The 137769-nt window shown below is 52.4% G+C and overlaps 7 protein-coding genes across 26 annotated transcripts; 1 reads left to right on the top strand and 6 right to left on the bottom strand.

Moving 5' to 3' along the window:
* Positions 1-6702: 6702 nt before the first annotated feature.
* LIF (LIF interleukin 6 family cytokine) lies at positions 6703-13108 on the bottom strand. Its single transcript, XM_042911187.1, has 3 exons — positions 12998-13108; positions 11013-11191; positions 6703-10300 (listed from the first exon to the last, which is right to left on the bottom strand). The coding sequence occupies exons 1-3, from the start codon at positions 13014-13016 to the stop codon at positions 9890-9892; spliced, it is 609 nt and encodes a 202-aa protein (XP_042767121.1). The 5' UTR covers positions 13017-13108; the 3' UTR covers positions 6703-9889.
* Positions 13109-28462: 15354 nt separating this feature from the next.
* OSM (oncostatin M) lies at positions 28463-33631 on the bottom strand. 3 transcript variants are annotated; one of them, XM_042910249.1, is made up of 4 exons: positions 31419-33631; positions 30372-30442; positions 29755-29888; positions 28463-29111 (listed from the first exon to the last, which is right to left on the bottom strand). In XM_042910249.1, the coding sequence occupies exons 1-4, from the start codon at positions 31610-31612 to the stop codon at positions 28563-28565; spliced, it is 948 nt and encodes a 315-aa protein (XP_042766183.1). In that variant the 5' UTR covers positions 31613-33631; the 3' UTR covers positions 28463-28562. The 3 variants fall into 3 exon arrangements, with proteins under 3 accessions (XP_042766183.1, XP_042766184.1, XP_042766182.1); XM_042910250.1 differs by lacking the exon at positions 30372-30442 and having other exon boundaries at positions 31419-31528; XM_042910248.1 differs by having other exon boundaries at positions 30372-31501.
* A 10979-nt stretch (positions 33632-44610) lies between these two features.
* Positions 44611-49547, bottom strand: CASTOR1 (cytosolic arginine sensor for mTORC1 subunit 1). 5 transcript variants are annotated; one of them, XM_042909886.1, is made up of 9 exons: positions 49166-49547; positions 48463-48533; positions 47093-47280; positions 46874-47006; positions 46490-46616; positions 45965-46078; positions 45709-45791; positions 45511-45605; positions 44611-45380 (listed from the first exon to the last, which is right to left on the bottom strand). In XM_042909886.1, exons 1-9 carry the CDS (start codon positions 49276-49278, stop codon positions 45312-45314), a joined length of 993 nt encoding a protein of 330 aa, XP_042765820.1. In that variant the 5' UTR covers positions 49279-49547; the 3' UTR covers positions 44611-45311. The 5 variants fall into 5 exon arrangements, with proteins under 5 accessions (XP_042765820.1, XP_042765821.1, XP_042765818.1 ...); XM_042909887.1 differs by having other exon boundaries at positions 46490-46613; positions 49166-49414; XM_042909884.1 differs by lacking the exon at positions 49166-49547 and adding an exon at positions 48752-48953.
* Positions 49548-49633: 86 nt separating this feature from the next.
* Positions 49634-82874, bottom strand: TBC1D10A (TBC1 domain family member 10A). Of its 3 annotated transcripts, XM_042909883.1 has the most exons (10): positions 81675-82128; positions 80858-80954; positions 63046-63145; positions 58911-59018; positions 55312-55418; positions 54501-54615; positions 54356-54421; positions 53476-53665; positions 53216-53370; positions 49634-52618 (listed from the first exon to the last, which is right to left on the bottom strand). In XM_042909883.1, the coding sequence occupies exons 2-10, from the start codon at positions 80905-80907 to the stop codon at positions 52112-52114; spliced, it is 1398 nt and encodes a 465-aa protein (XP_042765817.1). In that variant the 5' UTR covers positions 80908-80954; positions 81675-82128; the 3' UTR covers positions 49634-52111. The 3 variants fall into 3 exon arrangements, with proteins under 3 accessions (XP_042765817.1, XP_042765815.1, XP_042765816.1); XM_042909881.1 differs by lacking the exons at positions 80858-80954; positions 81675-82128 and adding an exon at positions 82397-82874; XM_042909882.1 differs by having other exon boundaries at positions 80858-82128.
* A 6293-nt stretch (positions 82875-89167) lies between these two features.
* SF3A1 (splicing factor 3a subunit 1) lies at positions 89168-109169 on the bottom strand. The gene is made up of 16 exons (XM_042909827.1): positions 109011-109169; positions 106271-106392; positions 101573-101780; positions 100188-100445; positions 97599-97673; positions 96506-96656; positions 95957-96150; positions 94953-95070; positions 94471-94656; positions 93709-93830; positions 93360-93605; positions 92599-92806; positions 91933-92087; positions 90615-90716; positions 90430-90501; positions 89168-89653 (listed from the first exon to the last, which is right to left on the bottom strand). Exons 1-16 carry the CDS (start codon positions 109071-109073, stop codon positions 89552-89554), a joined length of 2382 nt encoding a protein of 793 aa, XP_042765761.1. The 5' UTR covers positions 109074-109169; the 3' UTR covers positions 89168-89551.
* Positions 109170-109272: 103 nt separating this feature from the next.
* CCDC157 (coiled-coil domain containing 157) lies at positions 109273-123716 on the top strand. 12 transcript variants are annotated; one of them, XM_042909832.1, is made up of 15 exons: positions 109273-109491; positions 110243-110345; positions 111041-111109; positions 112001-112114; positions 112268-112420; positions 114841-115099; positions 116853-117024; positions 117785-118430; positions 119142-119219; positions 119594-119784; positions 121091-121267; positions 121434-121602; positions 122658-122797; positions 123210-123298; positions 123386-123716. In XM_042909832.1, the coding sequence occupies exons 6-15, from the start codon at positions 114852-114854 to the stop codon at positions 123633-123635; spliced, it is 2160 nt and encodes a 719-aa protein (XP_042765766.1). In that variant the 5' UTR covers positions 109273-109491; positions 110243-110345; positions 111041-111109; positions 112001-112114; positions 112268-112420; positions 114841-114851; the 3' UTR covers positions 123636-123716. The 12 variants fall into 12 exon arrangements, with proteins under 12 accessions (XP_042765766.1, XP_042765762.1, XP_042765763.1 ...); XM_042909828.1 differs by lacking the exon at positions 112001-112114; XM_042909829.1 differs by lacking the exon at positions 112001-112114 and having other exon boundaries at positions 114838-115099.
* A 1650-nt stretch (positions 123717-125366) lies between these two features.
* Positions 125367-132368, bottom strand: RNF215 (ring finger protein 215). The gene is made up of 9 exons (XM_042911132.1): positions 132084-132368; positions 131706-131849; positions 131158-131229; positions 130992-131077; positions 130377-130533; positions 126849-126968; positions 126626-126769; positions 126276-126378; positions 125367-126187 (listed from the first exon to the last, which is right to left on the bottom strand). The coding sequence occupies exons 1-9, from the start codon at positions 132366-132368 to the stop codon at positions 126165-126167; spliced, it is 1134 nt and encodes a 377-aa protein (XP_042767066.1). The 3' UTR covers positions 125367-126164.
* Positions 132369-137769: the final 5401 nt, after the last annotated feature.

The following is a 137769-nucleotide window of genomic DNA, read 5'->3' as shown; positions in this document are numbered from 1 at the left end:
GGCCCGGGAGCAGGGGACAGACCTCCCCCGTGGCTGGCACCCACTCAGCGGCCTCTTCCCAGCCACGGCGGGGAAAGTGAGAGGGGCTGACGTGGGGCTGACCTCACGATCGGCTCCTCATCCTCTAGCACCTCCCTCGGGGGTTCACTGCTGCTGGGAAGCAGGACCTCCCTGGGGTCACTGGGCGGGGGGGGGGGGAAGAAATTAGAGGATGCCCCAGGTTGAAGTGGGGGAGGAGGTGTTGGGTCTGGGTCCCTAGCAAGGGCCAGGGGTTGGGGGGGGAGACAAAAGGTCCCCTTGCATCCCAATACCTCTTCTGTTGCCTACAGGAGATCTGAGGTTTCCCTTAGGAGATTCACCATGGTAGAGGGGCTTTCAAATTTCTAGAAAAAGAGGCTCCTGGGTGGCTCATTCCTTTAAGCCACGGACTCTGACTCTTGGTTTTGGCTCAGGTCATGATCTCACAGTTCATGGGATGGAACCCCAAGTGGGGCTTGGTGCTGACAGCATGGAGCCTGCTTGAGATTCAATCTCTCTCTCTCTCTCCCCCTCCCCCACTCATGTTCTCTCTCTTTCTCTCAAAATAAATAAATGAGCATTTTTAAAAAAGTTCTAGAAATGGATCAAAAATGGACAGCTCTTGGGGACACCTGGGTGGCTCAGTTGGTTAAGCATCCAACTCTTGATTTCAGCTCAGGGCTTGAACTCATGTTTGTGAGTTCAAGCCCTGAGTCAGGCTCTGCACTTACAAAGTGCAATGGGATTATCTCTCCCTCTCCCTCTCTCTCTGTCTCTCTCTCTCTCTCGAAATAAATAAGCACACAAAAAATGGACAGCCCTCGCGGACACCATAGGAAGAGGCAGAGGGGACGTGAATATTCATATGATACCTGGTCACTTAGCCTACATGCCAGATGTTATGGCATCTACTCCTCTCAATGGCTGTAGAAGGGCCATGTGACAGACAAGGAAACCGAGGTGCAGAGAATTTAACAAGCTTGGCTGAGCTCCCACAGCTGGAAAGATGAGAGACCCAGCCCCCTGCTGGGTGCTTACTGTAGGTCAGCAAATGAACAGAATCCCCTGGGAACCACCCTGAAATGCAGATTTCAGTTTGACCTGTCTCAGGTAGGGCTGAGATTTTAAATTTCTCAGCTCCCGGGGATGTGGAAGAAGCTGATCTGTGCTCTGCTCATTTTACATAAGCTAACACTGTTAAGTGCCTGGCACGGGCTTTCAATAAACGGAAGCTAATATTTCTATTACCTGTGTAAAGTACCTACAACATGCATAGTAGGTGCTCCATAAACAGCAGGTGTCATTGTCCTTGTGAAACAGGATCACATAAAGAAGAGCTAGGTGAATTCTAGAGCCCCATGCAAACATATAATTGGAGCTAAAATGGACTTAAGACAGTCAAACTGAAGGAGTCAAGGAAGACTTCATGGAAGAGGTCCATTTGAGCAGGCCCTTGAAGGACCAGAAAGAATTTTCTACTCAGAGAAGGAGGAGGGGCAAGGGTGTGTAGAAGTAAAAGGGTATGGAAATTTACCAGATCACCTCATGGCCAGAGGGAGGGTGGGAGGGAGTGAGGTGAGCCCAGAAGGTTAAGTTGGGCAGGATGAGCCATGTGATTCCCAAAATGAAAATGCAGGGTCCCTTGAAGGAGGTTGGATGGGTATATTCGTGTCCTCCAGCTGCTGTAACACGTCACCACAAACTGGGCGGCTTAAAACAGCCATCTATTCTCTCACAGCTCTGGAGGCCAGAAATCTGAAATCCAGGGATTGGCAAAACTAATCTCCTTCCCAAGGCTCTAGGGAAGGAAACTTCCTTGCCTCTTCCGGAGTCTGGTGGCCCCAGGCATTCTTTGGTTCCTGGCTGCATCCCTCCAGTCTCTGCCTCCGCCTTCACATGGCTTCCTCCTCTTCTTTCCTCTGTGTGTCTCTTATAAGGACACTTGTCCTTGGATTTAAGGTTCACTTGGATAATTTGGGATGATCTCACCTGGAGGTCCTCAACTTAATTACATCTCAAAGATTCTTTTTCCAAATAAGGACACATTCACAGGTTCCAGGGACTAGGACTTGGATGTAGTTTTTCAGGGGCCACCGTTCAACCCACTGGAGTGGGCTATGTCCCTCTCCAAGATGGGACCAGAAAAGCAGGCAGAGGAAGAAGCTAAGAATTCTCCCCGTAGGCTGCCCGCGTCTGGCCTTTGCCTGTGACACGCTCTTCTTCCAAGAGCCAACCGTCCTTCTGGGGAACTGGGAGGGTTCCAGCTGGCCTGCCAGGGTGGAGGGGTGGTGCCTTGGTGAACAGAGCCAGGAGAAAGCCTGCTGACAGGTAGAGCCATTCCTGGCTTTGATTCATTGACCGTCGGGGCAAAAGCTGGACTGAGCTTCTTGGAATTACAAAAATGCCTCACACATATTTTCCTCCCAGCCGGTGGTTTTGTTCTCAGCCAGTGGAGAAGGCCTGTCTGCTCCGTTAACCCCCGCTCAGCCTCCCATTCCCTCGCCCGTCTGAGTCTGCGGCTCCCTCATTCCCGCCCCGCACCTCTCCCCCTAGAGACACCCTCTCTTCACCACCAGTCATTGAGGCTGGAGTGGGCAGGGCTTGACCACGTCCTCATAATTGAAATATTTGGCTCTTCTAGTGAGGCCAAAGCAGGGCGGTGCTTCCCCCAAGTCAAAGGGACAGATTCAAGCTGGGCTCTGCTTCAGGCAGGAGGGGGCGTGGGAAGTGTACTGGACACTGTAGCCAGTGGCCAGCAAAAGACTTTCTTCTCAGCCCCAGAGGATCCAAGTGGCCTTGGAGCAAGGCAGGGGCAGAGACTCAAGGTCCAAATCCCTGCCTTTGTCATGGTACCATCCTCCTCACCCCTCCCCTCATGGACCACCTGGCATAACTCCAGGCTCACAGAATCCTCCAGGAGGGAGGAAGTCATCTGAAGTCCATTTTGTAGGAATATTGTACATCAGTAAAAAACGTTCTTCAAAATCCTAGGGACAGAGGAATCTTCTGAGGCACAGTCAGCCCCTGCTGCACCCTCAGGACTCAGAAGCCCACTCTTGGGTTGGGCCAAAGCCCCAGTTTGCACCTGTGTCATCCTAGGCTCTTGTAGAATTCTCTTCTTTGGGCTGCATTGGATGCCGGGCATCAGGTTTTGCCAAGACCACTACAGAAACAACCCCTGGGAATCCACTCACTGCAAGACCCATCATACGACTATTACCACCCCCCATGGGTCTCAAGGGAGAAATCACCTTTAGAACCAGTCCCAGGATAGGCTCTGTTTTCCCTGAGCCTCAAGAAAGCCTCCTCCTTTCTGACTTAGAGAATTGCACAACAGACTACATTTCCCTTTTTCCTTTAGCTGCCAGGAATCTCAGAGCCAACTTTGAAGCTCAATCAGGGTAATTATGTGGCCCCTTGTGATCTGAAACACTTATTTTTCTTTCTGTGATCTTAGTTTTCTCACTCTGCTTTTATATTCTCTGATGCTGATTCTCTTGATCCATTTTATCAATGTTTTCATTAGGTGCCTTATGTTGTAAGCTGCTTTGCATGCTGTTTAGGACAAAGAGGACTATAAATAAATAAATACATCGTGGTTCCATTTCAACATTAATTGTATTGCTAAAAATATGGTAGTTTAGCACGATAAGTGAATTCTCCTACTGCATTGTCTAAATTTAGGGCAGAGGTGACCCAGAAATTATTTTTCTTCTATCACTAATTCTTGAGGTCCTTGGGTGTGAAGCCTGGCACATAAAGGCCCTTACTGGTCTTGACCAGGTGAGTGTACAGATGATGAAAATAAAGATGAGCAAACTCGTGGGGCGCCTGAGCGGCTCAGTAGGTTGAGCGTTCGACTTGCTCTGGTCATGATCTCGCGGTTCAGGAGTTGGAGCCCTGCGTCAGGCTCTCTGCTGTCAGCGTGGAGCCTGCTCTGGATCTTCTATCTACCTCTCTCTGCCCCTTCTCCACCTCACACATGCTCTTTCTCTCTCAAAAATAAATAAATGTTTAAAAAATGTTAAAAAAAAAAAAGATGAGCAAACACGAAGAGCATCTCTCATAAGCTGAGTGATGTCAGGGTAGTCCTTTAGTGTTCTGGGGCTTCTGTTTCCTTATCTAGAAAACGGAAACAGTAATGTAGTCCCACCTTCAAAATGGTTGGGAAGATGTAGTGACGAGTAAGAAAACACTTTGTAAACTGTAAACTGTAGGACCATCATGGAGCCTGTGAGCTGGTGTGTCCAGGGGGATAGCTGTTGGTGATCGTCCTGTTGGGATGGGAGTTCCCCTGTTCTGTTGACCCCCTGAAAGCCAGGATGGAAGAAGGCTCAGCTGGGTATCTGGGCTGCCCCTGGCTCCAGTGCATCCCTGGGGTCAGAGGCCCCTGTGTGCCGGTCTCCTCCAAGCCTGGGGCTTAGGCCACCGTCAGAGGACCCATCAGCTGGAAGGTTGTCCACTTGGCTTGCCTCCTTTCCCATCAGCCCGGCCTCTGGCCGCCTGGCCTCCGAGCTGTCAGATTCTGCCTTCTGCATTCATGGGGGAAAGGACCCCTTCCCCTTCAGAGAGAGCGCCTGTGCCTAATTCATTCTGCTTCCTCCAACTCCACCTAGCCGGTCCTGATTCCCACAGTGTTTCCATCTCCCTGCTCATGGGATCCCTTTGGCAGCCCTTCGAAGCAGACAGAACAGCATTCATCACCGATTCCTCTTGCAGTTTCACTGACTGATAAGAGAGCTGAGCTCACCCGGGAGGGTCACAGGACTGCACGTGGCAGAGCCGCTGAGGACCCAGGCCTCAAGGGCAGGGCTTTCCAGGCCGAACAAAGGCCTCCCTTCCTCCCACCAACTGATTGTTTTCACCTCTTATTGGGACAGTAATCCAATAACCAATCAACAGTCCTTTGTTCTGTCTGGTCAGGGCAGGGCAAAGCACAGAACACCTGTCCTCTCCTCAGGGACCCAGAGTTCCGAACTCCCCTGCCTCAGAGGTGAGGGAAATACCTAGGGGCCCAGGCACCTGGCTGGCCCCACAGCACAGCAGACAGGATGTGACATCCCTGTACTTCCCTCATTTCTGTGCCTTGGTGCTTGTTTTGTTTTCCTCTTGTTTCCTAGTAAAGATTTCTTTTGAAAAGCTACAACCTTGTCTCCCAGGAGAGAAGGGGAAGGAGGGCAGTGCTGGTGGGGAGTAGCCTGACCATGGGATCCAGCCTGCTGGGAGGGGCCATCACCGGCTGGACTTGGGGAGGAAGAGACCCAAATAGCTGCGGGTCAGGCCCCAGGGACCAGGCAGACTCCCCCTCCCGAGCCACTGCCTGTGCCGCCCTTGACGATTTACACTTGGCATCTTCATAGACTCAGGAGGAGTGAGAAAAGGAAGGACTGCAAGGTGGCCTTTCTCAGACTTGGATAGCCACACAAATCCCCTGGGATCTTGTTAAAAGGCAGATTCCTATTCAGCAGGTCTGGGGTGGGGGTGGAAGCAAGATTCTGCGTTCCTGATCAGCTCTCAGGTGAGGCCAACGTAGCCCAGTGTCGTGGGTCAAGGCCCTTCATTGCACAGACAGCAGGGAGGACCACCGACTGAGCCCCCTGCTGACACCCAGTGCAGTGAGTGCTCTCTCCACCTTGGCCTCTGGCACCTTCTATGTGCCTCTTTCATCACTCACATCCTCCCGGATGTGCTCAGTCATTGTCCCCACTGGCCCTTGAGCTTCAAGAAGGCCTGGACTGTATCCTATTCACCTTTGGAACCCAACACAGGACCTGACGCTTATAAACGCTCATGAAAGAGCAAGCAGGTGACTCTCAGAAAAACTGCCCGGATCCTCAAATGAATCTCAGCTGGGGGAGCCCCAAGACCCAAACCCCAGAGCCTCTATGTCTATGGCTATCTGGTCCCAACCTCCCTTATTCCCCAAGGAAGGAGTTCCAGGAGGCTAGGAAGAAGGTTGCAGTGGAAGGAGGTCCCCACATGTGAAACAGACAGAGGGACAGGACAGCAGCGTTCATTATGGGAGGGCTGCTTAGGCCTAGAAGAGCCGGACAGAAAACCCCCGTCCCGGCCCCAGCATCCTGCACAATTCTGGACAGGACCCTTTCTTAGATTTCCTGCTCCAAAGTCATTCATGCCTACGCCCTTTAGCTCCCCTTGGACGGTCACTGGGCCATTCCTTGAGGACAGCAGCTGGAATTTTCTAGATCCCTGAAGTTCCATGTAGCAGAAAGAGCATGAGATTTGGAGCTCAGGGGTGGTGCTAAACACTCTGCCAATAGGACCCCTGGCAAGTGGCTTTATCTGTCTGAGCCTCAGTTTCTCCCTCTGTTAAATGGCTCTTAGAGACTCATGGGGCTACAGTGAGAGGGCTGGGGCCTTTCTGGGCAACACTTCAGGGTCTGGAACCCACCCACCTTGTTCCACCTGTGCCTGTTCTGCCCACCACCCCCATGCACCCATGCCAGCACCCTTGCCCGGTGGAAGTGCCCCCCTCTTCCCAACCGCCTGCCCTTTGTCGAGCAGAACTCCACTCAGTTGGGTGGAGAGACAGTCTCGGCCCCTCCAGCCCCATCTTCCCACATCAATACAGTCTGGAGAGCTTGCCAAGAGCAGATTCTTTATTAATTTCTCTTTTTTCTTAAAAAAAAAAAAGTATTCCTTCAGTATAAAAAATAAATATTTTAAATATGACATTGAATAAATAAAAATAATCTGTCAGTATGAAACATTCCCACAGGGTACATTCATCAAAGAGGAATTTGTCCCGCAAGGCCAAGTCCTGTCCAGTAGAAAGGAAGGAGGGAAACACGGAGGGACAAACGGAGCCAGCAGTGCGAATGGGAGAGATGTCCAGGTACTGGAATGGAGGTGGGGGGGTGGGGGTGATCTAAAAGGACCTCTGTACCATCTGAAGGGAAATTCTCACTTGATTCCAGCCTCCAACCCCACATGCTGTGTCTATTCTGGAAAGTCAGCAAGGTGGGGTGGGATTGCTTCAGGAGGAAGGAGTTGGGGGAGTCCCCAAAGAGGGGCAAGGAGAGGAAGAGGAGAGACAAATAAACCAGCGGTGCTCTTTTTGTTTAAAATGTTTTTAAATAAATAAAGTCCCCAATATTCCTTTGTCCATAAATTACAAAATGACTGTCCTACCCCCTCCTCTGCTGACAGCCTCTCCCTTCTCCTCTTGACCCAGGATGCAGGTGTGGGTCCACACCAGCAGATGAAAAACGAGGAAAAGGGCAGCTTCCTGCCCTGCAAAGCTTTTTCCACACAGAAGCTCCATAATTCCAGGATGCTGTGCAAAGTGGTCTTCTGGATTGGTTCTAGAAAGAGAGCTGAGGATGGGGGCTGAGGGGCAGGGCAGGAAATAGGGGCAGGAAGGGCAGAGGCAGGAAGAGGGAGGCAGAGGGTCCGTGTTGGGCTCAGGGAAGGAGGTCCCCTTGGTCCCTGGGCCTCAGAGGCTGCCCAGGTGGGCTCAGCACTGGGAGTCGGTGTACTCAAGGTGATGGGATGATTAAGGACTCAGCTGGCCCCAAGCCTTCTGAGCCGTGTTCACCAAAGAGCAGGGAGGGCAGCAGGCTCAGACACTGGATGAGGGTGAGTGTGACCCAGATGAAGACAGCCTCAGAAAGAGGTTCGTGGTCTCCTCTGCCACCCGCCACAAAATAGCCTTGCCAATGGGACGGACAACTCCCAACTCTGCACCCCTGCCTTGCCCCCTGCCCCAGGAGTCAGGACCCGCCTGCTGCCTCACCACCTGCCACCTGGTGTGCATGGGTAAAGTGCTCAGAGAAGACAGAGAGGTGCAAAGTGAGTGCAAAGTACCATAATCACATTGGCTGAACCACTAGGACCGCCACCAGCTTAGGGTTTGAGAAGAAGCCAGAATGCTGCTTTTAGCAGCTGCCCCAGCTCTGCACCCCCTCCCTTGCTCCCAGACTGGAGGGCGTTTCTCCACTAGCCTGGCCCCAGCACAAAGGAAAGGATCGGATTCCCTGCCTGGGAGCCCAGACATGGGTGGGGGCGTGGGGGGAGGTGGGGCAGCAGGGACCACAGCTTCCTGGTCCTCGGCCCAGGGCCTCCCTGTTCTCCTCTCTGGAGCAGGGAGCTCCTCCCTGCACCACCCCAGCTTCCCAAGGTCCAGCCAGGCCCTCTCGTCCTTTGTGGATGTTTGGGCCACCCGAGAAGGAGCTTCCCCACTGTGTGCAAGCATGCTGGGCACTGCATGTGGATGTTCCAGAGCCCCTCAACTGCTGGCTTAGAGGCAGCTTGGAGACAAGGAAAGAGCAGCAGAGCAGGCCACCAGGAATGCCTTACCCAGTGCTCTAGGAGCACCATTTCAACGACGAATGTTGCCCCCGATCACAATTCCAGGAGGTGCCAGAAAACACAGTGTTGAATGAGCCCCCTGGAGCCAACCAACATGGCAGCCCTGTGGAAGGCCCCTGGCCACTCCACAAACTGGCCCGGCCTGCCTTGCAGCCAGGACCCTGATACCCCCAGAGCAAGTCACATTTGGGATGGGGTATGGAGCTGGGTGCCCTGCTCCCCTCCCCCACCAAGGCTGACCAGTTTTCTCAGATCCTGACCCTCCTCTGAGCTTCACCCGTAAGGCTCATTCCACTTGTAACATCCTTGACTTCTGGACCAGTCCCTGCTAAGGCCTGGCCCTGGCTCCTATAGGAGCCATCATATTATTTCTGTTGGGTAGGAAGCAGGGAAAGGGGAATTAACTTTGCCATTTAAAGCACCAATAAGTTAATATAAATAGGACATCATAATAAATAGACAATCATGCTGGGTCAGACACACAGCACTCTTGGCTCTCAGGCTTCTCTGAGACCCTGACCTCAGGTTTTGCTGTTCCCTTGCCCTAGGAACCAGAGATGACCTCTGGGCCCCCTCAAGTACCTTTGTGTGACCTCACAGGGCCTCCCTGGGTCCCAGATGTGAGCTGCCACTCTTAACTACCTAGTCCTTCCCATCCCTTATAGACCATTGCCCAGAAGGAAGAATCTGGGTCCCCTCAGAACCTCCTCAGCTGACTTTGCCACCTGCCCACCTCCACAAACCCTACCTCCAGGTCCAGCCACCAGACCCTGGCCATCCCAGGCTTCAGGAAAGCCTGCGGGCAAGAGGGAGAGCTTGTCAAAGCTTTCCGGACCTCTCTTCCTTCCCAGGCCCGAAGGTGGCCTCTCTGCCTCCCTAGGAGCCTGAATGCCAGCGAGCTCATTCTGGAACTTTCTGCCTCATAGTCCAGTCCCTAGGCCTGAGCTCTCCAATCATGCTCAAGAGAAGGAGCATCTCAAACCAGAAATCCCTTCTCTAACTTCCTCTCGCTATACTTGTAGGGGCCAAGGAGTCCTCAGGACCCCAGTTCCTCTGGCCTGCCCAAGCCCAGTCAAACCTTCCAAAACCTACATTAAGGGGCAGCAAAGGCACCAATGGCGGTCATTCTGCGGGGCTGGGAGAGTCCCCTGACCCCTGCTGTCTTGCCCCATGGTCAGGGTCACCATGGACAACTTGTACAGTTTTCTCACAAAGTCCCTGGCCAAGGGGACAAGTGGGGACAGAGGTCCAGCCCATAATCCCCTGACCAGCCCGACACCCTAGTGCCTGGCTGCAGTCTCCCAGAGGAAGGGGTGCCTTCTTCTAATTGGCGCTGTAGATAGGCCCTGCCTTTGGGTGTTTTGATTCTGCTCGGCTTCATCACAGCCCACCTAGAGGGGAATGGACTGGCCAGAAACCCCTCGGGGTCTGCCAGCAGTCCCCACTTGGGTCTGGTGATGCTCTGGGCCCTGGGCACAGTTTGAGAGCTGCCTGAGCCTAAGATCTCAGGTCACTCACTGCATGCTTCAAGACCTCCTGTCTAGAAGGCCTGGGCCACCACAGCAATGACCTGTTTATACTTCCCCAGGAGCTGACAGCCCAGCTTCTTCTTCTGAAAGACGTCCTTGCCTGAGGTGTCAGGGCCATAGGCCACGTCCACGTGGGCCACATGATACTTGTTACACAGGCGGCAGAGCACGTTGCTGAGGAGGCCCCGCATGATGTCTGCAGTGGCGTTCAGCTTGCTGTGGAGGCTGAGGGCATTGGGATTGAGGACCTTCTGGTCCCGGGTGATGTTGCCCAGGGAGGCACCAAGGTAAGCGATGATGCGGTACAGCTCCACTAACCGGGTCTTCTCTGTGCCGTTGGCATGGAATGGCGGGAAGTCCGTCACGTTGGGGCCGCACAGTTTGTCCAGGTTGTTGGGGAACGGCTCCCCCTGGGCCGTGTACTGAGGAGCAGAGAGGGAGAGGGGAGGTGATGTGGGGGTCAGGGACGCGTATTTCAGCCTGGCCACCAAGCCTCTGGGTGAGCTCTTGGGTCTCAGTTTCCCACCTCTGGCACAGAGAGCTGACTACTTGCCCCGTAGGCATCTTGGGATTGTTATGAGAGCCCAGAATAATCGTGGTGTGAACACACTTGGTAAAGAATCAAGGGCCACACCAACAGCAAGAGCATCAGGGGACTGAAGGGAAACACCACGTCCCACTTCTTGTGGGCACACCACGCACACTTGCTCTTTCAACCCACCGTCCTCCTCTTCTTCCTCGGCGGCTTTGCGCCTCCAGACACCCGCAGCCCACTTTCCCAAAAGCATCTCTCTGGCCCCCCTACTTCCTCTCTGTCTCTCATCGGCCTTCTGCTCCATGTGGGGGAGGAGTCCCTAGACCATCAGTGCCCGACCTTTCCCTTCTCCCCCGGCTCTGCCCAGGATGAACTGGGCACCTTGGGAAAGTGGCTTCCAGTCTCAGAGCCTGGGTTGAGGGAGGGGTGGGGGGCTCAGAAGCTGTGGGAGTCCATATGTGGTTGAACCAAGCCCTTTCCCCATTCTCTCCTTCCAGCTCCAAAAGCTCTCTTCCCTGACCAGCCCCGACAGCCCAGGTCAGTGCAGCGGCCCTCCCCCCTCCCTCCCTCCTCTCTCAGGACCTGGAAGGGGGACTTACATAGAGAATAAAGAGGGCATTGGCACTGCCATTGAGCTGCGCCAGTTGGTTCCTGATCTGGTTCATGAGGTTGCTGTGACATGGGTGGCGTGTGGCACAGGTGGCGTTGACAGGGGTGATAGGAAGGGGGCTCCCCGCCCCATGTTTCCAGTGCAGAACCAGCAGCAGGGGCACGACTCCTGGGAATAGGCAGGAAGGAGCCATGAGCAGGGGGTAGGGGGCGGGCAAGGGGGCTCATGGCAGAAGATGCGCCTCATCTCCCCAGGGACACCAGTGCCCTGGCTCCCCCTCCGGCTCTATCTGCCCCTGGTTGCTTCTGGTTTTCATGAGGTCACTGCATCTGTTTCTATGTCTCTCTCTCTCTAGCTCTGCTTCCCTCCACTTTCCCAGTTTTCCCTTCTCTTGCCTGAGAGGACACGAGCTGTTCCCACCAGCGGGGAGCTGGGTTCAGGGTGACACCAACCACCCAGCCCTTTCCCCTGAGGCCTCCTGCCCCTCTGGGTGGAAGGGACCATGCCCCAGGCCCAGCGAGTCTCAAGAAAAAGAGAGGCCCCTATCTTCCCACCTCGAAGGATGGTCCAGATTCCTGCACATTGTTTCATGCTCACTGACCCACTGCGGGCCACGTCTCCCAGATGGGGACCCCTTGGGACCCTGGTGGGGGAGGGGGTGGATTTTCTGTTGACACTCTTCTATCCTTTAAACCTGTCATTTGATTCTGACTTCCAGGGTCATTTGTCCCCTAATTTTGCCTGCCACCCTCCCCCATCTCTTCTATAGCTTTCCTTCTCCAAATGTGGCCACTCGCCTATCTAGGACCTTCAACCCCACCCCAATTCTGCAATTCTGCCCCCTCTCCAACCCCGAATCATCATTCAGAATTTCTTGTCCCCCCCCCCCCCCCCCCCCACACACAACCCCGGCACCTGCTCTGCACAGCTCCTGCCTCCATGCCATCCCCTCTTGTCCCAGGCCCTGGGTTAGGACAAGGAAAATCCTGGGGTCCCACAGGCCCTCAGAGCCTTAGGGAGGCAAAGGAAATGGTGCAACCAGAAAAGAGAAAAGGGAAAAGGTCACAGGCAGCCAGGTTGGCGGGGGAGGAAGGAAAGTGAAAGGTGACAGGAGAGCTGGGAGCTGTCCGGGCCTGTCCTGGGTCGCCCCTCCCTCCCAAGGCGCCTGCTTCCCCTATTTACTCTCAGGTCCCTTCCGAGGGGCTTCTCCTGGTGGCCCACCAGCAGGAGCTGGGGGTCTGCAGACCAGTGAGGCTGGAGAACCGGTGAGGCTGGGGTGAAGGGGGGTGCTGGAGCGCCTCAGGGATCTCCCCTGCTGGGACAGTGGCAGCCTCAAGTTCACTTCTCCTGGGTCCCCTGTTCCTCCCAACATCCCCAGGCAGCTCTGAGGCCCCCGGGATGGTCGGGGGCCCCCCACACCCCCGGCTCACCTAGCAAAGACCACAGCTTTCCAGGCACTAGCAGATGGAGGCGGCACCTGCTTCCGTCCCCGCCGGAGTTTGCAAGCTGCTCGGCGGCCGGTGCCCCTCCCTGGGAGCAGCCCGGGACGCGGTTGGAAAAGAGAAAGCGGAAAGACAGAAAGAAAGAAAGAGGGAGGGTGAATCGGGAGAAAGCGGAGCGGGAAGAGCAGCAAGGGAGAGTGGCAGGAACAAGGAGGAGGAGGAGGAGGAGGAGGAGGAGGAGGAGGAAGCGGAGGAGGTGGAGGAGGAGCAGGAGGAAGGCTTCGGCAGCCCCCTCCGTTGCCCGCCAACCTGCTGGCCCCCGGGCAGGCTGGGCGCGCGGTGCCGGGACCATGTGTCTGCGCTCGCTCCCGGCCGCCACCCAGCGCCTCCGGCAGCCCAGGCCGGTTGCACGGGTGCCCCGAGCCCGTGTGTCTGAGGCGGGTGGGTGTCCCGTTCGCGATCGCCAAGTGCCCCAAGCTGCCGCAGCACCGGCAGTGGGGCGCGGAAGCCGGTGCGGGGCGGGTGGATTTACCTGCCGCCAAGACCTTCATTATGGGCTGGACTCCAGAGGGCCTTGGAGGAGACCTTAGATGCCGGCAGTTTTCAGAGATTCATGCTCAACGGGGAATTTGCCTGATTTATATACTGGAGCCTGTGTTGTAAGACAGAGAGAGAAACAGCTATATTTAGCAGGGATCCCCGTCCAGGAAGTTGTTTGAGGTGCATCATAGGAAATTATGAATGGAAGAAAGTGAGAGTTGAGGGGGGGGGAGTGAAGGGGGAGGGTGGAGAGAGCAGACTTTTTCCCTCTTCTAAGAATTTGATTGATAAAATTATAATGATAATGAACTCTTCTACAAAACAGCCTGTGGTTTTCCTGAATGGCTCGCCCTAGGAGTTGTTTGAAGTTGGAGAGGGCAAGGAGGGTTCCCAGGCCGAGTCATCGGGGTCCCCGTGGCTGTAGGTGCTCCAGACAGCCCTGACTCACCTGGGTTTGGGGAGGTGGCTTGACCATAGGCAAGCAGATGGAGGCTGGCACCTGTGGCCCCCTGATCAAGGGATTTTGGGGGCAGTGGGGAGGAGGCAGGCTGGGGCTTGGCTGAGAAGGAGGCTCCAGGAAGAGGGGCTGGGGCCCTGCTTGGACTTTAGACAGTAATAAAGCAGAACTGAACGTGGGCACCTCAGAGGTAGCCTCCTCCAACCTGCCCATTGCCACTGGGCAAAATGGGGCTCCAAAGGCAACAGGTTGCCCAGAGTTCCACAGGGTAGGACCTCCTGACCACCATCAGCAAGCCTGCATTGCTGACCGCAGGTGCCTGTGAGGCTGGGCAGGGGCTGGGAAGATGGGGAGGGGAGAGGTTGCTGTGACTTAGTAGTTCCTTGGGGACAGCCTGAGAAACTTCTGGGAAGGTGTTGTGTGTCCGGGGTTTACCTAAACTCTGCAACCCCAGCTTGCCCTTCAGGGGAAGGTGGTCCAGTGTTTCCATTCTGGAGGGACACCTGAAGCAGAGACCCAGGTTTCTTCCTCAGGATGCTGAGGGCTGGCCGGGGACGAGAGAAATAGCTTGCCCCTCAAAACCTGCCTTGGAAGCCCCTTGGGGCTCAGCCTCAGAGAATAATGGTGGCCCTCAAAAGGTGCCTCTAAGGTGTCTGTAAGGCAGGGTCACAAATTCTGGTGTCTATCATGGCCAGTTAGATTTGTAAATGAGTGAGGAGAGGCAGGAAGGAATGGTGGGGACCAGGGTAAAATGAGCACATGGACAGCTCCCCGCAAAAAGCATTTCCAAAAAATGATATGAGTGAATGCTGGCCAGAGAACACATATCTGGCACCACACTGTCCCCCCAAGTTGTCAGGGGCACCCTTTGTCCCAGGAGATGTCTCATTCCCCTAGGGCCGGCCTGACCCCAACCAGAAAACAACGTGGGAGAGTTGGTTTTCCAAGACCAGGGAGACGCACAGCTTTTCCCTGACCCCCAACACCCTGTACTCACCCCCTCACCCATCCCCCATGCATGCCCCCAGCTCCTGCCTCTTGCCACATCCCGGACCTGCCCAGCCACGCGTTCCTCCCTCATCAAGCCAGGACGAGCCCTCGTGCCTGCTGCGGTCGGTCCCCCTGCCCCCACACACACCCTGCCCTCTCCAGGCTCACTTCCCTCATGCTCTCCCAGCAGGACCTGGGATGTGGGGTGATAAAACTGCCCATCCCAGCTGGCACTTCCCAGCAGGAAGGAGGCTGGTAGAGTCCAGACTGGCTCTCCTTCCTCTTCCCTACCTTCCCCCTGGTCTCTTCCTTGGAGGGCCATAGAAGACCCCACCTGGCACTTGCTCCTCCCATGCACCTACTGTGGGGTGGGCATAGGCCCCCAGGAGGCCCACCTACCCCAGCCTAGCTCGGACGACCCCAACGGCACTCCTCTACTCTCCCGCATGAGGGCCTGACATGAACACAGAGCACATCAACATGAACGCTGCATCAGCCTCCAGTCCTAAAGCCACATCTCCTGGACCCCTGTCACCTGACTCAGCCTGGTGCTTCTGATGTGGACCCCAAATCCATTTGACCAAGGCCCCACCGTGGCCCCATCTATGGATCCCCTTGTTCCCCTACCTGAGACTCTCACTAGGTGCCCTGATTTTCCTAGAGGCTGCGACCCTGTGCTGCCACTCTCCTGCCCCTGTCTCTTCCCTGCATCCTTCTGAGTGTCCGGGTCCTCGTACTGTCTTCTGGCTCCCCAGGTCCCGCGCCAGCCCGACAATCCACCCCCAGTCACCATGTAATCTCAGCCCCACCCCACAGGAAACAGGAAGTGGGGGCAGAGTCTAGAAGATATTTAACTCCCTCCCCAACCGGCTCCCTTCCCATGCCTCAGTTTCCCCTCTCACGGTACCTGACTTGGTCCATGCTCCCCAAGAGCTGTGGGCCCCTTGGCACCCCAGGCCCAGCCTCCCTTTCCTGTCCATGTCCAGGCACCACCTGCACCGGCCTCTGGGGGGAAGCTTGGGCAGGGTCTTGGAGACGCCAGGCTGTGAGCTGCCTGCAACGTGGCCTCGGTCCCCAGGAATCGGCCGCCCAGACCGCGCTCCAGGCCAGCTTTGGTCTCCTGGAGTTTGTTTTCTTCCCTCCCTCTCTACACTGTGTGTGTGTGTGTGTGTGTGTGTGTGTGTGTTTTCCCCTCGGCTTCCTCACGGAAGGCATCCTCCCTTCTTGGCTGCATGCTCCCAGGGTCGTGACCCCAGGCCCCACCCTGGAGTGGCAGCCCCAGCTCAGCCCCTTCCAGCTGTGACTTCATCCCCAGCCTGTCCTGCTCCTGCACCCTGGCCTGCTGGGGATTTGACCTGCCTCAGAGTGAGGGGGACAGGAAGGGTCCACATGGGACCCCTTCTCCGCCTGGGCAGGGCACTGCCAGGTCAAGGCCCCAGGGTGCTGTCTCCAGGTGGCTGTGCCAGCCACTTGCTCATCTCCTCTCCAGGAAGTAAGCCCATGTGTCTACCTTCCCTGGGCCCCTCAGGTCTCTTTCTGTCCAACACAGTCTGCTGCATGTGGCCATCCAGGCCTCCTTTTCTGCTGATTCTTACCCTCCATCCATAAGCCTCTCCTAGAAAGTCACAAGTGTTTTATTTTTCAGATGGGGAAACTGAGGCTTGGAGAAGTCAAGGCACTTGCCCAGGGCCATGCAGAGACAATACAGCAGGGTCTGGAACCCAGGTCTCTGGCTTGCAGGCCACGGTGATGCCAGAAGCACCTCCCACTCTGAGGAAAGCAAAGGTTGATGAGGAACACATAGGCCACTTCTTCCAGGATGTCTCCCCTGCACACGGCCCAGACCGGCTCGAGTCTGCCTCATCCTGCCTGCTCTCCTTTCAAGTGGAGACAAGTCTTATTCCTTGCTCTTCGAGGGCTTGGATGGGGTCTGGTACTCATTTGTACTCTTGACAGCATCTGGCTTAGGGTTACACCAGAATAGATGCTAAGTAGCTTTTAAATGCATTTCACAATTTCCAAAAGCTCTCTGTGCCAAATGTCTCGTGGAGAGACGTTGTGGAGCTTCGTGGTTTGAAGCATGGACTTTGGCCTCAGTCAGAGCCAGGTTGGAGGTTTGGCTTTGCCAGTTATGAGCTGGGTGACTTTGGAGAAGTGAGCACCCTGGGGCCTCAGTTTCTCCATCAATAAAATGGGAATAATGGTACCTATGCTGTGGGTTCGCCGTGAGGTGTCAGGGCTCAGCACAGTTCTGGGCACCCAGCAAGCCCTCTATACGTCAGCATTGATTCCTACCAGGTGAGGATCCTTACCTCACCCATGAGGTAGGGGGTTTTGTCCCCATTTTACAAATGAGGAAAATGGGCACACTCCAGGGCTGAGGGAGAAAAGCTGAGAGGATAATGGAGGCAGGACACCCTTACAGACCCTTGAGGGACACCCCGGGGAGATCAGACAGCTTACATGGGGGGGGATGGCATGGCAGTCCGCTCACTCCCCCCTTGTCCCCTCCTGGCCCCTGACCACCCCCACCCCAGGCCTGAGCTGAGGACAGCAGCTGACCCCGGGCTCACCGCCCCCAGGAACTGATTCACCCCCAGGCCCCATCTGAGAAGGAAGGAGACATAGCTCAGCTCAGAGGGGCTTGAATCACCAGCCGCCCCCTGCGGAGCCCCAGGGGGGGATGCGGGGGCGGGGGCCAGCCCCCTGCCTGTCTGTCTGTCTCTTTCCTGGGCCTCGGGGCACTCAGGGGAGAGGGCAGTGTGGCAGTGGCCATCGGCAGGGGGGTGGCTGGGAGGTACCCTCACAGTCAGGCATCCTGTGTGGGCAGCCAGTAGCGGTTACTCACCAGGTAAGCAGCTCTCTGGGCATCGGGGAATTCCCCAAGACCAGTGACCCAGAAACAGTGCTCCGGGCAACCCCCACTGCCCAGGCCAGCCCCCTCCTTCCTTCACCATCCCCTCCCCTGTGCCCAGCTAAGATCTCAGTTCTCTGAAAAACCAACCAGCAGCTGCTCTTAGCCACCAGCTTTGCCCAGCCCCGTGCCTTGATGTTCCCATTTGGGAAATGAGCTCAGGGGAGTCAGATGGGCCCCGGGGAGGAAGGTGGGGGTCAGAGGCTGTGGTCCAGGACTAGGGCAAGTGAGGGGCAGCCAGAGTAGACAGGAGCAGCTCAGGAATTCCTGGCACAGCGCTGGAAGTTGGGTGTCCTGTCCAAAAAGGGAAAAGCACCTCATTATTCAACACTTGAGAAGTGAAAGTGTAGCTACACCTGTGGCCCCAGCCGGCAGCCCGCAGTACCACGAAACCATCCACATGCCCTTGTGGACTTTCCTGTGGCCCAGGGCTCCGTCTTGCAAGTCAAGCTCGGGACAGCCAGGACTACGCTGGTGGTGGTGCCCATGGGTAAAGGTGTGGCTTAGAGCCAGGCGAACCTGGGTTCAAATCCTACCCACACCACCTACCAGCTGTGTGACCTGGGGCAACCGGCTTCCTTTCTCTGAGCCGTGATTTTCCCTCTGGAAGTAGGGAATCCTATAATGCTGTCATGAGGATGTTAAGTGGGAAACACAGATAAAGTGCCTAACACGTGACGGTCATTCTAACCAGAGATCTGAGTGGTCACAGGAGGGGCTCAAACCCCAGCTTGAGTCAGGGGTTTGGGTCAGAGAGTTAGGCCAGAGAAGGCCCCTGGGTCAGTACACAGAGCATGGCATGGGTCCTGGGGGGACAGGCAGCTTTCCAGAACCTCAGCAGGGGAATAAGTAATACTTCCCACCTCAGCATTCTAGAGAGCCCAGCTGTTGTTAGGACTCTTGAGGCCCAGGCTCTGGGCATATAGTCTGCTCTTTCTCACCCTCACCCCATCACATCTCTGGCAGGGACCAACTATACCCCTCAGGGCCAAGCACAGGCCCGAAGGCATCCTGGCCTGCTTCCAACTGCCCCCATCATCATCCGGACATTTCCCGACTGGTTCTGCGTCAGGAATCACCCCCCTGGAGGTGAATCAGAGTGACTGCATTTTTTCTTCAATTCTGATAAAAGTTGCAAGGGAAGCAGCAGCCCACAGAGCCCTGATCCCATCACCAGCAGGGTCAGGAGCCTGCCTCCAAGGCCCATGTTGTTGCAGGAAGTCTGGTTCCACTCCGGGGTCTGCCCTCAGCATCTCCATCTTTAGAATGGGTTGCTCACCTCTCTCTTCATTCTTCAGCATACCCTCTGTAAACACTTTGCCCTCCTCCAGGCTCTCCCTGAGTCTGCAACTAGCTCGAGACTGTAGCAGGAACATGTCGAGAGCAATACTTTCTATCATGCTATAGGTTTCAGTGGCCTCTTAGCAGCCCATGGATTCAATTTGGAAGGCTTGCCACAGCGCTTTCAAAACGGAAATGGAATGGCAAAATCACCGGGCATCGCCCTGAGCGAGGGCAAGCACCGTTCCACAAAACTTTTTTTCCCCGTTTTCTGTATGTGTCAGCGTGCGCATCATCTTCTGGTTGCAAGGTGCAATGTGTTTGTAACTGTGGGTCGCGGTCAACAACGTTTGTAAGCCACTGGTATCGATGATGAAAGCCAGGCCCTGAGGGGCTGAGGAGTGACTTGCTCAAGGTCGCTCAGCGGTTGGCAGCATGGGACTCATGACTTCTATGTCATCCGCCATCCCTTCCAGCTCAGGAATGGACGGGAAGCGCTGCAGGTGGGGCGGGGCGGGGTGGGGCGGGTGCTCCTGGTGTGGGGTGGAGGCCTGTCATCACCTTGTGTGGGACAAAGGCCCTCCTGGGCCCCAACCTCCCACTGTCCACTCCCTTCTGTAGCCTCAGACCCCCAGCTCCCCACCCCAACCTGCCCCACCTGGGTGGGGTGAGGACAGTCATGGGCCTTTCCTCACTCATCCACAGGAGCCCTTCATCCTCACCAAAGGCGGTGGCTGGAGCAGGGTAGCCTACAACCCAGAGGCTAAATCCGTGTCTGGGAGTGCCTGCCGGGCATCCCATGGGTCTGTCTGTCTGGGTCTGAATGGGCTCTCCAACGTGAGTGTAGCAAGGGCCTTTGTGTGTCTGCACATCTGTGTTCAGCCATGTCTGACCCTATAAATGTGCATGCGTGTGCCTGTGCTGGTCTGTTTGCTTGTGGGAGAGAGCTGAAGCATGCACATCTCCAGCTGACCTTGTGAGTCCTCTGTGTAACTGTGTGGATGTGTAAGTGACTGTGTGCGTGAATCCTGTACACGTATGCATCTGACCTTGTGTCTGTGTGAGTCTGTGCGTGGCAGGGGGTCTCTGTCACAAGCAGGGAGGCATGACCATGTGTGTGTGTGTGTGTGTGTGTGTGTGTGTCCTGAGTGTGTCTCCAAAATCCCTACCCCTCACCCTCCAGCTCCCGCCCCTGGGAACCGTGTGGCAGCCTCACGTCACGGGGGCCACCAGCAGCTGGTTTCCTCCCCACCCTGCCCCAGGCCCCCCCTGCCCTGGCCACCCTGACTCTTGGCACAGGGACAAAGCTGATGTCAGAGTAGAGCTGACAGCTTCCTTCTCCCACTGGATTTTCCAAAAGAGAGAGACCACAGCTCGGCTCCTATTAAATAATCATAGGGCCGGGGGTGGGGGGGGGGGTGGGGGAGGGGGGGGGGAGGAGGATGTTTCACTCAATGATTTCCTGAACTCAGAGGCAATAAACAGAACAGGAAGCAGCCCTGTGGACCCATTCAGCCTGAAACTGGCCAGCCAGAGGTGGGGCCCAGGCTCCCTCCCGAGTCAAGCTCACTGGAGCCACCCAACCCGACCCCAGAGATGATGTCAGGGAGGCAGTCAGGCCCTCTCTCCAAACTGTCCCTCAGTGCCTGCAGGGATTGAGGAAATGTTCTGAGGATGGTGGGTGGGAGGTGATAAGATGGAAAGAGCAGAGTGGCCCCCTCCCAGTGGGTGGGGATGATGGATGGAACGAGGCCCAGTCAGGGTTGGACCATTCTCTTCCCTGGGAAGAGAAGAAAAGATGAGTTCCCTGAAGTCAGGGGAGGGACAGGACCAGGTAGGGGAGCAGCTCCTGGGGAGCAAGGAGAAGGCCAGGCCTCCCCCTGCCTCCCTCAGGCAATCTGGATATGATGCCTGTCTCCCACAAACCCTGCACCTGTGGGCCACTCCAGCCCTGCTTCCCACCCTTTCTGGGGCACATGGCTGGCACACTTCAAACCCCAAAGGCCACCGTGGGCCTCTGTCCCAATTAACATCCCCCAAAGCAAGCATTACAAAGTGCTTCCTAAAGCCCCCTATTAACTTCAGTCCTAGTCGGCACCTCCAAAGGAGGCATTTTAATCCTGTTTCACAGACATGGAAACTGAGGCTCAGAGAGCTGAATGTTTGCCCAAGGCCACACAGAGTGTGATGGAGCCGGTTCTCCCCCACATCCCCACAGCCTCCCCACAACAGGACCCAGGATGGCAGGTGTGGCCCGCAAGCCGGGCAGGGCCCACTGGCCACAGGGGCCATGGGGGTCCCTGGGATGTGTCGTCTCGAGGGAGCCCCTCCTTCTGCTTGGGCCGGTCACTCAGCTGCTTATCAGCCACAGGACTCCATGACACAATCCTGCTCTGATCTCCTGCCCAGCAGGGCCCCTTCCACCCCAGCCCCACCCCAGGACCCTGTTTCCGTTTCCTCCCTTTCTGGGTGGGACCAGGCCTGCCCCGGGATCAGAGTGGGCAGTTGGGAGAGCCAGTATCCCTGCCAGCCCCTCCGCAGCCAGGAGTTTCCACGTGCACTCCGGCCAGCAGGTGGCCAGCAGGGGACCCTCACAGAAGGAGGATGGTGGCCTATAGTTCCCCATCCTTAGACTCTCTTCTGAAAGCCCACTTCTCCCAAGAGGTCTGAGGAGGAGGAGGGAACTTAGAGACCATCATGGCCTCTCTTGGCCTCGGTGTCCCCACTTGTAAAGGGAAAAGTTTGGGAAGATGAGACCGAGGGGTGGGGGAGAACTAGGTGGGCTCAGCAACTGGCCAGACCTCAGGTCCAGTCATAGCTTTGACACTTAAGACCTGTGGCCCTCAGACAGGGGCCCTCATCTCTCAGACCTCCAACATCTACAAAATGGGACGGAACATCGTCAACCGGTGAGGGTAGCAACACCCTCTGGAAGGTGGGCCTAAGTTACAGATACTAACCTAGCTGTTAAAATTCCACAGGTGGGACCCAGAGAAGGGAAGTCACTCTTCCAAGGCCACAGGCCACATAGCAAATTAGTGGCACATCCCCCAACAGCATGTGTGTGGTTTGCCTCACTTGGACTCTCAGACAGAGTTGGGAACCCTGAGTTTTAGTCCCCTTCGGTTGTGAGAATTCCAGAAGGAAGCTTCTTGGAGTCTCAGCTTCCTCAGCTGTAAAACAGTTCTAGAGAAGGCCATCAGTCTCAAAGGATCCAGAAACGGCTTTTCAAGATGTGGACTTTGGGGTCTGGTGGTGGAGGACAGAGAAAGTCTTCCAGGTGCCCTGGAAAGCTGGGCCCTGCAAGGTTGAGAGCTAGGTCCCTGACTCGGAGCCCTGCGTTCTCCTCCGCCCAGCCACTTAGGTCCGCTCCAAGCCGCGGGCTGCAGCGCCCCCCACTGCCCAGTCAGCAGCAGCCGCCTTGGCAAAGCCCCGGGATGGCGTTTCTCGCGCCGGTGCCTCCCCCAGGGCTGGGCAGGGCGGTAATTGGGAGGGGGGATTGAGGAAGTGGGCGGAGATGCCTGAGGCACCGAATGGAGGGTAAGCAGAGGCCCTTGGCCAAGACCGGGGAAGAGGACACACGCTTGTGGGTCCTGGGCGAACCTTGGCCTGGCCCAGCACCTACGTGGGGAAGAGAAGAGGAGAGCCCCGAGTACCGGCCGCAAGGGGGCGCCAATGACCACACTCAGTGGGCTGGGGTGGGGCGGAGGGCCTGGATCCAGCTGGAGATCTGGAAGGAGGGAGTTGGGGACACCACCGCCCCTTCCCACCCACCTCGGGCCCCAGAACCACCTAGTTCACGTAGGACAGGCTCTGGGGACAATGTCCCCGCCATCCCGGAAGCTTCTCCACAGTCAGGAACTGCTGATGGCAAGATTGGGGTCCAGCCCTTTCTCAGGTTATTTGTGCCAAGGTGCCCTCTCCTCTGGTGCAGAGCTCTGCACAGACTTCAGTTGTGTTTTTCCTTTTTCCTCACCAAGCTGGTGCTTCCACAATTAGGCCCATCTTACAGAGTGAACAAAGCAGAGTGGTCGAGCCCTGTGCTTGACAAGGTCAAAAGTGTAGGAGCCGTGACCTTGACTGACACACCCCAGAGCCTCCAGTGAGGGACTTCGCTTTGCCCTTCTCCCCAACGCATAGGCAGGCAGGATCCACCCCATGACCCACCACAGCCCCTTCTAAAGAGACAGGGACCCTCTGCCTGCCACATCTCCATCTGAGGAAAAACCAGGCTGCCATGGCCTCAGAACCCTCTACTTCTTTGGGGTAAAGGGAACTTGAGGGTCCCTTGGGAATCCAGGAATCAATACCCTGAAGAGAGGTGACCCTCTGGGATCACATAAAACCAGGATTCTGGCCTCCCCATCCAGTTGTCTCTCCTCCACTCTTCCGTGATCTTTAACCTTTAGTGACCCATAACACTTTTGAATCTAGCATCCGATCTATCCACTTTACCTCAACATCTTTGGTGAGATGGGCAGGGAATGTCTTCCCACGCCTGTTACACAGCTGGGAAGACTGAGGCTCGGAGAACTGTGCGGGACACCAGGTACCCCCCCCCCAAACACTGGAGGATTTGCTGGTGCTGAGGATAGATTTGGGTGCTGGCATCTAACCACCCCCACCCCCCCCCCTCCCCCGGTCCCAGCCCTGCCCTGTGAGGGAAGCCTACCGTGGTCTGTTCTTGCGCAGGACCCTCTGGAGTCTCACAGGTGTTTTCCAGGTCTTCAATGGGACACCATCGACTTCAGGGCCAGGCCTCCTCTGCTTCCCTCTCTTGCTGAATCTTCTCTGGAGACAGCTCCTCACACTGCCCCCCACTTGACTTCCCGTCAAGTGCCGCGTGGCCCTGAGGCTCCCCCCACTTCCACCCCACCCCCTGGCTGAAGGGCTGGGTGCAACAGGGGCAGAGAACCCCAGGCCCCTGGCCAGACTGTGCCTAACAGGGGCAGGATCTTCAGGGTGGCCAAGGGGGAAAAGTGGGGCTGCGGCTGGGGCTGGGGAGGGGGCGACCCTGTGCCCAATGCCCCTACCCAGTGCTGCGTGGCAAGGCCGCTGGGACCTGAGTCACAACTGACTGGGCCGCACCCAGCCTGCCTGGGTGACCCAGGCCAGCATAAGGCGATGACTGAGCAGCCCTCCGCATGACCGGCCGGGGTCGGCCTTAGGTGTTTTGACTCAGACCTGCCACAAGCCGTGTGCACCAGGGCCATGCCCCTTGTCCCTGTCCCCAGAAGAGTCACAGGGCCGCAGCTGTCCCCCTGGACACAGTGCCCCCCCCCCAAGCCACCACACGCTTTCCGGACACCCACCTCAGAACCCCAGAGTCACCTGGCCCGTCTGGTTGGCCCTCCTCCACAGGCTCCAGGGCCCCACCTGCCCAACCCACCTCCCTGGGAGACCTTCGCCCCTCCCAGAGCCAGGGAGCAGAGCCCAGCCCTTGGGGCCGCCCCAGGAAGCAGGGAGTGGGGCTGGCCAAGTGGAAGGCCTCTCCAACGCTGACCATGGACTGTGAGCCTTGCCTCAGCATGGAAAAGGTGGTCTGTGTGCACTCTGGGTCCCAGGCCTGGTGTGGAGGGTGGGGGGTGCAGGGGGACAGGGGCACAGAGAGAAAAGCCATGAAGAGAGCAATAAGGAAAAAGGGAGAATGAGAGAGAGAAAATACAGAGAACGTTGCTTGTGCACCTGCTCAGTAACCGCTTACGATAATGCCGAAATAGTGCAGTATTTGTGTGGTCTCCTGGGAAATCTGTCACAGCCAGGGCGGTGGGCCAGTTCAGCCCATTGTACAAAGGGGAAAGCTGAGGCTCAACCCAGGAGGTCACACGGCTTTGAGGGCAGGGTGGCTGGGGGTTGAACTCATTTTATTTAACTCTCAAGTATTTTCTCATCCTTCGAGAAAGAGGAGGAAAAAAATCGCATTAGTAGTGGTGGACAGTGAAGGCCATGGAGGCGAAAAACCCGGCTCTGCCGTTTGCAAGCTGTGTTTGTTTTGTGGGTAGGTAGTAAGTGCACCCCATCCCCACCTTTTTCCAGCAGTGTCCCTGCCCTCTGGGACCCCTGTCCTGGGGAACTTTCCATCCTGTGTGTTACATGTAGTTGACTGAAGGTCTGTCACTTTGAAAACCTTGAAAAAGAAGAAGAAAATCTGGCTTCAAGCTGATGCCTGCAGCAAGGCCAGGACCCCTTTATCTTCCTGAGCCTTTGTCCCTTCACATAACCACTGGAGACGAAGCATACACTGTGGGCCCACAGGGTATCACCACTCCAGGAAAATGTGCCTGTATAGGATCAGCTCCTTCTGTGGCACAAAAGCATCATTTGGGCCCCCACCCCACTGCCTGTCACAACAATGATTGTGGGAACCCCAGTCTCACCATCAGAGAAAGCTTATTCTGACTTGAGATGCAGATTCTAGAAATGTCACCCTGCAGGCTCTCTGTAGGCCACCTGTGGCCCCCAGGGAAGCCCCATAAACCCTTCTGGATGGGGGAATCAAGGAGGAGGGGGAATTCGAACTGGGGCTCAGGGCAGAAGGGTAGGAGGCTGAGGCTGGGAATGGAGGGGGGAAGTCCAGGCTTCAGGGAGGTCAGGATGCCTATATGGGTTAGGGAGACAGCAAAGCATGGCTCGAACACAGACATGAGTGGGCAAAGCTGGCCTGGCATGAGAACAGGGGCCTGGCATGTTACGATGAGGGGTTTGGAATTGGTACCACAGCAGTAGGACAGGAAGGAGTCTCTGAAGGTTTGGGAGCAGAAGATATGGTGGCAGTGACATTTTTGACCGTGTCCAGGGAGCCGGGACCTGGCTGGCTGTTGGGAGAGCAGGAGGCATGTGCCAGAGATGGGATGTGGGAGAGATCGAGGGACCTTGTGATCAACGGACAGGGGAGAAGCTGAGAGAGGTGACGGTGAGGACTGGGGCTCTGGAACCTCTGTGGGGGCAAATAGGAAGCAGAAATCAGGTGTGGGGTGGAGGTGACTTTGGCCCTGAGGCCTTTGGCACAGGGCTCCTGGCAGAGGTTCCTAGAAGTTGAGTCTGTAGGCTTGGGAGAGCACCAGACTGGAGATGGCAGTTTGGGGGCACCTGCAGCTGTGGTCTCATCAGGGTATGACATAGAGGTGACAAGTCCTCAAAGGTGGGACCCCTGAAACTCCCTCCCCAGATTCTGGAGCTCCCTGATCTGCTTCCTACGGAGTGGGTGCTGTTCCAGCTCTAAGTCAGACACCTCTCCTTAGGCTTATCCACAGAGTAAGGGGTTGGCAAGGGGCCCAGGCAGGGGTAGGGGGCAGCCACCCTGGGCTTCCCAGCTCTTCCTCCACAGACCAACCTCTGCTCACTCCGTGGGCAACCGCACGCCTGCCGCAGCGCCAGCTCCCCTTCCTCTCCGAGAACCTGAGCATGCCTGGCTTTCGGCGTCTGCCACCTCCCACCCACAGCTTCCCAGCAACTCAGCCTGAGGAAAGCGCCCCCCCCCCCACACCCCTATGCCGGGCAGGGCACAAAAGAGAGAGGCCCGGCCCCCTGCCGTTGGTGGCACCGGGATGGTACCACCCAAGCCAGCCTCTCTGGCATGCTGCTCACTGAGCTCCTACTGGGTGCAGGCCCTGTGCCAGGTGCTGAGGCGGAGCAAAGGGAAGCAGCTGCTGTCTCCACATCCTTGGCAGCTCTAGGCTAGTGTGGGAGGGAGATGGTAAAGCACCACAGCAGGCAAGAGCCTCCCAAGAGGACAGCTTTACAAGGACAAATAACCAAGTTGCTGGACCCAGACCATGCGTGGTAGGGAAGAATAGCTGAAGATGCACTGAGCAAAATGACAGGGAACGGTGTTCCAGACAGAGGGAACAGCATAAGCAGAGGCCTCATGGTAGGACGGAGCCCTGGGCATATCAAGAGCCAAAAGGTGGCCTGTGTGGCAGATCCTCAAGAGCAAGGGAGAGCCCAGTGGGAGACGGTGGAAAGCTCTTATTAGGGACTTGGTAGGTCACCTGGAACACACTGGGCATTGCTGGGAAGACTGTTGGTTGGGAGTCAGGGTCCGGAGTTCTGTGCTGGAGTTCCCTCTGTGATCTTGAGCAAGATGCTTCCCTTTTCCAGGCCTTTTTGATATAAACCAGTGACGCCCCTGGCTCACTATATGCTGATCCTGGAATGCTTGGAGCCTTTGCCCTAGCTGTTTCTGCCACCTGGGGGCCCACCCTGTCTCCTGTGGCATTCAGATTTCAGAGTGGATGGAGAGGCTTCACCTCTCCCAGGGCCATGCCTGTTGCCTGAGGTTCTCACTCTATTACATCACCCGATTTCATTTTGCAGAGCTCATACCCCAATTCCTGAGTTGGTTCTTCTGCATGTCTGTTGCCTGTCTGCCCCCTAGCCTGGGAGCTCTGTGCCCTTAGGGACTCATGACATTGCTGGCCAAGTTACAGAGGTTGAAGAGTAACAGAAGATGCTCTGGCATCTAACAGACCTGAATTCAGCATGTGTCCGCCCTCCCAGAAAACGTGTTCTGAGGACATGGGCAGGTAACTCAGTCTCCCTGAGACTCAGTCTTCTTATCTGCAAAGTGGATCTTATCTATTGCAGAGAGTCCTGCCGGAAGCCCTTCAAGAAACAGGTTCAAGCGCACAGCAGGTCACAGGCCATGTCTGAGGCAGGGTCTGTTACTATCTTGTCTATTTCACGTAACACGCATAAGCACACGTACCCCCCAGTCACTCACCTACAGGGGCCCACACATTCCAGCTTTCCTCCCTCCTCTCTTGCTCCCAAACCCTCTAGTCCCTAGCATCTCAAGGGAGTCACATTCAGACACAATAAATGCCCTGTTTGAGACACCCCCATGGTAAGGGCCCCCCCCCTTCCTCCAAGAGGCTAGATTCCCTCAAATTCTTTCCCACAAGGCAACAGAGAGACACAGGGACTTTAGAAACCAGGCAAGTTTTAAATATATGTTGGCACAATATTAACATTAAATACATATCATAAATAAGCCTTATAAATAGGAAACAGATAAAAACTGATAAAAATCGATAAATTAATCATATCCCTGCAAAGAATTGGCCCAGCAGCTTCTGGGACTCCCTCGCTTCAGCATGAGAAAATTTCATGATGCACCACCAGGGGGAGGAGCCAGCAGCCAGGACCCAATACTGGGTACTTCCAGACACTAGGTCTTTACTCCATGTCCATTTGCACTGCATTTGATATCCACTGTATGTCATAGAATCCCAGCTACTGGCAAGCAGAGAGGGCTTTACACGGTCCCAACCCTCTTGAATCACAAAAAGAAAACTGAAGTCCAGAGAGGTAAGGTGGTCTTCCCGAGGCTACACAGTGAGAGGGCACTTGAGCCCCACTTTTAGACACCCTACCCCGATCAGCACTTCTTCTAGGACACTCTGCCTGTGTCACAGCTGCCTAAAATGAGGTCACCCAGATGTCCAGGTGTCTGGCCTGAGACTGGCAATGAGGCATAAGAGGCCAGCTCAGGCCCTGACCTCCCCCTCGGAACCATGCCTCCATGGAAAGGAGGAAGTCTGGGGTCAACAGCCCTGCAAGTCATGAGAGGGAAGGGCCGACAGGCCTCTGGGGAGCAGAGCAGGGGGGGCAGTCAGTCTGGCCATGAGTCAGCCTGTGTCATCAGACCCCTGAATCAATGGAAAGTTAGCCCCGCGTGGCCTGACCTGGCCATCCCACCGAGACTGGGGAACTCAGGGCTGGGGGTTCAATGGCCTGACCCTCCCCTCCCCGCCTGGAGGAGGTAGAGGGGCCTGCTTGGCTCCCACCCCTTAAAGTGCGCTTCTGACGGTGGGGGGGGGGGGGGACAGAGGAGAGCAGGTTTGGAGGCCAGCGGGGATGGGCCATCCTACAGAATACCTGTGAGTCTTTTATCTGCCAGGGGTACCCCTAAGGCTACCGGGGCAGCCACCCTCTGGGCATGAGTCTTTTGTTCCTGCTGGAGAGATGCGTCCTGTGGGTCCCCTTCCGCAGGCCCCGGCGGGGGCTGTGTCTCCGGCTCCGACTCGGGCTCTGCCCCCACTCTCGGAATACCTGACCCACTGAGTGCATGAAGCGGTGGTAGCCATGCAGGAACCTGCAGCCCTCCAGCCTGCGCTGAAAGGCATCTGAGATGGGGGTGGGTGATGGAGAAGCCCCTGGGCCTGTCGGAGTGGGCTCAGTCTTCTCCAAGGAGCCTGGAAGCAGCTGGGCCATGCAGTGGATATTGTTCTTGAACCCGCGAATGTTTAACTTTGCTATATTTAGCTTCTCTAAGTCCTGGGCTTTGGGGATGTCCTTCTGTAAAGTTCTCAGTCTGTGCAGAACGTGGCCCAGTGTGTTGTTAAGGATCTGCAGAAATTCCTGCCTGCTGAGCCGCTGCAGGGCATCTTTGCTGGGGAAGACCCCGGGGCGCTCCTGACAGTGCTCCTTCAGACCATCCTTGTCCAGGCCTTGGATGCTGATCTGGAGGGAAAGGAGAATCAGAGGGTGAGTGCTAGAGCCCCCACCACACACACACACACACACACACACACACACACAATTCTGCTCTGGTCAGCCTTGAAATGCTCAACCTCATGTATCCCATCCAATCCTCCCATCGTACAGATCAGAAACTGAGGCGAGGGAGGAGCAAGGACTCTCCCATCACTGCAGACAGGACATAAGGATGTTGGGGGGCTGGCGGGTTGAGGTGACTGCACAGGCGGTGATTGTGGTGTGCAGAGTTTGAGTGGGGGTGGGTGGGTAACCTTGAGCTTTTTTAGGAGGATGGAACCCTGTTTTGTTCACTGTTACATCTCTGAGGCCTAGAGCAGGGCACATGGGTAGGTATACAATGGAGCTGAGGTTTTCACTCCGGCCCACTGAGCTGGGAAAGCTGTAATGTCTCCTTGGCATTTCAGAGGAGTGAAGTGCCAAGGAGTGGAACACTCCAAGGCCTGGAGTGTTCGATGTGTCCCCGGAATGACACAGGGACTTGGTTTCCCCACCTGCCCCATATCGAGTAGGGGTGAATGGGAGTCGGGTCTCATCTTCTCTGGGCTCACTGCTGCCCTAGGCCTACTATTCTCTGAAACTCAGATGCCACCAGGGGCCAGGCGCTCACATAGTGGTCCAGGAGCATGCTGGTGTGCTGCATGAAGTCCGCCTGCTTCTGGAGCTGCCCAAGGAGCTCTTGGTAGTTGTCCAAACAGCTGCCCATGGCCAGCGTACTCAGGAACAGGAGTCCGAGGACCAGACCTGGGGCAGAGAAGGGGGGTGTCACCTGACTTGGGGAGGCGGGCGGCTTTCAGAGGGGAGGGAACCTAAGAGGGCCTTAGAGGGCACAGCCCATCGTCTCAGGCTTCGTGCCATCACGGGTGGGGCTAGGCACCGTGTGTGCACAGGAGCACCTGCTGGGGCCACCACCACCTCCCCCATGAGGCACTGCCCAGCATCCAAAACAGGGCTGCACTTCACCATGCAGGCCTTTGAGAGGAGGTTTTGGGACCCAGTTGGACCTCCTGCACTTGCCAATCTTCCCAACCCCAGGATCTGACACACAGCAGCCCAGGTGGGGCTGCTGCCTACAAGACCTCCGGATCCCCCCATAACAGAGCCTGGCCCTCCTTGCAGGTGGGCTTAGCCTGGCAGCAGCCTGGTGCCCTGAGCTATGTCTGTACAAACAAGAGAGCCCCCATTTTACTGACAGGAAAATCAAGGCACTGAAGGAGAAGGGCTCACCCAGGTCACACAAGGCCAGCATTGTCCTCGACCTCTTGCACCTTCCTCTTCTCTCCCTTCGTGTCCCACATCTGTCAGGCCCACCAGATACGCCATGAGCCAGAATGTTCAGGGTGGGAAGAGCATAGTTACTGCCGGCCAACCTCCCCACACCCACCCCCCAGGCACCGGCAGCCATGTGGTCGGAAGGGGCCTGTGGCGCAATGGCCCGGAAGGCAGTGACACCATGTTCCCTTCCTAAGAACCGTTCAGCTGCTGGGGAAGGACGAGGGGCTGGCCACCCAGGCATGGCGACCACAGGGCACTCCTCGCCACCTCCTCAGGTATCTGCTGCTGGGCTTGGGCGGGGGAGTCCGCGTGAGCACCACATGCACGTGGGACTAGGGTGTCTTCATGGGCATGTGTCCAGGTCTGTGTGAGGTGAAAGGAAGGAGCTGGCCACGAACAAGCGTTGTGCCCTGTCCACCATGGGGGCCCAGGCTGCATGTGGGGGTTCCCAAGTTGGTGAGATTGAGGGCTCTGAATGACATCACACGGCTCTGTGTGTGCGTCACCCTGTGGGTGTGGCTATGTGTGCTGTGTGATTGTGTGGGTTCCAGGGTCCCTGGGCCTGGCTGGATGTGTGTATCCATTCCAGACCCTGCGAATCAGGGCAAGAAGGAGGCCTCACCACCCCGCCAGACATCATACTGTTTTCCTCTTGGCTTCTGCAGCTTCCTCCTCTATCCAGCACGTCTCTCACCTCCCCCCTGCTTCTCTGGCTTCTCCCCTCAATCTATCCCCTTCCCTCACTCTCTTGTTCCCAGAGCTGCCTCTACATCACCTCCCCCTTAGAAGCCTTCTGGGGATAGTCCTTCTCTACCTTGTAAAGATGCTGTGTTCTCAGTGGACCACTTGCTTTGCCTGACCTCCCAGCTCTCCCCCCTTCTCAGCATCCTTCTGGTGCCCAGCCTTTCCAGCTCCCAAAGGACAGAAGGTTCCTCTGCTCCCCGCTGGTGCCCAGGGGCACAGCAAGTGGGTACTGGTGGAGAGGAAGGAAGTACTTACTGAGCAGCGTCCTCCGCATAAGCTGTGCCCGCATGCTGGGTGCCCGAGCTCCGGCCGGCGCCTGCTGGGGGTGACACCTCCTGGCTGGGAGCCCTGCGGGCTAGCAGCCACTTTATGCCCGCCAGGGCGATTGGCCAACACCTCGTGAGGTGGGTGGGGAGTGGGGGGGGGAGGGGCAGGCCTTCTGGGAACATGACCCCAAAAACCAAAGTTTCCACGGGCGGCCAATGGGCGCTGGGTGCGGTGGCATGCCTGCTCCTCCTCCTGTTTTCTTCGAATTCGTTCTTCGAGGTCAGCCCCACGCCCAAGGATGATGCAAACCGCAGCCCCAGCCTTCCTGGGGCGAGTAGGGAACATGGGGGTCCGAGCCATGTGCAGGGAGCTGTGCCCAGGATAGAGGGGAGAGTGTGCCAACTGGGGCCTCAGAGGGCCCGCAGGCCAGGCTCGGCCCAGGAGCCATCAGCCTCACCAGCCACTGTGGTTTGGGACTGAGGGGAGCGAGACATCTTCCTTCTTGAGTGCCCTTCCCGCCCTCCTGCTGAGGCTGTTGGGACATCTGTGAGCGGAAACCACCGGGCTCTGGGCACAGAGCCAGACCTAGGCTGGCAGCCCCGAGATTGTGGTTCTGGCCCCAGGACCTGCATCCCCCAGTGGGGCTCCCAGCCATCTCCTTTCTCCCATCATGCAAACCCCTTGCAACCAACCTTGTTTATCCCAGGCCCATTGCCCACACCTAGGCTCTTTCTTTACAGACAGGGTCTTCGGTGGGAAAACAGGTGCTTAAAGCAAGAGAAACAGGAGGTTAGGGCTCAAGGGGGCTGACATACTGTGTGACCAGAGGCAAGTCATTTAACCTCTCTGGGCCTCAGAGGCCCCACCTGTAAAAGGAGGGTTCAAACAGTATTTCCTGGCTCAGGCTCACAGAGCTGCTGCTGTCATGGACATAAAAGGCAAAAGTCCTTTGAAGGAAAAAAGAAAGCTGAAAGTCTAATTCCAAGTACTAGCTGTTGAGGGATGGTGTGGGGGGCGGAGGAGATGGGGAAGCTGTGAGCTCAGAGGGGAAGCCAGGGTGGGGGAGTCGCCGTGGTGACGGTTGGGGACCAGGTTTCACTTTCTCTGAAAGATAGTGATTGTGGGTTGGTCCTCAGCTTCTCGCAGACCTCTGGACGTCAGAGTGAAGGAACCCTGGAGACCACGCCTCTCTAGTCTACCTGTTACTTTGCCTAGGGTGAAGGAGGCCTGGGCTAGGGCAGACAAGGGGGCGGAAAGGCTGGCTCAGGCCTGCAGGTCATGCCTGGCACCCGCAGCATATCTACCAGGCCTGGAAGGGGGTCTGTGGCCTGCACCCTCAGGAGCCCGGTGGGGAGGGGGGCCTCAGAAGGCTGGGAACCAGGGTGGGGCCTCTGGAATCTGCCAGGGAGACCTGGGCTGCTCCAGCTGGGGAGAGCATTGGGCCCGTGGAGCCTGAACAAGGAGAGCTGAGGTGGCCAGGAAGGAAGAGGGTCAGACAACCTCCTGTCCATCCATGTCCCCAGCACCCATCATGACCACCAAGGCTATTCCTACCTGCTCTCTCCTCTGTATATACACTTAACATCACTCGTTTATTCATTCAAAAAACTTTTATTTGGCCCTTCTCTGAGCCAGCCATTCCCAAGTGCTAAGGATCCAGTAGTGGGTAAAACCAGACACACCTCCATGCCCAGGAGGCTGTTTGTCACCCCCCACCCACTCCCTGGCACCCCAGCATGGTGTTTACCACACCCACCAGCGCCACCCCCAAAGGCCAGTTCTGGATTTTCCTCCTTTTAACATCGCTTCTGCTAAATTCCTCATCTCTGTGCCCACCCCCGCAAGACTATTTCCTGGGGCCCAAGCCAAGCTGGGATCCTTCTTCATTTCACATCCCTGATCTCATCTTGCAACAGCTCTGAGAGGGAGAGCACCCAGGCAAGGATGCTTTGGCTCCTTTTAATGAGGAAACCGAGAAGCTCGGGGCCTGGCTCCAAGCAGGAAAGCCACATCCAGCAGGAGAGCCTCTTGCCCCTCTCAGCTACTGCGGACCAACCTCCACACTCGGGGGAGAGCTACATGCCTTTACTTTCCCGTCCCCGCGTCACCCTGTGTGGGAATAGTTAAAAGGAGGGGACATTCAGCAGCGCCTGGGTGGCTCAGTCAGTTAAGCGTCCAACTTCGGTTCAGGTCATGATCCTGCAGTTTGTGGGCTCGAGCCCTGCCTCAGGCTCTCACTGACAGCTGAGTTGGCTTCGGATTCTCTCTCTCTCTCTCTCTGCCCCTCCTCAACTTGCTCACGTGTGCTCTCCCTCTCTCTCTCTCTCTAAAAAAATAAATAAATAAACTTAAAAAAAAAAAAAGAAAAAAGAGGAGGGGGCATTCAAACCAGGGCTGTCAAGTCTAAAAGACGACGCTCTGAGCACGTAGCTAACCGAGGTTCAGTGTGCAGGCCCCAGGGACAAAGGCCACCAAAGGCAAAGAGGGCTTCTATATTAGTTTGCGCGGACTGCTGTAACAAAGGAGCACAGATGGCAGGACATAAACAATAGGAAGGCATGTTGGTGCCGTCCTAAGTCTTGAGACCCAGGTGTCAGCAGGGTGGATTTCATCTGGCAGCCTCTCTCCTTGACTTGTAGATGGTTGCCTTCTCATCTCCTCACATGGTGGCCCTCTGTCTGTCTATCCTAATCTCCTCTTCTTATACGGACACCGGTCATATTGTATTAGCCCCACCCTCCCACAATGACCTCATTATAACTTACCTCTTTGAAGGTCCTATCTCCAAATACAGCCACATTCTGAGGTACAGTGGGGTTAGGTCTTTAACATATAAACTTAAGGGATAAAATTCAGCCTATAACAGCTCGCAAGTGGAGGGCATGGTTGGAGGGCTGCAGGGAGTGGGGACGATGGGGGAGTGTCCAGAGCTTGGTGGGAGGGGACAGTGATGTGTAGGAGGACAGGGAGTGGCCCCAAGGTGAGGAGACCCGGCTGGTCAACAGAGCAAAGCATGAGGGGAAGATGCGTCAGCGTTTCTGGTGAGGTCAGCACCCAGTGACGTCCCTCTCGCCAGCAGGAAAAGCTTGCAACATGGCCCAGCCAGTATAAATAGGCTCCCCGACCACAGGCCCGGGCTGTCCCCTCTTCCCGGGCCACGTCAGCTAGGTCCGCGTGATTTGAAGGGGGAAAGAGGACCAGCTTTGTTCCTTAGAACTGCTGTTTCCATGTCTTTCCGGCCCACCCTCTGGCTGTGGGGCTCTACTGCTTTAAATGCAATAAAAAGACCTGGGGTGACCTTTGTGAGTGGGTCAAAATGGAAGGCAGGAGGCCATTCATCTGGGAAGAGAGACAGTGATCTCTGACCTGTTAGGGTGGGAGGTGGAGATCCATCCAGTTACCGGTCTCAATTTGCTTATGAGCTCAGTGTGCTTGGCCCTTTCTGAGCCTTGGTTTCCCCTGTGGACTGCAGTGCCACAATTTAACAATCAAGAGACAACCCAATTTTAAAATGGGCAAAGGAGAAATGAATAGGTATTTCTTCAAAACAGACAAACGGCCAATAAGTACATAAAAAGCTGCTCATCATCGTTAGCCATCAGGAAAATGCAAAATCAAACCCGCAATGAGACACCTCTTCATACCCACTAGGTGGCTACAATCAAAGACAGACAATAACAAGTATTGGAGAGGACACGGAGAAACCCAAAACCCTCACAGGCTGCTGGTGGGAATGCAAAATGGTGCAGCCGCTTCAGAAGGCTGTCTGGCAGAACTTCAAACTGTTAAACATTAAGAGGTGTCATACACCGAACTATTTCATGCCTACATACACACCCCAGAGACTTGAAAGCATACAGAACTTGCACACAAATATTTATAGCAGCGTTTATTCACAATAGCCCCAAAGTGGAAGCAATCCAAATGTCCATCAGCAGAAACAGATTTTTAAGCTGTGGTATATCCATACAATGGAATATTATTCAGCCACAAAAGGAATGAAGTACAGACACATGCTACAATGTGGATGAGCCTCAAAAACCTTATACTAAGTAAAAGAAACCAGTCACAAAAGGTTGCTGGATGATTCCATTTATATGAAATGTCCAGAATAGGTTAATTCATAGAGACAGAAAGCACCTGAGTGCTTCCCAGTGCCTGGAGAGATCTAAGGATAAGGAGTGACAGCTAATGGGTATGGGGTTTCTTTTGGGGTGATGAAATGTTTTTGAATTAAATAGTGGTGATGGTTGTACAATCTTCTGAATATACTAAAACCCACCGAATTATAGACTTTAAAATGGTAAAGTTGATAATATACATATCTTGTGTCTCTATTTTTTAAAAAATGCAGTGGTAAGTGCTATCTCAAGAGGACAGTGAGGGTAATTTGGTGGATAATGCATGCAAATGCCTAGCTCATAGCAAGTGCTCGATAAATACCCGCCAGCCACTGGGGCAGACAGAGGCGTACATTTGCTTATGTCATAGCATGGCTTTGAGGACGATTGGGAAAGACGACATTACATAAACCCTGGGGTGAGCAAGTATCTACCAGGGCCCTCCCCATGAGGCCAGCGAGGTCACCCTGGGCTGGAGGATCCTTTGGCTTGAGATGTACCACAGAATTCTTCTGGGACCTGGTGTGTCCACAGTGTGGGAAGCCTCTGTGTGTCCAGTGGCTCCCCCAAATTGGGTAACTGAGCCCCCTTCCAGAGGCCTGAACCTTCAGAGAAATGCAGCATAGAGATAGGGATAGAAGGAACTCACTTCTGTTCAGGAGGCTCACTGTCTTCGGCAGTGGGGAGGGGGGCAGGGGACAAGCATCTACTCTGAGGTGGGATGACCAGGAGATAAGAGCGCTGCCCTGCTATCTTCTCTCTGGCTGGCCTAGAACAACCACCCCCCTCACCATCCCCTCTGAGCCCAGGGTCCTCTCTGAGAGATGAGGGGATGGGCGAGATGAACACAGAGGGCCTAGAACCCTACAGGCTCTAAACACTGAGATATCACTGTAAATAAAAATAACCTTAACCATCAAACAAGGATCACGAAGTCCAATGGAGTCCTGACTTTTCTCATGCTGGGAACATACAATGCCTATTTTGAAACATCACATTCTTGCCAAAAATGTTTTGGTGCCCAGGTACGTGCCATTTGCCCAGTGGTAATAATCAGACGTTTCTGGAGCTCTTCTGTGGGCTGCACCCAGTTCTGAGCACTTCCTCCTACAGGCTGGCTCTGTGAATTCTCCCAACCATCCTCACAGAGATCATTGTGTCTATCCTGTAGATGGGGAAACTGAGGCCTGAGAGATGAGATATTTGACGGGAGGTCACACAGGTGGGAGGGAGCAAAGGCAAGTTGGGCTCCAGGCAGCTGTCCTAGGTCCACACGATTGGCCAGCACACCATACACGCAGTGGCTTGCCCAGAACTCATGCAGCCACATGGCTCAACAAACTTGAAAACAAATGGTTTTCACAGAGGGAAGATGGATATCCACTTGGTCAAGGACCAGCCAGGGAGTGATTGGGTGAGGAGGTCGGTATTTCTACAGGTCTGGGGTGGAGGAGGGGGGCGGGGAATGCCAGTTTAACTGGCAAAAATGCAGGAGAGAGATGCTACAAATTCCACATGGACAGGACTGCATGAGGTGATATGCAAGCAAGACTGCATAGGTCTGGTTTAGAGAAAAGCAGGTGTGGCTGGAAGTCTTAACAGAGAGGGAGGAAAGTCAGGAGGGACGAAATGGATCCATCCACCAAATGGCTTTACTGCCATTGCAGTCCCTCCAGGGGACTTGTACAATACAGCCTGGTGCCACCCTCTTGTTTAAAACACTCCCCTGGATTCATGCGGACGTTTGGTGAGGCCAAAGTTATTACCACAGCCACCAGGCCCTGCCCACCCCCCAGCCTCACCCATACCTTTCTAGCCCGCTGCCTTCTCTGACTTTCCTCAGTCCCTCAGGGGAGCAGAGCACTCACCTCATGAACTTTGCATATGCTGTTCCCACTGCCTGAACCTCCTCCTACTGAATGAACTGTCATCCAGACATCAAGGTCCAGTCCAAGCTTCACCTCTTCAGGGAAGCCCCCCCTGAACTTCCTCCACCCCAGGCTGGTCCCTGCCCACCCCTGACAAAATTCCAAGAGGGTGTGTGCTGTGGTTGTGGCTCCTCGTTGCCTTTCCAGAGCACAGCACAGTCCATGTCATATAGTAGGTGCTCAATAAATCTTTAGTGAATGGATGAATGCATGACCACAGATGTGGCCATCTGCAGAATCCCCAGGAAAGGTCACCTGTGGCTCCCAGGGTACAGGATCCAGATGTGTCCCTCCCATATCTAGTGCACCTGCAGCCAGGCCTCTGGAAGTTCAGGCCAACCTCACTGCTGGGCAGGAACAGGTTTTCTTGAAGCCTTTCTCATGCCTTCTCTTGGTCATCTTTCCCCAAGGAAATCAGAATTATATCACTCACAATACACCAAAGCACGTGATCCTTTTTTTAGGAAGCCTGGATTTTAAAGACGCTGACTTTTTCCTTTATGATATTTTTTTAAGTGAATTCAAAATATATTCTTTCACCCACTGCAGATTTCAACACTTTCCTGGAAAACGAACTGAAAAAGAAAAAGACAAGGCATTTCTCCTACTTCCTTTAAAGAATTCACTTCAGAATGAATTCCACATAAGCAGTACCTGACAGCCTGATAGAAAGGGGCCAGTCTTCACTAGAGGGCACAATCCTACATTTTCCAAAAAGAGACAAATCATGGTGGCTTTTCAGTCCCTCACTCAACCTATATTTAAGTAATTCACTGTATGTATCAGGCACCAGGCTAGGTATGGGGTAGAGATCAGCAAGAAAGACTAGGCTTATAGGTAAGTGAATTTGTTGTGAATGTCTTTTTATGTCCAGGTTTTGAAGGGTGAATAAACATACAAGCCAACATCCAGCATGAGGAAGGATCTGGAAGACCCATCATCTGTCAGCCTGCTCATTTCTCACCCCAGGCCACAGGAGGGAGCACCCAACCCTGCCTGGCCCTTCGTGGTACCTTGGAATCCAGCACTACACCTATGTACCGAGCAGAACCAGTCACAATCCTTTCCCAAGACTGATGTCAGACTCAGGGGACACGCCTCCCTTGCATGGCCAGGGTTTCTGAGCTGGGATGTCACTGGTCTGATGCCAAGAAAGGTCACTTTCCCAACTCCATGGGGTGGGGTGGGGTCCCATCAAGTGGGTGACAACATGGCTGGCACAGCCAGGGAGGCCAAGCGACTTCCTTGAGTCCCTGGTCTCTGCCTGAAGCCAGGACCAACCCCTTGGCTAGTTCCAGCTACACGGGACAATGATGTCAATCCATTTTCTGCTAGTTGAACTGGTTTCCTGGCACTTGCAGTGGGGAGTCCTTTGTCCTGCCCCAGTATGAGGATGGAGGCAGGAGGGGTGGAGGCTACAGAGGAAGTGGGATGGGCTTGGAGCCTTCTCTTGGTGCCAGCTGCTGTGAAAGCTCAGAACCTCTGCTCAACAGAGAAAGCAACTGGAGAAAGATGGGTACAACCAGCCAGGGTCCCCATGGGAATGTCTATGATAGTCCTGGTGCCAAGGGGAAGTCCAGGACAGAGGTGGGACTCACTAGCAGGGATGCCTGGAGGAAATGACCTGGGAAAGGTGCTGTGGAAGACTTGCCTTCTTCTTCCTCTTGTTCTTGGGGAGATGCCAAGGAAACTCTGGGGGTTTATCTTTTTTTTTTAATGTTTATTTTTGATAAAAATAAAGTATGAGCAGGGGAGGGCAGAGGGGGGGCAGAGGATCCGAAGTGGGCTCCGCACTGACAGCAGTGAGCCCAATGTGGGGCTCAAACCCACAAACTGCAAGATCATGACTTGAGCCGAAGTCAAACACTCAACCAACTGAGCCCACCCAGGTGTCTCTGGGTGCTTATCTTGATAAGAAAAAAAAAACAGATCCTGCAGCTCCAAGGGGAGAAAAGGCCATCAAAGCTTGCTCTGTCCAAAGGCCTACTGGTGGACAGTAGGGTGGGCACCCATTCCATGGGTGATGGGAGTGTGGCCAGCTGGGGCCAGGACACGTTGTCCACAGAACAAGCATGTGAGGAAGAGAAGCGGAACAGTATGGCAGTAAACACAAATGTTGGGCGCCCTCCCCTAGTCAAGAAGGCAGAGGTTAACAGCCAAAAGGTGGGAACCCAAATGTCCGCCAGCAGATAACAAATTTTTAAAAAGTGGTGTGTCCATACAATAGGATGTCATTCAGCCACAAAATGGAATGAAGTACTAATACATGCCACCACCTGGATGTACCCTGAAAACATCAAGCTGAGTCAAACAAGCTAGAGGCCAAAAGTCACTTATTACAGAATTCTTTGTGATATGTCCAGAATAGGGAAATCCAGAGATAGACTGTAGATTGGCGGCTGCCAGAGGCTGGTAGGAAGAAGAATGAGTGACTATTGATGGGTATGGGTTTCCTTTTGGGATGACGAAAATGTTCTAGAACTATACAGGTGGTGGTTGCACAATACTATGAATGTGCTAAATGCCACTGAGGTATTCACTCTAAAATGGTCTGTTACGTACTATGTGACTTTCACCTCAATTAAAAAAATTTGGGGGGGGGGCACCTGGGTGGCTCAGTTAGTTAGGTGTCTGACTCTTGGTTTCGGCTCAGGTCATGATCTCATGGTCTTGAGATTGAGCCCTGAGTCAGGCCCTGCGCTGACAGTGGGGAGGTTGCTTGGGATTCTCTCTCTCCCTCTCTCTGCCCCTCCACTGCACGTGTGCGTGCACTCTCTCTCTCCCAAAATAAATAAACATTATTTTTTTTTTTAAGGCAGAGCTTAAAAGTTCTGGCAACTCCAGAAAAACCAAGGGGCTGGAAAGCAGTGAGTCAGCGGCAAGGGAGCAGGAGAGAGTCAGAGGCCTCCCACGGCCCCTCCTGTTGCAGCCTGGTTAGCACTTGTCCCAGAGCTCTTGTTCGTTGACTTAGAGAAGGCTCACCTCAGCTTAAAAGGCCGGGGCATGCCTGCTCAGGACAGGGCCTGACAGCTGCCCCAGGGAGAGGATCCCAGTTTTGGGGAAGAACAAGTCTAGGGTGAGGCACTGGAGGTCAGAGCAAGCAGAAGAGCTGATACGGCCAGGAGGTCTCAAAGGCACACCTCCCGAGCAAGGGTCTACCCAAGGCTGGCGATCAGGGAGGGAGGGGACACACTAAGATTTTGTTGGGGAAAATGTACTTGTGCAGCCAGATGACAGGGAGACCTGTAGGAAGTCTGGGGAAGCGCAGGTGAGGACAACTGTGGGCTGAATCAGGGCCCTGGCAAGTGGGGAGGGCCAGGCTGTGGAGGACACTGGAGCTGGGAAGCCAGGGGTGGGGGGGAAAGGGGTCGATTCCTCTGTGTCCTGGTGGAGGGCCCACGTTGAGGGGCAGAAAGGCAGGCCAAGCTTGACTTCAGGCTGCAGATGGAAGAGGAGGGACAGAGGAGGAATGGGCAGAGAGGTAAGAGGGAGACCAGGGAGGCTGAGGCAGCTGGGGCAGAGGGTGAAAGTAGAAGGGTAGGATCGGGGGGCACCCAGCACAGCCCATCAGTCCCCTGGTGACTGCAGGAAGCTGGGCCTCCTGAGATTAGGGAGAGGCAGGGAGGCCTGAGAAGATGTGGGTCCGGGGAAGGAAAGTGGACAGGAAGGCACACACGGACACACACCTGAACATGAAAACACAAGATGCAGATATGTGCACAGGCACATGCAGACATAAAAAGCTGCCATTCCACAGACAAAAGCAGACATATAGAAACCAGTACCACAAGTGGTCACACGTGCACATACAGTCACAGATGCACACTCCAGCCACACCTACGTGGGGCACACGCAGAAATGGAGCCAGGCACGCAGCTGATGTTCATATGTAATTGGATGTACGTTTGGCCATAGACAGAGGCACAGGTACACACTGGAATACACTGACATGGACACAAGTGTGGACAGACAGACACACTTTCTGGCAAAAACAGGCTTATCTGTAGAGACGCACACAGAGGTCTGCACTGACCGCAAGTACAGCCCTGTACATGCACACCCACACAGAAGACACCCATGCAGCACACACATCTACACGGCATCATGACCAACCATTCTACACAAAAGAAGCTCTGTGCACCCCTATTCAAGGCACCCGTGGCTCACCCCGGCACCAGGGCCCGCCTGGGAAAGTGAGACACAAACCGCGGCCATTGCCCAACACACCTACTGGGCCCAGCTCAAGGTCAGGGAGGAGCCAGGGCCAGTCCTCTTGTGCCTGCCCACGCACTCACTGCCATCGGCGGCAGACACCAGCCACCGACAACGGCCAGCCACCGACGTAGACAGCTGGGATTGCAAGGGATCTTGCAAAATCATCCCCATCCCTCAGGGTTCAGCTAAAGTGTCCCTTCCCCCACGGAACCTCTCCAGGCTGTGGCCACTGTTAGCCTTTTTGAATTCTGGTTTTTGCCACGCCCAGCTCTGTGACCTTGGGCAAGTCACTCCACCTCTTGGTGCTTTGTTTCCCCCTACGTAGAGCGGACGGTAATGAGAACATGTGTTGAGTACATGAGCACATCCCTTCCCACCTCTTGCACAGATGGGAGAAGCAGCTTCCCAGTACTCACAGTCAGCTGGCTGTAGAGGGGGCTGCCCTCCTGCCTCCTGCTTGGTTCCTTCCCACCAGATGGGATCTTGGGGCCAGGTGGAACATCGAGAGGGTGTGGGTGTATTCTCCTTTCTACACAAAACCAAGAAGCCAGCTTTGGAGCAACTTGGCAATAAGCACGGGACCATACAGCCCTGCCTGGCAGGGGTAGGGACGACTTTAAACCCTGAGTTTCTGCTCAAATAACTTCAAAGAGGACTTACAAGATCATTTCCTCTGCATGGGCATGCAAAATCAGAAAGGGTGGAAATGAGCCACTGACTCTCCCCGCCTGAGGTTTCCTCATCTCCCGTCCCCACCCACTCAAGAGCCCCCACCTAGGTTCACATCCTCCCAGCAGATGCCAGACACTGGGCTGACAGTCAGAGGGCTAAGAGCACCTTCCTACTCTCCAGGGGGCTGTGGGTACGGTTTTCCCCAGACACAGGCTACCACCTTTATGAGGATGTGCACTCAGGCTCTGCAGTCTGGGGCCTTGACCCTTGAGCTCAGGAAGGCTATGCTGATGTGGACAGGTGGACTGGGGCTCCCAGGGTTGGAAGGACAAGGATGTGGACTGTGTGCCAGTGAGCACCCCCCAACCTCAGTTCTGAATGACCCAAGCTGAGCTCAACTCCAGGCCTGGGTTGACCATACTGACTTCCTTTGTTCTAGAACTCTTCAGGGGCCTGGGTGGGACCAAGAGGTGATTCTGGGAGCCCCCCACCTCAGCTTGGGACAGCTTAAGGCCTGTCTATCTGATGGTACCCAGAGCATCAGCCACATGTGAGGTCCAGAGTCATGTTCCTTCTCAGCTGAGTGTGCCCCAGTCACCTCCCAAGCCCTGTGCCCTGACCCCAGGTGGGTCCTGGTCTTCCTGGCAATCTCAGAGCAGATCTCCCCATTTGTAACCTGCTGAAGGCCAAGCTGACTCAGTGAGCCCCAAGGACTCTAATGCCCTGGGAGCTAAGCCCCTCCACACAGACTCACACACATGTGGCAAAGAGACACACGTAAGCTCTAGGCCTGGGTCCAAGTCAGACTAGCCCACTGGGGCATGCCGGTGGCCCCCCTACCTGTGGGCAGCACGCCAAGAACTAACCAATGCCAGGTTAAGACCTGGTCTGAGGGACTGGGCAAAGCCTGATGCCACCTGGAAAGCCGGGATGACAGAAACATCCAAATCAGTCCATGACTCACAGGGACTCATAAGCAGACAGATGGACAGAGTCCCCAGAGCTGAACATGGGGCCCAGGAGCTCTCTACCTGCAGGTCAGGAGCCCTAAGGATTCTGGTGTTAAAGCCCCCACTCAGCCCAAGACATCCCTTGAACCAGGGCCCAGGATGGGCCCTCCAGAGAGAAGCCAGAACTCCCCAATTTCCCCCCAAGTCAAACTACAAAGCAATGCCACCTTCCCAGGGCCAAGAAGAATAGGGATCCTGAAGGAGCTGCCTCCTAGATCTTGATACACATGAGGAAACAGATGCTGAGGGGAAGGAGATGGTCTAGGGTCCCGACCGCTCACTCACCAGGCTGGGCTGTGCTTTCTGCTCCTTGATCTGTAGCCCCTGGGTCCCAGGGGTAGGGTGGGCACACTGCCAGAGGCCTGGCCCCCGCTCTGGCTTTTCTGGGGAGCCACTGCAACCTCTGAATACGCCGAAGTCACACCCTTCTTCCTTTCCTGAATGTGGGCGGGTCTGGGCTGAGGGTACCTGATAACCTCCCCAGCACATCTGTAGGGCCCCATCTGGCCACAGTGGAATCCCAGTCTTGTGGAGCAGGGAGGCAGCCCCTCTGTGACAGGAAACCCAGGCCCACATGTGCTGAGCCTCTGGCCCAGGAAGGCAGCCTTTGAAGGCACATTGGGTTCCAGGTGGCCTCCAGGCCCCAATCCTCTCCTTCTGGCCAGGGGAAGCCCAGTGTGTGGACTCCCAGGTCCCCACTCTGGCTGGCCCCCCTCCTACCACTACTCCAGGAGAGCCCTGGTGACAAGAACTAACTGATTTTTTGGCCAACAGGGACTCCTGTGTGGGACCTCCAGGACTCAGGCATGGTCTAAAAGCAAGCAGGCAGCAGTCTAGAAGAAAGGTGCTTTTGGGCCCACCTTGGGGTGGCAGGGAAGGCTGGAGGACTTCCAGGTGGGATGGTCTGGGAATCTCTAACCATGTTCAGAACCTTCTGGACTATTGCAAAACAGCAAGAAAGGAAGAAAGATCGGGGCGCCTGGGTGGCTCAGTTGGTTAAGCGTCCGACTTAGCTCAGGTCATGATCTCACACTCTGTGAGTTTGAGCCCCACGTTGGACTCTGTGCTGACAGCTCAGAGCCTGGAGCCTGCTTCAGATTCTGTGTCTCCCCCTCTCTGCCCCTCCCCTGCTCATGCTCTGTCTCTCTCTGTCTCAAAAATAAATAAAAACATTAAGAAAGAAAGAAAGAAAGAAAGAAAGAAAGAAAGAAAGAAAGAAAGGAAGGAAGGAAAGAAGAGGCTGGGCTTCAGAGGCAGGTAGCCTTGGATGGGAATCAGGTGACCTTGGCTAAGTCACATCACCTCTCAAGGCTTCAATTCTCCCCGAGGTGAGAACTGAGTCAGGTGAGCCCAGCCAGAGCCAGCTACACAGGGACAAACCAGGACCTCAGGCAGAGGGGCTGGAAGGAGCAGCAGAGTAGCCATGGCTGAGCTCAAACAACCCCCATGGACCACAGCCCAACCCTTTATAACTATAAGCCTTTATTAATAAGTCAATAAAAAAGGGAGAAAGATGTAAAAATACTTTTCTTGGAGGCCCCGGGAGGGGCAGGCACTGTCAGAACTCACCTGGCCAGGGAAGGTGACCCAGCCAGAAGCAGAATGGAGACCAGGGCCCTGTCCAAGGGAGCAGCTGGCTCAGGGCACTGAGAGGGGGGATGTCTTGGGCCTCAGGCAGGGAATGTGCAAACACTGAGGCCGAGCAGGGAGTGAGGGGTGAGGGCTTCCTGGAGGAAGCCCAGAGCACCGTGTTCCCCTGCGTGGGCAGACACGCATGTCCACGTGAGAGCCGGTGCCTGCACGCAGCTTACATACAGAGAGCAGAAGGAGGGGTCCCCCAGCAGGAATGGGGGTGGGGAGGACTCATCCCAGTGCTTGAGGAAATAGCTTAGAGAAGTCTCTGGAAGCCTGGGGTGAGGGGACAGCATGGAGGCCTCAGGAGCCCTGGCCGTCCTGCCGTCGTTGGAGGACCTCAATGGCGCTGCCGATGCCATCCTCAGGCACCTGCGGGCAGGTGGACGGAGAGAGGGGTCAGGGCCATGCTGACTTCCTGGCCCAGATGGACTACATCCTGTACCCTCCCCACTCTCCTGGGCCTCAGTGTCTTTCCAGGAGCCCAACCCATGGTGCTTACCAGGGCATGGTCAAAGTTGAAGGTGCTGATGTAGTAGGCAGAGATGTCGGCCGCAGCCAGGGGGCCTGCGATCTGAGCCACGATTCCACACTCATCTGAGGGTTATGGTGGGGGGGGAGGGGGGGTGCATGTGGATCATCCTGGTTGCCCCCCCCCAGGTTCCCCCCAAGTCCCCAGGCCACAAGGAGCAGCCCTTACCAAAGCCCAGGGGCTGTCCACCGATGCGCACCATCCTCCACAGCTCCCCCGAGGAGCTGGTCAGCAGGAGGTCACTGGGGAACCTGGAGAGGCAGGCAGGCAGTGGGCAGGGCACCCACCTGTCCCCTCCCTGCCCCAATGTGAGCCCCTGGGAGCAGGTTGACCTGGTGACCTCAGAGTCTGATGCTCCACCTCCTCCTCCCTCCCTAGGACTGGCTTAGGATCTATGGTCCACTAGGGGTCAGGAGTCACATACTTTTTCTGCGTCTCAGCATCCATGACGATGGAGATGTAGCCCTCGATGAGGGAGAAGGCAAAGAATGTAATAGAGCTGGGTCCAGGACCACCAGAGGCTGCCTCCTTGGGGGCACTGGGAAGGGACAGAAGGCTCAAGTGCTCTTCAGGGCACCCGGCCCACTGCATCTCCTCCTATCTCTGGGCCACTCTCCTCCTCTGTCCAAGGGCCCTGATCTCCTGATGGTGTCAGGTGGAGGTGGGGGAGGACAATAAATCTCGCCTGTTCCAAAGACACTGGACCCCAGGGCTGGCAAAGGACCAGACCAAGGCATGGCTCGGGGTTGTCTGTTCACAATACAGGAAAGGGCTGCAGCTGTGGCATCGAGATCTTCCCTGAACATCAGTGAGGGGCACACGGGTATCACAGGCTGCCAGGAACCCAAGACATAGAACAGGGCACAGAGCTGCAGAGCTGAGGGACAAGCGGAAGGTAGTGGAACACAGGATGGTGTGAAAACAGAAACAAAGTGCAAACAAGGCCCACCTGTATGAGTAGAAGAGAACATCGATGAGGGTGGTAGCAATGGCTGGCAGTGTCTCAGGGTCCAGCGTAAGGACACAGAAGCGGTTCTGTGGGCTCTGGATGGGATGCACAGTGGGGCTGGGCCCTGCTAGGAGGGACCAGGCAGCAGCCGGTGTTAAGGAGACTGTGGGTTGGGGTGCCCCCTGGTGGCCAGATAGGGCCATCTGGGTGGGGTGTAGGGTCATGCTCTACAGGAACCCACCTCTTTTCTCCACATTTCCCTGTCTTGTGAGGCAGTCAGTATCAGCTGGTATCCCCATGCCCGCAGACCAATCCTCACAAGGGAAGGGTCCCGGTGGGAAGAGGAGGCCCTGCCTAGGTCTGGGTGTCAGAGGGTAACCTCACCATGCTGAGAACGGGGAAAGCCATTGCTGGAATCATCCCTGGCAACAGGCACAGGCTCCCCGCCCACTTCTCGGTAAATGTTGAACTCCTGGGATAGCGTGTGGATCACCACAGACAGGTCCTGTTCCCGCACCTGGACCACAGGGAGATGATATATCACATGAGCCCCCAGGCACCCATACCCACCCTGCCCTGCACTGGAGCTTGCAGAAAACTCACCAGGATGAAGTCCGTCTGGTAAGTAGACAGCATCAGCACAGACACATGGTGCTCGGCCAGTGGTGCAATGACTGAGCGCGCGATTTTGGTGACCCCAGCAGCCTGCACTGCTGCGCCACTGTGGGATGACACGTTCAGCACCAGCCATGTGGCCTCAGCCACTTGAAGGAACTCAGATGGGGGTAGTTCTGTGAGCAGAAAGTATACACCATGTCAGGACCTACTGGGCTGTCCCCTGCCGCTCAGTTTCCCTGTCTATGCCTTGGCAGGGGTGGAGAGGGGGGAGGTGGGGCGTGCTCTACCAAGGTAGGAGCAGGTCTGGAGACTGGGGCTGTCTCCCTCTCCTAAGTTCTGCTCCTGAGAATTGCATGTATGTAAGGACTGAGAAGTTCTTCAGGTGCTGGCCTGCCAGGGATCCAAACTTTCCAGTTAAGACTGGAACTCCAGATTTAGACAGACCTGGGTTTAAATACCAGCTTCACCATTTACTTGCTGTTGACCTGGGGCAAATGATTTAACTTCTCTGAATCTCAGTTTCCTCATCTGTAAAATGGGATGACAGCATTATATCTCATGATGGCATTCTTTGGGTGAACAGAGGTTTTATACCACCTGGCACCACCAGGGGGCGCAAGCAGATCAGGTTGGCAGAGAGATGCCCTTCTCCCTTAGCAGACACAGACTTTCCCGCATTACAAACAGGGAAACTAAGGCCTGGAAGGGCCCAGCGGATGGGCCAAGCCACAGTTTCATGGCCTGAGACTCCAGACCTGTGAGGACGGGTCAGGCTGGCAGGAGTAGGAGCCAGATATCAGCTCCAGGGACCAGGGAGGGAGGAACCAGGCTGGAGTCCAGTCTGGAGCAGAAGCTGGGGCCAAGGTGTCTGCTAATCTCCCAACCGCAGCCAGGAGGACCCCCAGGACCCTGCCCTGGACTGGCTGCCTGCTCCTGCATTCCTTTCCCAGCCCTCAGACTCCTGGAGTTCCCAGACCAGTCAGGGAGGGGATGATCCGCACCAGGGAGATAAGTCTAGCGTGAAATAATGGCCAGGGGGATATAAATGCCTCAGGAACACCCCAATTCTTGCTCTGAACTGTAACTGAAGCCCTGCTACTGGCCTGAGGCTGCCAAGTGCCTTTCAAACCCCTGTCTATAAAGTTCTCATGGGATTCTATTAGGCAAGAACCATAACTATACCCATTTTACATAAGAGGAAACAAACAGCTCAGAGAGAGGAAGTGACTTGCTCAAGGGCACACAGCCAGTGAGTGGCGGAGTCAAATTCGCATCCAGATCTTGGGACTCTGGATTCCAGCATCTAGTGAGAATCCCACAAAGAGGGGAGCACAACATCCTTCCCCAGCCCCCACCTTTGAAGCCCTCCTCGTCCACCATGAGCGTGTAATCCTCGGGGGTCTCCGTCAGGCTGAAGAACTTGCACCTGGATGGGGGTGGGGGGCATCTTCAGCCTGGGTGGAGCGGAGGGGGCGAGCAGACTTCACTTCAAGCGCCTGGAAAGATTCCTGCTTGCCCCATCAAGCCCCAATTTTCTTCCCGGGCCAGGGGAGTGTGGGCCTCATCACCGGAATCACAAACTGTTTTTCGCCTACCGACCTCCGCAGAAGCTCCGGACCGTCCATTCCGGAAAGGGAGGCTCACCCGCGGCGACACCCCCGGGGGCGTTGGACTTTGGGCCCCCTAGATCGGTCCCTCTGACCCGATGGGAGGCATCTGGAAAAAGCTCCCCATAGTCGCCAGGAAGGAACTGCGTCCATTTGACACCACTCGGAGTTAAGCATTGCCCACCCCGGGTTGTTTGCGCCTTAACTAGCTCTGGGAGGGGGCCTCACGGGGCCGGATAGGCGGCGGTCCCAGGGAGGTAGGCCCAAGCCGGATGGAGGCCGGGACGGGGGGGTGGGGGGGGGAAGGGGTGCGGGGAGGGCGGGGGGTAGAGAGGAGAAGGGCCCTCCCCGCCCGCTCCCGCTTGCCCCGCGGCTATGTTAATCTCCCGACCCCGTCCCGGAACAACAGCGAAGCCCACCCCCATCTATGCCTCCGAACCCGGGCGCGCACCGGCTGCGGCGGGGTAGGAAGAGTAGCTTGATGAGCGGGTGGGTGTAGAGCCAGAGACCTGGGCGGGCGAGGCTCAGCACCCGCACCCGGTGCTCTAGGATGTGCAGCTCCATCACGGTCCGCGCGGACCCGACCGGGTCGCCAACCAGACCCAGACCGCCGCGGGGGGCGGGGCGGTGGGGGCGGTGCCGGGGGCTTAAAGGAGCCGCTCTGCAGCCGCTTCCACGCCGCCCGCTAAGCCGTGGATCTTCCTAGCCCCATGCCGTGTCCACCTCCCTGACGGCCACGCCCTCAGGAATGAGCGGCCTATCTGGAGTGGCCACGCCTCCTTTTTGAGGCCAGAGCCTCTTCCCTCGTGTTCCAGCCCGCCGAGCCCCGCCCCCGATGACTCCGCCCCTTTAGCGTGGGCTGGAGATTTTAGGCTGATCCCACCCCATTGAGTCCTCCAGGCCCCGCCTATGCCGCGCCCCCTCAGCCGGCTTTTCCGCAGGCCTCCTGCCTTGCTGGGGTCGGGAGCATGGGGGAGGTGTGGAATAGGTTTTTGTCCTTCGGGTCCCCATATGGGTCTTATGATTGATATCCTTGAGGCTCCGAAGGGCCGTGAGGCGAACCAGGGCTCAGCTGGGACCAGAGTGTCGCCTCCAAAACTCTGGAGTATGGAGGGGTATGCTGTAAAGCCCTTGGTGACCCTGTGATTCTCTCCCAACGAAGTGTCCTGCTGCCTTTCTCCCTCTTCCTCTTGCGGAGGAAGAATGCACTTACTCACGGGGGTCATAGAGATAGGGAGGGCCCCAGCCACTTATGTCTGAGCAACATACTGTAGGGTAGGGTAATGAAGGTGGCCAGGCTTATTTATGGCTTGAGACCCCTCAAGACTAAGCGCTTGGGCCAGGGATGCCCCAGGCTCAGACTTCAGTAGACACTCCCATGCATCTGGGGCTCATGGGTACTCAGATCTCAGACTTGAGACTTGAGCCCTGTTGAGACCTCCCAAAGAGTGAGCCATTAGCAGAACCCAGTTGGCCTGAGCACATGTAAACTTGCTTCATGCCCAGAGAGGCCCTCAGCACTGGCAGATGCCCCAGATCTGAGGCTTGTTAGGACCAACTTGGGCTCATTTCAACATTAGAATGTGTTCTGCTCAGGCTGCCTCAGGTCTAAGAAGACTTCAAAGTCTAAGCAGGCATCAGCATACCTAGGCTGGCTCTGTAGCAAGACAGACAGAGCATGCTCTGGGGGACCTTTGTCTGGCCCAAGCATCCTTAGGCCTCAGATCTGAAGCTTTGAACCAAACAGGTTAAAGCAGGCCTACACAAGCCTCCTGCCTGCTCAGAAGCCTCTACTGTAGGTGGATGGAAGCTGGGCAGCACCCTCCCTCCCTGGTCTCTCTGGCTCAGGGGGCTCCTGTGGAACACTGCAGCTGCCACATCCTGGCCTGTTCCCTGGAAAGCCAGGGGGAAGGGAGTCCTCAAAACCCCTCATGACAGGTACAGATGGGGTGGGAAACCACAGGAGTGAGGGGTGGGAGGCAGGAAGTGGTAGCCTGCCCTGATAGACTCAGAGGCGCTTGACCTCCCTAGGCCTCAGTATCCCCAGCTGTACCAGGACAAGATGTTCCAGGCCCAGGCCCTGTGATGCCTGAAAGCTCTTAGGGAGGCTCTATTCCTCCCTCTCCCACCCCCTCCCACAATGGCCCAGCCCAGCCCAGCCCAGCTTGATAGCCTGCCAGGAACAGACGCTATTGTTTGACTGGAAAAGCTGCTTCCTCAGCAGAAGGGAGGGCCTTTCCCAGGGACACCCTGTCCTTACCCTCACCAGTCATCAGGTTGTGACCATAGTGCCTGCCTGGGCCCTCAATGGCATTGCCAGGTCACCAGGCACGCTGCTCAGGAGAGGTAACTGAGGGACTCTAGGCGCAAATCAATCAGCTTCATCTTTCCCACTCAGCTCCCCTGTTTGCTCATCTGTAAAATGGGGATAATAAGAGAGCCTACCTGATCAGCAGGTGATATAACCAGCCCAGCCTGGCACATGCTGAGCACCAGGAAATGACAGGCAGCTTTTTATCAAAGACCCAAACTTCTCCCCTCACCCCTCTACCTAAAGTGGAGGTCTGGACTTAGCATGTAAGGGCATTCATGGTCCCCCACCCCTGGCTCCAGCACTCAACCTAAATGAACACTCAGACCCTTACTGGGATCTGAAGTGGTATCCAGGTCAGGCCTTGGTGGAGGAAGGCCCTGAAAAGACCTTCTTAAGGAGCCCCTCCCCCTCAGAGGTGGGTAGATATCAAGGCCTGGGAAGCAGGCCCCTGCTCTGCTCCAGCACTGGGCTCTAGCTCCGGTGACCCTCATCTATGGCAGCTGGTGGACATGGGGAAGAGTGGATAGGGTGAGAGAAAGTGGGGGCCAGCAACAGGACTGGCCTTGGACTTGGCATCCCCTATGGCAAAATCATTTCTAGAGAGGCCCTGGTGCTGGGCTGGGGCAAGGATGGGGGGCTCTATAGGGCACAGAGGAGATGCTGAGCACAGAGGTAGCTCTCCTTCCCAGTCCCTAGTTGCACAGCAACTCTCTACACAAGCCTGTTTATTTCTGTACAAAATCATTTTTCTATTTTACACAAAGAGCACCCCACCCTTTACCCCACCCTCTCTCCTCACAACAGCACCCTAGCCCTGGGGAGCATCCCCCCAGGAGGAGGGGGCTGAGTGAGGCACCACCCATGGGTCCTCACTTCTGCCTGTCCCAGCTGGGCTGGCCCAAGCTCCACTCTGGAGAAAATAAATAAGGAGGCTCAGGCAGAATCTGTGCTGGGCCAGCCAGACTCTCTGCCACCCAGTGGCCAGGCAGCTGGGCCCTCAGTGCGTGGGCTGGCCCTTGAATGTCAGTTCATGAACCGTGTAGGTATGTGGAGACCCCACGCCACAGGCCTGAGCTGCCAGGGTTACAAGTAGGTGTCCTCACTCTCCTGGGACGTCAGGCTCTCCTGGGAATGGTGGTGGGCTGAATCCTGGGAGTGGTGGTGGGCTGAATCCTGGGGAGCTGAGTCCTGCGGGGCTGAGTCCTGGTGGGCTGGATCCTTTGGGGGTACATCCTGTGGGGGACATGCATCTCCTGCAGCAGCTGCCACCTTGGCTTGACTTGGGACTGGGGGCTTGTCCAGCTGCCCACTTGCCTTTGCCTGCTTCCACTGCTCCTTCTCCTTCTGGCTCTGTTTGGGTGGCTTGGGCTTGCCTTTGGAGCCAGGGAGGGGGGCATCCGGGGGCAGGCGGATGGATGGTGAGGGTTGCAGTGTGGGCCGGGGGCCTGGCTCCGCCTCCAGGATGGCCTTGGCACCATGCAGCCTGGGCGGGGAGCAGCACTGCAGCTCACCCCGGGTCTCTTGCCAGCGCCGCAGCTGAATGAGGTGCTCACGTTCAATCTGGCGCTCTGTCACTGGCAACTCTACCACCTGTGTGGGTGGTGACAGGCAGATAAGACCAGGAAGAAACTTCCCCTGTCTCCCAGCCTGGTGTCTGTTCTCTCTCAGTGTCCTCCAGTCTTGGTCACTAATGGTTGACCTTAGGAATAATGGGGGTCTGGTTCCTGTGGTGATCACAAGTCCCAGAGCTGAGTGCCAGGTGAGCCAGGCACTTAAGGCCCACTGCCTCAATGGAGAAAGCTGCCCACAACTCATGAGTCCACTTGCCCAACTATACGTCACCAAAGTATAGCCCCTGAGAGACAAAATTGCACAAAAGAAAGAAAAAAGGGAAAATAAAGCCAAGGCCATGGATGTGGTACCAGGGAAAAAGAGAGGTGATGAGTTGCAGCTTCTCTCATTCCAAAGTGGTTCAGAACTTGGGAGGCCCTGCAAACCTAGGCCTCTCTGTGACCCTGTCTTCTCATTGAGACAGGAGGATAAGGTCTACCCATACTATCCTAAGCTGCTGAGCACCAGGCCTGACACCAGTGACTCACCTTCAAGGGCAGAGCTACAAGGCCCCTCCCAAAGGACCCCCATATCTCCTGCTCCCACCCAGGGGTAAGGGAAGGGTGTGGGTCATACCTCCTGGACCAGGAAGGCCTCCTGCATGATTTTGGGGCTAAGGCTCCGCAGCTGCTCGATAGTCTCATACTGGCCCTGGCAGGCTTTGAGCTTTTCAGGGGAGCCCAATGCATGTTTCAGCAGCACCAGTCCCACACGGAAGATGATCTTGACTCCTGCATGAGGGGGTGGTAAGGGGCCTGTAAGGAATTTCTCTGGAAATAGAGGCCGCCTTGGGCTGGGTTAGAAGCAGGGGTGCTCCCCTGAGCCCAACCCAGTACCTTCGCAAAAGAACATATCCCAGACGCGCAACACAGAGCTCCAGGGCAGGGTGCGGGCAAAGGCACACATGAACCACTCTGTCATGTACAGCAGTGGGTCGATCTTCTGCCTGCTGAGGTGCTTGTGGGCCACGGGTGACACCTTCTGCAGCAGTGAGAAGAGGATCTCCCCATCCAGTTGGATCGCCTCCTGGGGACACAGCAAGGCCATGGGACCAGGAATGTAGGCTCACAGCAGGCAGGACAGAGACTATGCCCTGGCTCCCAGTACCAGGCAGGCATTCATTCATCTCTCAGGCAGCTACTGCCTGTAGGCAGCCAACCTTGTGTTGGGTGCTGGGATACAATGAAGAGCAAACAAGACATAGCTGGTCCCCCTCATGGAGCATGTAGTAAAAAGGGGCAGACAGATGAATTATAGGAGCAAAGAGACTAGGAGCAGGGCATAGGGGGTGGCTAAGTGCCCAGAATATGGCAGGACCAGGAATGCTGGATTAGCATGTGCCAGAGATCCCACCTGTCAGGGTCACAGAAAGCTCCCTAAGGGCTGAAAACTGAAGGAAAGCAGGGGTTATTAAAAGAAGGAAGGGGGTAGAGATTTAAGCCTATGCCAAGGCTGAGGTAGGGAAGAACTTGGTGCACTGGTGGAACTGAGATCCTGACAACAGCCAGACGGCTTGAAGCAGGGATGGATGGCAGGGTGGAACCGATGAGTCTGGAGCCTAGAAGACCTGATCGTGTCAGGCCTTGGGTCTTCAGCCTGAAAGCAACAGAAGTCTGGGAAGGTTTTAAGCTGGGGCAAGAGTGGCTGCGGAGAGAAAGGCCTGGAGAGGCTACAAACAGCAGGTCCCAGGCCAGGTCTCCAACCACAAACACTCACCAGTTTCTCACTGTAGTAGCCAGGCAGGTACTTCTCACAGATCTGCACCAGGCACCAGAAGGCTTGCTGAGGGCAAGAGAGACATGAGGTCTTGCTGCTGGGTATTCCCTGCCCACCTACTCACCCGCCCAGGGCCTGGTGGTACCTCAGCAGGCATGTGCATGAGCAGAACAGCAGCAATGGGCGCCTGGGCCTGGCAGTATCCCTCCTCAGGTCGGTATAGGGTGTAGGCCTTCAGCACACGGAATAGGTCCTGCTGGCTGTGGAAGGGCCAAGTGGGGCAGGGAAGATAGGTGTGACTCTGCCATCCGCTGTCCTTACCTATGCCCTACCAGACCAGACCTGTCTTAGAATTTGCTCTTCTCTGGTGACCTGACTGTGGTCAGCAAGGGGTCAGTCTCCCACTGTAGCACACAGACTCTCACAATACCAGAGAAGGGAGGCAGGAGGGCACCCCCTCCCCCAGTTTGAAAGGTGAGGGCAGAGGCTCAAAGAGAAAGCAGAGGCAGAGCCAGGCAGGATACCAGATACAAGGTAAGGGTGTGTCAGGGCTGGAAGTCTGGGGCTCTTACTCAGCAGTTGTGTCCCCTTGGCCAAGTCAGCTTTGTCCTAGGTGTCTGTCTTGGTCCCTTGGCCTGGCCTGCCTATCCTTCCCTTCCTACATACCCTCTGTGCACCCAATTATCTCTAACACTCTTTCTTACCACCAAAACTTATTTCTAGAAGAGGACCAGGCAAGCTCTAGCACTCTGGGGAGTAAATGAAAGTTGCCCCAGAGGTAAGAGGAGAAGCTAAGAAGACCCATCAGATTCAAACCAAAGGGAAACTCTAACAGTGGAGTTTGGGCCTGCCAGCTTCTGGACCCCTGAGATAAATCCAAACTCATTTTACCCCCTCTGCACTCTGAGGGACAGGGCTCAGAGCCACCTCCAGTGTGCAAGGCCCAGCCTACTCACCCATGGCCTCCCCGGGACACAAACATCTCATGGAAAGGGAACTGCCGGTGCAGGTCACGCTCAATCACATCTAGCCACTTGGGGTCCCCAGGGGACATGTCCAGCTCCTAGAAACAAGGTCAAGAGCATGTATTAGGAGTTAGGAATAGCTGCTGGAATATACAATTGTCCTGGGTACTGGAGGAGCCCCCTGCCAGGAGTAATGCCCACCCAATCCTATCATGAACTGGGCCCTCTTGAAGACAAGTCAGGAAGCTCAGGTAAGGAAGCCTGGGCAGAGGCAAAAAGGCAAGGAGGGAGGGCCCTAGAAACTCTGAGGGGTGATCCAGGAAGACCCATGTGGTCAAGTGTCTGTCATAGCTGTGGCTAGAAATAACCCCTAGACACTTTATTCAGGACTCACTCAAATACCTTATGTCACATCCTTAAGATGGAAGGCTACTATCAAAGCAATAGCTACCACCTGTCGCCACTGCTCTGAGCCACCCGTGGGCGTCACTGACTCTTTTCCTTAATCCCAAAAGTCCTACCATTATACTGTTCAACAGATAAGGAAACTGAAGGTCAAAGAAAAGTCACTTGCCCAAATCCTCATGGTTAGAAAAATGGTAGAGCTGGGCCTGGAAGCCAGGTTGACTCAGCCGTTGATCCCAACTCCTCTGCTCTCTGTCTCCCTGTGCAAGTGGTGTCACCTATTCAGGGAAGCGTGTTTGTGTGTGGGTGTGGGTGTGAGAAAGAGACAGTGAGAGAGGGAAAGAGAGGGAGAGATCTGCATAGAGTGTTATGTGGAAGGATATGACATTTGTCAAACCATTAAACTCAGCCATCTCTGGGTGCTGGGGTTTCAACTAAGTTTTACTGTTTTCTTTGAACTTCTGTGAACATTTTGTCATGAGAACCATTTTAAAAAACAAAGTATTACACAAACAAAAATCATTTCCTCATCATTTGAAATGTCTATATTGTGATTTGCTAGTTAGTTACATGGATATGTATTATTTGTCAAAACTCACTGAACTGCACACTTAAGATCTGTGCATTTTACCCTCTGTAAATTCATGCCCCAACTTTAAAAAAAGAAAGAATATATCAATAAAAAGGAAACCCAGAGGGCTGAGCAGGGAAACAGATTAAGTACATGTTGCCTGCGGGGCTCGTGCAGCATTAGGGAAAGCCCCTGGGATGAGGGCCAGGTTCTCAGCAAACACACCAGTGGGCACAGACCCAGGCTTTGGCCTTGACTGGCAGGTGTCTTCATACAAGCTCCTTTCTCTCTTGTGCCCTCTCAGTGGGGGTGTCCCAATATTAAGCTAAAAACCCTAGGGTGCCAGGTAACTTGACATGAGAGAGTGAGTCTGAGAGAAAAAACTGATGGAATGTTCAAGGCTGGAAGGTGGAAGGAAGGGCGAGGTGCCTCCACAGAGGGCCCTTGAGCAGGCACAGAGTGAAGAAGTGGGTATACAACCTCTAGAGTCCCACATATTCTAAAGATGGGGGTCTGTGCATGTCCTATGAACTTCCCAAGTCAAGCCCAGGGCTGGATACTGTCTGAGCACAATGCAGGATTGCTTTTGTCAGAAAGTGGAGGAGGATCCTACAAATTCTCCCGAGGGCTCTGGTAAGGTAGGGACCCGAGACTCCAAAAAGTCAGTTCCTAGGATGTACTTGCCTGACACCTCAGCAGCCCAAAGCACTTGACCACACATGGATGGGTGAGAAAGAAAAAGGTATAGCTGAAGGACCTATGGGGAGAAAGGGCTCTGGGAATCAAAGGCAGGTGTGAGCCGCTGGCAACTCATGCCACTATTGCAGCCTCCAAGAGAGCCTGAAGGCACTGGCACCATCATGAGGTGAAGCCAGAGAAGAAAACCGGGTAAGGAAAGGACTTGCCTGCCCAATGAAGGAGGAAGAAGAGCAAGTGTGGGAGAAGAGAGAACCACAAGAGGCTGCAGAACCTTCCCTGACAGCTGAGGTTGGGGTCAACTACCTGGATCTTCAGGGGAACACAGGAATAGGTGCTGTTATGTGCTGCCACCAATAGCCTGTCACTGTACCCTTGCCTTTGGCTGTCTTGTCCACAGCAGCCAGAGGGAGCTTCTCAACCTTGCTCACTTCCTCCATGTCATCCACAGGCAAAGTCCTTCTAGGTGTGCTCGAAAACTACTGTTCCAGCCCCCAAGACTGCCTTGGGGACCCACTACTCAGCTTCAGAGTATCTAGAAGGCCTTCCTGGGAAAAATCTACCTTTTCCCACAAGCAACTCTCAAGACTCCACAGAGGTGGCTGATTCCTCTCCAGACACACTATTCCCCACACACAAAATGCACACACATGCTCCATACTCTGCTATTCACACAACACGTGCTCACATTTGCTAACTATGGAACCAGGAGTCTGGCCAGGCCAACTAAGCTCTTGGCTCCTATGCCTGTGCTCTGGCAGCCAGAGGCAACCTTGGGGTGAGGTTCCCACCACTGAGTTTTTCCCTCCATCCAGGATGCAGCCTCCTGAAATGTAAGGGATGGGAGGAAGACACTGGGAGGTAGACTCTGGAGTCAAGAGGCTGCTCTAGTAGGACCTGGTATTGATGTTTGGTAGGACAGTCCAATCTGATTCAGAGCTGCCCTCAGCCAGACACTCCACCAAATCCCCCAGCCCCAGGGCCAAGTACTGTTAGTAAAAGGCTCTTACCCTCTTCAGGTCAACAGCAGAAACTCTAGGCTCCCCTGCCCCACCTACTCTTCTTAGGGAACAGGTTTGGCAAAACAGGAGTGTTTGCTGAAGCATGAAGTATGTCAACAAAAAGCTGGTAGCTGGCAGCTCTTTCTCACTGCCTGTCACCAGTCCCAAGAGGTTGGAAGAAACCCTGATGCCTACGGCCAGGTCTAGGAGGTAAGCAGGGGCAACCCCAGGGGAGCCAACTCCTGGAGAAGCTGCCCAGCCCAGGTGGGCCCTAAGAAGCCCATGAAAGAAGGAGTGTTCTTACTCTGGCAGTGATGGGGTAGGGAGCAGCAGGTGGGGAGGGGAAGGCATGCCTGCAGAGGACACCCTCTCTCGCCACTGACTGGTTTCTAACCCTTAAGGATACTGGTTTGGCTATGCCACCCCTAAGGCTGACAACTAGCAGCACAGGTGAACTGTGTCTGGCCAGCTTGGATGAGGCAGGAGAAAAGAGTTGAGGATGGCAGGCTAAGATTACTGAAGGTCCTGTGGTCCTGAGGGCAGGCCTCCAAAAGCCCAGAGCACGGAGCCCAAGGAAGTCAGGGAAGTGGTCTGAGTATCCCCTCCTGACAACCAAGAGCTGGGAGGTGGCCTGCTAACCCCAAGAAAACAAAACTGGGTGGTTGACAAAATAAAGAGCTGGAATGGAGGATGCAAAATCTGTCCATCCCACTGAAGCCTGCACAGTTGGAGCTTCAGATGGACAGAGCCCCCAGGAGTCACAGGTTGAATAGGCCTGGCCAATGGGGCATTTTATGGGTGGTCCTATTAACCAGCTCATATTGCTGAGGTCCAAGTGAGTACATGGAGGACTGCTGCCATGGGTAGGGCATCAAGAGACATGGAAGGGAGGGTAGGGTGAAGGAAGGGCCACTCACGTCAAACTTTCCAGGGTTCTGCTGTAGCTTCACCTTGCCTCCTGACAAGTACTGCCAAGCACGGCCCCGCAGAGAAGGTGGGATGCCCTTCTGGCACCGCAGACGGATCTGAAAGTCAAAAGGACTGTGCTTATACATCCACCCAGGCAGCTCCTCCAGAGGCTGTGTGCCAGTCCAGCTCCTCTATTGGTGTTTGGCGGGCTTTTAGTTAGCACACTGGGCAAGCCGTAAAGTGGAGAAAATAGGACTCCCCTCCTGCTGCTACTGTTGCTACAATGCATAGCCTAGGATGCTGGTGGGGGCCGGGGGGGTGGTGACAAGTAATGACTGTAATTAGATATGCTGCCACCAGGTGATGGCAGTCTCCATGTCCCCTGGTCCAGTGATAAAACAGGTTATTTCTGAGATCTACCACATAATTCTGAATCCCCATGACCATTTTCTGGACCAAAAATGGAACCATTCAAGTTGGAGGAGCCCCATGGGATATCACTAGGGAGGAATCTGCACGGTGCGGGGCACAGCTGCAGCTCAGGAAAGGGTGGCTTATGAGATGACCCAGACTGTGCCCAGAGACATGGCCTGGGCACTTTCACAGGGGTGTTTGTTTAAGTAGCCGTGTGGCCACCTAGAGTGGAAAGTCAGCAGAACTCAAGGGAGATGGGAACTGAGCAGAATGCCTCCATACTTGTTTTAGTCATGAATCCTCTCTCTTCTGCGCTCCTTGACCCTGAGCTCCCACAATTACCAGCCCAGCCCAAGTCAGAGGCAGCTTTCCTGGCTGCAAATCCTGATTCCAACCCTTGCTACAATGGCATGGGTCTTTCCTACTCATAGGAAAAGTCCCATAGACTGGGAGAGGTGAGGGAGAAAGTATCTGGGATAACTCATGACCCAGAGCTATGCTCAATTCTTATGCTTGCTGTCTTTAAAAGAAAAAGACTTCTGTGTCAAAATCCAGTTTGAAAAATCATCTTTTACGAATGGGAAAACTGAAGACAGAGTGGGAAAATATTAAGGTCACACCATGAGGAACCCACTACTTCCTATACCACACAGGCTAGGGGAATCCAGCCCCATAAGCTTTCCACTTCACTGGCCTCACAGAACTAGTTGGGAGATGAGCTCCACCTTGACTTTGGGACAGAATGAGACTGAGGGCAGCTGCTCTGATCATCCTCTTTGACCTCAAGGCCAATGGTCAAGGATGGTAAGACCAAAAGCAGAGGTACCAATCCTATAGAATGGAGGTGGGGGTACTGACCAATGACACTCCCCTCAACCCCTGCACTAAGCAGCCTGGCCTGGGACGGAGATGGGAGCTCAGGGCACTGGGAAGAGCAAGTGGATATGAGTTTGAGTCCAGTGCTGGATTCAACCAATCAAGTCTCATCAATAGTTAAAAACAGAATGGTAATACCCAGGATTCTATTAGAAGGTTGGGAAAATGCCTAGAATGGGGCTTGACACACAGTCTGTGTTTAATAAATGCCTTCCTTTCCACCCCTCCATCCCAGGAAGATGCCTGACACGGAAACCCCAGGGGCTCCTGCTCACACCTAACTTTCCCTTACCTGGAAACCCCCTCAAATAGTCCCGTTGGAATCTCTCAGAGGAGCACAGAAGGCCTAGCCTTCCTGATGATGAGCACAAACAAGAGAAAACTTTCCAAGGGTCAGAGAGTATCAAGAACCAGGAAGGAGACAGGCAGACAGGCAGGAGGCAATGGGGGAAGAGCAGAGTAGCTGGTCATGAGAGCTAAGCTGGAGCTTCTGGAACTGCTTGCAAAGGGGGGCAAGGAAGGGAGTGGAAGGGAACTGCCCCAGACTCTTGGAATAATAGTTTCCTGCTGTGTGGGATGAGAGTCTCCTTAAGGAGTCCACTTGGTCTGAGAAGGTTTTGGCAAAGGGATATAGTATGGCCTAGAGCCACAGGTCCTTTGGGCTCTCCCCAGGGCCAAGCTTAGCTGACCTAAGCCAGCTCCCACATCATCACAGCCCCCTGTCATAGTTGGCCTGCCACAGGGGAGCCCAGGAATACCTTCAGTTCATTAAGGCTCTCAAAAAGGCCCTGCCCTCATTCAGGCCAGAGCTGGGGAGGTGGGGATGGAGAACCAGGAGTATAGCCATCTTTTCCCACCCTGGCCTCTGGAATCCTCCTCAGCACAGAGGTGTTAGAGATGGCAATTTCTACCTGCCAGCCTTAGAGAGGAGGCAATGGTGGGGATCAGAAAAGAAAAAGCAAGAGAAAATGCTCAGCAAACAGAAAGCACAAGGGTTATTATTCTCTGACGACAGCTGAGTGAGGCCACACCCTGCCTGCTGAACTCTGGGAGAGCTAGGCCACAGTTTGAGCAGAGCCCTACAGGGGAAGACAGCATTCCAGCCACAGCCTTGCCTCCCTACAGGGCCTGGACCCCCTCCTGGGGACTCAGATTCTAAGTCCCAGGAGAGGTGTTGGGTCTGGACCCACTTCCTGAAGCAGGTATTGTCCTTCCTGTGCCATGACTTCCTGACCAAGGGGAGAGCCCAAGCCTGTGCAGCCAGACAGGAAGAGATCCTAGGGCCAGTGTGACCACAGCTGAGGTGGCAGGAGCAGAGAGCAGTGGGCTAGGGCTTCTGGGTAGGATAGGGTATAGCCTCTTGTGGTGGCCCCTGCTGGACAAGGGGAGCTCTTGGCTTCCTAACCACAGTGCCAGGGAAGCAAAGGGAAAGAGGAAGTGGTACTGCCTGCTCTGCTGAAAGGATCTCCCCAAGGCTCCCTTCTGGAATCCCCCATTTGCAAGGGATACTGGGACAAGAAGGATCCACCATCCCTGCTAGTCACTAATCACGAGATTGGAGAGGGATCTGAAGCTCAGGGTAAGAGCCTGAGGGGTAAGGAGGGAGGAAAATAGACTCCAGAGTCATGCATGACACAGTTGAGAAGAGCTGTCTTTAAAAAAAAATTTTTTTAAGAGAAATGTTAATAAGCAAAAAATGAATGCTCCAAAGCCTACAAAGAATAGCAAGAAAGAGCCTGGGCTAGGTGTGCCTCTTCTCCATAGGCACAAGGCTTTGCAGTCACCAACTGATGGGAGCCCCCCAACATGACTGTCATTTCCATTCAACCAGGGAAACTGAGGGTGAAGTGGCTCACACAAAGTTGCACAGCTAGCCACAGGCATGAAGAGGGGAAGGTAGTGGGGCTGGGCCCAAGCCCATATATGACTTTCAGGCCTGAGATTTCTGCTTGACCCTGCAGCCAGCTATGCCAGCCTAGACCAGACCAGCATGTCAGGTGATAAGAGCAGGACAGCAGGTTCACTCTGTGCAGTGGGAACTTATGCAGAGACACCCTGGCTATGAAGTTCTGGACAGGTCTCCACTAGGCCAAGGAGTAACTAGATCCTGCCCAGGTATCCAAGGACACCAACACACACATTGTGCTAGGCTACGATGTTCCTATGGGGCAATAGAGCTAGTGTCTAAAGAAAGACCAATTAGAAGAGGGCCAGAGGGTACTTTCATTTTAATAAGACCATTAAACTGCGAGGTTACTTTTCTTTGGCCAGGAGGCAAGAGGGAACTCATCAAATTCATCTAGAGGGTGGTGATGAAGAATGAAGGTACTAAATGTAGATTGCCTGGGTGCAAATTTTGATTTTGTGTGTCATCCATAAAGTAGGGGTACTACTGCTACCAACCTCACTGAAGTGTTATAAGGACTACTCAAGTCAAGTGTCCAGCACACTGCAAATGTTCAACACATGTTAGCTATTAGTAGTATTATAAAGTCCTCCCTGATAGGTAGTAAACGGCAGTAAGAACTTCTCCCAAAAGAGGGCTGGAGGAAAGCTACCTATAAGGGCTTTTGGCTAAGCCCTTTGAAGTGGCTTTGAAGTTTGACTCCAGGACAAAGTTCTAGGTGAGTCTGAAGCCATCTTGGAAGATCAAGTAAAGACTGGTCCCTGCCCTCCAGCCAGCTTCTGTTTCCTTTTCAGAGCTGGCAGACAGAGACACTTAAGGCTACTGGCAGTTGGAGAAGGCTACTGGCAGTTGGCTACTGCTCCTCTAAGCTGATACAGTTCCTCCTTCTTCCTTTTCTTCTCCAGGCTGCCAACTCCCAGCCCAAGGCCCAAGGCCAGGCCCCTCACCTTTTTGTGCTTCTTGGCCATCCATTTGTCCCAGTTGTTGAGCATGTCCAGCCACTTGGACTCCCTCTGCCTCAGCACCTCCAGGGGGACTTCCTCTAGTCTGTGGAGCAAAGGGTAGGACCTGTCAGAAGTGCCAAAGGAAGCAAAGGTCCTGGCTTAAGCCCCAGCCACCAGCCTTGTCAGGCCTTCATTACTACCCATCTTCCATCCCTGCTGTTCCCTTCAGGGCTGCTAACTCTTGAACACACTTACACAGATGAGAGGGAACGCTGCCTCCTCCCTAGAAGGCACAGGCCAGAGAGACACCAGGTTAAGTGCCCACTCCCCCAATGTGTCAAGGGGCCAGGGGTCACTGTGCCTCTCTGGGGACAGAGGTCTGAGTGCGTGCATCTGTGCACCAAAGCAAAGCATTCCTGTCCTGGGTCTGTCTAGATAAATAAGCCTCTTAGGGGGCCTGCATGCAAGGTGTAGAGCTGGATCAAAACAAAACAAAACAAAACAGTCAAACAAGTACATAAATAACATGCTCACCTCTTCATTCTAGCAAAACTAGTTATTCATAGTTTCCACAGTTATGCCCTGGCCCTTTCCCACCTCTCAACCTTGCTCATGCCAGTGCCTTTGCTGGAAGGGACTCCAAGTTGTCTCTACCTATCAAAATCCTACACATGCTTCAAATCCTCATCAAATATCACTTGTATTTGTACATCTACTAACTGAGCAGCTATCACAGCTGTGCTAGCATTGTTCTAGGGCCAGGGCTTCTGGGCAGGCTGTGAGGAAACACTCCTTTGACTAGAACAAAGTCCTGGCCTTCATGGCACTGACATTCTACTGGACTCTGAATGCCCACTAGAGTCAGTGGCAGAAACACTGGGCATGGAGACCCACCCCAGGCAAGAAGATCAGCACCGGAGCAGCTGAGGCAGGTTGGGGCAGAATCCCTGGCTTAGCCAGAGAGTGCTTCATGTGAGTAGGCTTCCTCTAAAAAGTGACTTCCTGAGAATTCCTGAGTTCAAATAACTGAGGGGCAAAGAGGAGTGATTTACAGAGTGATTATTCTACATATGCTTTCTTATTTAGACTACAGAGCAATATTGATAAGAAAAAAATGAAAAATGTATGTGTACACCTCTGTACACACACATACATGCTCTCTTCTTTTTTTATTTTATTCTTTAAGTTTACTTATTTTGAGAGAGAGGGGCATGATGGGGGAGGGGCAGAGAGCAGGAGAGACAGAATCCCAAGCAGGCTCCCCACCATCAGTACAGAGCCTGATGCGGGGCTTGAACTCACAAACACGGACATCATGACCTGAGCCAAGATCAAGAGTTGGACGCTTGACTGACTATGCCACCCAGGTGCCCTACATACATGCTGTCTTTTTTTTTTTTTTTAAGTTTATTTATTTCTGACAGAGAGAGAGGGAGACACAGAATCTGAAGCAGGCTCCAGGCTCTGAGCTGTTAGCACAGAGCCCGATGCGGGGCTCAAACTCATGAACTGTGAGATCATGACCTGGGCCGAAGTCGGAGGCTTAACCGACTGAACCACTCAGGTGTCCCAAGCTCTCTTCTTAAAATCATTTTTAAAGTGGTAGATTTTGACTTTCTTATTTTTAACATTTTTTTTTTCAATTAAAAAAAGTGCTTGATGTTATTTAGAGGTAAGATACCCAGGGAGGGTATCTTGCTCAGAGTCAAACAGCAAATCAGTGGAAAATCCCAGAATCCAAAGTTAGATCCTAGCCAAGAGCCTGCACTCAGTCCTGCCTGACCTCCCAGAAAAGAGTGCAGGGTCAGAAGCACTTAGGCAGCTGGGAGGAGGCCCTTAGGAACAGGACATAATGGGGCTAGGGCTTGGCCCAGGCCTTGATTCTCTAACGGAAGGAAATGCGCTGCTGTGACTTTTACTGGTTGGAAGAGCAGAGGGAGGGGCCTTGGCAGAGCAGGGGCCTCCCAGACACAAAAGGGCAGGTCTTCTTTATACACTTTATTCTGGGGAATTGCACAGGCCTGAGAGCAGCTTTGGGGCTGAAGAGCTGAGGAGGAATGGCAGTCTAGGGCAAACTTAGCCCCCTCAACACACTGACAAAAGTCATTCTCCTCTTGAACTGCTGACTCTCTCCTCACCACCCAGAGGCAGAACCAGGGTGTGAGGACACTTCTTTCCTTTCCTTCCTCATGGGAGAAAACCAGAGACCACACCTTTAGATCAAATAAACTGACAGATGCATGTCTCCAGGCAACCCCTATACACCCAGGAAACGGAAACCAAAGGCCCAGACACCACAGGGCATGCTGCCTCCCACCACCTACAAAGCACTAGCTTATACAAGTCAGGGGACGAGGCTTCTGGTTAGCTAAATGAAAGGGGATGCCCACACTGTGTTAACAGGAAGTTTTGGCAGTTGTGGATGTGGATAATATTTGATCCAACCCCTCCACTGAGCAGATGAGAAAACTGAGGCTCAAAGAGGGCAAGGCTTTTGCCTGAGACTATGTTTCCAGTGAATTCCCATGTGATTAAATACATGCCCATTTGATACTTCAACCCTCCAGGTCTTTGTTGATAAGATCTGATTGCAGGGCCTCAGAGATACCCATTCTCCCAATTGCAGATACACAGGGGAACACATTCAAGTTCAGTGTTCCTTTAAATGATGTCAGATAACAGCTTTGGCAGTTTCAAAGCCCCAACATCAAACCTCAAACCGGAATTTCAATTGGTTACAAAACAAACGACCATATTTCCTGGATTCTACGATGCTACTGACTTTAAGCTATACCATTGATTTGGCAAGATCTTCTCAGAAACAAAAAACCCACCACTACTTGAAATGTACATGTTAACTGAAAGATCTGCTTTGACTTTTAAAACCTTAAACTGGGAAAACTTTGAGGAAATAGGGTCATTTGAGTAGCTTCTCCTCCAATAGTAGAGGAGTTTAAGCCACCTGGAGATGGTGAAAAGGAAGACCACTAGAGGTCTGGTTGTACCCAGAACTCACTACACCACATGCTCTCTAACTGCAGGTAGATTTCTCTCTATGCACAGGATGTGCTCCTGAAAAGTTGCAGGTTATCCTTTTTTTAAAACCAGAAAGTTCACATATCCTTTGGTCTAGTCAGTCAGGATCTTAAAAGGTATCTGATCAAGACTGCTGTCTGGTATAGGAATCCCTTCTACAACAGGTAAGCTGCTTGCCCTCTTCAGACCTCAATTTCACTACATGATTAGAATGATCTGCATTGTGAATTGATCCTCAAAGGAAGCCCAGAAATGAGCCATGAGATGAAGATAGAGTCAGGTGTGTCCCTGCAAATGGCATGATGGTGTAGAGGCTATCTGAGGTGGTTTCCTCCTGACAGTGGAGGGAGAGCATGAGCCAGTTTCTAGTGACAAGGAAGTTGACCAAATGGCCAGTTTAAGGGATCAAACGGCCCACTGGGAATGTTTCAGGTCTCAGAGCTTCACTCTCCCTTCAGAAAACCCCTCTTTCTTTCAGGTGGCTTGAGGGACTCTCTGCAATCAAAAGAGCCTAATGAGGAACAGTCTCTAGTGGCCCAATCTATGCTGGAATTCTGCCAGGGATGGGTCTCATTATCACCAGGTGAAGCCACCCTATTGTTGAAATTTCTAGTGCTAAAACTTTCCTCCCCCGTAATGCCAAAACTTTCCTGGCACCATCTATCTATAATCTCAACACCCCCTCTTAAGGCTACACACATCTCAGCCAGATCAGTCTCATACCAGGCACACACATACTTATCCCTTGTCACCGACCCATCCTTACCTAGAATGCCCCTTCTTCTCCCCTCTCCAAGTCACAGCAACCCTTTCAGGGCCCAGTATAACAATAAAAATCACAACTGCAACAATACCAGCAGCAATAGTAGTTACCATTTATACATCATTTTCTACTTACCGATTTCTTCCTAAAAGTGTTATATACATTTTTATCATGTACCTTTCATAATAACCCTACCATAATATCATTCTTTTAATTTTCCAGAAGTAGAATCCAAGACTTAGTAAAGTTAAGTGACTTACTTAAGGCCAAATAGCTGGAAGAGACAAAGCTGGGACTCAAATCCAGGCCTGCCTGACTCCATAGTCCATGCTCTTGACCCTTGTACTATAGCCCTCTGCTCCTATAGGTCAAGCCCTCAGCCTCCATCCACATGGCCTCCACACTTGCTCAGATCTCATTAACTGTCCTCCAATCTGAAGACTTTTATCTTGACTTAGAATACCATTTCTCACAAGTTTTAAAACTGAGACCCACAATAAGAAACACATTATATATTGAGATTTTATACACACACACACACACACACACACACACACACACAGCTGAAATACATTTTATGAAATAATTTACTTTTTTTAAGTTTATTTTTTTTATTTTGAGAGAGAGTGTGTGCATGTGCACACACATGTGGGAGAGGTGCAGAGACAGTGAAAAAGAGAATCAATCCTAAGCAGTCTCTTTGCTCCCTCATTGGGCTTGGCACTCAGTCTCTAGAACCGTGAGATCAAGACCTGAGCCAAAAACAAGAGTTGGATGCTTAACTGACCGAGCCATCCAGGCATCCCATAATAATTTATTCTTACATGCACTCCAAAATTTTCAGTTTAGTTTTATATTATTCTATTTCTTCCTTTTTTTTTTTTTTTCTTTTTTGAGAGAGAGAGAGGGCACAAGTGAGCAAGAGCAGAGTGAGAGAATCCCACAAGGGGCAGAGAGAGAGAGAAGTAGGGCTCACCTGAAGTGGGGCTTGTGTTCACCTGAAGTGGGGCTCGAGCTCACCCAATGTGGGGCTCAAGCTCACGAACCGTGACGTGAGATCATGACTTGAGCCTGAGTCAGATGCTTAATGACTGAGCCACCTAGGCGATACCCCCCCCCTTTTTTTCTTTTAATGCTGTCCCAATCCCCTAAAATTAATTTCAGCAGTAATTCACTAATAAATCAAGACATGAAATTAACACTTCATTACACCTTGCTCATATTGCTTAGCACTGTCCCTCCCTAACTAGACTGGGTCTTGAACTTCTGTAACCCCCACCAAGCACCTCACAGGTATTCAACAGTGCCTGCCTGCTTTTCTCCATGACATCATTACTTTCATATGAATTGCCTTCAGGTCTACAAGCCACTGCTGCCTACAGCAATTTTATTTGTGCCCCTAATAGCTCAGTGAGGTGGAGCCCTCCTTAATTAATAGATGATTTACTATTTCCACTTGGTCCATGAGAGATTTGACCCAATCAGAGACGTTACATGACTTGGGCAACGTCACAAAGGTAATAAGTTAAGTGGCAGAACTAGGGCTTCCCCTCTGCCACAGTGACTCGTGTGCTGTTTTGGACTCCCCTGGGAAGACTATGAGGAAATCAGGCTATTCTCCAGATGCCACTGTGGGGATCTATCTCTAGTCCCCAAGCCCCTGAAGCCAGTCTATCCCCGTCAGTGTTCTGACTGCCCCAGTGAGCATCCTGCCCACTCCTAGTAATGCTCAGGGAAGCCAATATGCTGGATGGGCACAGGTTCCAAGCACAACCTCAGTTGGAGATGGCAAGCCTGGGCAATGTACTGTTTGCCAGCCACCCCTCCTGAGGGAGAGAGGCACAGAGGAGACAAAAGTGGGCAGCCAGGGGGGTGACTGAGCCCAGATTCTGTTGGGCTCTCAGGCTGAGCTAGGCTTAGCGGTGTTATGCCAGGCCATGGCCCAAGGCAGTAGTAACACTCTGCTGACCCTGTGCTCTGAAGGCTCCCAGTTACCTACTCTTTTCTCCAAACTCAGAACTGGAAGTTTCCAAGAACTCAGAGGAACAAGACCAGTTCCCAAGGCTATCAAGACCAAAGACTGGGGCTCTCTTTGCACTTGTCCTTCTAGCCGTCTGCCTTCTGCCCAAGCACACCTCAGCCCTTCTGGCTGGCAGTCAGCCAGGTATGGTGCCCATGCCCATGCCCCCTTTATCCGATGGTGGAAGATAAATCTTGGTCCCAAAGACCCAGTGCAACCTCCTCCTTCAAGCTTCACTCTTCAAAGAAGCCCAAATGAAGAGAAACACAGCCTAAGCAGAAAGCCCAAGGCCACAGATCACAGGATTGTTCCTCATCTTAAGCACTGGAGGCCAGCTAGGTTATGGAGCGAGTGAACAGAGTGGAGATCTTGAGGCCAATCAACTTCCAGCTCCTCCACCTGGGAAACCATGGACAAAATACTTGTCCTCCCTAAGTCTTGACTTCTTCATCTTTAAGTGGGACTATAATACACACCTCAGATTTTACAGGGCTGAAACAAGCCTGATGAGTGGACAGAAAATGGTAGCTATTAGGTGACTGATATTTGCAGCTAACCTAGCACTTTCATATCCCGTTTGTCATCTGACTGGTCCACATATACAGCCACATACACATGCAGCAGGGCAGGATTATGCCCATTTAACTATGAAGCAATTAAGGTCCAGAGAGATTAAGTAATTTACTCAATGACACAAAGACTGTAACTCCTGGTTTCTGATCCCAGTTCTATCATTTTATAGCTGCCTGAAACAGGGCAGGCTGCTCCACTCCAAGCAGGTTCCCCACCTGTAATATGGGGGCACTGCCACCTCCTTAGAGGGCAGCGGTAAAGATCACACGAGGCAGTAAGAGCTGACACATTTCCAGCACTGGCCATGTAGTAGCTCTGCCAAGTACTACATATGCACACAATTCCCCAAGGAAGTAGCTTTTATTATCTCCATTTAATAGACAAGAAAACTAAAGCTCAGTATGGTTGAGTAATCTGCCCAAGGTTACACAGCTTGGAAGTGGAGGCTGCCACTTAAGCACTAAATTATCCAATAAATATAAAATGTCTCACCACCTGGCCTCAATACAATCTAAAGCCCTCAGTGCCTGTCACATTCTCTTTCCTCTTCTTTACTACCAATAGAGAACCACTACCCTCTGTGCTGAGAACGGCAGAAGTGAGCAACAAGGAAGTGTGGAAAATTGGGAAGTAGATGTCCAGAAAGAGCATAGCCAATGACAGATCCAGTGACAAGGCGGGGGGGGGGGGGGGGGGGGTTCCCTTCTCCCAGAGCTGGAAAAAGTGAGGATAAACAAAAGGCTGACCTACTTTGCACACTGGGTAACAACCTCTGGAGTTCATTAACCTAAGAGTTGGTAAGGACTGCAAGTATAAATAGCTTTTATGCCAGCTCCATAATAACTGATGATAAGAAACTGGAATACAAGAGAGGGTGGGTTGGGAGGGTACAAATGGCTGACAGTCCAGGCTGGAAGGCCTGTGAAATCACCCAGGGGGTCTACTCCTCCTCAGAGAGCCAGCAAGGCCTATAGCCCAAAGGGTAAGTGATTTGCCCAAGGCCATGCTGTGAGTCAGTGTGGAAAAGCAAGACGGTCTGCAGAAGCCTGGCACTCCCTCCTGCAGCCTGGCAGCCACTGGTTTAAGGGTAGGGCAATGTCCAGGCTCTCTGTCTGGGTGAGAGTCTGGCTTGCTTCACTCTCCCCAATTCCCAGTGCAAGCTAGTTCTGGGTCTGCTTTCCTTTCCCATAAGGAATTCCCTGGCTTTGCTCCTTCTAGCCCTGGGTCAGTGCACAATGGTAAACAGGTTCTCTCCACCCTTCACTGGCCTTGGGCCTCTGCCCAGCTCTCCACTCTGTTCAGCTCCACCCCTCTTGATGTCAGATGGAAGAAATGGTTCCTTTAGGCACCAACCTTGCTGGTTCCAAAAAGCAAGGAATCCCCACTCCCTCACCCAGCTAGGGAAAGGCACAGACCACAGCAGAAACCTCCAGGGCAGCTCTGACAACTGCAGAAAGGTATGGAGACTATTCTCAATAGAAGACTTCCCTTCCCCAAGCCTTCACCCTTAGCAGGCTGAGTAGTGCTTGAAATTTCCCACTGGCAACTGGGTTTTCAGATCACAATCTCACTGTGGGCACCCAGGGGCCATCCTGACTCATGTATGGGCTCCTTAGCCATCCTTACCAAATTGCTAGATCTTACTGACAGATTTTACCAAATTAGTTTTGACTCACTGTTTATATAAGGACTTTCCTCTGCTCACATTCCCTCAAGGCTCCCTACTGCCCTCCTTGTCCAACAGAAACTTCAGGTCCTCCTATTTCCTCTAAACATCCCTCTTCTTTCCCCAGCCCTATCTCTAGGTGGCCCTCTCTCTGAACTGGCCTCCCTCACCCCTACCCCCACTCTAGTTCAGTCCCACTCATCTTCCAAGGCCTCATTCAGAACTCCCTCTCATGTCTACAAAGCCTTTCCTAACTACTCCAGGGACAAAACACAATCAGCCCCTCATTATATTCCATACACATTTCTCTAGAGCTTGTGTTCCAGGCCCTGAATCTACAAAGATGAATAAAATGCAGTCCTTGCCCTTGAAGAGGTCAATCTGGCAGAGGAGACAGATGGGTGAGTAGAAAACTAGCACACATAGAAGTGCTATCACAGAAGCATGTAGAAGGTGCTAAGAAACTGCAAGAAGCCCCCAGGGTGGTGCTAATGGTTGGTGGGGGGTGGGGGTGGTGTTCAGAGAAAGCTTTTAAGAGGGGGCTGATTTTTGAGATGGTCTTTGAAGGGTGACAGGAAGTAGCCAGGGTGAGAAAGGGGAAAGGGCACACCAGCCAGAAGACCCAGTATGAGCAAGCACAAGTTAACAGAAAAGACCACGGCTTGTTTGGGGAATGTGAGCAGTCTAGTGGAGCAGGTACAGCTTCTCCACCCGAATATCCTATCTGCTCTGCTGAGGCAGCATTCCGTGAGAAGGTACACTCCTGGAGGGCTCTGCCCGTCTCATTCTCCACAGTGTGTTCTGGGCCTAGAACAGAGCTTGGTTTTGTTGGTGCCCAATAAATGTGTGTTGACAGAATCATTAGCTTTGTGACCTCGGGAACTCTGTGTTTCAGTTTTCTCCACATTGAGATGGGAATACTGTCCTCAACCTTGAGATCAGGTGGGTAAAACACAGAAAGTGCTTCATAAAGAACATTCCCTCTCTGGCCTGATACCAGCTCTGGATCTTCCTTGAAGCCCAGCACAGGGCTGAACAGATGTGCTTAATGACAGCCTTTTACAACATTATAATTCGAATATTCAATTAATGCAACTGAATGTCTGTTAGAGCACTTACCAGGCACTTGCTATGCAACAGACATGGTGCTCAGCACTTAACTTACATTATTTCATTTAATCTTGACAACAGGCCCATGAAATAGGTCCTCTAATTATCACCACCTCCCCTTCCACAGATGAAGAAACAGGTTTTCAGTAAGCCAGTAACTATCTAAGGTCTAGGGTGAGCAGAAGACAGCCCTGGGAGATGAATCCAGACCCTGTTCTTCTTCTGCTCTGTCACTCAACTCCAGCACAGAGTGCTAACCACTAGGCAGGGTTCATACCAGCCTTGATCCCAGGGAACTTGGAGCTTTGTGGACTCAGAGCCATAAACTGTGTGGTGTTTGGCAAGTCACTTTACCTCTCTGAAATTTGGTATCTGCTTCTGTGAAATGGAGATTATGATGAACTGTATCTCACAGAATTAAATGGGGGCAGTGTCAGTAAAAGCCTGGTCCACCATTCAGGCTCCTCTGTGAACCGGCATTACCATGTGACTATGCTGGGAGGGTGGAGGAGGTCACCCTAAAGCAGGACAGGAAGCTCAGGATCAAAGTCTACAAGAAGCACAGAAGGAGGGTGGTAGTAATTATGAAGCAAATTCTGATTTCTTCCCCAAGTAACTGCCACTACCCAGGAAGGCTGAGGTCCCAGGCAGCACTATGGTTACATGCTTTGAGGTGAATCTTTCAGGAGACCCACCTTTACTCTCACTTCTGCTTGATCTTCACAGTCCAAAGAGAAGGAAGATGAGGCCCTCTGAGTCAGGGTCACCTGAGGACTCTGTTCCAAATGACTCAAAGAGGAACTGATGGGGGGATTCCCAGTCTGCCCTGGCATGCCAGAATGCTCCAGACCACAAGCTGAGTGGGACTGGCTCCTCTGCCCACCACTCCCAAGGGTGGTGGGCAGAGCACATAAATCTGGATCTTCACACCCATATTGCCTTGCTGTCTCACCATTATGCCAAAGGCTTGAAGTAAACCTCAGAGGATAATTCACACTCGAATTATAAGAGCCACCCTGTACCTTTATTTTGTGACAGACACTGTGCTGGGTGTTTTACCAACATTAGCTCTCTTAATCCTCATAACACCCCTCTCTCCCAGTGTCAACACGGCCTATTTACCTTAGAGAGGTCACATGACCAGAAGGTGACAAGAGCCAGGACTTGAAGTCAGGTCTGCCTGTGTCTTAAACCCATGGGTCAAATTTAGGTTCTCCCTTTTTGTGAAACCAATACAGAGAGGTAAGGGAAAAGAAGCAGCATCCTCCAAAAGTGGATGGTTGGAAAGGATCGTTTCTGGACATACAGAGTCTAGGGCCCAGAGTGCACTCAGAAGGAACAAGAGCTCTCCACACTATGTTTCTGGACCCCCTCACTAGCCAGCTGTTCCTGCCTTGTCTTGGGGTACATATGAGGGGCTGTGTGTGGAGATCTGGGACAAGAAGTGCTCCATTCATCACAACAATTCAAACAACTTGAGAGGGCTACTAGGAGAAGCACAAACACTTGGGGCTGAACTGAAGTTCTAAAGCTGAGACAGGGAGGGGCCAGAGAGGCCACACAGTGGCCACCAGCTTTGGTAAGATAGAAAACTGGAAAAAAGCAGTCCTGAGTCCCAGACCCAATTCCATTACTTGCTCAGCTTTGGTTTCCTTGGCTGTAAACGGGAAAATAAAACTTAGCCTACCGATTTCCCATTGCTCCTATAAGGACTACTGTAAGGCAATGGGAATGAAAGCACTTTGCAGACTAAAGAGCTAAACAAATCAAAGCATCCTTTGATTTGATTATACTCCCTAAGACATGAGGGCCACTGGTCCTACACACAAAGAGAGGTCCTCCCACAAGAAGAACAGAGCATGCTGAAAGAACTGGCTTCTGTGGGCTGTGCCATAACGACCCCTTGCACTTGCGTGATACCTCATAAAAAACTTCTCAAAGCACTTTTCATATACTCCAAGGTCAGTCTCAGAATATTAGAAGTGAAAGAGCTTTTCAATATCATCCCATTAAAACTGCCTTAGTTTAGGGGTACCTGGGGGGCTCAGCTAGTTAAACGTCCGACTTCAGCTCAGGCCACGGTCTCACGGTTTCGTGAGTTCAAGCCCAGCATCAGGCTCTCTGCTGTCATCCCACACCCACTTCAGATCCTCTGTCTCCCTCTCTTTCTGCCCCTTCCCAGCTAATGTGCGTGCATGCATGTGCTCTCTCTCAAAAATAAACATTAAAAAAAAAAAAACTACCTTAGTTTATATGTAGGGAAAACTGAGGCTTAGAAAGATTAAGCAAATTTCTCAAGGTCACACAGCTAGTTAGGGATCCACGAGGCCCAGGACTCAGGTCTCCTGACCCCTGTACAGTAGTCTTTGTTTATACTATGCTCATAATCCACTTATCTCATTTGATCCTCACAATCCTTTTGTACACAGGCCATGCCTTTAACCACCTACTGAACGTCTCACTTCCCTGCTAGGCTGTAAGCCCCGGGAGGGCAGGACCAGATCTGCATCCCCTGAGCCTAGCACGCAGCTGTACACATAGTAAGTGCTGGGTGAGAAACAGGGAGCATCAGTCCCATGATCAAGTGAGGGGATGTGCCTAAGTCATATACCATAACGGTCTGAGGTAGAGCCAGCATTAGTGCCTTGACTCCTGTGCCTCATTCAGAGCCTTTTCCGCCTACTAGCCTAAACCTATATTTCCAGCCAGAATCTTTAATCTCTGAGAAATGGCTGGTGATGTCCCTAAGTGCTAAGGGGTTCACCTTCTCATAGGTACTGGACTTATTTCCACCTGTCCCATCTGAGGAACCACCTCCAGGAACAGAATAAAGACATGAGGTTGAGGTCAAGCCAGCCCTGGCTGCCATCTGCCTCCCCTTGATCAGTTTATCTATGCCCAAACCCCCAAACCTACCTTCTCCAGCTGCGCACTACCCTAAGGCTGGTTTTCTATGCCCTTAGGCCTTACTCCTCTCTCCTTAGAGAGGAGTCTGGCTCTCCTTGCCATCCAGTATGTTTACCGGGCAGAGAACACAAAGCTCAGTACCACTCACCCCACCCCCTCCCAACCAGGCCAGCTAACCCGCTCTCCCACTGGAGAGAGACAAAGAACCCCTTGATGTGTCCTGGGCATGCCAGCCATGCCAGGCACCTTGGGGAGCCCAGGGCTGTGACAAAGCAGAGTTAGCAGCAGCCCACTGTCTACTTCACAGGAAGGCCACAGATGGCCTTCCCTCCCTGTGGCCAGAAGGCCCCAGGATGGGTTCTGTGAGAGACTAGGGCCTCTCCAGCTTATCCTGAGACTTCCCAATTCCCCATCAGTCCACACAGCCTGCCAGGCACCAAGCCCTACTGATTTGCTGGCCTCTTCATCCTCACAGCTCCAGACATCTTCCAGGCCTCTCCATAGCCCTTTTGGGCTGTCCTGAGCTCTCTCAACTGGTCTCGCTGCCTGTGGTCCAGTTCTTCCCTATGCCATCTTCCACACCAGCACCAGACTGACTTTGATGAAACACAGGAGGCCTCAGTCTGACATTCAAGGCTAGGCATGGTCTGCCCAACCTACTTTCCTAGCCTCCCCTTGCTTCACATCCACCTCCTGCCTTCTGCTCTTCTTGTCACCTCTCTTCTTGGTATACCACGTTTCTTAAACAGCTGGATTTTGGGGGGGGGGGGGGGGGGGGTCTTGTACATAGGTCCCCTCCCACCCAGTGAAATGCCCTTCCTTGCTACTTCTGAGGCCTGGATCAAAAGTCACTTCTTCCTGGGCTCCTATAGATGGAGCTGGCTATCTCTTCCTATATATTCCAGAGCGACCACACACCTCAATTATGGCCTTTATTGCTCAACATTGTAATGATTTATTTGTGGTTCTATTTTCCAACAAGTCTATGAACCTCTTGAGGGCAATAAGACAAAGATGCCTTGTTCAGTTCTGAATCCTTTGTTCCAATCACAGGGGCTGACAGAGTAGGTGCTCAATAAATGTTTGGTAAATAAGCTCACGACTAAGGTGGATAAGCTGGCAAAAGTAAGCCTTGGCTTTCTCTCCCAGACTCCTGAGTCTGCTGCTTACTTCCCTACCTGAGGAGCAGTAAAGAGCTAAGCTGTGACAGCCTCTTAGGAGCTATACAGGGCATGAAACAGAGTAGGTGGGATGAAGAAGGGAAAAAGAAAGGTGAGATATATAAAGCCAAAGTTGGCAGCTACCCTGAAATCCTGGATAGGAGGCTTCTAAGCAGATGAAGCATCAGGAGCTTTGGTTTGCCAGTGGGGAGGACAGGACAGCTTTCCCTCTGCCAGAGAGGTTCCTTGGGCCCTGGATAGCAGATTTGTCAGGGGCAGACAAAGCAGCTAAAGGAGGCCTCCTCCCCCTCAGCTGTGCTGCCTGCAGGTTAAAGTGATCAACTAGGGCACTGACAATGAGTGGATGATGGCTGGGTTCTGCTCTGGTGGGCAATGTCTCCTGGCCTGGAGGCTCAATTGGCTTGGAGTCAGGAAGAGAATGCGCACTGACATATAGGGTAGCAGTGGGCTGAGTATCAGAAGATCTGGGATTCCTCCTTAATTTGGCTCCATTGTTAACTAACTGCAAGGCTGCTCCAAGCCTCAGATTCCTCACCTGTATGGGGAGCATAATCCCTGCCTAATCTACAAAGAAACAAAGGCACAGACTGGATATCAAAGTCAGATGACCATTAAGCAGTATTTTGGGGTCAAGAGCAATGCAGTGTGGACTCTGGCCTATGGGAGGACTAGACCAGGCCAGTCTGGTCATGCTTTCAGGGCCTCCCCAAGGATCTTTCTCACTGGGTCTTTCTGTGATTTGGCTGGCTATGGACTTAAGCTGTACTGAGACTCACACTGCCCTCCACACCAGGTTGGAAAGGTAGCCAAGTTCCTGCTAACTCCTGCTCTGGGTGTGGGGGCCTCTGGGACTAGTGAGCACCTGTCATCTGCCTGCTGCCACATTAGCAAGGCTTAGTCACTGGATTTAGCATTGAGAAACAGGTTCTAGTCCTAGTTCTGCCATTTACCAGCTGGCAAACCTTGGGCACTTTCTTCTCAGATCTTTGGTGTGTTCATCTATAGAATGGGGATAACTATCTCTCTCCGGGGAAAGTGAGGGTGCACCACTGGTTAGAGTTCACTCCTCCCCGCAGGAGAATGGACCTCACTGACACTCATCATCATATCTAGAGATACAAGTAGAAAATGAAAAGACAGGACCACTAGCCACTCCAGTCTTAAAAAGAAGCAAGAACAGGGGTACCTGGCTGGTTCAGTCACAAGAGCATGCAACTCTCTTGCATGACCACAAGAGCATGATCTCGGGGTCATGAGTTCAAGCCCCATGTTAGGTGTAGAGATCACTAAAAATAAATAAATTAATAAACATTTAATAAAAGGAGCAAGAACATTCATTGAGCACCTACTGTACTGTGTGCCAGGCTCTTTTCAAACATCAGCTCATTTAAACCTCACCAACATCCTGCAAAATCAGTATTATCACAACCATTTCACAGTGAGAAACTAAGACTTAGTCAAGTGAAGCAACATGTCCAAAGTCACACAGACAGCCAGACTCCAGAGTTTGTGTGAAGAGGGAACACAGAGCATCTTCTTTCCCCCACCTCAGTGTAAACAGATTGGGTGGCTGGACCAGAGCCAGGCCTCACTGGTCCTCTGGAGGTCCTGTTTCAAACCCAGATGCTAGGAGGACAAAACATCAAGCAGGTCCCACTGCTTTATCTCTTTCCCACAGCTTAGGATTTCCTAGCAGGCGGACATGCAGGCACCTTCCCAGGGCAGCAGCTGGTGCGCTGGCCTTCCCCTTCACCAAGTCAGGTCTTGTCTGAGGCCCTAGAACACCCACAGGGCCACCAAACCGGATTTTCCTTTGAAGCTGGAAAGAGAAGGAGGAGAGAAAATGGAGGGCCTGTGGTCTAGTCCACATGTACAGCCGCCTCCTTCCAGATGGACCACCCAGGGACCACTCCATTGCCAGTTCCATGCTCTCCTGGGAACCATAATAGCTCAAGAAAAGAGGATGCTCTGAGCTTACAAGCTGGAGAAGGTGGTGGGAAGGCAGGGAGACAGGCTCTGGCCTGCCAGGAGGGCCCTGGCCCTACCCCAACAAAAACTGGCACAAACCAAACTATAGGGATGCCAATTAAGCCAGTTCTACGATTTCCAAAGCCACAGGGCTGCCATAGTTGGCTAGGAGTAGTGGAGAACCCAGGGGACAGGAGACCTGAATCAGCCGAAGACAATACTACTGTTCCAGATGTTTCTCTCTGGACCCAGCTCAGATCCCTCTCTCCCCTAGCAGGAAGCCAACACCCACGGGATCCCAGAAAGCATAGCTCCTCACCTCATCTGGCCTGCAGCACTGAGCAGACTGAAGCTGGGTGGGAAGCTCCAGCCTAAGGAAGCCAGTCCTGGCAATTACATGGGAAAAGTAGAAGGAGGTTGGGAACCCATCTCTCTCAAGCCATCTCCCTTGGGCCAGGAGACCTAGTATCCAACTGGTATCCTTCTTTTCCTTCATGACCCCCCTCCCCTATGCTGCAGAAGGGACTTCCCCGTATAGATCTGCTATTCCTACCCCAAGGTGATAGGAACAGTAACATCACTCTTCCTACCCCTCCCCTCTAAGGACACTTCTTTTTCCTCCTCTGGTCCTTCCTGGGCTTCAACTACCAGCTCAACTCCCAACCAAGCCAAAAGAACTAATGCTATCAGCTCCTCTGTCTGTGTCCATGCCTCCCACAGGGCTCTTTGCTGGTTTGGTTGCTTTCTTGTCTTTCCTCACTGGCTTCTGCTCACGTGTAGGCGAGGACTATCACAGGCTCACCAAAGGTGCCCCATAGAGTAGGCTCAAAAGACAGATGAGGTGAAGAAGTAGAAAAGGCTCAGGGCTGGGAATCAGGAGTTCTGGGTTCAATTTCTGGCTTTGATCTTAACAGACTGAAGAGGTGAGGCTAATCAGTTCTCTCAGATCTCAGTTTACCTATCTGTATGATGATTGCCATCTCTAAGGTCACTTTCAGCTCTCTGACTTGAAATGTCTGTCAGTTAATGTCATTCAGTAAGTAAATACTAGTTGACCATTTACTTCTTTGCAGGCCTGAATAGAAAAAGGTGAATAAACCTGGCCCCAGCCCTAAAGTTGATAGTCTAATGAACTGGTAATGACAACACACTCTTACCCTTGCTGGGCAGGACTTGTTAGCCTCCTACACTACTGAGCTAAGCCAGGGAAAGTGAGGGCAGGCAGGTTTCTGCTAAGAACCTTCTGTTCTACCTACCTGGCACCTGGTTTCCTGCTGGGACCACAGGCTGTATTAATGGATGGTGAAAGCAGTGGAAACTATCCTGACCTAGGAGTCAGAAACCCTGGGTTCAAGTCCTGGTTCTGCCAACTAATATGCTGTGTGTTCTTAAGTAAGTGATTCTCCTCTCTGGGCTTTGGTTTCCTTATCTGTAAAAGCAAGGGCTAATAAACTCAGTCAATCTCTTAAGATCCCTTCCAGTTCCAACAGTCTATGATTTTATGATCTACTCATGCCAAGCACCTAACAGTCACCTAAGCAGGGTAGCCTCTGATCTGCTTTCTTCCCTACCCCCAAGCCCCTGGTAACTGCCAAACTGACCATCTTGAGACAACCTTTGGTCCAGGGTGGCTGAAATGGACCTTTAATCTAGAGCCAGAGTTCCTGCCCTCTCCACTGCAGCCATCAGTGCTAATGTTTCACTCTCTGGGATAACACATGGACTCCTAGCCCTTAACCACGAGATTAGCTTTAGGGCAATCACCCTGATACTTTCCATAACTTCCCCTCTTATGGCTTTGGGCAGGGACTTACTTTTGGCTTCCTTGGAACCACATTATAAACTCAGCAGGGAACAGTCAAAACTTTCAGACACCAGAGATTTTAGGTTGACCAAGGGGGTCAAGAAAGTGAGGCAGGGAGAGAGAAAGGAGCCTGGGACCCCACCTCAGTCCCAGTTCTATAAACACCAGTGAGGTAGAGGGCATCTGCAAAGTCTGGGTTTGTGGTTGGAGTGTGGGGAAGACAGATGTCTGGCTGTCTGGTGGGGGAATACAGCCAAAGGGAGGTGCTCCCACTGAGGCGTCTCTCTGTTAAAAAATACCAGAGGTACGCCCTCATTTTTCTCATCAATTCTCAGACCCTTAGAAGGAAAAGAAAGGAAACTAACATATTCTGGGCCACTACTTGGGTCAGGCACAGTGCTAGGCACCTTCATATACCTGATTTCATTTAATCCCCATAGTAATCTTGGGAGTACATGTGACTGCTGCCCTTTATGGTGAGCAAACAGGCTCAGAGATTCAGGATCTTGCCCAAGGTCACACAGCTAGCAAGTGTGATTTTTTTCCTAAGTCTGTTCTTTTCGCACTATATCACTGCTGTGTACCCCGATATCTGGTTAACTGTCTGGTAAGAATGTAGCAGGAATTCTTATCTCTTAGAACTCACAGGCAAATTTGAGGTCCTTCTTCCAAGAACCCACAAATGCAACTGGGAACTCCATTCCCACTTCTCAAGATCCCATCCCTCTCAGGGCCCTGATCCCTAGTGATTCAAAAATTGATCCCTCAATTCAAAAAATATACTCACAGGCTAATCCCTGGGGAGCTGTGACAAAGCATCATAGCAAGATGAAGCATCAGAATAAAGGGTGATCTCTGGGGTCCTGCACTGGACAAGGTTTAGCCTGCTGTGAGCAAGTGGGGAGAGGCTGGAGGACACAGTCCAGTGGGTAAGAGAGAGCTCTCCTTAGAGGAGGGGGCTATATTTCTCCAAAGGAGAAGGAGGCCTGGTGAATTTGAAACTGGGAGAAATCCGGAAGTGGCCTTTATGGGGCCGCTTGTATGGGGTGGGGTTCTTAACAGATGGTCAAGGCACTTTCATTAGTCATAAGAGAGGCTGGAAGAGGCTTGGACAGTCACAACTGGTCAGAGAAGGGGAGAAAGGACCATGTGGAGTAGGATCTTGGCTGAGTCTTGTGGGGCCCCCACAGGTAATTGTGTGAGGCCCTCTGTTGAAGGGGAGGCACACCAGGAGGAAGGCTTGTCAATTCTGTGCAGAACACTGGTCTCATGTGACAGGACAGCTGGAATGGGAGTGGGGTCTGGAGTCTGTCCTTCTCAGAGGGTTCTGTGGGGCAGTGCGGCTGCCCAGTTACCCAGCTTGGAGGGAAGGTGCTGCTTCACTGCCTTGCATATCTCTGCCTGCCAGCTGGGTCCTGGAGGCTCTGGGGGTGGGGGACCAGAGTGTGCTACCAGCAGGGACCCTTCTGTCTCCATGACTGCCCCCTCAAGAGTTTGGGAGGAGGTGTGTGTTTCCACAGCATACACAAAGACAGCCAACAGTCTGTCCTGGAGGTGAGGCACTGTCACCCTGTGGGTACCAAGAAGGGGGAGTGTCTGCCCACCTGTTGCCAGTGAGGAGAAATTGGCCTCTGAAGGGCAGGGAGAGCACTCTCTGACCCTTCCCTGAAGGGAAGGGACTATCTGCCCCAGGGTGGGACTGTCTGGGAGGGAGATGACCAATGTCAGTCCAGTCCACCCAGGAGCCTGTGTGTCTTGAGGTAAGGGGTCAGTCTGTCCTGGAGTGGAATGAGGGCAGGGCAGTCTGTCCCTTTGAAGTCCCTCTCCCTAAAGTATCCCCCTGGTGCGGGGTAGTAGGGTGGAGACAGGGCATCTGTGGGTCTTGGGGGATGGGGGTAGAGAAGATATGTGTCGGGGGAGGGGCAGCCATCTGTGAGCCTGTCAGGGGTGGCACAATCAGGCCTAAGGCCGCGGTGGCAGCAGTGGGGTTGGGCCAGGTGTCTGTCGTTCTGTCCCGCAGTTGGGAGGAGGGCACTGTGGGCCCTTCTTGGGGGCGGGTCAATGTGTCTGGAGGGCGGGGGCTGGGGGGAGGTAGGGCTGGCCTGTCTGTCCTTAGGTCGGAAGCAGGCTCGCGAATGAGGGGCGGGTCAGTCGGCCCTGGTTGGGGGAGTGGGGGGGGGGGGGCAGGGAGAGAAGGGGTCAGTTGTCCCCGGTTGGGAGGGGAGCTTGTCGGTCTGTCCTGAGGGCAGCTCCGTCAGCGTCGAGGCCCCCCACGAAGGTCCCGCGCCGTTCCCGGCTCCCGGCCCCGAGCCCCGGAGCTACTCACGCGCCCTCGGCGCCTTGCGAGCCCACGATGAAGCCGAACTTGTCGATGCGGCGTTCGGCGAAGCCGTTGGCCTCCGAGTCGGAGCCGAGAGAGCTGAGCTCGTCCGCGGCTGCGGCGTCGGGGCCCGGGGCCAGGCTCTCCCGGGTCCCGGACAGACTTCCTTCGGCCGCGGGCGCGCGCGGCCCGTTCTCTCCGCGGCTCTTCGCCATCCTGGCCGCGCCCGCCGCCTCAGCCCCAGCGGCCACCTCAGCCACCTCAGCGGCCTCAGCCTCAGGGCCGCCGCCGACGCCGCCGACGCCCCGCCCACGCGCCGCGTCCATTGGCCGCCGCAAGGCCAGGGGCGGGGCCCTAGGCCCTCCCGGGAGCTTCCCCCCACGCCCAATGGGCGCAGCGGACCCCAGGGCCCGCCCACCTGCCCTAGACTGGCGCCAACCGACCCGACGTGAGGGGGCGGGGCAGCCGTCACTGGGAGCCCTCCCCCCCAGGCTGTCAATCAAGAGAGCTTACCTGAAAAAGCTCCCCGGGCCTTTCTCGGTTGGCTCCCGGCCGCCAGTCACCTGCAAGCGCCGCTCAGTCACAGGCTGAGGGAGTGCGCTGGGGATTCTGCATTGCCTCCTGAGCCCCTGGCTCCTCGCGAGACCCCAGGGATGTAGGTAGGGATGGTTTCAACCGTTTATGAGGACCTCTGAGGAGACCTAGGAAGGGTCCAGGGATTCGCCCAGGGACACTCAACGTCTTAAAGACACAGGCTGAGCTAGAAGTTCAGCAACCCCTGCTCACTGCCTCTAGGGCTTTAAATGAGCCCTTGGGAGATCCAGTTAATAAGAGTAATGACCAACGTTTATTGAGACACTCATTGCCCCAAGTTCTACCTTCCTCTTGTAATCTTTTTCTCAGCAGCTTTATTGAGACATAACTAACCTACCATAAAAATCACCAGTTTAAAGTGTATAGTTCAATCGTTTTAAGCATATTTGTGGAGTTGTGCAACTATCACCACAACCTAATTTTAGAACATTTTCATCACCCCCCAAATTCCTATCCATTAGCAGTCACTCACCATCCTTCCTCCCCTAGTCTCTGGCAACCACAAATCTGCTTTCTGTTTCTAAAGATTTGCCCTTTCTGGACATTTCATAGAAATGGAATCATACAACGTGGCCTTTGTGTCTGGCTTCTTTCATTCAGCATGTTTTCAAGGTTCATCCATGTTGTAGCATGTTATCAGTACTTCATTCCTTTCTGTGCCTGAATAATATTGCACCAAATGCAATACTACATTTGTTTATCCATTTGCCAGTGATGGTCAGGTACAAGCTTTTGTATGGACATACATTTTTGTTTTTCTTGGGTAAATACCTAGGAGTGGGAATTGCTAGGTTATATGGTAACCTGTTAATCTTCTGAGGGAGGAACTGGCAAACTGTTCTCCAAATTGGTCACACCATCTCTTGGAACCTTCGTGCAATGAGGTAGATACAATTTTGTCCCATTTTTACAGTTAAAAAAAAAAAAAAAAACTGAGGTTCAGGGAAGTTAAATCAGCTCCCTAAAGTCCCAGCAATAGCTGTGGCAGAGGCAGGATTTGAAAATAGCTCTTACCAACAGTTTATGGGGAGGCATGGACCAATTGTATCTATATAGACTTAGCTCCCAGAAGCCTACTTCTCACCCCAGGATTGTCAACACTTAGAGTCGCTATAATAGCTCCTCAGTTAAGCCCAGTACTTTATAGTTTACAAGTTACAACCACGTTGTCATCTGATATTCCCCATAGATCTGTGAGGCAGACAGACCCAGAAAAAAGAAAGCACTGTGAGAGCCAGGCCTGAGCTGCAGAGCCTGGGGCAGGCTAAGGGGCCCATAGCATGGTCCCAAGAAGGGGGTCTTAAGACTTGAGTGATTTCACCGGGTGTTTCCTTGATGCCACATGGCCCAGACATTCTTGAAGACTTCACTGTGCAATCTTCACATTCCATAGGCTTCTGGTTTTCCATAAACAGGGCAACAGCAGACATGGGACTGGGCGCAGGCTATTTTGGTCTTAAACTCTCAAGTCTAGGAGGACATTCCTCCTCTCCAATGGCTCTAGACAGTTGTGGGCTCTTACTCCCAGCTCCTAGGAGGGGCAGAGTGGGCCTTACATGGGGATGTGGGCCTATCCCAGGGAAGGGAGAGAGGAGCCACACACGGAGAGCATATGTGAGACCTGAAGTTGGGCAAAGTATTGACAACCCTTTGACTTCATAATTCTGGTCTTAGGATGATCATATTCCAAATATGTTCAGCTCTGTAAGGGCATAGGCACAGTGATGTTTAGCTCAGAGGTATTTGCAGTGGGGTTGAGGGATATTAGAAGCAGCTGGGTGTCCATCTTTGGAAGAGTGTTTCTCAAGTTAAGGCCTGAGGCCCCAGCTTTTAATTTTCTTACACAAGACCACCCAGAATTCAAATCTCAGCTGTCACTGTGTACCTTAGACAAACCACTTCTCTCTGAGCCCATTTCCTCATCTGCAAAGTGGAAATACTGGAAAATATACCTCCTTGGGGCAGTTGTTCTGAGACTTTGGTGTGATAATATGTGCTAAGCATCTGACACATGGAGGTACTCAGTAGATGGAAGCCAGGAGTGCTGATGTTTGTAGTTTGCAAAGCACTTTGCAAATCCATTATTGTCTTGAATATTTCCCACCACGGCCTGTGGCTGTAGCAGGGGTGTTTACCTAATCTAACCAATGGAACATGGCTTGGGAGACTTCATTTCATGGCTGTGCCCCTCAATAACTGGGCGTTTCTTATGCAAAATCACTTCACTTCTCAGAACCTCAGCTTCCTCTTCTGAAAAATGTCAATAATTACTTGGTGATGGGGCATCTGGCTGGCTCAGTCAGTAGAGCATGCAACTCTTCATCTCAGGGTCATGATTTCAAACTCCACATTGGATGTAGAGCTTACTTAAAAAAAAAAAAAAAAAAAAAAGACATGGTAAACTCCATGAACTGTTTCTGAAGCCTCCAGCACATAGTAGACACTCAATTGTTACATTTCTTTACTTCAAATTCCAGAACTCTTTATCTGATATTTAGTGAGCAAGAGAGATGAAGACCAGGAACAACAGTTTATATTGCAGTAGAGGAAGAACATGTGTGTGAAGAAAATAAAGCAGGGTAAGGTAGGAAGAATGCTAGGGGAAAGGGTGCTGGTGGGGGTGAGTAGATGGAAATAAGGAAGCTTCTCTGTGGGGATCTAGGAAAAGTGGGCAGGAAGCAGGGCAGCAAGTTGCAAAGCTCACGAAGGAGAAGCAGGCTCAGAGATTGGGGTGATCAGACTGAAGTAACAAAGCAAGAGTGAATGAATGAATGATCCACAGGAATGCCCTGCAGAGTCATGTGGCTCCCTGAAATACTAAGAGGCCTTTGGCAATGGCATGAGACATCCAGGTAGACTGGCAGCTGTAGGTGTTCTTTTGAGGATTAGATGCTTAGCCAGGGCTACAGGAATGTATGGATAACCTAGAGTCTCATCATCTACTGGGGTCATTCCTGCAAGTTTTGCTCTAGGAGCTTACACAGGCCCCAGGGAAGTCCCATCTCCTGGATCCTGGAATGAGAAACTTGCATGAGCTTAGAAAATCTGGCAGCATTGGCCATGAGCCGATGTCCAGATGTCATAGCCTGGATTTGTAATGAGAATGGAGCTGAGGTTTAAAACGTAGACAGTTTTAAGCGCCCAGAAGCCAATGAAGAGTAGGCAAACTATAAAACTTCCTTATCCCTACACTGAGAATAACAGTTAAGATTCTTTTGGTCCAAGTGGCAGCGGTCCAAATGGGCTTACCCCCAAACTGCATTTAGTGGGTCCTATAACTTAAAAGAAATTCATAGGCAAATGAGCTTCAGGAGCAGTTTGATCCAGAAATTGACAAGGGAGAGCAGCCTCATTTTCCTCTTTTCCCTTTTCTTTTCGTCCTCCTTCCTGTGGTTACCTTCATCTGAAGCTAGAGCCCCTCACGGCAGCAGCTCCAGGCTCACATCCTTCCTCCACACATCAATACAACAGAATCTTCTGGTAGCTTCTGCTCAATAGTGAGGTGGAGGCATTCCTTCATGTATCATGTTCACACTAGGATACGCACCTAACCCTAATCACCATATCTCAGGGATAACACTGACTGGACTCAGTTAAAGGCAACAGTAGTACCTGCTCTGTAACGATACAAGGAATAGGAGTACTCCTGTCTTGCTTCATGGATTATATGGCTCAGGAGTTATCTATAATTATTCACTTGCTTTTTAACAAATATAACAATATAGAATAGTTGAGAGCAAATTCCCAAACTAGAGTTAATAACGTTAATTTCAAGATGGTACATTTTAGGGGTGCCTGGATGGCTCAGTCAGTTGAATGTCCAACTTCAGCTCAGGTCATGATCTCATGGTTTGTGGGTTGAGCCCCACATCGGGCTCTGTGCTAACAGCTAGGAGCCTGGAGCCTGTTTCAGGTTCTGTGTTGCCCTCTCTGCCCCTCCCCTGCTTGCTGTCTTTCTCACTCTCAAAAATAAACATTAAAAAAATTTTTTTAAACGGTACATTTTACTTGTATTAAAAAAAATAAACTAAAAATCTTATATACTAGTATGTGTACCCTTAAACACGTTGCTTAAGCCATATTGTATTTTGCCTTTAATTGTGAATTATTACATATGAGAACTGCTATCGAGTATGCCATATATTTCCATTTAAGTATATACCCTAATGTAACCTAATATAACCTTTATATATATTCCCTAATACAATATTTAATTAAAAAAAAATGAAACGGGTATAATCATAGGTGGCTTCCTCTGGGATACATGACAATTCAAGCAGCTGGTAGAGTTGAAAGTGAAATTCCTAATGTCTATAATTCCCAATGTCTTCTTTGCCTAAGTCTAAAATGACCACCACTCTGACAGCATTAAGTCCTGCCCATTTTCCCAGCAGTCCCACAACAGGAACATCTCTCCCCTCCCCTGGTGAGGCAATAGGACAGCGTGGTCTCCAGGAATGTAAGAGCTATTTTGGCCTTCCAGAGCCCTCACTGGCTACATGACCTTGGGTATCCACCTAATCTTAAAAATGGGGCAGATAATTCTCAGAGAATTGCAGCGAGATTCAGAAAAGCTGTGTGAGCAAGGCATTGCCTTCATGTTGCATACCCTAACCCAGAAGTACAGAGTGCTGTGCCCAAGGCCAATGATGGTCACAAGGCTACCCTGGTCAATGGCCCTTCTTCAACAGGAGTAAGCCAGGACAGATGTCCACTCAAGAGCTCTGGGAAATTGGGTTTGGGCCCCAGAGGGTGGCTCAAAGGACCCATTCACTCACATTCTACCCAAATACATTCCTAGCCTCCAGTCACAGCCTCCGTGATCCAGAGCCCTTGGGATCTGCCATCTGTGGGGGACAGTGCCCAACACCACACCCTACTCCCCATCCCCAGAGCCAATCCGTGGAAGAAAGGAGAGCTTGGAGCACAGGACTCCCCCAGGTCTCCTGACCCCCTTCCCAGATGGTGTTTAGTGTTTTTGGTGTTGACTACAGAGAAGCAACCAGCAGTGCCTTCATTTTAGGCACCCAAACCACGGAACCCACTCTGCCCCTGGGGGGGAACTTCCAGTAAATGTCAAAAAAGGTGAGGAAGAACATCCCTCTGACCAAGTTAAAAATGTGAGGGATCCAGCAGTGTGTAATGGAGCCATGCAAGTGGCATGGCAGAAGGGCCATCTGTGCCCCAGGTCTAGAGTAAGAAGCTTTAGCTTGCAAGTGTGTATTAGGCACAAAGGGGTGTGTGCAGAGTAGAGCAGGGTGGTGACTAGAATACTGGTTCTATGACCTTGGGAATGGCCTCACCCCCTGAGCCTTGGAGAGGACCTCATGGAGCAGCTAGGAAGATCGAATGGAGGGACTGCAAAGAAAAGGCATCACAAACTCTCAAAAGATAAACACACGTGAAATCTTCAGAATAAAATGGGATTTACGTTTCAAACCAGGAAACAGTTTTCAACAGGCTCTCACCTTCCTTCCTCTAAACACCCACAGCGGCGCCTATGTCCCTGTGATAGCATAATTCCAAAAATAATAGCCGGCGTCTGGCTCTTACTAGGGAGCAAGGCCTGTGACAAGCATTTTGTACACATTCTTTTCATCTTCTTACTGTGTGGCTGTGGGCATATGATCCACCTTCTCTGTGCCTCAGTATAAAACAGGAATACTCAAGATTATGTAGGTTAAAACTGATGAAACACTTAAAACAATAAACAGTAAACTGGTTAAATTTTATAAAATCCTTGGAATGGTTCAAGGCTGTGGCACAATTTAGCATTTTGTAAATAAATAAGTTTAAAAAACGTCATGTCCCTGTGCTCACTCAGGGTAAGCCACCTGCCTCTAAGGTCATAGAGCCAATCAGGTGATGGGTGATTCCAGGTCTGCAGGAAACTATACTGCCCCCCCTCCACCCCAAGTCTCATCTACATGTATCTCTCTGCTGCCCACTGGCCCAGGAAGTGCATCACACTTGTCCTTGTTCTTCTGTGGTCCTGGCATGTTAAAGGCATTTTGTAGCAATCTGTTAAATACTCAGGGTATGCCTTTGAAAGGTCCAAATGTTTTAAATGAGCCATAAAAAGAAATCTAAGACGGATTCATGAAAGACTTGGTGGCAACAAGAATTTAGTTAAAAGTCCAGCACTCCTCAGAGCAGAAGAGGAGCCAAGTCTCAGGACACTGATTTCACAAGAAGGACACAAGAGGTTTATTAGACAACCCATGGCAAAATACAAAATGATTAATAATGAGAACAACCATATTCTATCAGCCAAGTGCCACCTGGCACTATGATACTATCCCACAGGACATCTCTGGGTTCATATCTCCTAATATGCTACCTAAAGAAATGAATCCCCTCAAATCAAGACTCAAACACAAAGGGATTCCAGAGACCACTGGGAAGGAGAGTGGCTTAGAAAGCTCAGGACCATTTGAATTTCCAAACTTAGTAAGAAAGAAAGAAATGTGCAAGGCAGGGTCTCCTGGATCTGGGGCAGAGGGTGGGGCAGTAGGGGATAGTAGAGGCAAAAACGGCAGTGGCTGAGATCTGACAGCAGGTTTCCCTCTACTTCTTCCTCCCGCCTCTCTCCTTGAGGGCCAGGTGGATGACAGCGCCATTGGCCATGTTGTAGTAAGCCAGCGAGTTGGAATCCTTGATGAAAATGCCCTGGAAAACAGATGGTGTGCTTTAGCACAGGGCAATCTGGCCTTGAACAGTATATAGCCTCACAACTCCCAACATCCATTCACTCTGAACTCAGAGAATACAGGGGCCTGAAAGAAGGTAGGACAATGGCGGGGGGGTGGGAGGGTGAAAGGGTGGGACTGAAGGTCTCTGGTTCCCTCCCAGAATGCTCTGCTTTTCCCTCCTTCCTAGTAAGTCACACTCTTCCTCTTTGTCAACTCCTCAAGAAGTTGGCCCAGACCAACCCCCATGAAATTCTGACTCTCAAATCAGAAGATCTTTAGAGATCAACTAGTCCAAGTCTCATTTGACAGAGCAGGAAACTGAGGCTCAGAGTAGGGATTTGTCAAAGTACTGAGACGGAGAATGAAGCATGCCAGGCGGACACCAGGTTGAGGTGGACTATGACCTCTGTGTCCCTGCACAAAGCCAGGCTACCCCAGACCACACTGGCTGGGATGGCTCTACCTCCCGTTCGTACCTCTACCTCTGGGCCAGAAACCGACCAAATGTCCACCCTAGTCATTAAGGCAAAAAGTTTTTCGGGCCTCACACAAGACTATACTGTGACCCCAGCAGAGTTTCATTCTGTCAGGCTAACCTGCCCTGGCACTCCTAGCCAGCATCATCACTTCTAGGATAGACTCACATGGCCACCCGACATGTCTCCCCACTCCTTTAGATTCCACAGGTCATTAAGCTTCTGCAATGGCAGAGCTGTTGAACCCAAGAGGCAGGAGCACTGATATGTGACCCACCTCATACTGCAGCTTCTGTTTCCCTGCGGGCATACCCGTGGCTTCGTGAATCTTCACCTTGATGACAGAGACCTGTGGGACAGAGAGAGGTCATTCACCTCTTTGCTAAGGTCAGCTAAAGAAAGCTGCCCCCTGAATCCTGGGATCCAGTGCACCTGATGCCAGTTAGCAACACCAACTCATACCTGATCTGTCAGCGGGAGGGTGAAGACCAGAACTTGTCCATTCAGTTTCCATTCAGTCTTATCCTGCATGTTGGGCACTTGGACTTTGATGGACACTGGACCCTGCAAAATAGGACATGGCCATTATGGCCAGGGAAACCTGAGCCCATCAGCAACTATGCTCTCCTATTCCTGGGCCAGTCTGAACAATGTCTCCTGTCCATGTGAACTCCTGGACCCTGCTCCAATTCACTATTAAGGCCATTAGTATGATGTCACAACTCATGCCCCCCCATTTTCAAGATTTGGGATTAAAGGTCTCTGGTTCCCCCCAGCATGCTCTGCTTTTCCTTCCTTCCTAGTAAGTCATATTCTTCCTCTTTGTCAACTCCCTAAGAAGTTGGCCCAGACCAACCCCATGAAATTCTTGACTCTCAAATCATAAGATCTTTAGAGATCAACTAATCCAAGTCTCATTTTACAGAGCAGGAAATATCTTTCCTTACCTTACCTTTACAGAGCAAAGAAATCTTTAAAACGATCTCTACCCTGCCTTTTGGTGAGTCTGGAACCGAAAAAGTAGTAAGAAAATGCCCTGCAAACGCCAGAAGCACCACAGAGAGAATATAAACTGCCAGGTCCGAGACCTAGGCTCCCAACTCAGTTTCCCTGCTAACTAGGTCTCTCTGAGCCTCAATGCCAAGTTTATAAAACAAGTGATCACAACGACTGCATGGTACTGTTGTAAGCACTGAAGAAACAAGTGCCCATAAAACGTGTAGCTCTTGGCACTTCAGCTGGTACTCAGAAAACGGGAACTACTATCAGAAAGAAAAAAAAAAAAAATCTGGTCAAATGCACTGGGGGAGTGCGGCTAAGACTGTTTCTGCCTCCTCACTAGAGGTGGACAGCTTCCTTAGGCACTGGAAGTGTCAAAGTTCTCCTTATTTCTAGCACCCCAACAGGATCCCCACAACAGGGAGAACTTCAAAGGACTGGAGCCACAGAAGAAGGTCGCAAAGAAATTAAGAACTATACCCGGGATTTCTTCCAGTATTCAAGGTCCCTTCACACTCAAGTCCTGCTGCCTACCAGCTAGTTTTCCTACTGGTCTCCATGATAGTTCACAACAGAGGGACTATTTGGTCCGGTCCTTCAACTGTTGACTATGCAGCTACTGTGTACCCAGAAGCCCTTACAGGCTTCCAATAACTGACCCAGGCACCAGAAGCCAAAACAGTGGGAGAAGAGGGTGCGCCAAGGGAGTGTGTAACTGGGGCAAGACTGGGTCCCCCCACTAGTCACTCCAGGGCACAGGTGGCACTCTGGTATCACATACCTTATTTCTGCGTAGGAATTCCTCCTCAGGCACAAGGCTGTCCTCTGTCTTCAGTTTCTTGGAGGCAGGCTCATCCTCCATGGGAGGTGGGGGGTGGACAGGGGGCATGGGGGCTGGAGCTGGGACAGGTGCCACAGGAGGAGCAGGCACAAATGCTGCCAAGACAGGAATAAGCAGCCGCATGAGTGGGAGGAAGGGCCCTGGGACTCAGGGATGGTGATAAATGAGGAAAGACTGCAAAGGTGTCCCACTTCTCACAGTCAGGGGTGTGAAGAGTCACTCCTGGCTCAGTCTGAGAGCCAGTAAGTTCCCTGGCAGGGAGACCTAAGAGACTGCCCACACTGGGCAACAGAAGCCTAGAAGAGGGGCAGGACTGATGAATGGAGTAGGTGCCAGCTGACAGCAAGTCTCACTAGGCCTCTGCACCTGTCTGGGGCCTGACCACTCTAGGTGCACAGACCCCAGCTCTGCCACATCAGCCTATCTCCCCTAGGACCACCAGTTCCCCAGCTCCTAGCTCAGGGATTGTTCACATGGGGAAACCAAGGCTCTTCTCTGAGCTGGACGCCCAACGGGAAAAGCTGGGCACTACCATCAGCCACTGCTGATGTGCTTGGTCCATAGTCCTGACCCAATGGCTTGGAAAGCGACATGAGAGACACTGACCTGTTGGCACAATCATGGGGGGTGGGCGGGGTGCCATGATAGGAGGGGCTGAGGGAGGCATGGGCACCACATTGATCCTGGGTGCATGGATGATTGGCGGCATGGGGGCAATCACTGAGCCTGGGGGTAGTCGGACCACTGATGCCATCGGGGGGCGGGGCATGACAGGTACTGCAGACACAACCGTGGTACGAACAGGAGGTGGCATCTGTGGGGAAGAAGGGACATATAGATCACAGAAAACCAAAGGTGGACCTCAACGGCACATATGGCTGGTGATTAGCCACCAGCAACCTTTGAGGATGGGGACTGGAAAGCTCCGACTCAATCCCCTGGGACTGACAAACTGCAGCCCATGACTAAACTCTGACAGGAACTACGCCAAGAGAGGCCCAGGGTGACATTCTTTCCTCCTGAGACTCAACCAGCTGCTTGTGGCAGACACTGAAAAAGCCACTAAAGAGGGTGACCTCAACTTAGCTTCCTGGAGACAGGCCAACAGTCCTCGAAGACCTGTTAAGCCCTGCAGCCCTTCTCTGCCCCAAGCCTGCTTCTCACTTTTGCCTCCTGCTTCCCTTCCTGTTCCAATCCTCCCACACAGACTAGAGGTTCCCACTTACTATTAAAGAGTTCTTTGTCTCTCAACTTAACCCAAGCAGCCCTTGAGCCCCACTGCAAGGAAGCTGTCCTTCTCAGCCAATAGTGTCCAACCCCAAAAAGCAAACGTTAAAAGATTAGTCCCAAAGTGGCTACTGGCTTACTGCGGGTGGCCGAGGCACAGAGGTAATGGGAGGGGCAGAGCTAGGAATATTGGTGGCTGAAGACGGAGGTGGTGGCTGCTGAGGAAGTTCATTGGGTTTGCTGGGACCAATCTTCTCCTTGGTATCATCCTCTGGCACTAGGCCCTTGGCCTTGTGGATGGCCTCAATCTGCTCCTGAAGGGTGATATTGGCCTGGGCAGCCTGCTGGGTCCGCGCCATGCTGCCTGAGTGACCATCCCAGGTCACCTACAAAGGAAAGCAAAGCCGCAGCTTGTCAGGGCTTCTGAAACTGAGCCCAAGTATAGGAGTGTGAGGGTGGGGAAAGTACTAGGATCCATAAGAATGTCACCTTTTCCTCTGGCTTCTGGATCTCCTCCTCACCAATCTTCTTACCAATGGCTGTTTCCTCTACACCGAAGATGTCAGTACGCCGCTCAGCCAACTGTTTCAAGCTGCTTTCGATATCCAGACCTGGATAGTCACAAAATGGACGCAGGGAGCAGAAAGGAAACTAAAACCAGGTGTCCTTCCAACATACCAGCAACTCTCATGGTGCAGGGTAGAGGCTGGTCCCATGGAGCAGGCCTGAATCTGGGTCCCAACACAGCAGGCCTATCCTCTAAGCCTGGGGAAGGCTGCCCAACCAGCAAAAAGCCCGTACACTAGAGGCTATCCAATTGCTTAACTTACGAAAAGCAACTGGGAGGACAGGGTCACAAAAGCGACAAGTAGCAGTCAGGACTAAAAGCTTAGTCTCCTGCTTCCGGGACAGTTTTCTCCCTATTGTGTCTCATTTCAAATTGCTCAAGGTGCTCCAGCCACCAGAGCCCTCATTCTAAGACAACTCCAAGATGAGCACCCTTCCAACTCTGGGATGTCTGGGATGTCATCCATGTCAGGTGTCTGCCTCTGGAGGAGTCTTATGAAGAGTCCTTCTGGAAAACGGGCAGTTCTTCTGTAGCATCACAGACTATACCTATCCTCCAAAGTTTTTGTTGACCTCAATTCTTGCTTTTCGTTTCTTTAAAGTCTAGACGTGCCCATGGGTCAAAGGGAGTCAGGGCTGAGTCAGAGAAGGGGTGTGGACTGGGTGGGAGAACCCCCACCTCACCTGGTGCATACACCTCATCATCGCTCTGCTTCTCACGGATGGAACGGTCTCGCTGCTCCAGCCAGCGGGGATCGAGAAGCCCGATGCGCATGTGTTCCTGCATTTTGCTGGCAGGGATCTTCTCCCCCGTGATGGGAGACACGAGATATTCATCTGGTGCAGGGGCTGGAGGCAGGGGCTTGGAAGCTAAAAAAAAAAACCCAAAAAACAGAGATGCTTGAATGAGAATACTGGGAAGCAACAGACGTTAAGAAATTATTGTTTTATTCACGTGTTACTCATCCAAGACCCATCCATTTAGTGCCATGCTGTACCTAGCACTGTGCAAGGCACCTGGGCACCAAAGAGGACTAAGCTCTGTTCCCTATCACCAGGCCTGCAAAGGAAAGACTATCAATGCCTTCGCGACCAGCAACCTCGAGCCCTCTTAGAAACAGAAGGTCTGAGGAATATGTGAAGGCAGGAAAGCAGGCAGGCCCTACCTTTAGGGTCATAATCCTTCCGAACAATGACTTGGTCTGGAGTCGGGGGCAGAGGAGGAGGCATGGGTGTCTCTGGGGGTGGGGGCACTTTCTGCCCTTCTTCTTCATCATCTGAACCCTGAAAAGCAAAGCAATGGCAGGACTTAGAGAAGGGCCGACAGGCCATCCCCCTGCAGCTGAGCCCTGGCGGCTCTCAGAGTGGCAAGGAACCTAGGTCCCTGCCAGCCAGCGTCCATGTGCTAAGCCTCTGGGGGCAGCCGAGGCCAGCCGGCAGCCAGCCAAGCTGCTTCCTCACAACATGAATGAGAGTGCTGGGGGCTGTGGTGCTAACACTCCGCCCAGGCATTTCCAGCAGCTGGCACCAGGCAGTCCCAGGAGGCCAAGGGCACTTAAACATGCTGGGGAGGGGTGCGGGGGGCAAGCTGGCACTCAATGGTAGCTGCTCATGGAGCAATGCTGGGAGGGAGAGAAAAAGTCAATTCCCACAGACACAGGAGCCTTTCTTCTCACACACAAATTCTTTCCAAGGGGAGGAGGCAGCTTGGCTCTAGAGGCTCTATGCCTGCTCAGAGGGCCTGCCTCGGAGGGGGTAGAGGCGGTCGAAGGGAAGCAACAGGCTACACTTAGAAAAGGTCTGGGAACTGCTGATCATTTGGGCCCAAGCTCAAATGTATCAAAGCATGTGGTGCAAAGCGTTCCTTAACTGAGAGCTGGCACAGGAGCAGTGGGGAGCAGGGCCTCTGGGCAAAGGGGGAAGGTCACAGAACAGAGCCAGCACAGCTTTCAGATCCTTGCCTGTGAATGAATCTTTGTTGCCTGAGCTGGAAAGAGGTTCTATGCTGCCTGAGTTTGGGCAGCTGCTCAACCAGGATGCCTTATTCAGGACCTGTGCCTCCTTCCAAGGTTCACAAGGGAGGTGGATCTCTGACTCTGGTGGAGAGCACCCCCATCTCCTTAAGCTCCAGAAGGAAAGGCCAGCCCCACAGGCCCTCCCAGAAGCACACCTCATCCATGTCTTGCACTTGGGTGTCCTGGTCCAACTGGGAAGGAGGCTCCTCTGTTTTTTCTTGTTTCTCATCCTCCTCATCAGACTCGACCTCCATCTCAACCTCTTCACTTTCCCCAAACTTCTCATAGCGCTCCTGAATAAGGATTCGGGCCCCCAGCTCCTCCGGGGTGGTAGGGGGAGGGAAGTTTCCTGGCAGAAAGCAATCCAGAGTCAAAGGGAGACCTCCACAGACGCTCCTTATCAAAGGCCCATCCGTCTGCCCTTCCTGCACTGTGAGCTCTCCAAGGGCCAAGGCTGTCTGACTTCTCTTCCAGCTCCAGACACCCACCCAAGGTCTGGCACTAAGTTTGCTCAATTGGGTTTAAGTGGGGGCAATGTGGTAAATCTAAAGTCTTCTGAGAACAGAGATGAAACATACTGATAAAACCCTCGGGGGCACTGTGCTGCTCCCTGGGAAGAGGTGTGTATCTGAAATATCCCAGGATGGTTCTAAGCTCCTGGCTCCCCATCTGGAGTCACACACCTCCCTTCCTCACAGACCTACCTTGCTCATTGGGTTGGAAGTCTACTGTTTCTACCACAACAAAATCATGCCAGTCGATCTGTGCATACGCCACCCGCTCCTTCTCCTTTTCCTCTTCTTCCTTCTTCCTCTCTCGCTCCTGGAACTTGGCCCACTCCACCCGGTAACACACCTGAAGAAACAGAAAACAGCATGATGCTATGCTGAATCAGGGTCAGCTCCTGATGGAGCAGCCACCTTCAATACCTTTACCAAAGCCAGCATCTCCCTTGGAAGAGGAGACTGTTCTGCCTACAAGAGGAAATTCCTGGTATGTGCATCTGGTCTCAGTCAGGCCCAAAGCTTGGACAGAATAAAAATTCTAAATGTCGGGGCACCTGGGTGGCTCAGTCGGTTAAGCGTCCGACTTCGGCTCAGGTCATGATCTCACAGTTTGTGAGGTCGAGCCCCATGTCAGGCTCTGTGCGGACAGCTCAGAGCCTGGAGCCTGCTTCGGATTCTGTGTCTCCCTCTCTCTCTCTGCCTCTCCCCGACTTGTGCTTTGTCTCTCTCTCAAAAATAAATAAAATGTAAAAAAAAAAAAAAAAAAAAATCTAAATGTCACAGAAACCTTGTGTCTGGGCCCCAAGGGCAGCCATTTGTTATAACCTCAGAGTTTTCTGCTTGATTTGGCAAGAGGCTCTGTGCTCACAGAACATCAAACTCCGTCCCAGGAAGTCTGTGTGACAACCAAGTACCCACAAAAGCAGCAGCAATCTGAGAGTCTGAGAACAAAACCTTCATGCAGCTACCCAAAACAGGCAGCACCAATATGCCTTCTCTCCTTGACTCTTGAGAACTTGGGGCCTCAAAAGGCATCTGTCACCAGAAAACCTGCTCAGGAGTTGGCTTCTAGTGAGGGCAAAGAAGAGGAAGATCCAGTAAAGCTGAGAGAAAAACAGAAAGTTAGCAAGCAGACAATCTAGGTTTCTTTGGCTTTTTGTGGCCACAAGGCCTTTCTTCTCACCACTCCTGTGCCTGGAACACAGCAAGGTACCACCTCAGAGCCTATTTCCAAACATGAAACAACCCAAAGTAACTTGCACCATCAGTAACTGGTTATAATTCAGTTTACCTGGTCCAAAACTTCTCGGGGATTCTCAGCCTCTTTCTTGAGCTTTGTAAATAACCCTTTAGGTGGAATCAAGATCTGAAACACAAAAGAGTTAAAGCAACTGTCAGTGCACAACACAGGACAAAGAGGTTGCCTTCTGGAGCCTGTGGAAAGGCATAAGAAAAGTGAGAGCATAGGGTTCCAGGTCCCAATCCCAGCTCCGCTTGGCTATGCAACAACTTTGGGCAAGTTACTTAACCTCTGTAACTTGGCTTCCTTCTACAAATGGTGACACCAACACTTAAAGTCAGCACAGTCAACATTAAAAGGTTGCTGCAAGAATCAGCAGGAAAATACACAAATGCACTGCCTATATCACCCAGTGTACAGTCAGCATGTGCTGGCTGCTCTCAGGGCACAGAAATGTTCCTACCTTTTTGCACATGCTCCCCTGATGACCCTACCCAAGACTGCCACCCACAGGCCCTATCTCCTAGATCTCTGTCCCCCGCTTTCTATTTCGCCACAGGATTTATTACCAGCTAACATCCACTGACATTGCACTTGCCTGTTGCCCCCTCACTAGACCAGAAACTCCATAGACAGAAATTTCTGTTTTCTGTTCACTATTGTTAATTCCAGCATTTGAAATGAATTCTGACAATGAACATATGTTTGACAACAAATGATGGCTTTGTTCAAAACAGCCAGTCATTCTACCTGCCCCAATATTTTTTTTTTTTAATTTTTTAAAAATATTTATTTTTGAGAGGGAGACAGAGAACGTGAGCAGGGGAGGGGCAGAGAAAGAGGGAGACACAGAATCTGAAGCAGGCTCCAAGTCGTCAGCAAGAAGCCCAATGCAGGGCTTGAATTCACAAACCGCAAGATCACGACCTGAGCCGAAGTCGGATGCTTAACCACCTGAGCCACCCGGGCACCCCTCTCCCCCCACAAATAGTATTTATTGTTACTGGTAAACTGGCTCAGCCCACCCCTCCCCCACCCCCATCCTCTCTATACTTCTATCCCAGGAATAAATCTGCTCCTGGAATCTCCCATGGCTAAAGACAGATACCAGTGCCCTCAGGTTAGAGTACTAAATGTCTATACCAAGTTCTGAGGGAGAAGAAACAGGAAAGTAACAGAGTAAAAAGGTATCTGGGGACCTTTAACCCTGGAAGTAGTCCACTAGGGAAAATTAACACCGGGCTCACTTAAAATCGATACTGTGTAATTACACTAACCCTTTGGCCTTCAAATGATTGTTATTTTAGCTACTCTACCATTTTTGGATTTGATCATTTTCTAAATACATACATCTTTGTAATTCTTTCTAGTTACATACTCAGATCAAAATTAGAGGAAATCATTATGAGTCCTTTTAAGTCAGATCTTTAATGTACTGTTTCTAAATAACAAGAAAAGATGTACAAATTCATGCCACCAATCAGGAAGACAACCTCCACTACACGTATAACAAGAAAAACAAGCCACTGGCAAATCTGTTATCAGTGTTCTTTGCAATAAATTAATGATCTTTTTTTTAATTTATTTTGAGAGAGAGAGAGAGAGAGAGAGAGAGAGAGAGAGAGAGAGAAAGAAAGAGAGAGAGAAAATGGGGAAGGGAATCCCAAGCAGGCTCCACAGTGTAGAGCCTGATGTGGGCTCAAACTCACAACTCTTATGTGAGATCATAACCTGAGCTGAAGTCACACATTTAACCGACTGAGCTGCCCAGGGACCCCAGATCCAATTATTTTTCAATACCAATACTGACTTGTCCAGATTCTTGATTACAACAATGTAGTATAATAATTAAGATATTTTTAGCAGGATAATTAAGATCCAGGTCTTAGGGTCTGGAGCAAAAATGCCAGAGGTCATGTCCCAGCTCAGCAAGCCCTGGCTGTGTAACTCTATCCAAATTAACTTTGCTGTGCCCATTTCCTCTTCTATAAAATAAGGAGACCAGTGGCTACCTTAGAGTTTATTAGGAATTAAATGAAAACATGCTACATATACAAGTATCCCATCAATACTGGCTATGCTTACGATGAATTGTTTCTCAATACCTAAACTATATTCTAATTCAAGGTACTTTTTAGAGTGAAAAACAACATAGGTGTTAAGAGTCAGTGCAGCCACTTACTAGCTGAGACCATGAGTAAGTGACTTCAACTCTCTGAGCCTGTTTCTACTTCTGAAAAAGGGGAGAGGGGAACACATCCTAGGTTCTTGTGAAGATTAAACTGGGCAAAAAGGAGGCAATTATTAACGGCTTGCTTCTTCTCAGGTACTGTGCAAGGCAACTGAAGATTTAAATGTACTTAAGAGCAGCTAGTACCACTTGGCCTTGTCACATAGTAGGCACTAACCTAATGACAGTTATCAATCACACGTTTCACTTCTCTTTAAAACCAGCAATCTGTTACATTTAAAAAGAAAAACTCAATAGAAATCAAGACTTTACACTGAACTGGAATTTTTACATCTGCCCAGGGACCCACAGTGGAGTACTGTCCTTGTAGACATGAATAGATTCAGTGCTTCTGCAAAATGCCTTCCTTCCCTAGGCCCAGCACCCCGGCCCCTGCCCTGCCCAGGCACCTTGGTGTACTGCTCCACCAGCTTCGTGAAGTAGTTGAAAAGGCTGTGCTGAGGGCGGAGGAAGTCAAACTGGTAGTTGCGCTGTTCTTTCTGCATCAGCTGGGTCAGAAACTGGCGGCCATTCCTGGCCACAAACTGAGCCGTCAGCTTCACCACATCCAGGTCGAAGGCTGAGATGGAGGGGGGGTCTGCGATGAACTCAAACTCAGGAGGGGGCTCTTTGGGCACGATGGTCTCTTGGATTACCTGGGCTTGGACCTACGATGCAGATAGAGGGAATGTGAGGCTCGAGGTGGGTGGGAAGACACCTCTGGTAGGATGGCATGGACCTCTACGCTTCTGTTAACCATGTGCACATCACTGGCCCATGGTGTGAGAGGATACTAACTCACAAGAGCACCAATTAGTTGGCCAACTGTGGCCTCAACTCCCTGCATGGCTTTGAGCAAGAACCATGCCCCTCTGTATTTCTGCTGTTGCCCTGAAATTGAGGGCCAAAACTTGGTGGCAGAAGATTCTACAGGAACATGCCATATTAAATCCCATCCGAGGGATATGGAGGCCACAGTAAGCCCTACATGTGTGCAGAGGACCCACTGGAGAGGACTCCACGGTTGTTACCTCATCTGGCCTCCACACAAACCACGAGGTGGACAGAGCAGGTACTGTGAATCCTTTTTACAGATGAGGAAACTCAGGTAGCCTGAGGCCCTAGGAGTAGTAAATTGTAATGCAAGGTAACAGAATCTACTTGAACCTTTATTTCCCACTGTAAAACAAGAGGTAGCCTTTGCCACCATGGTTCAGGAAAATAGCAAAGAGAAAGGACCAGTCTAGGTCTATACAGGAGGCAAATTGTGCCAGCCCTTCTTGTCCACACCGACAACCCTTAATCGTCCCTATTTGTGGACCTAGTGAGGATTAGGGTATTAGGGCAGGCCAGATGGAGGGGCCCTGGGAAGGTGAGATGGAAGGGAGGGATGGCTCAAGAAGGGGATCACAAGCCACTGTCCTCACTCCACGGTCAAGGCAAAGAGCAGGGGCCAAGAGTTTGAACTCTGGACTCCTGACTGTGGCCTGGGTAAACTGTATTTCCCCAAGCCTTAGGTTCCTCAGCTGTAAAATGGTCACTTTGCTGTCTTCCTTAAGCAGCTGCTGTGAGGTGACAAGGAGACTCCTAAAGCACTGAGCAAAGAGCTGGACAAGCAGTGCTCAGAAAATGCCAACTGTCAGCAGTACTTTGCTATCTGAGCCTCAGTAGATAAAAACTTCGTGTCTCTCCCTGGCTGGTAGAGAGGTTTGGAGAGCAGAGTTCATTATCCTCCCCTCTCTGTCCAGGCTTCCCTCTTAGCCCTGGGGATATGAAGGGAGGGGTGAGCTCCAACCTTCTGGGGCAGCTGCTGCTGGGTGGCCTGCTGCTGCTGCTGCATGACCTTGGGGATGGCAGCCGAGGGCTCCTGAGCCTTCCCCTCCTTGAACTCGCTGACCTTGTGGCGGTAGTAGGCATGGTAAGGGTCATTGGGGTTCAAGAAGTTAAACTTGGGATTGTTGATCTCATTCTGTCGTATCCTAGCTTCAAATTCAGGTCCATTTCTACAAGGAAGGAAAGATAATTAACACTACAACCCTTACAGTTGCCTAGACTCAGAACATTACCCATTCAAGCCCCCTTCTTGTCACCACTCATCAAACTAGCCCATCCCTAAGCACTGTAGAGGTCCTCCTGAAACTCTTGGTGTCACCAGCCAGAGTTGTCTACCTCCTTCAAGCCTGGGCCAGAATGCCTCTACCACAGGGTATCCCAGACCTCTGTCATTCCTGCAGCCCTTCTGCTAGTCTTGCCATTCCCAAAATTATCTAAGCTACTGTGTTCTTTTAATGAAGTTTATTCATTTTAAGAATTACTTAAAAAGGAAAGCATATACTACTACTTCAAGTAAAAATCAGTATGGCTTTACTAACAAAAGGAAGCATAAAATTAAACATAATGAAAACAAAGTAGTATCGTAATGATAGACTAAACTAGACTAGACTTTAATAGTCTAGTTCAAGGTTTCCTGAGACTGAGGCCAGATCTTAGTTAAAAAGAGACAGAACAAAAAAAAAAAAAAAAAAAGAAAGAAAGAAAGAAAGAAAGAGGGCTGGAGTACTGTTAAAAATACACTAGCACCAAACTAACACTTTGTCCTTTGGGTAACCACAAGGATTGAAAAAAACATCAAAACATAGACCATTTGATGTAATGCTTTGTCCAAGTACTACCTTGTCCAAACTAGTACCTTGTCCAAGTACTACCAAATCACCCCATTTACTACTAAGTGAGGCCCACATTGGAAAAACTGCTCCCCAAGGACGTGATCTGTGCTGCTGTGTAAGGCACATTCAGATAACAAGGGGAGCGGTAAGAATAGAAGGGAGGTCTCTACCTCTCTCGGTAGCTGAGACAGTTTTCCACATAAACCCCAGGTCCCCAGTTTGCATTCCTTTAAAACTTCAGGATAAAAAAAAAAAAAAAACAAAACCCTGTCGTGAAATTTAGGAAACCCTTATTTTTAGAGAGCCCAATGGCAATACTTCAAGGTGTGAGACATATACACCATCTGTGTCAGTCAGAAAGCACGTTAACCCTAAAGACATAAGATATGGACAATATTCATATTTTGGGTTCACTAACGATTCTTCAAGTTATCAACCCTCCCTGCTCTTTTTTTTTTTAATTTCCTAGATTACCAGTTTATTAAAAAAAAAAAGATATTTTAAAGGGTAAAAATGAACAGCCAGATAAAAAGACACACAGGGACAGGGATAGGTCTGGTAGCATCCTGAGCACAGGAGATTCTGTCCCTGTAGAGTGTGGGGTGCACCACCCTGCCAGCACCCCCTCAGATGTGTTCTTACTTACCAACGTGGAAGCTCTCTGAATCCCATCAGTTAGGGTTTTTTATGGAGACTTAATTACATAGGCATGATTGATTAAATCACTGGCCACTGGTGAGTGAACTCAATCTCCGGCCCCTCTACCCTCCCCACCCCCAAAGTTGGGAACCCAACCTTCTCTTTGACTCAATTTCCCATGTGTAAGATGCAACTAATACTACCTTCTCTCTCTACCCTGGTGAACTGAGAAGATCAAATCAGCTAAGGAGATGCCAAAGTCTTTCTGAATCATAGGGTGGCCTGAAATCCAAAGGCTGTCACTCCTATGAAACTTAGAAAGGGCTGTTCCACAAACATTAGAGATGATCTGGGTATTAGATGTCTGTGGGGCTTCCCTCACTACTCCAGACACAGCCCAACACTCAGAAGATGCTCCAAAATCATCAAGGGATGGTTCTAGGGGCTGCTGGTAGCAGGTCGCTCCCTTTCTTCAGACTTTCACACCCTGGCCCTATTAGTTGAAAAGAGGGCAGGAGACAGGGTACATAAAGGCAATGCTGTGCCCCAGATTAGCAACCATAACAAACTGCCATGGCGGTGGTAAACACCCAGGCTAGCTACTTTGCAAGCTCTGGCCACACCCTGTAGCATGAATAACACCATGAGGTCTCAATTTGACAGTGCATTAGTCCAACTGGAACGTCCTACTTGGGGAAGAAGCATCTTCCCCTCTCTTATAATGCAAACCATATACGAAGAGGAAGGTAAGTGCACACTTAGATATTGCTAAACTAGACAATCATACCCAGCAAATGCCCAGGGCAGACAAAGGGCTGCTAAGAAAAGGGGGCTCTGGTTGCTTCTTCTATCACTGCCTCCTAAGCCATAACCTTACCACATCTGGGAATAATCTGAAAGAAAAAAAGAAGGCAAGAATGTTTGTTCCAAGAGATTCTGTTCTTTTAAATTAACTTAATGTTAATTTTAGAATTATGTTCTCTAACACAAGGAATAGATTTCAGCAGAAAAAGACATGATTCTGAGTCAACCCAGCTGGTGGGACTTTTTAAGGGTAATTTCCACTTCAGTTTCTTGACAGGAAAATTCAGGAAAGACCAAACCAAGAGAGAAAAAACTTCTTTTGGAAAAACATACTCAGTGATTTTTACTGTATGCTCCATCAATCAATATATGTGACCCAACAGAAGTGAAGTAGAGGGTCCTGCATGCTTCCTTTATCCCCGAGTGGGATGGTGCTGGTCTGTTCCTTCATTGCAATGTACATGAAAGCAAGTCCAGATTTTAAAAATGCCTACAAAGCAATCACCTTAGCCAAAAATAAATCTAGAAATATGGAAGCATACATTTTTTTTTTTTTTTTTTTTTTTTTTTTTTTTTAATGTTTATTTTTGAGACGACGCGAGAGACAGAGTGCAAACAGCGGAGGGGCAGACAGAGGGAGACACAGAACCCGAGGGGGGCTCCAGGCCCTGAGCCGTCAGCCCAGAGCCCGACGCGGGGCTCGAACTCACGAACCGTGAGATCATGACCTGAGCCGAAGTCGGACGCTTAACCGACTGAGCCACTCAGGCGCCCCGGAAGCATACATTTTTATTTTTAAGAAAACTTGGAAACTCTTACTTCTGTGGCAGCAGAGGCTGGCACAAAATTATTGGAAAGCTACTTGGCAAAATGTTTAAGAAAATCTTTAAAAATCCTCTTTCAGCCAGTTATGTGCCACATAGAATTCTCTTCTAAGGAAACAATCTAGAAGGGAAAGAAAATGCTCAGATTTCCCCACAGCTTCATTTGCCAAATTGAAATGTTGGAAACAACCATGAAGGAAAATATAGAGGAGACAGCCAAGTCCAGGAAGGAACATCACCTCAGCATGGTGTATCAAGGACGGCGCAGCATCAGGGGACCACGGAGCTACATGGGAAAAGGCTTATAACACAACACAAAAGGGAAAAGCAGGATGTGAAAGTATCTACTAGTATTAAAGGATCTAAAAAAGGATGCCAAGGCCCAGAAGGAAACAGGAAAGTGAAAACAGCTGGTAGAAACTATTCTGGTAGTGAGACTGTGGTGATTCTTCCTCTAACACCCTATTTATTCTGTTTTTAAATTATCAGGGGGAAGAGAGAAGTATGAGCGTTGCTATGAGATACTAAACATTTATCATAAACACAACACTTACTGCCCTAAATCTGACTGTTCAATCAAGCACAGAACAGATTTAACGCAATACCCAAGTTAATCAAAGCCTTTGAAATGTAATAATATCAATCTGCATGGAGCCTGACAAGTGAAAGACATCAAGCAGAATAACTTCTACCTTTCATTATATTAGGAGGTTGGGAAAGGAAGGAGTCCTGTATTACATGATGTACTGTGATGGGGATGCTGCCTTGGGGTCAAGGAATGGCCCTTTGGAGTATATGCCCTGACTGAAGGCAGGAGACTATTCTAGGCCAGCTACTTCTTCCATGCAATGAGCTGTCTGGTCGCCCACAGAAGCCAGAAATCTAGATTTATTGTGCAATCTCCACATTTTTCAACAGTGGCAACTAATTCTAGTTTTAAAAAAATATACTGTGAAGAAAAACAAGAGCTCTGTAGGTTGCATGAGGCCTGCTGGCTGCCAAAGAGTATTTTAAACTAGGGGATGTGTTGACCTTTGGAGCCAAGTGGCCATCAAGAAGATTCCATCTGAGGAAGTGGCAGCGTATATAAGATGCAGAAGAGTGAGAGGAACTCAGACTGACTTCCATGCCATCCACGAAGACTGCTGACACGTGCAGCTCAGTCCCACTCCTCCTCTCCTGCCTTACAACAACTCTGAGGTGGTATTTTATTCCATTTTACAGATGGGTCAGTTGAAGCTCTGAGCACAGTTCTTACATAATGAGAACAATTAACTCCTTTCTTCGTCTTCCTCAGGTCAGCAGCTCAGACTATCATACTATCATACAGCAGTACAGACACACATACTATCCATGACAAAGCAGCTTTCCAGGCACTTCCTCAGGCCCATTTTGGAAGCACAGGTTCCTGGTGACTCTGGGACTGGGTGTGATTCACATTCTGCCCCTACCATGCTGTGCTGTAGACACCAATCTTGCCCACTGCCTACCTCACCGCCAGCTGGTGGTGTCAGATGAGCTAACAGGCCTAGGCTGACAACGCAGAAGCAGCTACATTACCTGGCCACAAAGCTGGCAGTCTTGTCAACGATATTCCTGACCTCTGGAGGAGGATAAATAATTCCCACCACTGGTTTGGAGGGAGTAGAATCCTCCTTTGAAGAAGCTTCTTCTTCTGTAGGCTGTGAAAACAAGAAAAGGAAAATGATGTCTTAAAGTTCCTGATTTGGGACTGGATCCCCACTGTCAAACTCCTCTAAGATATTATTGAGAATGTAGACTCTCTTCCGTGGACATTCCTCTAGTTAGGACCCTCTGTTCCAGAAAAGTGGTTATCTTAACTGCACTATACTTGAGTGGGACTCTCCTGGGGAAACCAGTGAAAAAAGCAGCCTCCTTGGCTCCCTCACAGGCAAGTGGTCTCAGTGACACTGGGAATCTACATTTTTACCAAGTGCCCCGGTGATTAAGATGGGGGATGGGGGTGAGAATCTGACCACATTCTAAGAAACCATCTCCCAGAATTCGGAAGGCCATGTCTGCACCTAGGGATGTGCCTGGCATGGAATATTTAATGATTGTTTGCTGAATAAAGAAACAGGAAACTCTTTGCTGACAACTCCCTATGCCCCTTTCTTCTGCATCTATTCCAGTCTTAACCACCACTCAATGCACAAATGTTCTGTGAAACCCCACTGGAATACCCAACATCAACTGTCCCATAAACTCCAATATTCTTTCTTTACCAGCTTCTTCTCCTTAGTATACAAAGGGTCCATCTCTCGTCTTACAAAAAAATAGCAGCACCCCTGCCCTCACATTCTTTTCTGCTGTTGTCCTCTCCCCCTCTTCCTCTGGTAAATATCCTGAGTTCTCTGTCTTGCCATTCCTACCTCCTCACCTCCCATCCATTTCAAGTGCTCTTGCCAAAGTAAAAAATGCCAAATACAGCAGCCATCTGATCATGTGACCAGTGTCCATGCCTTCACAAAACTCTCTACTCCTCAACTCCCAGGTCCCATTGTCACCTGTCTTTCCTTCTTGCTCACCATTCCATCCAAGTTTCCTTCCTAGCTCCTGTTTCATCTTCTGCCCTCGGGCTCCCCCAAATTCTATTCTCCAAGGTATTCACACTGTACTCAGGCACTCACAACCATGTCCCCTACTTCCCCTACCACCTCTAGGTTGAACAATCCAGCCCAAACTGATGTCCCAGATCACTCTTATGTGCCAGAGAACTCTAGATCCAGCTGACTCCCGGGCACTTTCATCTCTAACCACTTTCCTTATAAATGGTCAACCATGCACTCAGTCATTCAGGCCAGAAACATGGGCCTCCTCTCCCTTCCTCAGCCTCCACATTCGATGATAACATTTACCAAGCATGTAGTGGGTTCCATATACTTTTCTAAAAACTTTAAATAGATTAACTCTTATAAGAGCCTTATGACGTGAATACTCCATTTACAGATGACAAAATTGAGGAATGTAACGCTTAACTGGACCAAAGAGCAGAACCAGGATTCCAACACATCACTTTAGCTGCAGAGTATGCACCACCAGCCATTTTGTGACTTGAGCTTGCCCATCCCGTCTGTCTCACCCCCCTGCCACTATCTAAGCCAGGCCCTCAGCATCTTTTGTATAACTGTGCTCCTAGCATTTCTCATCACAACCTGCCTACCTGAATTTCTGAAACACAAATGTCATTATCCAGCTTAAAACTCTTCCCTTTCTCCCCACTGTGTACTAGAAAAAGTTCAAATCCCCCCAAATGCATCTTTTGCCACCCCTTTCCAACCCTACGCTTCAATCACACTTTTTAATTTACTCTTGATCTGAGACACCACCTGATGCCTACCCTGGTGTTTTTGCAATTATCTGGTATTACCTTGTTTACTTTTCCCCAAATGACTGGGAAAATACCAGGGATACTGACATACTTATAAGGGTATGGACCTCTTCTCTCACGTACTCTGCTGTATACTGAACCCAAAGCAGTAATCAGCACACCTGTATGTACTCAATAAAGGTTTGCTGAATAAATAAAGGATGCTATTTCCCCTTTCCAATCACCTATCTGACAAACCAATTCATCTTTCTAAAAACAATTTACTTAGCATTCATGTGGGCTTCACCTACAGGGCATATCACACCACACTGCAATGATTTACACACCTCTTTCCCTCTCGGTTGACTTAAGAGCTGGCTGGTATCAATTATGGTGATTAAAGCAATAAACATTTGTTGAGAATTCACTTATATCTGTCTCCCCACTAGAACCGTGAACTTCATAAACTAGCTGTGCTCCATTCATTCTGGTTCAGTCGGAGCCTCACACGGTGGTTGGCTTAAGGGTACGCAAAGAGTAGATACTGAGAACTACCACAAATGTACCCTACAGGCTGGGAAATTAGGGATTACTGGGCAAAAGCCAGAGGGCAGGGTGAGGAGAGGCAGTACCACAGAAAACCTGCAAGTGAGCTGGATCGGTGTTTCTCAACCTTTAACCAATCACCTTGAGATCTTGCCAAAATGCATTAGTATTTAGTTCTGGCATTTCTAATGAACTCCCAGGTGATGCTGATGCTGCTGGTCCGCGAACCACACTTTGAAAGACCGCTTGTTTCGCTACCCGAAGGCAGCGTAGGGCGGGAAGCGCGCTGCCTCCTGGGACTTGCAGTCCCTCCCAGCCCTCGTAAGCGGCCGCTTCTTCCTCTACACGAGTGAAGAGCGCCCGCGCCGGAGAGGGCCCAGGCCGAGGCTTAGGCTGCCGATTAAGGTGCGGGGGTCGTGGTACCTGTTTGGGCTCGGTGGCCGCCGGCGGCGGCGGGGGCACCGCCTGCACGGGTCCGGCCGGCATGACTGCGACGCTCAGGGCTGCCAGTCCGCCTTGTTGAAGGTGAGCGGTGCTGCGTCAAAGCAGCTCCCCGCACGGACGATACGACAAGCTCGCAAGATGGCGGCGGCCGAGAAAAATCGTCGCCGGGGAGGAGAGGCTGACGCACTTCCGGGACCGCCCCTTCTTCGTGATGCAACTTCCTGCCCCTTTCCTAGGGGTGCCAGCGCGAGACGCCGTTGCCATGGCAGCGGTCGGGGCACCAGGCTAGGATTTGTAGGCGATCACAGGAGCAGCAGGCGCGCAGGGGACAGTTCATGAGCCGACCAGACACTGGGGCTGAGGCTGCAACGCAGGAGACTGGGGAGACGTCCTATATCACTCTCCGGACACTCTCCACCCGCACCTCACGACCTTGGCCCCCCTCTCCTTTACTCCTAAGGTGGGTTCCTCGCTCCCTCACATTGGCCTGTCCCTTTGGAGAGCCCCTTCCCCTCGAGGCTGCCTTCTGAAGACCCCGCCTTCCTTCTCCCTTAAACTCCTCTTTTGCTTCAGGTCCACCTCCTCTATACCCCCTTCCCAAGTCCCAAGTCCCAAGTCCTAATTCCCACTGGTCCCTTTTCCCGTGGGACTGCCTTTCTTAGGTTCCACCCTCTACCTCCCATAGTCCCGCCCTCAAGCCCCACAGACCATCTCAAATCAAGACCTTTTCAGGTGCGTTCCTGCTGACCCTAGCTTCCCCAAGGCTCACCTCAAATCCCACCCATTCCACTTCCTCTCCTGAGATACTGTCTTCTTTGTCCCGTCACCCCTCCCTCCCAGCTCCTGAATCCAGGCCGGCTTTTGCCCTGTCTGGATAGTTTAACAGTTTCTTCACCTGTGAAATGGAGCCCGGGTAGGAAGAGATGCCCTCCCAAGTGTCTTACCCCAGCCCTCTTTCTCACACGCACACACTCCATAGCTGGTTTATGTCATTGTTGTTATTATTAATGTAGAACGATGATAGCTAGGATTTATTGACCCTGTGCCAAACACTACATGCTTTACATCACTTATTTCTTATAGCAACTTATTTACAGATGAGAACAGTGAAGTTTTGAGTTGGTGGAGTGGAAATCCAAACCCATTCTTGTTCCTTTACTAGTGCAGCTACTTATTCCTTTGTCTTCATTCAGGTCCTTTATTATCCCCAGGGATCCAGGCAATTAGCAATCCTGAGTCAGAGGCTGACAACTCGTTTTAGAATTTCCAAAGTGTTTGATGACCTTGAATCTCAGCAGGGGCACTGGCCAGGAGGTAGGCAAGATCTTTTTTTTTTTTTTTAAATGTTTATTTATTTTTGAGAGACAAAGACAGAATGCGAGGTGGGGAGGGGCAGAAAGATAGGGAGACTCAGAATCTTATGCAGGCTCTAGACTCTGAGCTGTTAGCACAGAGCCTGACGCAGGGCTCAAACCCAAGAACCTCGAGATGATGACCTGAAATGATGACCTAAGCTGAAGTCGGACGGTTAACAGACTGGGCCACCCAGGCACCCCAGAGGTGGGCATAATCTTTTACCAGAGGGGTAGGGTCCTATGGCTCAGAGAAGGAAAGAGCTTTCATGTTGAATGGGAGTGGAAGAAAGGCCCCTTCCCTTCTCTGCAAGTCAAAAGTCCACCTTAAGCATGAGGGAACTCAGAGGCAGGGTTAGCTGCTGCTCCTTCCTCAGGGCAATGTTAGCACAATTAGTGCCATCACCTATATGATCTCAGTCAGTACAGGGCTGGCAGCTTCAGGCTGAGGGTTCCACTCAAGACCCAGGAATTACAGAGAAAGCCCATGTCAAATGCTTCTTCACTTAACACAAAACTAAGTGGTTCTCAAAACACGTTTGTAACTGCAAATCTCTAGTGTTCAGAAGAAAACGACGGGTGGTGACCTTGGATATTTTTCAGTGTTGTTTTCCTTTCACATATTACTGATGCTTTGGCATTTGTTCTACTTAACAGAACCAGAGTTCAGGAGTTGGTATCTCAAATGGTCCCAGATGGCAGCTATAGTTATTTGAGGGTGAACAGGTCAGTGTTTCTTGATGTCTTCACAAGCAAGCTCCTGAGTTCCAGGTGCTTTGCCACCTGCATATGCCTCCTGCCAGGATGGGATTGCTTGCTTTATTTATTTCCTGCCTCCCATTCCAGGAAGGAAACCCAGAATCTTTCAGTCTGTTTTTTCTGTTTGTTTCTGCCTCATTCCTTGGGGATATAAATAAAATCTCACAGGTGGCAATATCTCACGAGAGGCGGTCATGTGGCAACATGAGTTTGCGGGATGTGGGCCAGTGTGTGTTTATGAGTGTTGTAGGGTGGATACTCATTGCCCCGTGGGTGGAACTGACAGAACTGACACACCAAAGACCTGCCCCCCGTAGGGGTCCTCAGAGGTGGTCCCTGGGGACAGGGCTCTGTGTGTCCTTCTCTGTCTGTATTCTTGACACAGTGCCCAGCATTCATAGGTGCTCAGTCACCATTTGCTTCATGAACACACAGGATGTGACCCTCTATACCTGCACTGTCCAGTACAGTAGCCACCAGTCCATGTGGTGGTGCATTTGAAGATGGTGGCTGGTCCAAATTGAAATGTGCTGTGTCACATAGACACTGGATTTTGAGACCGAATGTGGAAAAGACTGTAAAATAATCTCCTTAATAATGTTATTTTGATTTCATGTTGGAGTGAGAGTATTTGGGGTTTATTAGGTTAAATAAAATATATAGTTAAAATTAACTTACCTGTTTCTTTTTACTTTTTTATGGCTAGTAGAAAATTTAAAATCCCATATAAGGCTAGCATTATAATTCTTTTGGACAGTGCTGCTCTAGAAGCAGCATGGCCTGAAGACAGAGCAGAAATGTTGGACTCAAGAATCCTAGCTCCCTGAGTGACCTTGGGTTAATCCCCTAACTTTCCAGAGCCTCAGGTTCCTCACCTGTGTAAAGGAGGCAGATTCAGGAAATAACACACACTAGGTCCTCGTGGTCAGGGCCTAACACCATTAAAGTACAACCTCTGTGCTCAGGCTCAGGGTAGGTGACCCCACATGTGCTTTCTCTCACTCCATTCCTCTAGCCTGGGACACCCTCTTCTTCTTCTGGGACAGGCTCCTCCCTGCCCCCACCCCACCCCAGGAAGTCTCCCTGAGTGCCCACTCACTCACTCTTGCCTTCATCCATTCCCAGACACTGAAGAGCTACTCGGGGCCAGCCCTGCACTGGATATAGGAAGCCAGGGACCTGGATGAGCCTCTGACCCTGAACCCCAGAGCCCACAGGCTAGTCTGACAGCCAGACATACTCAGGCATTCAGCTTCACCGGCAGGCACCTGTGCAGAGGTGAGGACAGGGCCCAAGTCCTCTGGGAAGCCAGAGAGGCCAGCTCAGCCCTCAGGAATCACCTCTGTGTGCCTTTGAGCATCCCAGGAGCTGTGGGCACAAGCAGTCCCTCAGGTCTCTCAGCCCAGGTGGCCAGGTCATACCACAGTGAACTTAAAAGACAGTCCATGCACTTGTAGAGAAACAGACTACCAACTACAAATATTCAAATAATAATTCAGTGCCAGTGTGGCGTATGCTGGGAGGGAAAAGAACAGAGTGCTCTGAGAATGTGTAACAGGTGAACTCACCTGGCCTCGGGACCTGAAGGAAGGTGTCTTATCTAGAGAAAGTGTGGGAAGGTGAGGGCACATTCTGGATGGTAAAATGCTGAAGTGGGAACAGACCACACAGGGGCAGAGCCCAAGGAAGTGTTCCAGTGTTTATGCTGTAGAAAGCCATTCAAGAGTTCTAGGCTGTGCTTCCGATTCTGTGCCTCCCTCTCTCTCTGCCCCTCCCCCGTTCATGCTCTGTCTCTCTCTGTCTCAAAAATAAATAAACGTTAAAAAAAAAAAAAAAAAAAGAGTTCTAGGCTGGGGGGTGAGTTGCCTTTTATTTATTTATTTATTTATTTATTTATTTATTTATTTTTAATGTTTATTTATTTTTGAGACAGAGAGAGACAGAGCATGAACGGGGGAGGGTCAGAGAGAGGGAGACACAGAATCCGAAACAGGCTTCAGGCTCTGAGCCGTCAGCACAGAGCCCAACGCGGGGCTCGAACCCACAGACCACGAGATCATGACCTGAGCCGAAGTCGGCCGCTCAACCGACTGAGCCACCCAGGCGCCCCTGAGTTGCCTTTTAAATGATCACTCTGGCCATATACAGAATGAATGGACGAGGTGATGCTGGGCAGAGGGACGAGGGTGACTCCTAAGGGAAGCGGTGGCGGTGGTCTAGGGAGAAGATGGAGTGTGGAGCAGCACTAACGAACACGGTGGTGGGTTCTCAGTGTGGTCTGGACACAGGATTGGCAGCACTAGGCGCTTGGATGTGAGGGTAAAGGAAGGGAGTACAAGGAAGTGTCCAGTTGCACATAGTGGGGGTGCCATTTTCTGAGATGAGTGAGGTTGGGGTAGAAATAGGTTGGAGGAAGAGAAACTTCTGTACCAGGCCTGGACTTGCTGGGAATCAGGGAAACCAACCATGACCTAAATACTGCCCAAGCAGCCCATGCAGGGCAGGGAAGAGCTATGGTACAAGGAAGTGCTTTCTGCTGCTAAGAAACCCACAAAGGACAAGAGACCCTGCTTCAGGGTGGGGAAGAACCAGGGCTGCCCAGCTCTGAACAGAGGGAAGAGGGTGAAACTGGCAGGGCATGCGATGAGCCACTGGAGGGGCAGGACAGTGTCATGCTTCTCCACCTTCTGAGTCAAGGACCAGGGACCATTTGTCACTTTCTTCAGATGTCCACAGATTCCAGAGATGGACAAGAAGCATTCTGTATGGGCTGCAGGGGGAAAGGGGACATATAGAAGGCAGGCAGTGGCTCCAGACAAGGATGGTCTTTGTTGTTGCTACTGCTAATAATAGTAATCACAAGAATAATGTTTATTATTGCTTGAGCACTTTTACTGGTGTCTTGCCCTAGAGGGTGGTCAGGGAAGGCTTCCTGAAGGAGGTGATATCCAGGAAGCCCAAAGGATGAGAGGAATTAGCGGGGTGATGGGAATTGAATGGGGAAAGCATGATATAGACCAGAGAGACAGATCGGGCCCAGGTTTAGAAATGAGTGCTGGCACTTGAACTGCTGTTTGGAGCTGATGGTGGTTGGGACGCAGAGTATGGCAGTGGGGGAGATGTGGCCAGAGGTGGCCTTTCTCCCAAGGGAGTCCTGAGGGGTGTTGGCCGGTGTGACATGCTCGGGTCGGGTTTGGCCCAGATCTCTAGAGCTGAAGTGCGTCACTTGGAGGGATCAGACCTGCGGCCCTGCTGGAAGATGCTGCAGCTGTCCAGGCAGGAGCTGACAATGGCCCAGCATGATCCAGCTCTTCCTGTTACCCTGTAACTACCACTCTCTTTTAGGTGTCAGTTGCCTGTTCAGTGGTTTGCTCAGGGAGAGAAGGACTATAGGTACTTGTTCATAGCTGTATCTGCCCAGCCTTTAGCAGGGGTCTGGCACACCTGGGCCCTTGGAGGGACTCCTGGAGCTATGGAATTGGCAGTGTGGGCATCGCGTTGGGGGGATGAGAGGGACTTTGGTAAAGTCTACCCACCAGCAGGTACCAAAGGGCCCATGACCCAGGCCTGGGAAAGACTTTTCCCCAGGGTCTAGGTTGGACTTTTGGCCTAAGAACGGGGCAGATTGGGGTTTTAGGAAGTTTCCTCCAGCAGCAGCCACATGGCTCTGGCTAACGGGGATCCTCTCTGCTCAGCAGGAGCCACGAGGATGGCGCACTTGCTGGGCAGCCAGTCCTGCATGGACAGCCTGCGCAAGGACCTCACCGACTTACAGGGCGCCATTGTGGATGTGTTCTCTCGTGCTGGGCCTGTGCGCTTCCCCTCCTGGAAGTTCCCTGACCGTGTGGCTTGCGACCTGGACATGGTGGCCCTGCTAGAGCACTATGACCATGTGCCAGGTGACCCCGAGTTCACGCAGCTGTCCCATGCTGTTCTGCTGGAGCTGGTCATTGACAGGTGAGGGCCTCCACCAAACCTGGTGATCTCAGGATGCTGGCATCTGCCCCTTAAACCAGTAGACCAGCCTTGGGATCCCCCTCAGCAGGGATAATGTTGGTGACAATAATCACCTTTAACTGAGTACCTGTCAGGGGGCTGGTCAGTTCAAGGCCCTCATAGTGATCTCTTCTGTCATGTACTGTACTTTCCTATCGTGCCTGCCCTCAGGGGGTTGCCAGGAACCGCCGCCCCCCGCCCCCCGACCCCACCACAACAGCTGCCTCTCCAGCTGCCGTCGCTGCCTCCTCAGGGTTTCTGTGCCTTGGGGACACCACGGCTGCTGCTCAGAGTTTCCATCCCAGGCTCTTTTTCCTGGTGTCTTGTGGGCTATGCTATTCTCTGTGTCACAAGGTCAGACATGGAATATGTTTTTCCAGATTCTGGCCCTGCTGGGAAGAGGCCAGCAGATTGCCCTGAAGCCCCTCCACTTCCACACTATCATTAAACGTAACATGGTCATCAGGCTTCCACTTCCTGGGGCCCGAAACCCAGGCTCCCTGTGCTCCAAACATGTACCGAAGTCATGGGGGCCTGACAGCCAAGGACACCAGCGGTCTGGGGATGACCTGCCTGGGGACAGAGAAGCCAGGGTAACCACTTAGAAGAACCCCCAGTATGAAAGCATTATTTGGAGCCTGTGAAAAGCTAAACACGGATAAGCACAGAACACACCTTCCTTCCTCTGTGCCTTTACATACACTGTGCCCTCTGCTCAAGTACCCCTGCCCAACCCTTCCTGGTCTGGCCAAGCCCCACTCATCCATCAAGGCCCAGTCTACCTATGCCCCTGGGGAAGCTGTTGCTGACATGTCTTCTCCACTCCCTCTGTCAAGGCCATGCTCTGTCTTCTTTCCAGGCTCTTCCCCCTGCCCCCCCCCCCCCCGCCAGTGCTGCCCAGCACTGCAGCAGACACAGTTGTCCCCATTCACAGAGGAAGACACCTTGGCCCAGAAAGGGGTGGGCCCTGGAGGCATTTGGTGCATCCTCCCCAGGCCTTCTCTGCCCAAGGCTCCGATGGGTTTAGGATGACCCTTCTGCACTCGGAACAATACAAGGTAGCTTACCTGCCCAGTATGCTCTGTAAACATAATTCCTCTTCCTTTAAAATAGCTTGGTTCCCATGCAGATCCAAGCTCATCCTTCTAATGCCTCTCTTCCTTAAAAGTAGCCTGACTCTAATTTTGAACACTGAGGTTAACATAGACACCCAGCTGTCTTCATGTGTCCCATGTCACAGGAGCAGCTCGCCCTGCAGGAGACCCTGACTAGAATCAGGAAACTCCAGGGCATGCCTGCCCTGCATGCTCGCCCTGAAGCTGTGGGCAGGCCCTTTCCCTTCTTAGAGTCTCCGCTCTGTCCTCTGTAAGGTGAAGGCTCTGAGCCATGTGTGTAATGCAGCCACCCACCCAGCACCTTCCGAGCACTCACAGCACAACTGAAGCAAGACTCTGTCTCCCAGAGCATCCCAGTGTAGTGGGGAACAGCCAGATAGCAGTGCTGTTACCCAGGAAGCCTGGAAGAGGCCCCCAAGCGCAGCCCTCAGGGAGGTCTTCCTAGAGAAAGTGGCTCTTGGATTGGGTTTGAAGCTGGTCCAGTAGAGCACATTTTAAGGCCCTCTAAGTCCTCAGAGCCAGAGGCTGCTAGTTGCATGGTGTGTAGGCATGCCTGCACCAGGCTCTACCCTAGCTAACCCTCCCGTCTCTGCCCACAGGCTCCTGCTGCTGCTTCAGAGCTGTGCCAGCTACTTGGAGAACCTTGGTTCAGAGCAAACAGTGCCCTCTGCCCAGGCCGTGGGGCGCTGCATGTCTGTGGGGCTCACAGCGCGGTGCTTTTGGAACAGCCTACTGAGGCTGGGCATGCTCTACAAGCAGGCAGCCCCACAGGTGGGTTGGCTCCCCCCCACTCCCCAACCATGGCCACCCTCATACCTGCCGCAGTCCCAGCTTCCTTGCACACCATATGTGTACCACATCCTTTGCTGGCCCCGTGCTTCCTGAAGGAGATAGTATCAACTCTGGAGCCTTCCTATCAATGCCAAATACAGTACACAGTTAGCAATGCAGGCCACAGGGGTCATGTCTGGGCTACCTGGCTCTGTTCTTTATGCATGGGACTTTGGGGAAAATCCCTACCTACTCTGAACCTCAGTTTGTTCATCTGTACAGTGGGAATAATAGCAATTCCTACCTCTCGGGGCGTTGTTGGGTAATACTGTTAATGTTAGCCCCATTTGTTATGGCTTATCTCGTAATCTTCACAAATCCCCAGTGAGAAGGACCACCATCACCATAACAGGGAGGAAAGGAAAACTGCGAGCAGCTACGGTGACCTGACAGCAAGCAAGTCCACTAGGCAAGACCCCAGTAACTGGCAGCTGCAGCTTCACTGTTAGACACCTACACTGTTAGACACCTAATGCCATGCATGTAACTGCACGGAGCCTAGGGCAGGGGGCAGCAGAGAGGGGGCCTGGGCTTGGTAAATTGAGGCAGTAGAAAGGAGAAGGTTCTCTCTCTCATTCACATTGGTGTCAGATAATGAGGGTCTGAATATCAGGAGAGGCTGTCACAATATCCCCAGGAAACTGGTCACCTTCCAGGCCTGTCTCCCTCATCTGCTTTCCCTTTCTTTTCCTGACCACAGAAAAGGGTAAACCAAGGGGAGACCCTCACCTCCAAGCCCACAGCCAAGGGTGAGCCAGCCAGGAGCCCTGAATTTGTGACTGCCAAGTTCATCAAGCCCCCCTCCCCAATGCCGGCCTCGCCCCAGACCTGCCAGGAGCCAGACAGCCTCCCTGCCAGAGTATCCCTGCAATATCCAGCCAGGACCGTCAAGAACAGTAGGAGCGTCCACTCCCAGACTGTGGAGACGGCCCTGGTGCCCTGTGATGCATGCATCAGTGTCCAGGGAAGCCTGCGGGAGGTGGGCAACATGGTCATCAGCCTATGTCAGAGCCAGAACTTGCCCTCGTCCTTAGGCCAATTCCAGCAGCTGGTGCAGGACAACATGGGGCTCAGGCCGCTGCCGGCCGCCACCATGGGCCACTGGGCGGCAGAGCAGAGCAAAGACCTGACACGCCTCAGTAAGCATGTGGGGGCCCTCACTCAGCTTGTTGGGCCCCTTAGGGCCCAGCTGGAGGAGGCTGAGGGCCAGAAGGATGGACTGAGGAAGCAGGTGGGCGAGCTGGAGCAGGCACTGCAGCAGGAGCAGGGGGAACGGCAGCGACAGGCAGATGAAGCTGCGCAGCACCTGGTGGAGTGGGAGCACAACAAGCAGCAACTGCTCACAGGTCTGTGCCCCAGAACCCGGACCTTTAGTGCCCAAGGCTCTGCTATGGCCTAGCGCAGGCTCTCCCAGAAGCGGCCCCCACAACAGGGCTGCAGGTATCAGTAGTTGGTGTAAAGAAACCCGGGCTAAGGAGTGGGCAAGAGACACAGAGGGAAGGCAACTCATCAAGCTGGTGACACTGCAGGCAACTGGAGCTTGATCCCAACGGGGAACACTGGAGCTGGTGGTATAGAACACGCACCTCAGAGCTGTCCCATAGGAGGGTGAGGGAGCCAGGGAATTAATCCACTCACTCCGGTGTCGCTGAAGTAGCTCCTGGCAGAGCTACTCCCCTGGCACCTCCAGCCAGCAGAGCAGCCTCTTTGGTTTCAGTGGAAGCCGTCAGGCAAAGGTACAGCTATGGCATCAGAAATGGGCCAGCACCCACTGATGCGGTGTGGCCTGACGGATTTGGGCAAACCACTGCCTTTTCTCAGCCTGTTGCCTCTGTGGAGGACACTAAGGCCCAGAGAGGTATAGAGGCATGGCAGTCAGCCGGTAGATAGGGTAAATGGGGCCCAGGCCTCCTGGCATCTCCCTAGAGCTTCTACAAGCCCAGGGAGCCCCTCTGCACGGCAACAGCTGCCACTGCTTTGCAGGGTACACCGGGTGTGAAGGCACTGGCTGGGGCCAAGGGAGCCTCTGAAAGACCCCTCTCTCTCGGCTGCCATAGAAACAAGTGACCTCAGGATGAAGGTGGCCACCCTGGAGAGGGAGCTGAAGCAGCAACAGGAGTCCATGCAGGCTGTGGGTGAGGAGTCCCATCGTATGGCCCTGAACCCCGTGCCATGTGCTCGGTGGTGCAGCAGGATGAGCACCCTCCATCTCTGTCCCCTGGGCTTCTGGGGCAGAGAAAGGGAACCACAAGGAGAGTGGGCCTGACTGGCCATGCTGTTGGGTGATGGCCAGAGTTGGGGTGCCACCTCCCGCCCAAAGAGCACCTTCTATTTTCACAACCCACTTCAGGCAGTGTTCAGGGCCCCATTTTGTGGCTGAGGACACTGAGACCCAGAGATGAGACCCCTCCGCACCCCACCTCAGGTCCCATCCGGGTCAGAGGCAGCACAGGGACTTGCATCCAGGCTTCCCTGCACTACCCTTTCCCATGCCCACCCAATCCTGCAGAGACCAAGGCCCGGCAGCTTCAAGAGGAGGCCGAGCGCAGGGCAGAGGCCGAGAGGCAGGTGCACCGGCTGGAGGAGCAGGTGCAGGTGCTGGCAGGGCGGCTGGATGGGGCCAGCCAGCAGATCCGCTGGGCCAGCACAGAGCTGGACAAGGAGAAAGCCCGAGTTGACAGCATGGTCCGCCACCAGGAGGTGAGGCCCCCAGCACCTGAGGGTATCTGCAACGTGGGCTGCAGGAAGAGAGAGCTCCATTGGTGGGGTGTGGGGGGTTATCCGTGTAGGGTACCTACTCCCCAGCATGCACCCAGGTTGTTTGATTTTTACCAAGAGTCTGAGCCTTTCCTTGAGCCCTGGGCCCTGGGGAAACAGTGATCCAGGAACAGATATACCCAAAGGAGGCCTTGTTCTGGAGGAGCTCCCCACCCAGTGAGGACAAGCAGTTGGGCCACCGTAGTTCTGCTGCCAGATGGCTAACAGGGGCAGGAAAAGTACTGCAGGAGTCTACAGAGGGACAGGCACATCTGCCTGTGGGAGTCCAGGATGGCTTCTGGGAGGAAGTGGCCTTTAAACTGGATGCCAAGGGCTGGTGATTAGTCCATCAGTCAGAGGAAGGATAGGGAGGGCAAGTGTGAGCCGAAGCCCAGAATACAGCTGTGCCCTCAGCATTGGGGCCTTGCAGGAACCCTCAAGAGTATGGCTGAGGGAGCAAGTAACCTGCCACCTAGAGAAGGGGATAGGTCTGGGGACTGTCCTGACTATTCTTAGTCTCAGAGACTCATTTGGGAAGCCAAGACCCCAGGTGGAAGTCCCCAGCATCAGGCATGGCCCAGTATGGGAAAGCCTGTCAACTGCAAGCAGGTGCTTTTCTCAGTGCCCTGCAAACAGTCATGGTCACCGTGCATCAGGTGTGTGTAGTGATCCAGATGGTAGGCTTCAGCCTCTGGAGCCCTCTTGTTCTTATTCCTCATCACAACAGAAGGAGGCAGATACTCTTGTCATATCCCTATTTTATGGATAAGGAAACAGGCTCAGTGAGATTAAGGAAATTGCCAAAGCTGCACAGCTAGCCAGAGGTAGAGCCAGGACTCAGAACGGACCAGCTTTGGTTCTTCCTGCTTTGCACTCAGTGGATGTCAGGAAATGTGGGTCCCAAGTGACATGGGCTGATGGGACACTGAAGACCTAAGGAGAAGAAGAAAAGCATATTGCCCAGAATGCCTCTCCGAATGGAGACTGTGACTGTAAAGAAGGGGGCGAGACTGATAATTAATTGGCCAACTGCTCTACAAAAGGGCAGCGGTCTGCAGGTTGGGGGGCTTGGCCCTGACTGGCCTGGGGGTATACATTAGGGTATACAGCTGTGTTTCCTGTGCCCCTTGTGCACAGCCTCCCCTCTACACAGGCAGGGCACAAGGGAGAGGGCTTGGAGGGTCAAAGATACCATAGCCTCCTTTGTACCAGCCGGCTGGGCCTCACCCGCCTGCCCACCCTGGCTCAGTCCCTGCAGTCCAAACAGCGAGCCCTGCTGCAGCAGCTGGACAGCCTGGACCAGGAACGTGAGGAGTTGCGGGGCAGCCTGGACGAGGCCGAGGCCCAGCGGGCCCACGTGGAGGAGCAGCTGCAGAATGTACGGAGCGAGAGGGAGCAGGGGCAGAGCCAGCTCCTGGCCCAGCAGGTGGGAGCGGGCAAGGCAAGGGTGTGGGATGGCTCTTCCCTTTCACCAGAGGGGTATCCAGCCAGCTGAGTGCCTGTGGGCCAGTCCCTTGTCTGGAAGGGAAGGGGGTGTCCCCAGGGGAGTCAGGAGCCATTCCTCAGACAAGACGAGCCTCTCCCTGCCCCAGGAGCTACTGCAGAGCCTGCAGCGGGAGAAGCAAAGCCTGGAGCAGACCACGACAGATCTGCAGCTGACCATATCGGAGATGGAACGGGAGCTCATGGAGCTGAGGGAGCGGGAGCGACTGCTGGTGGCCTTCCCAGACCTGCACAGACCCATCGAGGCCCAGATCCCAAGTAGGGACCCAGAGGTGGTGGAAAGGGCATATCAGGGCCTGAACAGGAAGCTGAGGGTTCACCTGGGCAAGACACTGGGTCTGCAACTCCCCAGCCTGCAGCGTGGCCCCTACCGAGCTCCCAGGACACACAGTGCATCATCCACTCTGTGTAGATGGGGACACAGAAGCCCAGAGGTGAGGTGACTGCCCACTGTCACACAGCTGAGTCCAATGTACAGTTCTAACATGGCAGCCTGTGTTCTTTACCATGTCACGTGCCAGTCCTTGCTCAACTTCCTCGTGTCCCCCATCCTGGTGTCTCCCCAAACCACACCACGGAGCCAGCTCCAGGGGTACAGCCCCAGTTGTCCTGTGTCATGCAGCCCATGGCACAGGAGTGTTAGTTACCCATCTTAGCAGAGGACTGGATGCCAGGCAACCTGGGTTCTCATTCCAGCCCCTCCAGCCCTCACCCAAATGGATGGGGGTGAATCCATTTGCAAGGCTGCCAGGAAGATCCACCACAATTTAGTGGTCCTGAGCACTGTGTTCCAGGCCCTTCCACTGTCCCTTCATCTGCCCCACAAGGCAGGCAAGAGCACTTGCTGAGAACCACAGCAAGCAACAACTTGCTCAGGTTCATGGAATCAGAGAAGAAACCTCCATCCCCCAAGTGGTGAGAAAGAACGTCTTTGCTGAATTCCTGTAACTCATACCCAAGAAGAGCTGGCTGTGTGACTTTGGACAGCTCACTGTCTCTCTGGCCCTCTGAAAACAGGCGGCTTTGGCAGAGATTCACTCTCTTGCCTAGTTACAAAGTCTTCAGTGAGCTGGAGGTCCCACGCAGCTGTCAGATTCTACAATGCTGCAGTCACCTCCAGCAAGTAGGGGTGGGAAGCAGAGACAAGGCCTCAGGAGAAGGAAGATGAGGTGGAAGGCTCAGTGCACTGACTGTGCTCAGCTCACCTGTGCTTGCCAGGCCACCAACCCAAGCCATACCTCAGCTGGCATGTGTGCCCTCTGAGATCCTGTTCCACGGGTTGGGGTGAGGTACCAGAGAGCTTGTCTCCATAGGCTCCGGCAATGTTACAGACGACATGGAGAGGCAGGTGCAGGCCAACGACATCCGCATCCGGGTCCTGCAGGAGGAGAATGGGCGGCTCCGGTCTATGCTGTCCAAAATCCGGGAAGTAGCCCAGCAGGGGTGCCTTAAGGTGGGCATCCTGGCTCCCCAACCTGAGAGGGACGACCCTTGGAGACTTGGAGGAGGTACCTAACTGGCAGGTCTTCAGAACCCACCCTGGGAACCTGTTGAAAGCCTGCCTCATCACGTGGCTTACACAGGTTTCAAGCAGGCATGAGAGTGTTACAGTGCCTGCCAGCTCCGAATTTCCCCCTCCAGTCCTTGGTACCTTTATTTCAAGTGCAACCTGGAACTTGTCAGAAAGCAAAACGTCCCACACTTACTGCAGCTGGGGTAGCCCTGGAAGGCTTCCCAAACCCTGCCCCTCAGAGGAAGGGTGTGGGTACAGGTTTGGGCCCTCCCTCTCCTCCATGGTGATGATACCCTCTCTGAACAGTACAGAGAAATTTCCTGAGCCTTTCTGATATTGGCTTTTTTTGCAGCTGATTCCACAGGACCAGCTCTGGGCCCCTCACAACAAGGGCATCCACGGAGCAGCGGCCCTGGCCCAGGCCCAGAACGCATCCCCAGGGTGAGTAAGGCTTTGCCAGAGGTGGGGCAGATAGGTGGGCTGGTCCCCCTCACTCACAGGGGATCTTGCCATCTGGTCCTCCCTCAGGCCCCCGGACAGGCAGCACCTGCCCAGCAGCAGGACAGCCAGTGCGGGCAGGACCCTACCGTGCCAGCTCCGGGCATCCTCACCTCAGCAGCCCTGCAGCCGGCCCAGCAAGCCCTCCTTGGAGGACATGACCCACTCGACCAACTGTGCTCAGAACCCCATCCAGGCCTTGGCCAGGCTGAGGAGGAGACTGTCACCAGGCCAACGCCAGGCCAACCCTGCACATCAGCCCCAGGAGCGGCCCACGTAGCCTGCTGTGGGGTGGGGCTAGAGGGCAGGTGTCTGGCAACCCACTCAATGTAATAAAGCCCTGGCCATCTGCCCACAGCAACCTTGATCTCAAAGCCCTGGCTGAGCCAGGGGAAGAGTCCTTCCTTCCCCTTTCTGGGCAGGGACCACCTAGTCCCCAGTCATGCAGGTCACCTGCCAGGAGAGGCCTGGCACACTGTGGGCCCTCAGTAAATGGGTGCTACCTGCCTCTGTCCTGACAGGACAATGGGAGAAGAGGGCACACCAAGGACAGAAAGAAGCTCCAGTACCTGGGCCAGGTGAAAGGCCCACAGCAAGGGCAAAAGGGTGATGTGGAGTCGGTGATTCCTACCAATGAAGAGCAAGGTCAGGGTAGGGGGTATGTCAGGGAAGGAGAGCAGCTGCCAAGGTAGGCCCAGTGAGGATGTATGAGGCAGAAGGGTGTCAGAGAACAGGGTCCCGGCTCTGGGCTCACAGAAGCAGGCAGAGGGCAGGGAAGCCTTCCGCATCCCCAGACTGGGCCTGGGACCTCCTGCCCCAGCTCTGAATCTGGGATGAGGACATTAAGGACCCAAGAAAGGCAGCCCTCCTTTTACTGAGGATCTGTTCACCTTCAAGAAATGTAGGCGTTTTCTAAATCCAGGAGGTTGGATTCCTAGAAGGCAGGGCAAGGCCTCATCTAATCAGACACCCAGCAAGCCCTGGCTTCCCAGGCCTGTCTCCTAAGACCTGGGCATAGATGCTACCAGCCACACCAGGCCCATGGTCCAGTTTTCCTCACGAAGCCTCCAGCCTGCCCTAAGTTACCTCATCAGTGAAGGATAAGCTCTAAGGCCTTACTGAGGACTTCTCAGGGTAGGCACTCTCAGCTTCCTGTGACATTTTCCCCTGGTGAGGAGGCCAGCACGTAGTGTGCCTCAATTTACAGAGAAGGGTTGAGAGGGGCCATGTGTGTAGCTCAACTGGCATGGCCACCGTCTGCCCGACTCTCGCTTCTGTGAAACCCGGCGGTCCTGGGATGCCCTGGCCCTGTCCCTTACAGGTGAGAGCCAGCCCTTGGGGTGGGATCCCTGAGGTAGGAGGCATGGGCCCCAGGGGGAGGACCTGTCACAGCTCAGCTCCCCTCTGCTCACAGTTCTGTAGGTCAGAAGTCCAGGCCCTGTGGCTGGGTTCTCCATTCAGGATCTTAGAAGAGACACATCAAAATATCTGCCAGGTTACATTCCTTTCTGACAGCTCTGGGAAAGAACCCATTCCTAGGCTCATTCTGATTGTTGGAGGAATTCTGATTCTTGCAGCTATAGGACTGAGGTCCACTTCTTTGCTGGCCACTGGCAGCAGGGGCCACTCTTAGCTCTTAGAGGCTGTCTGTCTTCCTTGCCAAGTGGCCCCCTCTGTCTTTAAGTCAGCAACAGAGAATTTCTCATGCATTGAATGCCCTTCCTGCTTCAACTTTTGACTTCTTCTTCCATCAACTAGAGAAAACTCTCTGCTTCTAATGGGCTCTCGTGTTAGGTTAGGCCCTCTTGGATACTTTCTCTACCTTAAAGTCAACTGTGCCATATAACATAACCTAATCATGGGAATTAAATCCATTAGACTCATAGTTGCAGGTTTATAACAGGGGATGTTCAGGAAGGCTGGGAGATCTTGGGGCCCATTTTAAAATCCACCTCCCACACAGTAGAGCCCAAAGTGACTCTTCTGTCTTAAAACATCCACACAAATCTGATAGCTTATGTTAAAATATATCCATGTTTACTTCAATATTAAACCTCCCCCCTACCCCAAATCTAAAAAAAACCGGCTGCCCCTAAAAGATGCACCACATTTATCCTGCAGCTTCAAGTATCCTGGTCGGCAACCTATAGCCCGGCCAAGAAGCACAGGACTTGATGGCTCTTGAGGCCTCTAATCCCAGCCAGGCCTGGGAAGGGAACCCCGCTGGACAGGCAGTAGCACTCATAGCTCCCAGTGTCCAAGGGCTGAGGGCAGTATCAGTGGAAGGGCCTCTCTGGGTTGACCATCACAGCCTTGACCAAGAGGTGTCCCCAAGGCTGGACAGCTCCTCCCACAACCCAAACCCCAATAAATAAGCATAAAGCCTGGCCAGCCACTGCAGCCTCAGCCCCCAGGGATACCTGGACAGGCAGGTCAGAGAGCTGCCAGAGCCCTGGGAACAGCTGCGCTGCCCCACACCCTCTTTCCAGGGTTCCCACCCAGGGTCATGGGATCTGTCTGTGGGGAGGGCAGACACAGACACGCCAGGATGGCAGAAAAGGGCCCCAAAGTGGCTTTTCCCTCTTGACTGGCAGGTCCAGACCCTGCATCCTTAACTGGGGGCTGTGGTCCCTCCTTCCCAGTACAAATATGATGGGGTGCCTTGCCCCCCAGGAGGGGAGGTCCCTATCCTTCCTCCCACCAGCAGAGCTTCCTGTCCATCTGCTGTTGTGTTCCACGAGCCCAGGCCTAGGGCCAGGGTGCAGGCGGGAGGGTCCCTTGCCCACATGCAGAGATGCAGCTGCGGCAGCTAATCATCTGAGTAGCGGTTCCCTGCAGAAAAGGAGGAAAAAACAGGAAGGAAGGGTCAGGTGGGAAGCAGGTATATAGCCAGCCAAGGGTCCCCACCCTTGGTGCTTACCCAGCACATTGAATTTGCACAGAGGGCAGGTCTGCTGGAGCATCAGCCAGGGGTCCACGCAGTCTCGGTGAAACTCATGCTTACAGGGCAGCACCCGGAGCCACTGCAGGGGGTGAGGCAAGAGTTCAGGCCCCAGAGTCAAGCCTCCAAGTGGGGATGCCTGGCCCCCACCTGAGCTGGGGAAATGATGAAAATCCTGTGGCCTATCCCCCACCCACCATTCTGCTTTCCTAATTATAGCGGGGGCTGGGAGCATAAGGGCCCAGTCGGAATGGTTCTGGGGTCTCTCAGGAGTGGAGTGAGAGACATCATGGGTCAGCTGATGGCTGGCCTCTGCCCAGGGCACTAACCTGCTTGTTGCAGAAGTAGTCCAAACACACGGCGCAAGTCTCAGCACCAGGCCCTGGGGGCCCCTGTGCTGCCCTACCCAGACGGCAGCGCCGGGTCTTGAGGGATGCCAGTCTCCGCACCACACGGCGCTTGAACAGATCTACCTGTTGGGGGAGGGCAGACACAGTTAAAGGATAGGTTGGAGGTCTGGGGGCACCGGGGCTCCCAGGAACTGGCTCTCACCTGGCCTCCGGGCTCCCGCTGGCTCTGCCTTGACGCCTGCCGCTGGGCCTGAACCACAAGGCCTGTGCACAGGAGCATGGCCACCAGCAGGATGGCGTTCCACAGCTGCTGTAGGGGCTTCTGGAGAGGGGAGTAGAGTGTCAGGGGTCCTGGGGCCACTCCACACTCTTCCCACAGTAAATCCCCTCAAAGGACCAGGCAGGTAAGGTCCGTTGGCACTGTGTCCCTGCAGGCTCCTGGCTTCCTCTTCTGAAGCCTCTGTTCCTCCCATCTGTGTGCTCCCGGGGTCTGCCCCGGCTGTCTACACAACTCCTCGTCCAGCAGCTGAGGGGACCCACATGTGTCCCCAGCCCAGGCCTCTCTTGGGCAACAAACTCAGTATGTTTTGCATACTTGGAAGCTTCTCTCTGGCAGCTTTACAGACTCCCCAGCCCCTCCCCAGCTCACCTTCCCATCCCAATCCCTAACCCACACTTCTCCTGGTCTACTTTCTTGAGCGCCATCACTTACCCACTTCTGTGTGGGCAGAACATTCACATGGTCCCCTGTGGCTTCACGCTTAGGAGTCTCATGCATCCCTTCCCTCCGTCCCACCCCTCCACTCCTTGGGTGACCTGCTCAAGCCTCATTAGCCCATTTCCCACAGCCACAAGGATCTCACCTGCAAACTGATCATGGAGGACCCCTGCTGGACACTCTTCCCTGCAATGCCCCCACCCTCAGGAGAAAACCCAAACTCCTCTAGCAGCCCTCTGACAAGGCCCTAGATCTTCCACCCACTCTGTTCCTTGCTTCTTCTCATGTTCCCTGTTCTTCCTCACCCCTTCCCTTGGCTAATGCCTTTGGAAGTCCCTTGCTCCCGAGCTCTCCCTGACCACTAGGGCTAAGCAAATGCTCCCACTCGCCTCCCCCTGCCCAGCCAAGCCCTCCTCACACTCTTTAGTGTGTACTTCCCTGCCGCCGCCCTTGGTGGTCCCGCTGGTGGGAGGGAGTCACATCTGACCTGCCTCAGCCTTTGAGAGTCCCCTGAGGGCCTCAGAGTTCTGGGGCACATAGTGACTTTGACTGAACTCCCCCCACAGCAATGTGGCAGCTGGACTTTGACTACAAAACAGCTGGCTCAGGAAATGATGCAGCAGAGTAAGCAAACTCCAGCCAGCTCACCCACACAGGCTCACCTTTTCACAGGGTCTTTGGATATGTTAGGAGGAATGAATGTATTCATTTAAAAGCTTTCTGCATTCCTAGTAGCTTTCTGCCATCATGTTCTTCCTCAGCCAACAATGAAGTTCAACTATCATCATGTTGGGGGAGAGAGGCCGAGAAATTATTTGCTACCAAAAGAGAACACCACTCTGGATAAGGCTGGGTGTCACTAGTGTCACAAGATGTTAATCTTGCTCAGCGGTGGCACCCGAGAGACCATTATCAAGAGATGTCAGTGAGCCCCAGCTTCCCACTCCTCACCCTCTCCCTTGTGGTCTCTGTGTCCCTGTCTCCCTTGTGCACCTGCTCCAGGAAGCTTTCCACAGCACCTTAGGCTGAGCTCAGATGCATTTGCTGTGTCCCAAGGGCCGATGCCCACCACCAGCCCCATGCTCAACCCAGCAGAGGGACAGCCATAGCCTATCTCCTCCCCAAATGGGGCCCAGGGCTGGAGCCCAGGGCTGGAGCTACCCTGCTGAGCCAGACTGACACGTGGCAGGACTCCATGGCCATTGCAATGTAAGCTCTCCAGGGTGGAACCTGGACTTCCAGGCTTTGGAGCAGCCTGTGGGCACTGGGTGGGTGGAGGGCATGGCCGCCTTGGAGCGCTGCTGCAGGCTGGAGACCAGCCTCCCCAGGCTCAGCCCATCTTAGGGACCCCCAGGTGAGGAGGGAGGGCAGGGTCTGTCCATTCAAGCAGTAAGGGAGTGGTTCATCTGACCTTTCTGATACACGGGTGCTGCAGCTCTGGATTTTGAAGCTGGAAGGATGGTGACTAGGCCCTGGGGTTGGGGCTGAGAGCTGGCTTCAGCCACCCTTAAGATTCCTCAGCTATCATGGCTAGCCAACAATTGTATGGGTCCACTGTGGCCAGCAGCATGGCTGTTCAGCTTTGCCCTCTGTACCAGCCAGACTGACCTGAAGACTGCATACATTCCCAGCTCCAGGCCCCTTGCCCAGCCTGCCCCTTCCCTATCTCCAGTCTTTCTACAGGCACTTCCTCTCATCTGACAGCCCTTCATCAAATGTCTGCCCCACCCACAGGTCTGAGTGGGCTGCCCTCCAGGGGGAAATACGGTGGGGCTCCCTTTTCTTCCAGAAAGCCCTTCCATTCTACCAGTCCTAGTGGCTGCTCCTTCCCTTCACAGAACTGTGGTTCAGTTGCTGCTGCTCAAACAGTAAATACCACAAGCTGGGCTGAACTGCAGAGGCCTTTTTGTGTGAGAGAGCCCTGCTCATCTTTGAGCCCTTCAGGACCGAGCCCAGGTGTCTCAGGTCTTTTGGACCCTCCACAGCCCTTCTCATGGAGCCCTAAGTGTCCTAAGATCTCAAAAGTTATCTGATGACTGCTAACTCATTCAGGAACTTCTAATAGTGAAGATATTCAGGGTAGCAGCACCTGCCCATCTGCTCCATGCCCACCGCGAGCTTTAGGTACACGACTCCCTGACAACCCTGTGGCTGTGTGCTGGCCTTGGTTCACAAGCGAGGGATATGAGACCAGAGAAGTTAAACACACAGCCTGAGATCACTCAGCTAAAACTGCAAGTCTGCCTGACTTGAAGCTGCCCCGCATGGTCCACATCCACCAACATCTACCGGAGGCTGCCCACCAGGAGACCAGGACATGCCTGCCCTGCAAAGAGTAGGGACTCGAGAAATGCTTATGGACGGAATACCTTTGAACCCTCTCGATGCCCAGCATTGAGAAATCCAGAGATAAGTAAGACATAGCCCCAGCCCTCAGGAGACACCCATTCCCCAACACATATACGGGATGGCCTGTCCTAAGAACCCTGTGAAGGGCTTGACAAGGCACTGCTGTGATTTAGAAGAAGGAGAGAGGAACGGTGAGCGGAGGTTGTGAGGGAAACTTTCCAAAGAAAGCAGGCAGACAGAGACATATGGAACCAGAGAAAAAGAGCAGGCATGGGCAAGGCCTAGTGGCAGGAAACCAGGGTATGTGTGAAGGCCAGTAAATGGCACAGGATGCAGAATATAAGGAGAAAGCTAGAAAAGAAAGGATAGGTGAGTAATTAGGAGCGCTGTGAAAGCCAGACTAAGAAGTCTGAGCTTTATTCTGTAGGCAATGGGCAGCCAAAGAGGGCTTCTGAGCGGGAGAATAACATGACAATAGTAGTTGACACTGTGCATGACCCCGGTCAGGCACTGCACGGAGCACCCACCATGTCAATGAACACTCATTTCAGCCCTGGGAGGTGGAAGAAGTGCTCCTGGTCACCAAGGCGAGGAGAGGCCACAGGATCTGAGACAAGGCATGTGTGCGGCCCCACCTGAGTCTCCTCCCCCCCAGGCACCCACCTGCTCCTGGGCCCGACTGCCTCCCAGGCACACCAAGTCCTGCCATCCTCCGTAGCCATCCTTGGAGAGGCCACAGGTGGTCCACAGGGTCAGCTTCCACTCGATATTGGCTGACAGGGACTCTCCGCTGGTGATCTCAGCTGTGGCCTGGGTCCTCCTGGAAGGGAAAGCCACAGAGGGGCCAGACGGAAGGACTCTTGGGAGAAGAGGCCCAGACCCATCCACCCCAGCCTTGTAGAAAAAAAAGGATACCCCCAAGTATCCTCCCACAGCCCTTCTGCTTTGGCTTCTAGGTCCTTCCTGGCTATTGGTTTTTCCAGTTCTTGTATCAGCCAGGCCAGGGAGGCCTGCAAGTCCCAGAAAGAACCCGTCAATCAGGAATCCAGCTTCCTCCTTGCTAGAGCCAATTCCCCTCTGTCCCTAGAGCTGTCTCTTTGCTCCAGGCCTTGGTATCTTCTTTCAGTCCCCTCACTCATTTTTCAGACTAAGAGACTATAGCTTTAAGGTTAACAAGAAAATCCCTGGTCCTGAGACCTCTGAACCATGGCAGATTCAGGGACCCCTCAGTACCCAGGCTCCCAGACCCAGTCCTTTGGAACCCAAACCCCAACTCACTGCAGCAGTGCCTCCAGTAGCTTGGTGACATTGGAGGAATAATGGAGGACAATCACTGGTCTGAGCAGAAGCTGCGATATGTCTAGCTGTTAATGGACAAGAAGGTCAGCTGGCCTTGGTCCCCTCTTCCCTGGCCTGCACACCCCCACTGCCTGAACACGTTTACCTCTCGGACCACGTTGTGGTTCAAGATGAGGAGGAGCAGGGCAGAGGCTCCCAGGAAGAGCGCCCTCCGCATCTGCAAGGGGACAAAGGCAGAAGCTAGCAGGCACCCTGCCCACACACCTGCTTCACCACCCACGACAGGGTTCTTAGTTGCTGGCTCTGCAGCAAGTGTTTCCTCTGGACAGACTGGCTGTACACTCTTTGAGGTCAAGGGCAGAAACTCTTATTCCTCCTGCCATTCCCCCAGATGCTCTGTGGGACTCCAATGATTCTGTGCCTTCCCTGGTCCTAGCAGGAAGGGCCTGCCCCTAGACCCTGGGCAGGAACTCCCCATCTGATACTCTCAGAGCCTGATGAAGTTTCCTGACTCTCTGGCCTCCTCCCACCTCCCTGCTTCCACTGACTCAGTTCTACAAACTGGGGGCCCTTGCCTCACCCAGGCCCAGGGTTTCTCTGGAAGCTCCTTAGGGGCCCACATGGTAGTCTGGCTCTAGCAGATGCCTTGAAACCCCTTCCTCCAGCCCCCTTTGCCACCTACACCCTCTGCACCTGCTGAACCAGGGCCTTAGGATAGGCCTGCGGGCCGCTGCCCTGACTCTCCTGGTGGAAGTGGGCCGCCTGCTCCTTGCCCACGTATGCCACTGCAATCCAGCCTTCTACCGGCACCTCCTGCTCAGCATCCACGATGTCCATCTGTGGGGCAAAGGACCATCGGCAGAGGGAGGAGGGGGAAGAAGAGGGGACACACGGAGGATTCAAGGCCAGGGTTTGGAAGCGAGTTTGAAGGGGAGAGCATCTGGATCTCGGGTTTTGGAAGCCGGAATCTGGGGCCTGGGCAGCCTGGGGAGGGGGCGCGGGACTGCTAGGGCTTGGTCCAGGATGAAGGCCAGATCTGGGTGCGGAGCCAGATGGCTCGGCTGCGCTCACCAGCAGCAGGCGACCGCCCAGCGTGGGTGCTGGGTCGGCTTCGGGGCCAATCCTGACGCCCTCCAGGATCAGAGCGTCCTGCCGCGGCAGCCTCACGTCCACCCTCACGGCGCGGGCCCCGCCCCGCCCCGCCCTGGCCGCAGGCTCGCTGCCGTCCGCCGCGGCGCCGGGTCCCGCCAGGCCCAGCCAGAGCGGCAGCAGGGGCAGCAGCAGTAGCAGTGGCGACGGCGGCGGCGGAGGAGGCGGCGGGGGCGACCTCAGAACGGGGCGAGCGGCGGGGCCCATGACCGGACCCTGCGAGCAGACGAGACGGGAGCCGGGGGTCCGGGGCGCTGGGGGGCGAGGGGGTGGGGAACGTAAGGAACGAGGCCGCGGCCGGACGGGGCGGGGCGCCGGGAGGGGCGGGGGCGGGGCCGGACGGGGCGGGGCGGGGCGCCAGGATGGGGGTGGTTCTTTGCGACTCCAGCGCTCAGACTGGGCCGCGCGCACCCCCTGGTGGCGGCGGAGAATTCAGGCGCCGGCGGCCGCGGAGGCCGGAATGGGGCGGAGCCCGGGTAGAGGTCTGTGCAGAGGTGGGAAGTAAGAGAGTTAGCGGTCACCGCCTGTGGCCGTTGTCAGACCTGCCGAGACCAGAGCAGGGGAGACCGAGGGAAAAGGTTGACCGCAAGGGGAGGCGGAGGCACGATCAGGGCTCCAGAAGGGCAGGAACAAGGGACAGCCCTTGCTGTGCGCCAGCCTTAACGGTTACACGGTCATACGGTGTGGCCTTGGTCAAGTCACAACCCCCTCCTTCCTGGGTTTCTATCTCTCCTCCAGACCAAGCTCCAGGAGACAGAGAACCAGACATTGGCGTGGAAAGAAGATGGGGGAAGGGTCCTGAAAGGGCTGAGAAAGGGGCTCGGGGTGCTTGCCTAGACAAAGCAGGGCAGACACAACTCCTCAGTGGCTCCCACAGGCTGGGTCTTCAGGCAGGTCACTTTCCTGGGTAGTAAAATGAGCGTAATATTAGAGCAACACTGCCTCATCTCTAACAATTTCTGATGCCTAAAGGAATGTGAGAGGTCCACACGTCCTAAAACTCATCCTTTTCTCCCAAAGGTTGTGGCTGCTGGGAACTACCTCGTCAGAAATCTGAACCTTTTAAAAATTGTATCCTGGGGCGCCTGGGTGGCTCAGTCTGTTGAGCTTCCTACTCTTGATTTTGGCTCAGTGTAATCTCATGGTTTGTGAGTTCCAGCCCCATGTATGGCTCTGCGCTGGCAGCACAGAGCCTGCTTGGCACTCTCTGTCTCCTCCCTCTCTCTTTCAAATATAAATAATTTTTTAAAAATAAAAACTGTATCTTGATAAAAGGGCAAAGGCCAGATAAGCCACAACACTCTTTCCCCAGTATTTTATTTTGAACATTTTCAAATATACAGAAAATTTGAAAGAATTTTATAGTGAACACCCATAAAACCACCGATGATGAACTGTCAAGATGCCCCCGAAGAATAAGATGGAGAGAATAAGACAGTCCGATGTAAGTCCAAAGACAGACAAACAGACATCCAACAGAGAAGCCAGAAACTGGCCTCCATACCTAAAATGTGGCTATGTCAGAGGAAGCGCTGCAGTTGGGGAGTGGGGAGGGCCAGTATGATGCACTGTTTGGCAAATCGTGCTAAGAAAATGAGTTTACCATAGGAAAAGAAATGAAATTGGACCTCTTCTGCGCATCATACACAAAAAAATCAATTCAGTGTGAATTAAAGATCTAAATATGAAAAGTAATACTTCAAACATTTTTAGAAAGAAATATAAAAGGCTATCGTATTTCCTTCAAGGTCAGGAGAGATTTTTTACAATGTAAAAACAGATTATAAAGGAAAAGATTGAAAAAATGCATCTACAATAAAATGACAAACTTCTAAATTTTATTTTAATGTTTATTTATTTATTTTTAAACATTTATTTATTATGGAGAGACAGAGAGACACAGAGTGTGAGCAGGGGAGGGGGCAGAGAGAGGGGGAGACACAGAATACGAAGCAGGCTCCAGGCTCTGAGCTGTCAGCCCAGAGCCCGACCCGAGGCTCGAACTCACAAACCGTGAGATCATGGCCTGAGCCAAAGTCTGACGCTTAACCAACTGAGCCACCCAGGCACCCTTAAAATGACAAACTTCTGTTAATCAGAACCTTGTAATAGAATGGCAGGGGAAGCCACAAACTGGGAGAAGGTGTTTGCAACCAAAGGATTCCTCTGCAGAATGTACAAATGGATAGATAGTTAAGGGCCTGGGGTACGCATAGGCAATTGACAAAAGAACAACAAGAATGGTCAATAGATATAACAAGGTGCTCAACGTCATCAGTAATCAGGAAAATACAAGTTAAGATCACACGAGAGATCAACTGGCAAAAATTTTAAATCTGACATGTCATGGGTTGATAGGGATGTGGAATAATGGAGTCTGTACTATTGAGGGTGGTATGGCTTGGTTGTACCATACAGTTGGCAACGATTTTACATCAAATCAAACTGAAAATGTACACTCCCAGGAATCCCACTCCTAGGTATACACTCTAGAGTAGTGGTTCTCAACACAGACTGAACATTAGAATCATCTAAGGATCTTCTTAAAAATGCTGCCCAAACCCTACTCCAAATCAACAGAATCTTGGGAGGTAGGGCCTTGTTGCTGGTAATGACAAAAGACTTGTACTCCAGATGACTCTAATGTGCAGTCCCAGGTGAGAACCATTCCCTGGGTATATGCAGAGCAGCCCTGCTTGAATAGTAAAAGACTAAAATAGCCTGACTCGTCATCACTAGGAGAAGAGATAAACTGTAGTATCTTCTTATGTAAAATACCACGCAACAGAGAAAAACAAATGTATTAGTTGTGCGTATCATCATGGACAATTCTAATAGAATGCTTGCCACAAAAAGCAAGTCTTCAAATAATAATATCATTTAAGCCCCAAAACATCAGGATTTAAGGGCGCCTGGGTGGCTCAGTGGGTTAAGCACCCGACTCTTGATTTCGGCTCAGGTCGTGATCTCCCGATTTGTGAGATGGAGCCCCTCACTGGACTCCAGGCTGACAGCATGGAGCCTGCTTGGGATTCTCCCTCTCCCTCTCTCTCTCTGCCCCTCCCCTGCTTGCACATGCTCTCTCTCTCAAAATAAACTTTTAAGAAAAGTCAGAATGTAAAAGATCAACACATAAAAATCAGTTGTGTATCTCCACACCAGCAATGAATGATTTTAAAAGAACATTAAGCAAAGCATAAGAGACTGTTAAAAACTGAGAACAAACTGAGGGTTGATGGGGGGTGGGAGGGAGGGCAGGGTGGGTGATGGGTATTGAGGAGGGCACCTTTTGGGATGAGCACTGGGTGTTGTATGGAAACCAATTTGACAGTAAATTTCATATATTAAAAAATAATAATAAATAAATAAATAAATAAATATTTTTTTAAAGATAAAAAAAAAAAAGAACATTAAGGTAACGATTCTATTTATGATAGTTTCCATAAAAAATTAAATTACCTGGGAATAAGCTTAGGCAAGGAGCTGAAAAACGTGCATTGAAAACTACAAAACATTCCTGAAATAAATTAAAGAAGACCTAAATAAATGGAGAGACATCCATGTTAATGGGTTGGCAGACTTAATATTGTTAAGATGGCCATATTACCCAAATTAATGTGCAGATTCAATGCAATCCCTACTGAAATCCTAATGACCTTTTTTGAAGACATGGAAAACTCATCCTAAAATTCGTATGGAATTGCAAGGAGCCCTGAATACCCCATATTGAAAAAAAGGAACAGGGACATCTGGATGGCTTGGGGGTTGGGCATCTGACTCTTGATTTGGGCTTAGGTCATGATCTCATGGTTTGTGAGTTTAAGCCCCATGACAGACTGCACTTACAGCATGGAGCCTGCTTGGGATATTCATTCTCTCTCTCTCTCTCTCTCTCTCTCTCTCTCTCTCTCTCTCCCCACATCCCAAATAAGTAAATAAACATTAAAAATAAAAAGAAGTTGGGGCGCCTGGGTGGCTCAGTAGGTTGGGCGGCCGACTTCGGCTCAGGTCATGATCTCGCGGTCTGTGAGTTTGAGCCCCGCGTTGGGCTCTGTGCTGACAGCTCGGAGCCTGGAGCCTGTTTCAGATTCTGTGTCTCCCTCTCTCTGACCCTCCCCTGTTCATGCTCTGTCTCTCTCTGTCTCAAAAATAAATAAACGTTAAAAAAAAAATTAAAAAAAAAAGAAAAAGAAGAGAACAAATTTAGAGGACTCACACTTCCCAATTTAAAAATATACTACAAAGTACAGTAATCAAAACAGTGTGGTACTGGCATAAAGCGATCCATAGATCAATGGAATACAATTGCCAGTCCAGAAATATACCCAGACATCTATGGCCAACTGATTTTCAATAGGGTGCCAAGACTATTCAATAAGGGAAAGAATAGTCTCTTTAACAAATGGTGCTGGGACAACTGGACAGCTACATGCAAAAGAATGAAATTGGACTCCTACCTCACGCTACATACAAAAATTAACTCAAAATGGATCAAGAATGGGAATGTAAAATGGTGCAGCTGCTATGGAAAATCCTTAAAAAATTAAACGTAAAATTACTATATTATCCAGCAATTCTACTTGTGGGTATATATCCAAAATAAATGAAGGCAAGGACTCGAACAGAGATTTGTACACCAATGTTCATAGCAGTGTTATTCACAATGATTGAAAGGTGGAAACAACTGAAATGTCCATTGATTGATGGATAAATTTTGATATGTCCATATAATAGAATATTATTTAGCCATAAATAGGAATGAAGTACTGACCCATGCTACCATATGGTTGAAGCTTGAAAACGTTATGCTAAGTGAAATAACCCCCACACAAAAGGCCTAGATATTGTATGATATATGCAGAATAGATAAATTTGTAGAGACAGAAAGCTGATTGGTGACTGGGTCAGGGGGCAGGTAGAGGAAATGGTAAGTAACTGCTTAACGGGTATAAGGTTTCTTTCCGGGGTGATGAAAATGTTTTGGAACTAGATAGAGGTGCTGGCTGCACCACATTGTGAATGTACGAAGTACCACTAGACTTTTTTTAACTCTAAAATTGTTAATTTTATGTTATGTGAATTTCACCTCAATTAAAGAAGAAACACGCAAGACTGACTATATTGTTAAGAGATAAATTCATCTGCAACATAACTATAGAGAAAATCAAGGGAATGAGAAACAAACTTCAGTTCATCTGTGGGATATAATTGGGGAAGGGCACCCAGGAGTATTCTGCTTTTTAAATCACATCAGTGTTCATTATATCATTCTTTATTTCTTTGCGTAGGTTACTAACATTCTTTCATATGTCAAAGAAATCATTCTTGGGGGGCCTGGGTGGCTCAGTCGGTTGAGTGCCCAACTCTTAATTTCAACTCTGGTCATGATCTCACAGTGTGTGAGTTCGAGCCCCACATGGGGCTCTGTGCCGACAGTGCAGAGACTCCTTGGGATTCTCTCTCTCTGCCCCTCCCCCACTTGTGTGCATGCTCTCTCTATCGCTCGCTCTCTCAAAAGTAAATAAATATTTTTTAAAAAAAGCATTCTTCATAATTTGCAAAATGCACTGTGAAGTCTCCTTGGTGTCCACTGACAGTCTTGTTTCTC

This window comes from Panthera leo, chromosome D3, assembly GCF_018350215.1.
Source record: "Panthera leo isolate Ple1 chromosome D3, P.leo_Ple1_pat1.1, whole genome shotgun sequence".
In the NCBI taxonomy this organism is placed as follows: domain Eukaryota; kingdom Metazoa; phylum Chordata; class Mammalia; order Carnivora; family Felidae; genus Panthera; species Panthera leo.
This window is presented reverse-complemented; position numbering and strand designations above follow the sequence as displayed.

Excerpts from the sequence above, each read along its gene's own strand:
- LIF (XM_042911187.1), bottom strand. Across the intron at positions 10,301-11,012 it reads ATGCCCTCTTTATTCTCTAT|TACACGGCCCAGGGGGAGCC; the intron begins GTAAGTCCCCCT and ends TCTGCTCCTCAG.
- OSM (XM_042910248.1), bottom strand. The coding sequence starts at position 30,660 with ATGCCTGGGTGGCCAGCCCCTCGTCCTTCCCCAGCAGCTGAACGGTTC. Across the intron at positions 29,889-30,371 it reads GCTGGCCTTGTGTGACCTGG|GTCTGGTCCTCGGACTCCTG; the intron begins GTGAGCCCTTCT and ends TCTCTGCCCCAG. Across the intron at positions 29,112-29,754 it reads GCATGCTCCTGGACCACTAT|ATCAGCATCCAAGGCCTGGA; the intron begins GTGAGCGCCTGG and ends CTTTCCCTCCAG.
- SF3A1 (XM_042909827.1), bottom strand. The coding sequence starts at position 109,073 with ATGCCGGCCGGACCCGTGCAGGCGGTGCCCCCGCCGCCGCCGGCGGCC. Across the intron at positions 97,674-100,187 it reads TGGTGGAGCAGTACACCAAG|ATCTTGATTCCACCTAAAGG; the intron begins GTGCCTGGGCAG and ends TTTGTGTTTCAG. Across the intron at positions 93,606-93,708 it reads TCCAGAAGCCAGAGGAAAAG|GTGACCTGGGATGGTCACTC; the intron begins GTGACATTCTTA and ends TTTCCTTTGTAG.
- RNF215 (XM_042911132.1), bottom strand. The coding sequence starts at position 132,368 with ATGGGCCCCGCCGCTCGCCCCGTTCTGAGGTCGCCCCCGCCGCCTCCT. Across the intron at positions 130,534-130,991 it reads CTACTGGAGGCACTGCTGCA|GAGGACCCAGGCCACAGCTG; the intron begins GTGAGTTGGGGT and ends TTTCCCTTCCAG. Across the intron at positions 126,188-126,275 it reads GTGCAAATTCAATGTGCTGG|GGAACCGCTACTCAGATGAT; the intron begins GTAAGCACCAAG and ends CCTTTTCTGCAG.
- TBC1D10A (XM_042909881.1), bottom strand. The coding sequence starts at position 82,716 with ATGGACGCGGCGCGTGGGCGGGGCGTCGGCGGCGTCGGCGGCGGCCCT. Across the intron at positions 63,146-82,396 it reads TCGCAAGGCGCCGAGGGCGC|ACTAGAGGAAGTCCCCCTGG; the intron begins GTGAGTAGCTCC and ends TTTGCTCCACAG. Across the intron at positions 54,422-54,500 it reads TCATGCACATGCCTGCTGAG|CAAGCCTTCTGGTGCCTGGT; the intron begins GTACCACCAGGC and ends TCTTGCCCTCAG.
- CCDC157 (XM_042909838.1), top strand. The coding sequence starts at position 114,852 with ATGGCGCACTTGCTGGGCAGCCAGTCCTGCATGGACAGCCTGCGCAAG. Across the intron at positions 115,100-116,852 it reads CTGGAGCTGGTCATTGACAG|GCTCCTGCTGCTGCTTCAGA; the intron begins GTGAGGGCCTCC and ends CTCTGCCCACAG. Across the intron at positions 119,785-121,090 it reads GCATGGTCCGCCACCAGGAG|TCCCTGCAGTCCAAACAGCG; the intron begins GTGAGGCCCCCA and ends ACCCTGGCTCAG.
- CASTOR1 (XM_042909884.1), bottom strand. The coding sequence starts at position 48,891 with ATGCTTAACTCCGAGTGGTGTCAAATGGACGCAGTTCCTTCCTGGCGA. Across the intron at positions 45,792-45,964 it reads GATGCTGAGACGCAGAAAAA|GTTCCCCAGTGACCTCCTGC; the intron begins GTATGTGACTCC and ends CTGCCTCTCCAG. Across the intron at positions 45,606-45,708 it reads TGGACAGCCCCTGGGCTTTG|ATGAGTGTGGAATCGTGGCT; the intron begins GTAAGGGCTGCT and ends CATAACCCTCAG.